General features: G+C 45.5%; 10 protein-coding genes across 23 annotated transcripts; 6 read left to right on the forward strand and 4 right to left on the reverse strand.

The window, feature by feature from the left end:
• Positions 1 to 237: 237 nt before the first annotated feature.
• LOC131092502 (F-box only protein 2-like) lies at positions 238 to 12204 on the reverse strand. 3 transcript variants are annotated; one of them, XR_009115500.1, is made up of 7 exons: positions 12125 to 12204; positions 9947 to 10215; positions 8569 to 8695; positions 8382 to 8477; positions 7143 to 7278; positions 6028 to 6298; positions 238 to 420 (listed from the first exon to the last, which is right to left on the reverse strand). XR_009115500.1 is itself a non-coding variant. In XM_058039189.1 (6 exons), the coding sequence occupies exons 2-6, from the start codon at positions 10188 to 10190 to the stop codon at positions 385 to 387; spliced, it is 639 nt and encodes a 212-aa protein (XP_057895172.1). In that variant the 5' UTR covers positions 10191 to 10215; positions 12125 to 12204; the 3' UTR covers positions 238 to 384. The 3 variants fall into 3 exon arrangements, 2 of the variants coding, with proteins under 2 accessions (XP_057895172.1, XP_057895171.1); XM_058039189.1 differs by lacking the exon at positions 6028 to 6298; XM_058039188.1 differs by lacking the exon at positions 238 to 420 and having other exon boundaries at positions 4473 to 6298.
• A 498-nt stretch (positions 12205 to 12702) lies between these two features.
• Positions 12703 to 16316, forward strand: LOC131092501 (F-box only protein 44-like). The gene is made up of 6 exons (XM_058039187.1): positions 12703 to 12755; positions 12872 to 13185; positions 13796 to 13922; positions 14609 to 14704; positions 15043 to 15178; positions 15928 to 16316. The coding sequence occupies exons 1-6, from the start codon at positions 12742 to 12744 to the stop codon at positions 16072 to 16074; spliced, it is 834 nt and encodes a 277-aa protein (XP_057895170.1). The 5' UTR covers positions 12703 to 12741; the 3' UTR covers positions 16075 to 16316.
• An 883-nt stretch (positions 16317 to 17199) lies between these two features.
• On the reverse strand, positions 17200 to 24171 carry MAD2L2 (mitotic arrest deficient 2 like 2). 4 transcript variants are annotated; one of them, XM_058039190.1, is made up of 9 exons: positions 24057 to 24171; positions 21329 to 21380; positions 20982 to 21100; positions 20388 to 20459; positions 19471 to 19571; positions 19261 to 19355; positions 19084 to 19157; positions 17981 to 18073; positions 17200 to 17679 (listed from the first exon to the last, which is right to left on the reverse strand). In XM_058039190.1, the coding sequence occupies exons 1-9, from the start codon at positions 24081 to 24083 to the stop codon at positions 17638 to 17640; spliced, it is 675 nt and encodes a 224-aa protein (XP_057895173.1). In that variant the 5' UTR covers positions 24084 to 24171; the 3' UTR covers positions 17200 to 17637. The 4 variants fall into 4 exon arrangements, with proteins under 4 accessions (XP_057895173.1, XP_057895174.1, XP_057895175.1 ...); XM_058039191.1 differs by lacking the exon at positions 24057 to 24171 and adding an exon at positions 23642 to 23691; XM_058039192.1 differs by lacking the exon at positions 24057 to 24171 and adding an exon at positions 23435 to 23594.
• On the forward strand, positions 23848 to 40275 carry DRAXIN (dorsal inhibitory axon guidance protein). 2 transcript variants are annotated; one of them, XM_058039186.1, is made up of 8 exons: positions 23848 to 23928; positions 24298 to 24375; positions 32567 to 33033; positions 34342 to 34529; positions 34913 to 35024; positions 35361 to 35450; positions 35719 to 35808; positions 39248 to 40275. In XM_058039186.1, exons 3-8 carry the CDS (start codon positions 32589 to 32591, stop codon positions 39358 to 39360), a joined length of 1038 nt encoding a protein of 345 aa, XP_057895169.1. In that variant the 5' UTR covers positions 23848 to 23928; positions 24298 to 24375; positions 32567 to 32588; the 3' UTR covers positions 39361 to 40275. The 2 variants fall into 2 exon arrangements, with proteins under 2 accessions (XP_057895169.1, XP_057895168.1); XM_058039185.1 differs by lacking the exon at positions 23848 to 23928 and having other exon boundaries at positions 24201 to 24375.
• Positions 40276 to 47421: 7146 nt separating this feature from the next.
• AGTRAP (angiotensin II receptor associated protein) lies at positions 47422 to 56758 on the forward strand. 3 transcript variants are annotated; one of them, XM_058039482.1, is made up of 5 exons: positions 47426 to 47485; positions 52763 to 52797; positions 53000 to 53111; positions 53800 to 53998; positions 56009 to 56758. In XM_058039482.1, exons 1-5 carry the CDS (start codon positions 47459 to 47461, stop codon positions 56113 to 56115), a joined length of 480 nt encoding a protein of 159 aa, XP_057895465.1. In that variant the 5' UTR covers positions 47426 to 47458; the 3' UTR covers positions 56116 to 56758. The 3 variants fall into 3 exon arrangements, with proteins under 3 accessions (XP_057895463.1, XP_057895465.1, XP_057895462.1); XM_058039480.1 differs by having other exon boundaries at positions 47422 to 47485; positions 52763 to 53111; XM_058039479.1 differs by lacking the exon at positions 47426 to 47485 and having other exon boundaries at positions 47860 to 53111.
• Positions 56759 to 64662: 7904 nt separating this feature from the next.
• On the forward strand, positions 64663 to 67346 carry LOC131092658 (uncharacterized protein C1orf167-like). Its single transcript, XM_058039471.1, has 5 exons — positions 64663 to 64724; positions 64901 to 65076; positions 65555 to 65652; positions 66436 to 66622; positions 67051 to 67346. Exons 2-5 carry the CDS (start codon positions 64913 to 64915, stop codon positions 67268 to 67270), a joined length of 669 nt encoding a protein of 222 aa, XP_057895454.1. The 5' UTR covers positions 64663 to 64724; positions 64901 to 64912; the 3' UTR covers positions 67271 to 67346.
• Positions 67347 to 67536: 190 nt separating this feature from the next.
• Positions 67537 to 78125, forward strand: LOC131092620 (uncharacterized). The gene is made up of 12 exons (XM_058039411.1): positions 67537 to 68114; positions 68690 to 68847; positions 69005 to 69101; positions 69653 to 69795; positions 70320 to 70528; positions 71221 to 71365; positions 73557 to 73821; positions 74382 to 74490; positions 75113 to 75320; positions 76068 to 76203; positions 76935 to 77045; positions 77763 to 78125. Exons 1-12 carry the CDS (start codon positions 67824 to 67826, stop codon positions 77820 to 77822), a joined length of 1932 nt encoding a protein of 643 aa, XP_057895394.1. The 5' UTR covers positions 67537 to 67823; the 3' UTR covers positions 77823 to 78125.
• Positions 78126 to 79126: 1001 nt separating this feature from the next.
• On the reverse strand, positions 79127 to 89963 carry MTHFR (methylenetetrahydrofolate reductase). Of its 6 annotated transcripts, XM_058039561.1 has the most exons (13): positions 89933 to 89963; positions 89250 to 89294; positions 87079 to 87330; positions 85816 to 86054; positions 85415 to 85525; positions 85053 to 85246; positions 84359 to 84609; positions 83797 to 83931; positions 82799 to 82979; positions 82249 to 82431; positions 80884 to 80985; positions 80541 to 80660; positions 79127 to 79961 (listed from the first exon to the last, which is right to left on the reverse strand). In XM_058039561.1, the coding sequence occupies exons 3-13, from the start codon at positions 87318 to 87320 to the stop codon at positions 79764 to 79766; spliced, it is 1956 nt and encodes a 651-aa protein (XP_057895544.1). In that variant the 5' UTR covers positions 87321 to 87330; positions 89250 to 89294; positions 89933 to 89963; the 3' UTR covers positions 79127 to 79763. The 6 variants fall into 6 exon arrangements, with proteins under 6 accessions (XP_057895544.1, XP_057895545.1, XP_057895550.1 ...); XM_058039562.1 differs by lacking the exon at positions 89250 to 89294 and having other exon boundaries at positions 89933 to 89962; XM_058039567.1 differs by lacking the exon at positions 89250 to 89294 and having other exon boundaries at positions 87079 to 87463; positions 89933 to 89947.
• A 309-nt stretch (positions 89964 to 90272) lies between these two features.
• On the forward strand, positions 90273 to 107819 carry CLCN6 (chloride voltage-gated channel 6). The gene is made up of 23 exons (XM_058039560.1): positions 90273 to 90350; positions 91106 to 91165; positions 92211 to 92276; positions 92774 to 92839; positions 93498 to 93564; positions 93949 to 94055; positions 94283 to 94409; positions 94974 to 95041; positions 95138 to 95196; positions 95819 to 95951; positions 96346 to 96459; positions 96704 to 96870; positions 97726 to 97852; positions 98213 to 98339; positions 98666 to 98819; positions 98914 to 99073; positions 99207 to 99313; positions 99897 to 100083; positions 100508 to 100665; positions 101416 to 101572; positions 102241 to 102348; positions 102722 to 102847; positions 104778 to 107819. Exons 1-23 carry the CDS (start codon positions 90273 to 90275, stop codon positions 104856 to 104858), a joined length of 2604 nt encoding a protein of 867 aa, XP_057895543.1. The 3' UTR covers positions 104859 to 107819.
• A 4924-nt stretch (positions 107820 to 112743) lies between these two features.
• LOC131092725 (natriuretic peptides A-like) lies at positions 112744 to 117527 on the reverse strand. The gene is made up of 2 exons (XM_058039568.1): positions 115412 to 117527; positions 112744 to 113964 (listed from the first exon to the last, which is right to left on the reverse strand). Exons 1-2 carry the CDS (start codon positions 115529 to 115531, stop codon positions 113602 to 113604), a joined length of 483 nt encoding a protein of 160 aa, XP_057895551.1. The 5' UTR covers positions 115532 to 117527; the 3' UTR covers positions 112744 to 113601.
• Positions 117528 to 137388: the final 19861 nt, after the last annotated feature.

The raw sequence follows: 137388 nt of genomic DNA on the forward strand, positions 1-137388 counted from the left end.
CAATAAACCAATCTCCTGCAGCAGCACACAGACTCTGTCTGATTGTATTTGTCTGAGAGAAGAAAGACTCCACGATAATCCTGCTGACAATTAATTGGCTTTTGTTCAGCAAGAGTGAGCAAGATCTCATCTTAATCTGTTTCATTATTCCTCCTTGTATAGCACAGACAACACAAGATTAGGTTTAATTTTCAAGCAAAATGCAAAGTCATTACTCATATCTGGATCAGGATTTTATCTGCTTCATTTTGCAGTGCTTGGTGTGTCAATATTAACAAGAGGAGCTGCATTATGTGTGGTGAGGTAGAAATATCACTGCTTGACTTCAGGACCTTCTGCAAGGATTGCAAGGAGCAGAGCTCTGATACCCGCCTTTCTCTACTCTCAGCTCTTAAAAAAAATCTTCATGCTCAGGGAAACCTGGAGATAGATATAGATATAGATGATATAGATATAGATGATATAGATATAGATATAGATATAGATATAGATATAGATGATATAGATATAGATATAGATATAGATATAGATATAGATATAGATATATTATATAGATATCAATATTGAGATATAGATAGATATAGATTATATATAAATATAGATAGATATAGATTATATAGATATATAGAGATATAGATTTACAGACATAGATATAGATAGATATTGATATATAGATAGATATAGATAAGATTATATACATATATAGATATAGATTGTATAGGTATAGATATAGATATAGATAGATTAGATAGATATAGATTTATAGATAGATATAGATGTTATAGATATAGATTATATAGACATAGATATAGATGTTATAGATATAGATAGATATGTATAGATATGGAGATATAGATTAAATAGATATAGATTTATAGATCTAGATGTTATAGATACAGATATACATAGATATAGATATATAGATAAGATTATATAGATAGATATAGATATAGATTGCATAGGTATAGGTATAGATAGATGATATATATAGAGATAGAGATATAGAGATAGAGATAGAGATAGAGATAGAGATAGATATAGATGATATAGATGAAGATAGATATAGATATAGATATAGATATAGATGATATAGATATAGATATAGATGATATAGATAGATATATCCCACTGCATTTCAATGCTTCTGAGCATGGTACATCTGCAGTGTGCTCTGTGGGAGGAATGTCTCTGCCAAAGCTTTTTCCTCTCCCTCTCAGTGCCCAGCCAATGTCACCCTGTTCTTCTAAGCCTTCTGATGTCTACATTTTTGTAATGGAGTTCTCACACACTTTTATGTAAATAATGATTGGTTTTGCATCCTTTTCTGGAGGAGGAGAAATTTGATGGACTGTTGGTTTGACCAGTGTCATTGGAGGGGTGGCAATTGTCACCATGATATTTTATGAAAAATCCCTTTGCCAGGATTTTTCTCCTGGGAAGCTGGGAAGCTTCAGCTTCTCCCTGTTGTGCTACTTTGGAATGAGATTTGGAGAATTGTTTATCCTAACATGTGAATTGTTTTTACTTAATGACCAATCCCAGTCCAGCTGTGTCAGACTCTGAGTCAGTCACGAGTTTTTATTATTTATTCTTTTCTAGCCTTCTGTCTGAATCCTTTCTCTATAGTTTAGTATAGTTTTAATATAGAATAGAATAGAATAGAATAGAATAGAATAGAATAGAATAGAATAGAATAGAATAGAATAGAATAGAAATCAGCCTTCTGAGAATGTGGAGTCAAATTCTCATCTCCCACCTCGTCCTGGGGACCCCAACAACACACCAGGCAATTTCATCCTCCAATCCAAGGTCACTTTTGGAATTCTATGTATATCAAGGTCAAGAAATAAACTTCCCTTTTTTACCTTGGAGGTTCCAGTGTGCGTGTTGTTCTATTTTGAGTCCTATTGCAACAAGCCCCTGCTCCTGCTGCAGTGAGATGTGTTTCCCCAGCATCCATCAGCCCAAAGAGAGCTCTTGTGGCTTTATTGCAGCCTCTCTGGGAGCACTGATTGCACTGTGCTTAATGGCTCTGCACAGATCCAGCTCCAGATGAGTTGCTCTGAGTGCCTGCAGGGGAGGTCAGCCAAGGGCATGGGTGATGGATCTGGGACTCCTGCCTGCCTGGGCAGGGCTGCAGAGCTCTGCATGCAGAGGGGATGGGAGAACCTGGGCATGGTGAGACACAGACAGCCCTGCAGCCCTGTTGTATTTGTGGGGTGCCCCAGTGAAGGGAGGAATGATGAATCTGACTCCATGCTCTCAGAAGGCTGATTTATTATTCTATGATACTATAATATATTAAAGAATACTATATTAAAGAATACTATACTAAAGAATACAGAAAGGATACTTACAGAAGGCTAAAAGATAATAATGAAAACTCGTGACTCTTTCCAGAGTCCCGACACAGCTTGGCCCCGATTGGCCAATAAGTCAAAATAATTCACAGCAGAATGCAATGGAACAATCACCTCTGGGTAAACAATCTCCAAACACATTCCACATGAGCACAACACAGGAGAAGCAAATGAGATAAGAATTGTTTTCCTTTTCTCTGAAGCTTCTCAGCTTCCCAGGAGAAAAATCCTGGCAAAGGGATTTTTCAGAAAATATGACAGTGACAAGACTCTTGTGGACTGCATTAAGGTTAGAATATACTCTGCAAGGAAAGGCACATTACTAATTTGAGTGATACTTCAGTGCTCTAGGATAGTGTTGAGCAACTTGTGCTGCTTCCACTTGAATTTGAAAGGCCTTGGTTTATGTCCAGGCAGCTTTCACTGCTCTGATTACTCATTGCAGTTTAAAAGGCTGCCTGCATCCAATAGAGGTGTGTTGTATCTGCTGCCCAAGAGGCAGCAATCCTTCCAAAATGTGTACAGGTGTCCTGCATGGCAGGGATAAGCATTAGGGTCTGTGCAGCAAAGGCTGCACTGCAAACCAGGCCAGCAGGCACTGCAAGAGAATGAGAAGAAAACATTCACACTAAGCTGCAGCCAGAAAAAACAAGGTGCAGGGCTCAGGAGCAGACCCAAACGCAGCATCCAGAGCAGTGTGATTAATTACATCTCCTGTGTGTGGCTCGGCATGGAGAGAGCCAGCAGTGGCTCCTCCTGCAGCCCGAGTGCCCTCTGCTGTCACCACCCAGGGACCCAGCTTGAGGAGTGATTTGCAGAAGATTTCACAACTTTTGTGAAATTTGTAAAGCCGGTGTGCTTATTACAGCGCCGGATGCATTTAAAGGATTGGTCCCCTTAAATGACAAGTGTACCTCTGGGAACTCCAGATCCTTTTTAATCTCCCTCTCTAATCCATATGCATGCAATTTCACAATAGGTTCATACATATTCATTCTACTGATTTCATGTTATATTTGCCGCTAGTTTGTTTTTTTTTTTAATCAGAAAGAACTCCTGGGTCATCCTACTCTGTCTCCTGCAGCCTCTCTGTGTCTGTTTCAGATTTCAAGGGGCTCTCCCTTGTCACTATAGGACACGAAATAACAAAATGCTGCTCTTTTCCAGGTAAAAAAGGAGTCTTTAATATCTGACTCCAACATTTATAGATTTCCAAAAGTGACAGTGGATTGGAGGGTGACAGTGCCACCTCTCCAATGGCACTGGACAAACCAACAGTCCATCAAATTTCTCCTCCTCCAGAAAAGAATGCAAAACAATAAGTTGTCTGTGAACCTTTGCTTCACACACTGCTGTGTGAGGAGCTTAGCTCTCCGAGCAATCCTTGTGCTCACCAGGGTCTGTGAGACTTCCCAGCTGAACTCACTGTAGCTGTTCTCTCTGCAATTCCAAAGTGTGTCCCCAGTGTGGCATTCACATTCTCTGAAAAATCCCTTCAACCCAGGATTTTTCTCTTGGGAAGCTGCGAAGCCTCAGAGAAAAGGAAAACAATTCTTATCTCATTTGCTTCTCCTGTGTTGTGCTCATGTGGAATGTGTTTGGAGATTGTTTACCCACAGGTGATTGTTTCATTGCATTCTGCTGGGAGTCGTTTTCACTCTTTGGCCAATCAGTGGGGACTCTGGAAAGAGTCACAAGTTTTCATTATTACCTTTTTAGCCTTCTGTAAGTATCCTTTCTGTATTCTGTAAAAGCTGCACTAAAGGCTAAGGGTGGGTAAAGCAGCACTGCATGGCAGTGTGTGCAGGGGTAAGGGAAGGGAAACAATTACATTCTGAACAGATTCTGGTGCCTCCTGGGTCAGAACTGATGTTGAACTCACAGCAGAGCTAGTGACAAATGACCTGGGAGGTGTGCAGCAGGGCTGGGCTCTGCAGAAGCCTTCCTGTACCTTCAATGAATTCCCACTATGTTTGAAATGCACTTGTGCTTGCTGTTACACTGCCCACTAAATGCTTCCCATGGGTGCAGGGTGCTGGGAAACAGAGCACATTCCTCTTTCAGGGACACCATGGAATTACACACAATGACTCCTGCTTTAGCAGAGAACTGGCTGACACGCTCCACATAGTCAGAAAACAGATGCTTGAGCACAGGGGACAAATACTCAGACAAAAGAGGAAATCCACACAGAATTGTGTCACTTTATTGTGTTTGCCTGGACTCTGAGGTGTGTGTGGCACCCAGGAGCAGCTGTGCAGAAAGCCTGAGGATGCAGCATGCACAGGGTCCAGGTGGGAGCTCCTTCCTTTGCCCGCAGGCAGCAGCAGCCACTACTTGTGTAAAGGGCACTTAAATGGCAGCCCAGGGAGGGAAGGCAGACACATGGACACAAAAATATACTTTCTTTAGGCAACACCAGCTCTGTTAGGGGATGCTCTTCTGAGTGGAATAACTAGCAGTGTCACCCTGTTCTTCTAAGTTCTTCTAAGCCTTCTGATGTTTACATTTTTGTAATGAACTTTCTCACACACTTCTCTGCAGATAATTATTGTTTTGCATTCTTTTCTGAAGGAGGAGAAATTTGATGCACTGTTGGTTTGCCCATTGTCATTAGAGAGGTGGCCCTGTCATCCTCCAATCCACTGTCACACTTTTGAAAATCTATAAATGTTGGAGTCAGAAATTAAACACCCTTCTTTTTACCCTGGAGATTCCAGTGTGCGCGTAGTTTTATTTTGTGTCTTATAGTGACCCTAGCAGGGACAGTCTTGGTTCAGGAAAGCTTAGGGGTCTGTTCAGGATGGGGCACACAGCCCTGAGGGTTGTCAAGAAGCTCAAGTGGGAGTGGGCTGGAGTGCTGTCTTGTCAGCAAGCACAGGGCAGAGGCAGATGTGTTTTCTTGCAGACATGGCCAGCAGAAGTGGAGCGAGGCCAAGAGCTGTCTGTGTCCTGCCAGGAGAGTCACACTAGATGACCAGGAAGGGCTAAATGAGTTTATTTTCATTTGTTTCTGGACCCTATTTCAAATTTTTTCTAACCCAGTACTCTAAATTGTTGTAATCTCTTTCTCTGTCCACCAGCAATTACTCTCAGATGCCATGTCTCTGAGGGAGCCAAAGGAAGCCCCAGGGCTGGACATCAGACATGTTTCTCTTCCCAACACTTCCCTTGATAAAAAGATGCTGGGAACAGTGTAAGAGAAAAGGATTCAACCTCTCTTGCTTTGCATTATCACTAAAAATGAAACTAACAGTATTGACAGCCAAGCTAGAGCCCCTCTGTGGTAAAAAATGTTATCTTTTTATAAATGGAAGAAGCCAAGGTTCTCACTGCAGGTCATGGAAACAGCTGAGCACAGGGCTCTGGGTTTCCCTGGTATGTTTTGAGACACGGGGTGTGTGGCTTTCTCTATTCTTTTCTTTCCACTCTAACTTCCAGAAAATATACTTAAGGAATCCCTTCAAGTTAAGGAGTGCCCAAGTCAGGGAAGCAGGTAGGAGAGATGACTCAGGCTGGGTGCTAGGCATTAGAGACTAACAGAGATCTGCAGGGTTTTTTGGTGATCTCTTGTCTGACAGAGAACACCAGTGCAAGTGGTGAGGTGCATTCCCAAATTCATTCACATTTTTGCACAGCCCTCTTGAGGTGGTGGCTCCTGGCACACCTTGCACGCACATTCCTATGCAGGAAGGCCGAACGCTCTACAGCCAGCAGCAGCACTGTGCAGAAACCATCCAAAGGCAGCGGGATGGATGCCCTGAGGGAGGTGAGCTGCAGCGTGCAGGTCCTGCTGAGCAGGGCTATGGCTCCAGGGTCACGCTGCTGCCGGTGACGCGGGCGCCGTACCAGCCCTGCCAGAACAGCGTGTCCTGCCCGCCGTGCTCAAAGCGCACAAAGCGCACCCCGGGCCCGTAGCTGCAGAACGTGTGAGAGATCTGTGGGACAAGGGGCAAAATGGTTGTTAGGAAGTGTCAGACCACCACAAACTGATCATTGTTCAGTGCACAGAGCCCTCACAGCCCCACTGGGCACAGGCAGACATGGGTAACAGTGGGGGTATTTACAGTGGGAGAAGCTTTGATCCCATTGTTCGCTCCCAGTTGGACATTGCGTGTCCAGTTCTGGCCCCCCAGTTTAGGAAAGACATTGAGATGCTCGATCACATCCAGACTGGAGAGGTCTGGGAACACAAACCCTGTGAGGAACCACTGAGGGAGCTGGGGGTGCTCAGCCTGGAGAAAAGGAGACTCAGGGGTGACCTTGTCACTCTGCACAGCTCCTGAAAGGTGCCTGTGCTCAGCTGGGGCTGGGCTCTGTCTCCAGACAGAGACAGAACCAGAGGACACAGCCTCAAGCTGCTTCAATGGAAATTTAGGTTGGATGTTAGGAAAAAGTTTTTCATGGAAATAGCAACAAAGTTGTGGAATGGCTGCTTGGGGAGGTGGTCGAGTCCCCATCCCTGGGTGTGTTTAACAAAGCCTGGATGTGGCACTGGGTGCCAGGGTTTAGTTGAGGAGTCAGGGAACAGGTTGGACTCAATGATCTTGAAGGTCTCTTCCAGTCTGGTGATTCTGTGATGTCTCCTGCACCTTACACCTGCTAGTGGTGACTCAGCAAGTTTCCTGTAAAGCAACCTCCCTTTTCCTTTTCCAATCACAGGGTCATGGCTCCAGAGAACACATGACAGAGCCTTCTCCTCCCCTTGGAAAATTCTGCTTTAAAATATTCCTGATTCATGTAGGTGGGGTGCCACCTGCTGAGCCCATACCTGTAACTCACCTCAGTCCAGCTGCCATCATTTCCCTCTGGGATGGTGACAGTGTCACTTTTGTACTCAGCCAGCACCTCCTCATTCTCAGAGAGCAGCTTCACACACAGCTCATAGAGGCAGCCAGCATCACTACGTCCTGCATACCTGCAGGGAGAGCCCAAGGTGTTGGCATTACCTGTAAGAGCTCTGCAAAGGCTCCACCACACTCACCAGGTTACTGCAGCCTTGCTTTGAGATGGAAATCTGCAATGGTTCTGAGCCCAGCCCACCACCTCCCCTCACTGACCACAGGAACCTGAGCTTGGGAGTTCATGTGCTCCAACAGTTTAAAGCCTGTGGGAGCTGCCTCTGAGCCCCTGTCCCACATCCAGTGTCCTGGGAGCTGAGGTTTTATGGCCAAATATATATATTTATTTATATAATTTTTATATAATTTATATATATTATATATATACATTTATATAATTTTACATATATAATATAGTTATGTATTTATGTATATTTATATTTTAATATTTTAATCTATTTTACATATACTTTTATGTATTCTGATATATTTTTTTATTTTTATATATTTATATATAAAATGTATTTTTTATTTTTAAGTATTTTAATATATTTTAATCTATTTTTAATAATTTTTCTATTCATAGATTTATATATATCATATATATTTATTTATATAATTATATATATAATTTATATATATTTATATAATTATACATATATAGAATATAGTTATATATTTATGTGTATTTATATTTTTATATTTTTATATCTATTTTATATACAGTTTTATATATTTTAATATAGTTTTATATCTATTTTACATATTTATATATAAAATGTATTTTTTATATTTTAACTATTTTATATTTTTTATATTTTTATATTTACAGATTTATATATTTATTCATTTATATAATTTTATATATATAATTTATATATATTTATATAATTTTACATATATATAATATAGTTATATATTTATGTGTATTTATGTTTTCATATCTATTTTATACATAGTTTTATATATATTTTATGTATAGTTTTATATATATTTTATACCTTTATAAATAATATAGATTTTTTTATATTTTTAAATATTTGTAATATTTTTAATCTCTTTTTTATATTTTTTTATTTATAGATTTAGATTGATAGATGGATAGATAGTCTATGCCCTCCCTTTCTTCCTTATCTTTCTTAACCCTCTGCCTGTCCTCGGAGCCTTCCTCAATACTTACCAGTCTCTTACCATGATTTTAGGCTGGCTTGTATCCATCAGCTCTTCCCAGTAGCCCTCAGCCCTAAGGTCAATCACCTGAGCCTTTCGACACCACCTGAAACACAAGATGCCAATTGGGGTCACATTCCCTCCTGGGAGAACCAAAAATGCCCCCTTTCCTGAGGGAGAGAAGAAAGCAGCCTTACTCATAAGATGTGACAAAGTATTTATGGACTCCTTCACTAGGAAATTCTTTTCCAAAGTCCCCTGGGAGCTCTTCAATTTTCCAGCCATCACCTCCGTTCTCTACCTCTCCCCAGTGCTCCAAGCCTTCTGCAAATGGCAGAAAAGAGACTTGGATGAGTCCTGTGGATGAGGGGAACTTGACCATCTCCCACTGGAACCTTTCTCTGGCTTGTGAAAGTTTGATATTAGACACAGCACTGATTTTATATGTAGATGTTTGTTAAATAGAGGTCAGGCAAAAACCTTTAGTTTGACTAATCACACCTAACTTTAACATTCCCAAAAAGTGGCTGTGTATGTGTGGGTCTAAGAAAGTACTCCAGGGAAAGAATTTAGGTATTCTGAATAGTGTCACAGCACACAAGGACTCTAGGGACAGATGCTGATTGCTTTGTTTCCAGGTTTTCTAAAGCACTAAGTGGTATTTTCTGAAGCAGTAAGACCTTAAACATCAGGGTCTTCAAAAGGCAAACCTGGATGCTGGAAAAGCTTGCAGAAGGCCACTTGTAAACAAAACAGGGAAGCTGTGTTGATGCTGCTTTGGTCTCTGATGTGTGTGAAATTGTTGCTGCTTGGGTTCTGAGGCTTGGTTACTGCTGTTTATTGCCAAGCAGCTTATAGCCCTGGCAAGTTAAGGTCACAGATTCAGAATGATGGCACATGTGGTGTGTGCCCAGTCTCTAACCTGGGCTGAGGTGAGGAGGGAAAAAACCTGATTGGCCTGAGCTGCTCCAAGGAGAGAATCCTGAAGGGCTTGGTGAGCAGAGGGCAGACTCACCCCTGAGCTGGGAAAGGCTTCATCTCTCCTGTCATGGCTTGGCAAGAAGCAATAGAGAAACAAATGCCACAGCCATTGCTGTGTTGGATGGTTTCTACAAAGGACATCTCTGTGTCTCAAACATGATTTAGATCGTTGCAGAGGTTAGATAAAGTGAATGTTATGTAAAAGCCCTTTGCAAAGGCTGATTATCAAGGGGTTTTGTGCTCATCAAATGACTTGGCTGCACAGATTGAGTGACTTGACTCTTGGCAAGGAGAAAATTCTGCAACCTGACAGGAACTAAGATATATTTTCAAAGACTAGACACACACAATTCTCAGTGACTGGTCATCTCTCTAACACCTTGAACCTTGTTGTGATGTCTCTCAAGGGCTGATTATCAAGGGCCTTTGCTCTCATTAAATTATTTGGCTGCACAGATTGAGTGACTTGACTCTTGGCAGGGAGGAAATTCTGCAACCTGACAGCAACCAAGATCTATTTTCAAAGACTAGATAAACACAATTCTCAGTGACTGGTCACCTCTCTGAGACCTTGGAGCTCGTGATGTCCCTCACCTTCGCCACATGGGTTCTTGATGAGATTCCTCCTTTTCTTACTGAGGAAGTAGAAGCTTTGCCAGTTCTCCACATCTGACTCTGCTCTGGTGAGGCCTTCCTGCTGACACTTCAGGATCCACAGGGCAGCTCCATCCACCAGGTTCCTCCACTGGCAGCAGACCAGGCGGCACACCAGCACCAGCTCCACGGCGGGGAGGGAGGCCAGGATCCGGAGCAGGACTGCCTCAGGGAGGGACTCCATCCCTCGGGCAGCTGGGCACAGCTGTCTGAGACAGGGTGGAAAGCAAGGGTGAGGGTTTCCCACCCTCAGCAATGCCAGACACTGATGCAGTGGGAAAAAAGGGGAAATGAATATGTTATCTGTCACAGACATATTTTATAAAAAATACTTTCATTAGGATTTTTCTCCTGAGAAGCTGAGAAGCCTTAGAGGAAAAGAAAAACAATAACCATCTGCTGCTGTGAGATGCAACAGGTGCATCTGTGATTGGTCCACGCTGGTTGTTTCTAATTAATGGCCAATCACAGTCAGCTGGCTCAGACTCTCTGAGAGTCACGAGCTTTTGTTGTTCATTCTTCTTTATTCTTAGCTAGCCTTCAGATGAAATCCTTTCTTCTATTCTTTAGTATAGTTTTAATATATAATTTCTTTTAATATCATATATATGATAAAATAATAAATCAGCCTTCTGAAATATGGAGTGAAGATTCTCATTTCTTCCCTCATCCTGGGACCCCTGCAAACACCACCACAGTTATTTGAAAGTAGGATTTTTGATTCCTAGCCTCAAGGTCTCCTGTTCCTCATTACGTTAATAGCCTGAAGCAGATTACTATTTGTTTATTCTAAGTAAAAGCCTTGAATTAAATCTGCCCACAAAATATATGTATTTGACCACGGAGTTTGTTCATTTCCAGGCTGGAATCAGTCCTTCCAGAATCTCTGTTGCTGCAAAAATCAGCTTCCTAGTAATGATTTCCTCTGCAGAGGAAGGCACAGGGGTGCTTGTTCTGCCTTTAAGAACATCCCTGACAACAAATGCTGCAAAGCAGTACTCAAATATCAGTGTTAAGCTTCTTGCCAGCCACCTTTGCAGTGGTTCATTCCATATCTGACATTCTTTTCCCTCAGAGTGCTGGCACTTAATCAGGAGCCTGTATAAAGTAAAGGTCTGAGCATAACTGAAAATAACTCAGCTGATATTCTCTAATATTCTAATGTCTACGGCCCCATTATTGAAGGAATAAAGTCAGAAGTGTTTGCTCTAACTCCATGTGCTAATTCTGAACTCCAAGCAGCTCTCTGCTGCCCTGAGGCCCAGGTGCAGGTGCTGCAGGACTGTGGCAAGATGAGTGTGCAGATTCAGAGCCCATGGCATCTGTGAGGCATGCACTGTGACACTGCTTTGATGTCAGCTGAGTCCTGGTGCTGGGAAACGGCTGAGATTGCAGCAAACTGCATGGATGCAGCCAAACTCCTCAGGAATGACTCATTAAACCTGGGAGAGCACTAAGAACAGAGGTGAAATACCCTGGCATGCAGCTAAACAAAATACAGCAGTGCCAAACCTGGCAAGGAAGGGAAGAAACTGGAAGCCACTGCTGTAGCAGCATCCTACATCTAGACGTTCAGATGTGTCCTCTATCTGCACTGCACCCAGCAGGGGCAAACTGTAATTTAAAACTCCCGGACAGAATTAGTGATTTCTTATTCTCCCCACACTTCCAACCCTCAACCACAGTCCCGACGGCCAAAACGTAATTTTTTAGAAGCAGGCGGGAGGGATCATGCTGGTTTCATCTCGTACAGGAATTTCAGAAGCCCCTCCTGCTCCTTGCGTGCTGATAGAGCGCTGCTAGCCAGGCTTCCTCCGGCACTCAGGAGAGAGACGGAGGTGCCTTTTCTTTCCTTTTTCCTTACCTTTCCTTTTCTTTTTCCTTTCCTTTTTCCTATCCTTTCCTTTTTTCTTTTTCCTTTCCTTTTTTATTTTCCTTTTTCCTTTTTTCTTTTCCTTTTCCACCCCAGCTAAGCACCCAAACCGTCAAGACTTTACATTACGGACACGCTCCGGGCAGCGCGCATCCCCTGATGAGTTCGGGGCACTCGCGTGTCCCTCCTCTTTCCCCAGCCCGGGAAATCCGCGGAGGCTCAGGGGGGACACCGAGCGCTCTTACCTGAGCCGCAGGGGCCGCTCCGAGCTGGGCTACGCCGAGCACGGCTCACGGGGCTGGGGCGCCGGTCAGAGAGAACCGGGACTGGGCAGAGAGAATGGGACCGGGCAGAGAGAACCAGGACGCGGCCCCGCCCTGTTCTGCCCGGGTCTGGTCAGAGAGAACCGGGACCGGTTAGAGAGAACCGGGACTGGGCAGAGAGAATGGGACCGGTCAGAGAGAACCGGGACCTGCCCCGCGGCCCCGCCCTGTTCCGCCCAAACGTGGTTCCGCCCCGCCCCAAGGCGGCGGCCCCGCCCCAAAGCGGCTTTGCCCTAAAGCAGCTTTGCCCTAAAGCAGCCCCGCCCCAAAGCAGCCCCGCCCAAACGCAGCTCCGCCCTAAAGCGGCCCCGCCCCAAAGCCGCTCTGCCCTAAAGCAGCTCCGCCCTAAAGCAGCCCCGCCCAAACGCAGCTCCGCCCTAAAGCAGCCCCGCCCCAAAGCAGCTCTGCCCTAAAGCAGCCCCTCCCAAACGCGGCCCCGCCCTAAAACAGCCCCGCCCTAAAGCAGCTCCGCCCCAAAGCAGCCCCGCCCAAACGCGGCCCCGCCCCCTGGCCCCGCACATCCGCGTCCGGAGGCGCCGATGGGCGGAGCCAGGTGGGACCGAGCACCGGGGAGCGGGCCCGGGGGTGGCGGCGGGAGCGGGCCGGGGGCCGGGCGGGCTCTCCGCGGTGCTGTTACTCACGAGAGGAAACTGCCTTCCCCTCCGGCAGCTCGGCCCGTCGCGCCGCCGATCTGCCCTCGCCCTCCCGCGGGCCGCGGCCTGCCATGACCAGCATCGGGGACCTGCCCGAGGACGTGCTGGTGGAGCTGCTGTCGCTGCTGCCCGCCCGGGAGCTGCTCCGCACCTGCCGCCTGGTGTGCTCGCAGTGGCGCTACGTGGTGGACCTGAACACGCTGTGGAAGCGCAAGTGCCAGCGCGACGGGTTTTACCGTCAGAGCTATGACAGGAGCATCTCGGACTGGAAAATCTTCTATATGCTCTGCCACATGAAGAAAAACTTACTCAAAAACCCTCGTGCTGAAGGTTGGTTTCGTTATTTATAATAAAGGACTAAGAGTTTCTGAGCAGTCTAAATGAGTCATGCCTCAACTTCTGCTTGTGCTGTGGGACTGTCCAGCTATTGGGTGTAGCTCTGCTAGGTCAGATATATAGCTCAGCTCCTGCAGTAAAACTGCTGTAGATAGATACATAGATATGTATTTACCAATACTTTGTGGTTTTAGCCAGAAAAATCTGAAGTCATACAGTACAACAGGCAGTGACAATTAATTTGCACTGCAAGTACAATGTGGTAGTGAAACGATCAGGGATTGGGATTAAACATTTGGGCAGCTGGAAAACTTTTGTGACCAGACTTGACTAATATAACTACAGTATTCCTACTTTATTGCTGCTGCTGATTTTCTGATGAGGTCAGGAATCTGCTGCCTGCTGTCCTGGATGCTGACAGCCACAAAAAGGTAATGGCACCATAATGACAGGAGTCACTTACAGCTGTAGGAAAAATACAGTGAATTTGAAAACATCAAGTAGCTTTCAAGTATTCTCCTGTTGCTGATTCTAACAAAAGCTGAGATGCTGCTGTTAGCTGAAGTGAGGTCCTAACCCTCACCTTGGACACCTGTGTTTTTAGAGAACTTCCAGCACTGGACAATTGATGCCAATGAAGGAGATAAGTGGAAAATTGAGGATCTGCCTGGAGCTCATGGAAGTCATATGTCAGACCCCAGAGTACAAAAATACTTTGTCACTTCATATGGGTAAGAACTGGATTCCAGTAATGTGGAACTGGGAAACCTGCTTCCTCCCACCTGCCTGAAAAGGCACCATGGTTAGAAGGCTGGTGGCAGGTCCTGAACCTTAGATCACCTGTGGGAAAAGGAAAAAGCCTCATAAACCCTTTATACCAATTAATCTAAAGAGGTGGGTCCTGCTGAGAGATTTGATCACAGCGGGTGCTAAATTTCTCTGCCTAGCAGGAACTTCCTGTAATTTTTATAGTTAGGATAATCCACATGGGATCCCTGCTTCTCCTCTCCCAAAGGTGGTAGAGAAAGATTGATTGAGAAGTTCAGTCAACTGTACTTACGTGACAAGGTCAAAGCTCTGTAAGCTTCAGGAGTGGTGGGTGTGTCACACAAACAACTTGTAATAAAAGCTGTCACCAGAGGAGGATCAACAGCTTTTACAAGCACTAGGCACTGGTTTCCTGTTACCAGTTCATCAATACAGAGACTCCTCTTAATCCAGCTTGTAGGTAACTATTCTTTTTATCTTGGGGTGAAGCTAATTCAGTTCATTTTCTTGTCAAGTTATGGATAAAGCAGGGTTTAGCCAGGTCAGCTTTGTGGGCCTTCAGGATCTGGGTGGGTATTAAAGCTGTCGGGGAAAGGACAGAAGAGAGAAGTGTTCTGTAGAACTGGGAGTATTTCTGTGTCTGTTTCAGGCCATGCTACAAGTCTCAAATCATTACCCTGAATAAAGAAGGCTACTGGAATCAGCTGATGGATGAGATACGGCCTGAAATTACAGTCAAGGACTGGTGAGTGGAAGCACTGAAAATTAGAATTTCTAGCATTGGTCTAGAGGTAAGCTAGGCTTCTGGAGCTTTTCATGCCATAAAATCAGTTCTTTATTCTTTGGGAGTTATTAAGTGAAGAAGAAGCTAAATCTAAATTTACTTCATGGACTACACGGTGGCAGTCCTGTGAAGGGTGGGATAGCTGTAACTTCCACAACTTCTCTATAGCTATGGGGATGACACTCCTTTACTCCTTTTCCTCTGCAGACAGGGATCCCCTTGGAGACTGCTTTTGAAAAATAAAGGCCACTGAATGCTGTGTATACAGCCCTGCTCCTTGATTCCTCCTGCCCCTCCAGGTACGCTGCCAGGTTTGACTGCGGGTGCCGCTACGAGCTCACCGTGAGGCTGCTCTCCAAGGACTGGATCTGCCTGCAGGAATTCCATCCTGAGCCAGTGGTCATTGAGCAGTGGAGTGATGCCCAGTGGAGAGAGGTGAGCAGCAGCCAGGGAGGCAGGAGCTTTACTGCAGTCTTGTGACACTGGTGTGTTGCAAGTCTTACTTGGCCAAAAGTGCCAGTGGACTTTCTCTGCTCTTCAGCCTCCTCTGCTCTTGCTGTTGATGATGCTGAAGAAGCAGTGGTGTCCTGAATGAGACAGCTAATATTTTTAGGTGCCCAGCATTTTCTATAGAGTATCCTGTGGGCTTCTGTGTTGTTTTAATGCAGTCTTTTAATTGTTTCTTGGTTTTATGTAAGATTCTGTCTAAATAATTAAATAAGAGCAGATTTCAGGGCTTTTTTGATCAAAAAACTGCTATTTAAAAATAGCCAAGTATTGCAGACTTAACTTTTCTTAAACTGTTACAGGTGTTTACCTGGTTTGATTTGCTGTACATTCTGCATTAGATGTTACTTACAGATGCACTTAAAAATCAAGCTTAATGTTAGTGTTACAGTTTGACGCTGGCACAATGTCAGGGCTCTGAAATTAAGGTTTATCTTTTATAGATGGGATAGCCTAGTTAGCTTAGCACAGATAGGATTTTGGGGAGAAGACTGAGTGAGAAAAGCTTCTTTCCTCCTCCTGCCACCCCCTCCTCCCCAAAAAAACCAGGGTTTCAATGAAAGCTATCTAGGCTCAGGAAGAGCTCACTCTAAGACTCGCACACTGTAGTTTTCTGAGCTTCTAGGTGAACGCTGATTTATTGAGGCAAATTAAGAGGAATTCTCTTTTCTGTGCAGATTTCCCACACCTTCCAGAATTACCCAGCAGGAGTTCGTCACATCTGGTTCCAGCACGGAGGCCAGGACACCCAGTACTGGGCAGGCTGGTATGGGGTGCGTGTGACAAACAGCAGCATCACCATTGGGCCCCCCAGCTCGCTGTGAGGCACTCTGGAAGGGTTTGCTTTTACCTCAGGACTGGAACCAAGTGGCCTCAGGTGCACTGTCTGCCTGTTCTGTCTGGGTGTGTCCTAGCTTTGTCTTGCAGCTCATATTCACAGTAGAATTCAGCAGGCCCAGCCTTTGGGAGGGTGTTCTGTCTTCATCTTCCATTCTCTTCTACCACGGATGCTACTCCAGTTACTGGTGCCCTTCCAGAGAAAAACTGGGACAATTAAATATGAGATCTATCTTTTCTAGTTAATACATTATTATGCTAACACACAGAGACTTAAAGACACTTTCATGTTTATGGAATATAGGAAAGATAAGGCTAAAATGCTTAATTTCAGATTATAAATGGTATCTACAAGGACTGTGCCACAGCTTGTCTTGTATGGTATTTTCTCTCCTGTTTCAGTGTTAAGATTTATGATCTGCATTAGACCTTTCATAGCATCAGGAAACTGTCACCCCTTGTCCCTAAGTGCTGTGTCACTGGTAGTGAATTCCTTACCCTTTCTCTAAGTGTGTATGATCAAAATGATCCAAAACAGTTGCTTGGTGTTTGAATAAACAGGTAGAGAAAGAGGAGGTAAGAAGTCCCTTCAGGCAGCTGCCTAACAACACAAGTGCCTTTTGATTGTGCTGGGCTTTTCCCACATCACCTTTGGTTTATTCTGAGCAGTGTAACCCAATATAAAATGTTAAAGCAGTGTCCAGACTTGATCTATAATCTTCCTACACTTGTTGCTTGGAGGAAGCAGGAGGTGCTGGACAGGCTAGCATACTAAATTCTCTGACAGACAAGCTCAGCTTGTTTGAACTGTGTCTCCCACCCTTATATACCCAGAGCTGATGTAAAGAACATGTTCCATCTCCTCTGACAGGTGCAGCATTATAAGTGCTTTCCTTGCTTATTCTCAGTTAGGAGTAGGATACTTGTCTGTCCTTGCTGGACAGACAAATTCCACATTGCTAATGCCACCTCTGAGTGAAAGGGGAGAGACCAAGGTTGTACAGCCTTTCATAGGAACTGACAGAGTCCACATACAGGCCAGAAAAGAAAATAAAAATACTTCTTTGCTGAAGAAGGGAGACTGGTTTTGACAGAACTCAGCCCAGTTCAACTGGGGTAAAACTTGGTATTTATTGAAGACTGCTTGGGATGGTCACAGTGGACAGACACTACATAAGGCCTCACTCCCCCTTAGCACAAGTGTTGCTCTCGTGGACTGTGTGACAGCTCCTAGCTGTCTGTCACTGCCTGTGTGCAATGGAGCTGCCCTTTCCAGGTGAGAACTGGACTGGTAATAAAGCACTGACTCCCCAGGGATGCACTGTATCAACACCTGTGCTCTCACACAAGTCAAGATGGGAGCAGGCTCTGGCTCCCCATTCCAAGTCAGTTCTTTATACAGTGGTAAGAGCACTTGAAATAAAGAGGCAGCAGCTGCTCTACATTCACCCAGAAGGCCAGCTGAAGAGATGGTTATCAAGATACAGTTTGTGACAGATCTTACTCCACTGGAAGATCAGATGAAGCTTGAAGGCAAGGAAGATTTGAAATCAGGTGCCTTTGTGAGCTCGCTCTTCTACGTAGAGCTGCATCTGGAAAGAGAAATAAGGAACAGTCCTGTTGGTACACAGGTAGGTGAATGGGAAAAAAAAAGTCTGCAACAGGCTGAATAGTAAGGGCTCATACCTTCCCCCATAACCAAGTTTCCTATTTTACTATGAGCAGTCTTGCCCTGCTTTGATTACTGGCACAGACATCTGCAAGACTAAGCTACAGCTCAGCAGTATGTTTTAAAGTTGTTACACCACAGAGAACTGCAGAGCTGATGTCAGAGCACTCACAGTTCAGAACCACAGCAGGTTCAGCACCTCTTGGCCAGCATGCCCTGCTCACCTTTAAGATGTCAGATGTCATGGTTTTCAGGGGAATGAGCCGGGGGTCGTGCATGTGCACGTCCTGCTCGTCAGCGAGGATCCAGGGGAAATCCTGGGGGCAGGAACACAAGGAGGTGTCACTGGCAGAACCCAGCTGTGCTGGAAGGGGAGCTCCTCCTCAGCACTTAAGTTGAAAGAGGGACAAGAGTGGCTGAGGGAAGGAACAGGTAATTCAAACCTTCCCTAACAACAAAAGTTAACATTTACACGCTTGTCCCTGATGCTCAGCATAATTGTCTTCAGTTACAGCATCAAACTGTGAGGTGAACCCACTGCATTTACTGCAAAGGTGACATCTCACTTCTTTAAAAGGTACACTCTCTGCTGTCCTGAGCTACCATGCCCACTTCATTACACCAAGATTTAACTGCAACTCCAGAATGCTTAGGGCATGGGTTTCCATCCTGCCCTGCAAGTCTAAAGGTGGGTCTACCACACCACAAGTTTCCATTACTAAGCAGTGCAGAACAGACTTTCATTTTGAAACAATTTTATACTTTGCTAGCTTTATTTGTTGTGCCTTAGGACAGCTAAAATAACTTGACTCAGGAAAAAAGTTTCCCTGTGTCTAAGCAAAGATTCTTTGAAAATAATCTTCCTTTAGAAAGTGCAAGATACAGTGTATTTGTGCCCCCAAACCTACTCATTACTTTAACCTTAGTCTTTCTTGCCCTCTAGACAAAAGTGGATGGTGGGTGAGGGCTGCTTTTCTGCTTGATTTAATTAAAGCACTTATTCTACATGCCTGAGTATTTCTAAGTGTCTGAGCAAGCACTGGACAGTGAGCATTGTTACAATCTATTTCAAGACTTGAAGCTGTATTGTTACAATCTATTTCAATTGAAGTTGTCTGCAGTGGTGGCTGTGTGTGGAAAATGTGTTGTCAGCTCACCAGCATTTACAATTTCACCTCATTTCAAGTACAGTTATGATGTGCCTCATGTGACACCAACCTACACGTTCAAAATATCTCCCAGCCTTAACCTTAAAGATGCCAAGAACTCTGCAGTCTTTGCTGTGCAGCTTCTCACACACAATCAGGTGCCCAAGGATGTCACTCACCTTTATCACCTGGATCTTTTCCATGTTGCGTGTGGCCGCCTCCCGTGTGTGAACCAGAACTGTGAAGGTGCAACCTAAGGGGAAGTGTCAGGTTCCAGCTCAGGGCACAGCTCCCAGAGGATCAGCCAAGCCAAGCAATGCCAGGCACGAGGCTGTCTGCATCCAGGTGACATTTACCTGGGGGGTTGTTGTCCAGCACAGCATCACACACGCTGATTTTCAGGATGAAGGCACGCAGTAACTGCTCCACGTGGGACAGCAGGGACTCAGAACTGTGGAGGAGACAGAACTTGTTACTGGCATGCAGCAAAGGCCTGAAGTTGCTCCCAGAATGTCTCCCAGGGCTGGGTGTTGGATGCCAGGGGCAAACAGGAGTGGAAAGCTCACCTAATGGAAAGAAGAGGGGGCTGGGTGATCTCAAAGACAAATCTCTCCACGGGGTGGTGCTCTTTATCCAGAATTACAACCACGACTTTCTCCACATCGTTCTGCAAGAACCAAGACAGAAAAATCCCTCAATACGAGCTGTCTGCTGCCCACAGTGTGCTTTACATTCTTTGATGCAGTGGAGTACACTCAGTTGTTTGGGCTCAGCACAAGCCCTTATCCAAAACTCTACTTCAGATTATTCTTAGCAATCAGAAAAAAAAAAATGCTTTAGCAAAGCCATTTCTTGCTGGGTGTTAAGCTGCCAGCTTGTGGCTAAGGCTGAGGGAGATGAAGTGTGCTAAATTGTATGTTCCTCTAGGTCCTGTTTTGGAACAAAGGAGGAAATGCACAGCCTGATTGACACTGATGGAGTTAAGACCATTGTCCAAACAGAGCAGCTTTGTACAACCCCAATTTAGAACAGACCTAATTCTATTTTCTGCATGTGCATTAAAATTTTCTGTAAGAGCAAGGCATACAAAACGTGCCAGCAGCCTCCTGGAATGTTTCATTGGTCACACTCTTCTCTCACAAAACCTGGAGTCCAGGCCTACCTTTGCTTCCTGGTTCTCAGCAAAGCGTTCAAACTGTTCTGCCACAACAGGTGCTTAAACTCAGATGGATTGTAAAGCAGAATGCTGGGTAATATAACTGGAAATATACAGACATGTGTCCTTGTGTGCTATATGAGACAAGGCAGGGTCTTGTCAGGAAAGTGATGACGTTTTTAGTTTTGTTAGGAACTTCTATCAGCTAGTATATTGTGTACAGTAAATTTGTAAACAAATGTTGCGGTTAAGATAGTATTTATGTTCTCTCACTTTCTATTAAATCCACTTGCAGTACTTTTGCCCAGGTCCCCAGTCTGAGCTCACCTTCTCCAGCAGAGGCTTCACACAGTGCAGCGTGTCCTGGATGTACTGGTTCAGCTCAGGGTGGCAGGACATCTGCAGCAAACACAGGAAGAGTCAGAGCTGTGTTGGACGTGAGCCAGGACAATGCTAAAATGCAAGATTTAAACAGAAGCACCACTGTGTACAAGGAACTCAAGTCATGCTCCAAATAGTGCTGGAAAATGCTGAGTTGCCCATTCAAATCAGCAATTCTTTCAGGGAAGGGTTAACCAGCTGGGGCAGATCACTGCACCCATGCAGCTGTTGTGTATCTGGAATGGATACCCAGAACAGCTTGTTGGGAATAGCATATTCCAACCACCCCTAATTCCTAGTGAACATCATCCTGTTACCTCACTGCACAGAGCTGGGGCAGCCTTCACTACTGTTATCTATGACCTGCTTGTCCCATGAGCACTTTTTATATCCTCTCTTATGACAGAAACTAAGCTCTCCTCAAAAATAAATCCATTAAACAATCACTTTGCAAAGTGTAAGTTTTTTGTGCTGAGTGTTGATTGATCCTTGCTATTTTGCTTGTCCATGTGGCTGTCACCTTCCAGGAAAATCTCCTACCTGGACAGGTACATTGTATTTTTTCCTCTTCTGAAAGATCCCAATAGGGTAAACTTCTCTGACATACAAGATGAGGTGAACAGCCACTTCCAGGAATTCTGAAAGAACATCTGCAACAACTGAAAAAACAGAAGTAAAGGATGCTGGAATAGGGTGTGGGAAAGTAGAGCAATACCAGAGACTCAGGGGACCTTTTTTACAGGTTATTTTTTTCTGCATAAATTTCATCTGCCTCCTCTCAGCTGCAGAAAATTTAGGGACAGAGCAATCCTACAACACTCTCCCAAGCTCAGTACCCAAGAGGAGCCTCACAAGGACACCAGGTGCAGCTTGGTACAACACATTACCTTGCCCAAAGTTAAGGTCCTGCCGTGTGAGAGTGGTCATCTTCCCCAGACCCTGGAAATAAGCACAAAAGGAATGGTTATCCTCTGGCTCCTGTGTTGTTCATCCAGTCAGATCATGGAGCTAAACCCTACAAACCCAGCACATCCTCAGGGATTACCAGCAGTGCACAAACCAGTGCTCCCAGCTCAGGATGAGAAACTATCCATAATTTAATTCCTGGGGTTTTCAGTCTCCCTTTCTGGGATACAGGAAAGTTCAGACAAATACTTTTTAGTAACACAAGAAACACTGTTCTTTTAAAGCTTCATAGTACTTGCCTTTTCTAAGCCCTATCTCTTACTGTAACACAAGTACTTCTTGGGGTTTTGGGTTTATTCTAACACCACCAACAACCATTGCTTGTCCAAGCTTGGGGCTACATCTTCCACTGACACACCATCAACAACTTCTGAGTTTCTCTCTCCAGTTCCAAGGAACCCAAACCCTGCAGAGCTGCACAATTAAGTCAACTTTGTGACACAGGATTATGGAATTCCTCAGGTTGGAAGGCACCTATAAGGATCATGGAGTTCAACTCCCTGCTCCTCACAGGACCACCAAAACTAAACTAGGTGATTTAGAGCATCATTCAGCTGCTCCTTGAACTCTCACAGGCTTGGGCTGTGACTGCATCCCTTGGGCTGGGATTCTGAAATTTGTGAGCAACAAAGGGCAGCACATTATTGTGACAAACTGACAATCAAACAGCAGATGCTGAAGTTCAGCTTCCCAACAGCTTTCCCTGCATAGGAGCTGACTCCATGCCTTACATAATTTATGTCACATTGTGTACATAATTATCTATTAGAAACTTTATTTTGTTTAATTATTTTGTCTCTGCAAGCCAACAAATTGTAACCACTAACAGCAGCACCATTCATGAACTGCAGAGATCTTTAAATGCCTCTGGAGCACTCTGGCTCCACCAGTAACTCAAGTGTTCTACAAAGACTTTTGACAAAGCACAGATGTTCCAATAAGCTCTATAGACATTCATTTTCAAGCTGTTTCAGCTGCAATAAAATGTTTTCAGACCTACAAAGAATTGGTTCAACCTGCACAAAATAGGGAGCTACTTTCAGCCCCAGTTTTTAAAACAGAGTTATACCCCTATATACAAGGACTTGCTGGAATATTAGTGATCTGCTACACTAAATACAATTAAGATAGTTAAGAATCTCTCTGGCACCCCAGCCACAGTACCTCTCAAATTAGTACAAAAGATCTACAGAGTATCATAAACAATCTGTGTTTTTAGAGGTTCAGCCACAGGACACCTAAATCTTTCAGAGAAAGAGAATTTATTGCTCCCTTATCAGAAGAAACTAACTTCTACCTGCCTCATTCAGCCCTGAAGACACCATCAGGATTCAAAGGAAGAAGCTGACGCTGCCCAGACAGAATCCTGTGTTTGAATGGAATTTCTGCATCATGGATGAGGGGTATGAAGATGCAACAGGCTGTTGCTTTTAAGGCTTAATCCTCTGTTAACGTGGGTCCTTTTTCGGGCTTATTTTGCCCAGAAAAAGGTACCTGGACTGTCCATAACACTTTGTTCCTATTATCTCATATCATCCTAAATCCTAATTGTCCAACTTTTCATTAATCTAATTATATTACTATTTTTATACCCATTTTATTAGTATTAAACTTTTAAAATTTTAAAAACCAAGTGATTGGCGGTTTTCAAACCCTGCCAGCGGCAGGGCCACCCTCCATATCCCAGGCTGGTACCAACTCTATCCAACCCTGGACATTCCGGGGATGGGGAATATCATGTAAGTATAACCCAGCGCCCTCCCCGTGCCTATCACGGGAGCTCCGCACCAGCCCAGAGCAGCGCGTACAGGCCGACCGGGCAGCCCGGACGCTCCCGGGCCCGGGCTCCGGTCACTATCGCTGCCGAGCCCGGGCTCCCCTCACCCGGGCTCCCCTCACCCGGGCTCCCCTCACCCGGGCTCCCCTCACTCGGGCTCCCGTCACCGCCGCTCCCTCACGCACTCCGCTGTCTCAACCGCGCTAGCAGAAAGGAGGGCGGACGGAGACAGCGCCCCGGTGTCACCCACCGCACGGCACCGCCTTTCCTCAGCCTGGGAACAGAGCCTGGCAACCGCCCGTCCGCCGCTGCTCCCTCCCGAAACGGGGCTCCTGGCGCGGCTCCGCTGCCGCCCAGCACCCCGCCTCAGCACGGCCACCTTCCCCCGCGTGTCTCCGTGTCCGCCCGGTGCTGCTCTCCGCCCCGCTGTCCCCCTCCCGCTGTTCCCGCTCCGTACCGGGCCCGCCGCCCCTCACGGCGCCCAGCGCGGGAAGCGGCGGCGGCAGCGCCTACGGATGACGCCATGGCGGGGGCGGCAGCAGCGCCCCCCGGCGGGCGGGAGGAGCGGGCGCGGGCCGGTCCCGCTGCCCCGCGGGGTCCCGGCGCCGCCACAGCTCCCCGGGCACGGCGGGGCCGGGGCTCGGTGCAGGGAGAGGGACACGCTCAGCCACCAGCGGCTCTCCCTCCCCGGGACCTTAACGCGGGGAAAGCCCGCGGGAGAGCGGAGCCCGCCGCACCGCGCAGGTGAGCGGGGCTCACCGGCTCCCCGCCTCCCCGGGCTGCCACGCCTTTGTCTCCGGTCTTTGTCTGTCCCGTCCGTGCCCGGGGCAGGGAGCGCTGCTGCCACCAGCGCCCTGCGCTGTCGCACCCACCTCCTCCGTAGCACGCTGCCCCGGCATGGCCCGCACTCCTCCTGTGCCCCCCGCACGCCCAGAGCCCCTCCGCCCCTCGCAGCCCCACCTCCTCCCGCACCGTGCACCCCAGTCCCCCGGGATTCCCCATGTCCCCGATCCCTCTCCACATTCCCCCACTGCCTTCCCCCTGTCTCCTCCTCCTCTTCCTCCTCCTCCTCCTCCTCTCCTTTCGGGTTTGAACACCCCCTGCCCCCCGCAGACCTGCCTCCCCTCCGCCGCTCGCACAGCTCTGCCCTGCCCTGCCCGCCAGGCTCTCCGGACCGGCACCTCCGGACAGGTAAGCAGCGCTGCCCGCGCCGGTGGATGCTCCGCCGAGCTGAATCCCCTCCGCTATCTCAGGGGCTGGGGAGGAGTGGGGAGCACCTTCCCGCTTTCCGTGCGCCCCGGAGCAGACAAAGACACGGGGGCTGGCGGGGATGCCCGGTCCTGCCTCCGCCGGGATGCGCGGAGCTCCGGTTACGGCGGCATCGCTCCGCTCGGACGGCGCCGGGGCCGGGGCGCGGTGCCTTCGGCCGGACCTATTGTCACCCGCTCTCCGGACTTTGCGGGTTTTACCACACGGGTCGGCTCCGTGCCCGGTGCCTCGCAGGGATGGATGCGCCGTTCGGGCTCTGGGACACGCGTCCCACCGCCCCGCTGTGGGTCACTCCTGCCAGATTCCTCCCCACATCACTCTGGGAGGCAAAGTCTCCTCGGACAGAGGCACCGTCCCTCTCTCAGGGCTTGAGCCCCTCGCACACACCCCAAAGGAACGTCCCGGCTCCGAGCCAGCGATGCCGAGGGGAGATCCAAGCTTTTCCCACCGAGTCATTGTGTTTACAGAGCCCCTGCGTACCCGCGGCTTGCTGTCTGTTCTTCCTCTGTTGAGAAAAGTGAGGTCTCGTTTCTAAATTAAATCAATTTGGCATCAGTTAATGGCTTGTTGCAACTAGTAATTAATCACGCAGAATTTAAGTGGCGCTTATCCAATTCGCACCTGAAGTTTTCTGTCAGCTGGAGGGTTTAGTGGAAGTGGTTTTGTATTGCCGTGTCCCCTCCCTTGAGGAAGGAGGCATAATTCTATATACATGGTTCAAAGTGAGAATGCCATGCAAGGAGGGATGTTGAAAGGACAGAGATGTGTTCTCTGTCTGTTTTGCCAGTCGAGACACTTCCCTGTCTCCCTCCCAGCAAAGATCAGGGCAAATCTGCCCCATTCTTCCCTGTAACACCAGCGAGTACTTTCCAGCTGGGTGAGCAGTGACCTCTCCTATTGATTGCGTCCCATTTGTCACCTGGCATTGGGCACAAAACCGAACAGTGTTCTCTGCCATGCTGACAGCAAACAACCCCGTCTTGGGTGTGAACCTGAGGCTCACTGCTGTTTTAGTCTCTTTATTGGGCAGAGCAGGCTCTGTTTGATGGCAGGTCGCCTGTGATGCTGTGATGAAGTCCCAGAGGGAAGCAGAGCAGAGGGTTCTGCATATTCATTCACGGGCCCCCCCTGGCCCTTCAAGGCAGTGGCTTGCTGGGCTGACCAGTCCCTGGCAGATGTTGTGCTGGGAAGCTCTCAGGGCAGCAGAAAGAGTGGCTCAGCTGTGCCTAGGGGCATGTATTGACTTGGAGGGGTCCAGGGTCAGCCAAAACCGGGGTGCTGGAGCTCAGCAGGGATTCGGGCAGCTCACAAGCCTGGGCTGCAGCACAGGGAGCTCCCTGGGCTGTGCTGTGTGAACAGATGAGTTCTGTGCTCACCAGGACAGCAGAGCACAGGCTGTCAGTGGAGATGATGGGTGAGGGGAGTCCCAGCTCCAGCCCTGCAACTAATGGTGAGTGAATCAAGTTTCAAGTGGTCACTGGATACAGGGAGAGGCTTTGTGAAGGCACAGGGCACAGTAGCTACAGCTACTTCTTAATGCCTTGCAAGCCTGAACCCTTATTTATTTATCTATTTCCCTTACTAATACATGAACCCTACAAAGACAATGAATTCTGGGCTTTGTTGTAACATGTGTTTTGTTTATAGCAATTTAGGAAAGGCAGCTCCTTGCAATCCTTATGTCCTGTCTCTCCTGCCACTGATGCAATTGGTATGTTACTGAATTTGGCCCTTTCTATTCTGGAGTGCCAAAGTGAGAGAAAACAGCACAGGTAAAGGAACCAGGGGTTTCAAAGGGCAAAGTGGAGGGGGTGCTCAGGTAGCCTGAATATCTGCAGAGAGGAAATGTCTTGCATCACAGTCAGGAGGGACAAAGAAACTTTGGGGGGTCCAGTAAGTATGAAAGGCAAGATAGGGAGGAATGGTGATGATGGAAGCAAGAAACCTAAAAAGCAGGGCAGCTCTGAAAAGGAACACAAAAGGACTGAAGATCTGTGAGCAGGGAGCTGTTCTGTCATCCCAAGGATATCTGGGACAACTGCAAAAACAATTCTTTACAAATTGTAAAGAATTGTGTGCAGGAGATGTTGGAAAGAATAAAAATCTTAGTACTTTTGTCCTGGAAAAGAGAAGGACAAATATTACCTGCCTGCTTTGGGAGACCCCACAAAGCTGGGATTGAGCTTTTAGACATGGGAAAGTCTCTTGGCAGATTGTCTGTGAACCTTCCCAGCGTTTGCCTCCAGAAACAGAAAAACAGATGGAAAGAGACCCAGCAGGGAAGTCAAATCTCATTTATCTGCACAATGCCATCCTCATGGCTCCAGCCAGCTCTCTGCATGTCAGCCACCACAGAGCCCACCCCATCCATTCTGCTCCAGGCCTTCTCAAGCCCATCCATCACCCCATGGCTCCTCATTTGCAGGGAGCCTGGCACACAGAGCTGGGTTTATTGTCTGCCATCCCTGCCACACAGGCACACACACACAACACCCATGCAGATGCCCACACATTTTGTGTGTTGCTGCAGATTGGGGTTGTCTGGAGTCCAGGAAATCTTTACACATGTCTGCCAAAGCCTGAGCTTATCAGAGCCAAAAACAAATCTAGCCCAGCACACGTGCTTGGGTCCAACTTGGTTCAGCCCTTGAGCATAATAAATGCATCAAAGATCTTGACAGTCTCTCAGTTCAAGGGTTTTGTTGCCCTTGGGTGTGACATGAAGAAATGTGCAAAGTTAAGGCTAGGACTGTCAGATGTCATGTTTTAAGTGAGACACGTGAATGGATGCAGATGATTTAATGTTCCTGTTTTGTCAAATCCAAACCAAATACACCAGGAACATTTTCAGAGTCTATTTCAGAGCCAAGGTGACACAACTGTATTAATAGCAGAAAAACATGAGAGAATTTCCATGTACCTGCTCAATCCTTGCAGGATTATGAGCAGAGAGCAGAAAAACAGCAATTATATTAGTGAGTCCAGAGAAGACTTCCCACAGGGAAAATTATCCAAGATGCAACCCCCCACCCCCCCTCAATTTCACTTAGGGGGTTGTAAACATCCACTGATGTCTTAACCCAAAATGGATCAGAAATTGTGGCTGGAAAACAGCACTGTAACTCACTGCCCAGCCCTGAGTCCACACTCTGGGCAGCTCTTTGCTGTACTTGTGTTCATGTGAGAGGCAGATTTGCTGTCTCAGGTGCTTTGTAATCTTGAGGATCTAAAAGGCAGTGCAGGAAGAGGGGTGGAGCAATAAGGATGTAGGTCTGGGGTTGTGAAGAACCACAGGCGCAGCTTAACATGGCAAATACTCCATCTATTTCCCTTACTAATATATGAACCCTAAGAAGACAATGAATTCTGGGCTTGTTGAAATTGTGTGTTTGTTTATAGCAATTTAGAAAAGGCAGCTCCTTACAAGGCCAGACCTCTTTCTGCCTGGTGTGTGTCTCAGGCAGAATTTCATCCTTTGCAGGCTGCATCAGCAGGGTGAGAGCCCTGCTGTCATCAATGAGCCCAGGGCTAGCATGGAAATTTTTTTGTGGACTGTGGTCCTGCTAGAAAAGAGGGTGAAGTTTATTTTGGTGTTCAACTTGTATGGCATTCACATTCTCTGAAAAAATCCCTTCACCCAGGGTTTTTCTCCTGGGAAGCTGAGAAGCCTCAGAGAAAAAGAAAACAATTCTTATCTCATTTGCTTCTCCTGTGTTGTGCTCCTTTAGAATGTGTTTGGAGATTGTTTACCCACAGGTGATTGTTCCATTGGTTTCATGTGAGTTGTTTTCACTCTTTGGCCAATCGGGGCCAAGCTGTGTTGGGGCTCTGGAAAGAGTCACAAGTTTTCATTATTATCTTTTTAGCATTCTGTAAGTATCCTTTCTGTATTCTTTAGTATAGTATAGTATAGTATAGTATAGTATAGTATAGTATAGTATAGTATAGTATAGTATAGTATAGTATAGTAAAGGATATATATACTATATTCTTCAATATAATAGAGTATCATAAAACAATAAATTAGCCTTCTGAGAACATAGAGCCAAATTCATCATTCCTGCCTTTATCTGAACATTCCCAGCAAATTCAAAAAACCTGAGCACTGAGAGCTAGGGATGCTGTTGTGTTATCTAGCTGTCTTTTGTAAGTGTGAATTCTACAGGGTAAGAAAAATGAAGGAGGTGTGAAGAGTTTTCTGGAATTAAAGGTAGATCAGGACATGGAAACAAGTGGTTAGGAGAAGGCTGGGACTGCTTTGCCTCTAGCACAGCAGTGCTGTATTATCCCAAGACTTGTCCATGCACAGGTTTGGTGTAGCAAACAGCTCAGATTTCCCTGACAACAGCATAGAACAGGTTGTCAGCTAACACAGGTACATTATTAATGCAAGATTCCCAGTGACAGTACCACAGTGACATTAACCTGCCAGTGCAGAGATGAGGCAATCTGCGTTCCTACCTGCATTTTCACCCTGGCTTGTGCCAACAAGACAGCTGGGCTGCTTAAATAAACACCCCCTGTGCTTTGAAGCAGACCTTCTGTTTAAGTGCCCTGCAGCATTTAGCTGCCTCCCAGCTCCCACTGAAAATCAGAATGTGTCTGTCAGATTCCCCATCAAAGGGACACGTCTGTGAGAGTGAGATTGGAGACACCCTTGCATTCTCTTTGCACTTGTTCTCTCCTCTTGGTATTTTGCCTACAGATGAAAAGGTAAGATGCTCTTTATAGCTCTTTGAGTTGTTCTGAGTGATGTCTTAATCCAGCTGGTTCTTAAAGAGAAAATCCTAGGAAAAAAAGCAAAGACCCCCATGGTCTGGGGAAAAAAAGCAAATGGCCCCATGCAGAGCTGTGTGTTGATATTTGTTCTAGCAGTTTGGAAGAAGATCTTAAATTTTTTAAAATAGATTTAGCTGTCAGTCTGGTTTTCCTTTGTTCCAGGTAGCTGCCAATAAAATAGCATTTCTAGTGTTATGCCTTTGCAAGTGTGCTTCCCAGTGCCTCCTAAATCAGTCCTCAAGGAACAGTTTATTGTCTTTTATGGCCAGTAGAAATACCTGCTTTTTGAAAACTGCATGAAAAGAAGGCCCCTGTGCTGCCTGCCTCTTTGCAGAACTGAAAACACATTCCCAGGCCATGAACAGCAGCAGAGAGGAATCCTGGAAAGGCAGGATTGGCTGGGGAGTGCATGAGCAGGGTTTATTCAATTAACAGGATGAAGGCATCCCTCTCTTAACTCCAGGATGCTGCTGTGATGGCAGAGTTTTCACTGACTCAAAATTCTCCATATCTGTCTCTCAGGCTGGAAGGAAAGGGCAAAGGAAGAGGCCAAGCTACTCCTAGGGTATCTTCTGTCAGCTCCACACAAACTGGAGTCAGAATTGGCCTGAAAGGCTGTTACCTGGTGACCTTCACAGGTTGCAGTGGCTGGTGTCATGGTTTGACACTGGCCAAACACCAGGCACACACAAAAGTTGTTTGTTCACCCTCTTATGCTATAGTTGGGCAGAAGAGAGGGGAAAAAAAATTAACAAATTTAATTGAGATTGAGATAAGGGCTGGCAGGAAAATACTCTAAGGGCAAAACAGGTTCAAATTTAAGGTATAAGTTAAATTTATTATTAACAGAGTCAGGGGAGGATAATGAGAAGTAAAAGAAGCCTTTAAAACACCTTTTCCCCTCCCCAGCCTTTCCCTCTTTTCCCCAACAGCACAGGCAGACAGGGCAGGGGGGTTTTGGTCAGTTTATCACTCAAGGTCTTGTTCTGTTCACTCGGGGAGAGGAATCTCCTCTGCTCTGCCTTGGGCTCCCTCCTGCAGGCAAGAACCACCCCAAAACGGCTGTGGTGTGGGTCACTCATCCACAGGGTGCACTCCTCAAAGGGCAGGCTGCTCTAGCTTGGGAGCAGGGCCCCAAACTCTCCATCATCTCTATCTCTATCTCTATCTCTGGAAGCAGGGGCCCTCTCTCTGTTTGGGTCTCCTGCTGGATCCCAGCTTTCTCTGCCATCCCCCCTCTCCACCATGAGCACTTTTCCCAGGGCTGTGAGTGGATCTCTGCGTGCCCCATGGATTTCATGCATCACAAGGACACAGTTTGTTTTACCAGGCTTTTGTTTTACCAGGCCCATCACCACAGCTTGCAGAGGAATCTCTGCTCCCAATGCCTGGAGCACCTGTTGGGAAAATTAATCCACAAACACCAGAGGTTTATGTCCTAAAAGGAGGCAGAGGAGTCCTTTGGCTTTATTCCAATAAAGGGAGAGGCCATGGGGCATTCCCCTGGGGTCTCTCCAATTTTTGGAGGACTCAGCCTCCTTTTCATCCCAATTTCCAGCCACATTTCCCTTCTCTCTTTCCCCATTTCTGAGGTACTTGAGAGGTTCAGACTTCCCAAAATGCCTGATACCAAAGTTTCCCCTCTAATGTACAGCCCTCCCTTTTAATTTTTAATTTTTATGGAATTCAGGGGTTTTTCTTCCCCATTGCTTCTTTCATCTTTCAATGTCTAATTTCATTTATCAGCAAACTGAAATTTGATTTGTAAAAGCAAATACCTTTTTCTATTCATCAATCAGTGGAATCCTTCCCATTTCTTTTATCTCCCAGTGCCAGTTTTATCTACCAGCAGGCCCACAGCTGGTTTGCAAAGACAATTCCATTATTCCTCTCCCACCTCCTTCCCTTCCCTTTGGCTCTGTTGGACATGGTGATGCCTCTAGCAGCTTCTTACCCCTGTGGCCCCCTCCCTGCTACCAAAAACCAGGCTGTGCCAAATCAACAGGCTGGCCAAGCAGCAAATCACCTGGAGGAGGGAGTATGAGCCCCTGTGATTAAGCAGCAAAGTGGTTCTCCTGGTGAACAGATGGAAATCAGGTGCAGCCAAGTGCTGAGGTGCAGAAAGACTGAGATGGGGTTGAGCGGAAAGCTGTGGCTGTAACTCTGACAGTGTTCCTCAAACATTAGCACTGGCCTGGTTTTGTGGCAGCCAGAATCCCAGGGAACTCTTAAAATCAAAATCCCAGGTTTTAAGCATGTCTTCATGCTGTCTAGAGAGAGAGGGACAGTCTGGAAAAGCTGCACTAGAAATGCTGCAAATTCCTTCCCCCATTTTGTGGAAAAGGACAGGGGAGAATGACTGAATAACTTAATTAGAGAATGCTCTGACTTGCACAGAGCACGAAGCCACAACGTCCCAAAGCCACGTCTTGTGACACAAACAAAAGGATGAAAGAAGACCCTCAAAAACATGGCAGTGAAGCAGAATGAATGAGAACAGTCTGCAGCCACTGTGCTGGTAGACTCAGTGAAACTTGGTCTCGATGTTCTTGGGACTCAAATTGCCCTCCCAGTGACAGCCTTGCCTGGTGACCTGTGCAGGACCAAGGAAGGAGAGTGGGACAAGCTCAGGAAACCTCAGCCTGCCTTTGCCCTTTGGTGCTTTAGACCAGCATCCCCTGCTCTGCTGACAGCCTTTTTATTTCCCTGCCATGCCATGGGGTATCAGCACAAAATCTCCAGTGTTTTTTTTCTTTCTTTGACCAATTTCCACCACCCTGAAGCTGCATGCAAGCACGTGTGGAAGTCTCTTGTCTTGAGCTGCTCAGGGCTGTTACTGGTCCTGCGTGGCCACCATCTGCCTCCAGTTCTGTTCATTTTGACATCTCCATTGCAAGAAAACCAGCTGTGAGGAGGGGCCGGTGCCCCCAGCCCAGGATGCCAGCCTGGCAGCTGGTATTGTGCCAGGCTTCAGAGCTGTGGGCAGCAGCCAGCCCCCCCCAGCCCCTCAGATGGTGGCTGTGAATAGCAGGATAGGGGGGCTGGTGGGGAATCAAAGGCAAGTGTCCTGCTGATTGATGACCTCATTTGCACATGAAACTGGGACCTCTCAGCCCTGCAGGCCCTGCACATGTGTCTCAGCTGCTCTAACCAGGGACAAGAGGAGATAAGCAAAGAGGGAATAACTTGCTTCCACCTCAGGACACCATAATGGTTTTTATCTAAGTGTCACCATAATGGTTTTTATCTAAGTGTCCTAGGACTGATTCTTGATGGTCTTTACAGTTCCTAAGTGTTGGTTGCTTTTTTTTTACCCCCCTTTTTTTAATTGCAGGTGAGCCAGAGCACCCACGATTATGGAAACTTCTTCCACCTTCTCTTCTTTCCTTTTCCTGTGCGTGCTGCTTCTTTCAGACATCAGCCTTGCAATCTCCCTGAACCCTGGCACAAAGCTCAAAAATGCCCCAGGGAGCAACCACCACCTCCAAAACCAAGAGATGTGGCTGCAGCAGCCCAGAACTGGGCGCCACCACAGGCAAGGCTTGGCCAAGAAGGAGAAGATGCCTTCAAGAGGGCAGCTGGCTGGGGAAGAGAGCCTCAGGATGGGCAGTGGAGCTTCAGCTGTGGAAGAGCTGGGGGCAGAGGGACAGCCAGCAGCCCTGAAGCAGAATAAGGATGTTTTCCTGGGGTTTGAATCGTATCCTGAGAGGGAAAACCAGTCGCCAGGCTCTGAGAAAGGAAAGAAGCAGAACCGAGAGCATCGTCGGCACAGCCGCAGGGACAGGCTCAAACATCACCGAGGTACTGGAGCCCCAAGGGGAGCTGGTGGCACTGGGAATGAGCATCTCCAAGAAGAGGCAGCTGTGGGGGAGCCACATGTGTGTGTGCAGGGTGTGGAGTGTGTGTGTTTGCCTGCTCTGGGGGGAAAATGTGCCAAACAAAAGAGGCGCAAGAAAAAAGGGGAACTGCAGAAGCAGAATTTAGTGCTGGCTGCAATTTTGTGAAAATGACCTAGTTTGTCTTACATGGGGAGCTCTGAGAGACCCTAAGACTTGAGGGACTGTTTTAGGGTGGTCTGTTTTGTTTTTATTTTCCTTTTTAGCAAGTGGTCCAAATTAGGAACAAATATGTCTGAGCCATGCTCAATCTCTCCATTGACTTCAAAAAAATAATGAGAATTAGAAAAAACACAACCCCCTTATTTTGTTTTGAAGAGCAGTTTCTTCTCACCAGAGCTTGTACCCTTCTATGTTTATGCTGAACAACAACAACAACAAAAAATTCAGATTTTGCATGTGTGAAATTGCAGTGATAACTTTAAAATGTTGCTTGATTTTGACTGGGACTGCTTTCCTTAGCAGGTCAGGTTGTGGGTGGGTGTTTCTGTGGTAAACCTTGAGTTCTGTTAAAACGAGGCAATTTGTGTCAATCTACACTGTGTGACAAGCTGGGTGTCACGTCCTTGGGTTCCATCCTTCACTCCTCCCTGCCTCAGTAAGAAGAGCTCTATTGTTTTTTTCAGAGGGCTGACTAAACAGCTTGTGTTAGCAATATGAAAGAACATGCAACAAAACTGGTTTGAAGCAATATTTGCAGACTACAAACAGGGCTTATTTCTTGAGGTTAACTTAAGGTCTGTATTTAAATTAATACTTATGAAGAAGATGGACATATCTGTGAAGGTAATTTCAAGGTAGGTAAGTCCTGACTTGAGCTACATTGAAATAACTCACTACTAAAATCAAATAAGAATGTATTCACAGGTATTTGCAATAGCTTAATCCATTGGTTTAAAAATGGTTAAACAGGTACATTTTGTACTTTTGAGACCACAAAAAAACATGTTTTGTTTCTTAAACAAGAGACAGATCTTGAGGGAGGTGTGATTTTGTATGTCTTAAGCTTGTAAAAATCAAGCTGCATATACTCTGGAGCTGATTTATCACTGTAATAGCTTATTACTCTGTTATACTGTGGTTAAAGCAGCAGCTCAGGATCATGGAAGAGTGGTTGGAAGCTGGATGAAACATGAATTCTTTTGATTCAAATTTGTCACTCAGAGAAAAGGGATGAGAAAGGTAATGCCACTGTACCTGTTTCCCTCTGCAGGGAAGACTGCTGGTGCTGGGCCAAGCTCCCTGTACAAGAAACCCAAAAGCTCTGAGGAACAGTTTCAAAATCTTCAGGCAGAGGAAGCTCCAAGTCTGACTCCCAGCCCACTGCTCACTGCTGCACTGGACACAGCTGTTTCCACAGAGGAGCCTCCTGTTCTTCCAGCCACCTCACCACGGTCACAGGTAAGGAGACAGCTGGGAGCTGTTCTGTACCTCCAAGCCTTGCCTCTCCCTCAGCTATCCAGATCCACTGAGTTTCAAGGACCACAGAGACAGCAGAAGCACTTGACTGAAGTGCCAGCATGTCCCAGTGCATGTTGCTCACCTTTTGTTGTCACACAGAAGCAGTGGAAACTTCCCTCTTGCCCTCAGCCTCAACAAGGGAAAGGATTTTGCTTTTGAAAATGAGATGCCTGGAATCCCCAGTGGATAAGACAGGAGTGGAGGAGGGGAGAGGCAATAAAGACTTTTTAATGTAAAAGCACCATGAAAATTTGCAAAGACTTCAGTGTCTCTACAGAAGTGCAATCCATTGTCTATCTGGTTTATTTTTTTGTGGTTTGCAGGCTCGCCTCAGGCAAGATGGGGATGTGATGCCCACCTTGGATATGGCACTCTTTGACTGGACTGATTATGAGGATCTCAAACCAGAAATGTGGCCATCTGCTAAAAAGAAAGGTGCTAAACCTCCCTTCCTCTTTCCCAAAAGTCATCCTGTAAGGCTTGTCTATGATTGTATTCATAGATGTGCTGAGGAACAGGAGATCACAGAGGTGGGGGAAGAGAGAAGCAGCATAATGCTGATTGAGTTTTGTGCTCGGTTTCAGAATGCTTCTCATTTTGGATATTTGGAGGGCAGAATAAAAATTATAAATGGGGAGAGGAATAGACTATGAAGGTTTAGAGTTCAAACTCATGAAATTTGAGGCTGTTTTTACCCTGGAAAAATACCTTCTCCAAAATGAAAACACTAGCGCGAAATTTTCTATCAGAATCTTTTTTTTTTTTACACAGAAAAACGCCGCAGTAAGAGCCCCAACAGTGGAAATGAAACCACAACAGCTGAAGGAGAGCCATGTGATCACCACCTTGACTGCCCCCCAGGTCAGCATCAGCCTGGCAGAGCCATTTCTCCAAACATGGGGGGTTTGAAATCCAGCTCAGGTTTTAAGACACGCATTCCAATCTCTACTAGTGATAGGAAGTGGTGTGCAAGGGAAGGGCAGAGGCTCTCTAGGTGTGTGGTGGGGACCAGATAATGTCTGTGCAATGCCATGGGTGTTTATTTGTAAAATAAGGCCGTCATGGGTGTCAGTAGCCCTGCAGGTAAGGGCACACCTGAGCTGTGCTGACCTCTGCTCCTGTGTTGCAGGCTCTTGCTGTGACCTACGTGAACACCTCTGCAAGCCACACAATCGAGGCCTTAACAACAAGTGCTATGATGACTGTATGTGCACTGAAGGTGAGTGCAGCTCTTTGCTCCCTGTCTTGCTTTAAAAACCAGGTGTCTGCCAAGGAAGGCAGGAACCTCCCTTGGAATGGAAAATGTGAACCCCTTCCCTCCAAATTATTATAGCTTTGAAATTACAGGGCTTTGTGGCAAAGATATGAGGAAAGGAGTAACAGTTCTTTAATATCTATCTATCTATCCATCTATCTATCTATCTATCTATCTATCTATCTATCTATCTATCTATCTATCTATCTATCTTTTTATCTTTATATCTATAGCTGTAGCAGGCACAGGGCCTGCAAGGCCTCCATGGAGTTCAGCAGCCTAAGACAGAAAATGCCAAGTCATGAAGACCGGACCTAAGCCCCTTTTTCCACCTCCAGACCCTTGCTTATCTCTCTTAAGACTATAAGTTACTTTCCTTTTGACCCTTACTGTTGGACAATTTCTAAAACTCTTGTACTCTATATAAAGAGCTACTTTTTGCCTAGCTTAGGAGAAGAGCTGTTCCTGAGACTTTCACAGAGGCTGCAAATAAATCCATCCCTGTGGAACTTCAGTCAGACTTCTCCTCTGTCTCCTTGTGTCTGCCTAAGGCACTTAGCAAGCTGAAGAGCTGAAATCACAAAAGGAGCTGATAATCACAAAGAGCTGAGCTTGCTAAGGTAGCCTGTGGCTGGGAATTGCCTGGGAGCCCAGGGAAGCTGTGCTGAACAAGGCTGTGATGGTGTTCACAGGGGTCCCAGGACAAGAGAAGAGATGAGGATCTGACTCCATGTTTCAGAAGGTTGATTTATTATTTGATGATATATATTATATTAAAGGAAAATTATATATTAAAATTATACTAAAAGAATAGAGAAAGGATTCATCAGAAGGCTAGAAAGGGTTAGAAAGGAATGATAAAATCTTGTGATTGACCAGAGAGCCCAAGACAGCTGGACTGTGATTGGCCATTAATTAAAAACAACTACATGAGACCAATCAAAGATGCACCTGTTGCATTCCACAGCAGCAGATAATCAATGTTTACATTTCTTTTCTGAGGCCTCTCAGCTTCTCAGGAGAAAAGACCCTAATGAAAGGATTTTTCATAAAACCTGTCTGTGACACAAGGCTGCACTATGTGGAGCAGCAATGGCCAGCTGGGGATACCCTTGTGCCTAACATGACTTCCACAAGTTAATTTCAACTGAGCTTGTAGCAATTTAGTAGATTTAGTAGAGTCTGGGACAGACTCAAGCTTCTGTTTCTCAAAACTATTTCTGAAGCATCCACATCAGCCTTTACCAGGCAGGTGCATTATGAAAGTGTTAAAAGGCACTCCTAGTCTGAACATGTTCAGGATCAGCTCCAGGCACTGAGTCTTGCCTGCCAGAAAAACTGTTTGCCAAGCTTTGTGACCTGCATTAGGTACCTAGTGATTTGACCAGGCTGTTTGCCTACTTTTTACCCAGTTCAATGGGCAGCTTTCCTGGAGTTGCAATGTTAAATGATAGTCTTCACCCTGGGTGTGTTGTGTAACACCACAAGGTCCTAATCAGAGATGACCTTCTGATAGATTAGCCTAGAAACAGAATTGTGTTTCTGCAATCCTTAATGAGGCTGCCCCAGGCCCTGCTTTGTCCTTAAGCTAGTTATCAGTTGATAGGAAATATGCATCCTGTGTAGCATAAAAAAGATCCCCAGAGAGGGGAGATCCAGGTAAGACAGACAAGAGGCTTAGATAAGAGTAGAGCTCTGATCTTGCATGCTCCCCTTTTAGGAGGCCAGTTTGCCCTGGGGTGATTGGTAATGAGGGGCACAAACCCAGCTTTTTAAGGAAGCTGGTCTCAATGTAGCCCAGGGACATAATTCCCAAGGACTGCTGTGTGACATCATCTGGATCTCCAGTGTACAACCAAGGAAAGTTTTGAGCTGTCTCATTACAAAAGCTAGAAATCCTCTGCTGCCTGCTCTAGAAGTGAAAAGAGCTGCAGTTTCTAGAATGATCAAATCAGCTCCTGGCAAGCCCAGTGACAAGAGCCTGCACTACTGAAAAGCAGGGTTTTCATGAGAATTATTTCCCCAAAGGCTATCCACCCTGTTTGGCCCAACTAGTTACACATTCTGGTGTAACAAAGTCAGACAAGAAACAGCATAAAATCAACCTCTTGGAGCCAGAAACCAAATAGTTACCACGACCAGAGGCTCACATTACCTTCCACTGCCATGGGAGAATATGTACTCATGGTTTTTACAAATAAATTCCTTTTTTCCCCTTCATACTCACCCATGCTATATTAGCTAGCTTCCTTCAGACCGTGCACATTGAGCATCTAAACCAGAGAAATTAAAGGAGATGAGCAGTGGGTTTTGGATCAGACTTCCCAGTAATAACACTTCAAAGCCTCTTCCATTCTCTCTTGAAGCTTCAGAGAAATAAATAGCAAGGGGAGGTCCCTAGTCATTGCTGCTGCACATTAAGTCTGTAGTAATTTCCCAGTGGAGAGATTACTTAGACAGTAATGGGAAGTAATAGGAGGAAACCAAGCAGGGCTTCCATAAAATCACTGGAAACAATTGGAATAATTCATTGGCATTTCAAGAATCCAGGGAAACCTGACTGAACAATGAATCCCAAACCAGAACAGTGAGCCAAACAGAATGGCAGTGCCCAGAGAGCAATAGGCCTTGAATGTGAGGCATTTCTCTCCCACCCTATTTGACACAGCACCAGGACTGTCCCCAGTGCAGCAGTATCTGAGGCAGAGAAATAGTTGGTGTTATTGCTGTAGTGAGCCCTGGTCCCTCCTCACTTCTGCACATTGTGAAAAATGCCAATCACTTGGTTTTAGAATTTTAAAAGTGCAATAGTAATAAAATGGTTATAAAAATAGCAATATAATTAGAGTAATAAAAATTTGAACAATTGGGATTATGACAATACGAGACAATAAAAACAGAGAGTTACAGACAGTCTGGGTACCTCTTTCTGGGCAAAATAAGCCCGAAAAAGGACCCACGTTCACAGAGGATTAACCCTTAAAAGCAACAGCCTGTTGCATATTCATACAGCTCATCCATGATGCATAAATTCCATCAAACACAGGATTCTGTCTGGGCAGTGTCAGCTTCTTCCTCTGAATCCTGACGGGGTCTTTAGGGCTGAGCAAGGCAGGAAGAAGTTTGTTCTGATAAGGGAGCAATAAATTCTTTCTCTGAAAGATTTAGGTGTCCTGTGGCTGCTATCTTCGTGGGAGTATCTCACCCCTGTCTTTAAAAAAAGTATCTTACATAGCATACTTTCTATTTTAACATTTTGTTATAACCCAAAACTGTATCTAACACACTACTTAAGAAAATTAACACAGCATAACTTTCTAGCACAACACATGCAACATTCACTTTAATATTTTGCAAAAAGCCAATGATAAATGACACATTTTTCACAACGTCTTTTCCATAGGGCTGCGCTGTTACGCCAAATTCCACCGGAACCGAAGAGTGACCCGGAGGAAGGGGCGCTGTGTGGAGCCCGACTCAGCCAACGGAGAGCAGGGATCTTTCATTAACGTTTAGGAGGGTGGGACTCCTGCCTGCACGGTCAGGAGCTGGGCTCAAACTCTTTATACCTAGCAGTGGGAATTAGAGGGAAAAGCTGAGCAAATGAGGGAAGCTGCAGGCTCTGAACGTGCCAGGTCCCAGCTAGACTGAAATTGGTGTTCATTATAAGTACAGTGGCATCAGCCTTTTCCACAGCAGGACTGCACTCCCTGTCCCTCCCTTCAGCACATTCCTGCCACTGAATTGAGTCCCCCCCTCCTAGTTAGTGAGCAATGATCATGACTCCCATTCTGATGGTCCTGGCAGCAAAAGCTGTGCAGTTTCATCTTCTCTCAAGACAGGCAAGATGTGGAAGATCCTTCAGGGCCAAGGGGATATGAGCTTAAGCTTTACCCCTTAATTATTCCTTGAGAATAAAGGTAGACAGATCCTCCTTAAGGACTGGAAGTTCCTAGAGGAGAGGAAATTTGTGGCATCCAGGTGGAGTCAAAGGTGGGAGATGGATCAGCTGCCTGCCCAGGTGAGAGAGGGCCCTCTGGCAGACCTCTTGCTCTCTCCCTTTTTCACTGCTCCAGACATATTCCTTAGCTGTTCCACACTACCACTGCATCCTGGGACCTGTCATCTTTGGGACCATCCAATCCCACTCCATCCCTCCTTTCTTGCTTTCAGAGAACCACCTGGTTTCTGCAAGGATGTGGCAACACATCCCAGCCTGTAGCTCTCACTCATTTTTCTATCCTGCCAGGTCTGTTATTTTTAATTACTATTTTTAGGAGCTTTCTGGGGAAGTGATAGTTTTCCTAGCGAGCCAAAAATAATTTTTTTGGTAACAAGAGATAGGGACAGGCTGTTCCATTGTAGTAAAACCTGTGACATGTTGCATGTGTGTTTCTGTGATATGTAAATAAAGATATGATGGATATCCTTTGTGCAACTCTTCTGCTTTTTGACTGCACCCAAGGATGTGGAGGAGCCAGAAAAGCCTATAGGGAAGTTGGTCAGCAGGTAACACTGATGACTTGAGGTAATCACACAGAACAATTGTGCCACTGGTAGAAAAATTTCTCTGCCCAAGGTTGCCTGTACTCTCCCTCAAATTGGAGATAATTGTTTCTACCTAGTGTAGCCAGCCAGATGTTTTAAACTTCTTTATACTAATACCTAATTACTAGCTTCAGTGGAGCAAAAAGGCTTTGTGTGTTAATTTGGAGTATTGGTAGCTGGTAAAATGTTCTTTGTTACTGCTAACACCCCAATACCCTGACTTCTGCAGGGAGGCAGCTATGGAGCTTTTTATATCCCAGAGCCTGGAGATGGATAGCACTTTCTTTAGGAACAGAAATATTAATTGTGGTGCTGTGGGCAGAATCCTCTTTACACAGCTTCCCTAAACCCCCTATGTTCCATTTAGTTATTCAAAACTCCAATTTGCAATCTTGTTTATGCTGCAGTGCCACTTTGCATTGTGTATTCACTTAAAGACTGTGAGAGTTACACTTTACATCTCTAATTTGAGTGCCCACTCATGGCCACAGAGAAACGCTGTGAATGTCACAATGTCACTTCTGACCTGTGCACACCTGCTAAAGGAGGAACTTGTATGGGAGCACTTAGGCAAAACCTACCACAGAGCTGGATGCAGCTGTTTCAATTTCTGTTTACAGCATGACAGTCTCAGCACAAAAGAAATAAAGAAAGGTGGTTTGCCTTCAGCTCGATGCTACAGCAGCAAGAATTCAGTTTATTAACCCAGGGAGAGCAATGCAGCCCCTCCTTCAGCCCAGATGTGAATAGTGGGTGGTGCTGCCTGAGCCATTGTCAGTGGAAGCATAAAGGGAAAAAATGCTCCTAATTGATCACATTCAATTGCAGAGCTCTCAGCCTCTGGTCTGTGTGACACTGATGAGAACCACATGCACAGGCACTATCAAAACCAGGTTTGATATCACACTGCTTTTTAGTGTGGGAGCCAAGGTCTGGGGGGAACAGTGCAGCTGAAAGCAAGAAGGAAATGTTGCAGGGGTCTTTATCTTTGGTGATGAGGTATTCCTTGCCTCTTACACTACAAATGGGATCCTTGTAGGATCATGGACAGTGTTTTAGGCAAGACTGCTGCATATCATGAAATACAAGCAAGTCTGAATTTTGTCAGAGCTTTTAGACTCTAAAAGGAGACTTAATCCTTCAGTCCTTGCTTTTTCAGCCTTCAGTCTGCTATTAACTCTGAATATAAAGAAAACATTATTCTTAATTGGTGGGATTAGTTAAGGTCAGTGAAAATTCAGTTAACTATTATCAGTCAAGTTTACTGATACAATTTACAGATTACTGGATTGATTGCTCACATTGGAGTTTCAAAAGGAGAGCCTGTGACCAAGTGTCATTGCTGCTGAGTCAAGCTGTGGTGTGGCAGAGGTGGAGCAGGGGGGGTGAGCAGTGGTGCAGCACATGCTGCACAGCCACAGCAGTGTGAAAAGAATCAGCATGAAATACGGGTCAGCCAGATCAACTCCTGACCTCACAACTGCAGTGCAAAGGAAAGCTGTTGAGTAAATAACGTGCAAAGGTGTGGAATGCAAGAGCAGCCTGGGATATAAAACCCCAGGGCAGCATTTACCCAAGCCCAACCCACTTGTGAGCTCAGCAAAGCTCTTAGTGCCACTCTGTGCTGTCTCACAGGCATGACAGCAGCTGCAGAGCATCACCATCATGGGTTACTTTTAGCAGCTTTCCCCTTTCTCCCCAGTCTCTCATAGTCACAGTGCTGTCAGTAACGGTTTTGCCTTTGGGGGCATTAGGTCTGAACAAGAGAGAGACACAAATGTCAAGCAAGGCTTGATTTAGATGTTCTTCTCAACTGATTGTTTAAGAAACTCAAATTAAGAATTCACACAAGCTCAGCTTCTCTGCTGCCCCCAGAGAATTTAAGTCAGAGCTCTTGCAAGATTTTCTATTGTCTTGAAAGGACTTTGGACCAGCCCCAAACCAGCCAGAGCAGGACTCTGTGCAATAATTTCTAAAGTTAATCACAGAGCATGCATGCAAGAAAGGTGAGTGACACAGTCCCACCCAAAGTTCTGTTCTACAGCTACTGCTGTTAGTGGCCTCTGAGAGTCCAAGGGTTATGCATCACCTTAAACTGCTCTCCAAGGGTGAGAATCATTAAACATGGAAAAGAGAGAACAGCATGCTGATTTGACATAATCATTTCAGCAGCTGCCTGCTCTACAATGCTGTTGAATCTCAGGGATGTTGCTGGTAGTTGCCAAAATTATGACTGCAAGACAGGCAAGGAGTGGAAGCACAAATTAAAACACTTGGGAATCGTTCTGTCTCAGGTCTGTAATAGTCTGCATTCATTTTTGCTTGGAGGTGTTTTATTGAAACTCTTTCTCTTCCCTCCCTCCCCCAGTAATTACCCTGTTGTAAATCCACAGTGTGTGAAAGTGCTTCAATTTGAAACCCGTGCTGCACCAAATTGTTCACATCCATGCCAGTCATTCTCTGCTACATGAAGCCTGGAAAAAACATTGCTTTCATATTTTTTATCAAAAGAACCCGAGGGCTGTTGTTTTCTTGGAATGTTCTGAGTGAGCATATGCACTCCATAAAACCACTTCTGGTGTGTCAGTTCATTTTCTGGAGTGCCAGTGAACCTTGAAGAGTGGTCTGTTAATGATATCTCAAAGCTTTAGTTAGATTTTAGAAAATCAGAGGAGCAGCTCGTTGCTGCTGAGATGGGAAGGATTTCCAAGTGCATTTGTCAGGACACCACATTAATGTGACCCTCTCCACTCCCCAGATCACCTTGCCTGTGAAATTGCAGTGAAATTGCAGGAGGAGGCTTTCCATCAGCATTACAAAGTGCCTTCAGTTTCCCCTCCAATCCAGATAATGATTCTGTTTGCTGATTTCCCACTGGGATTTAAAAGGGAGTTTGTAGAGCCAGGCAACTTCTATATGCCCTTCCTCACTGCTTATTCAGAAAGGCTCTGTGGCTGATGTATATAAATTTGTGCTGAGGTGGTGCCTTCACTGCTCTCAGCTCCATAGCCAGGGGCAAAACTCAGAGACACTGGTGTCAGCTGCAGCCTTCAGTTGCCTTCAGACTGAACCCCTAGAGAGGGGAAGGAGGGCAGAACTATGAGGGGGGAGCTGGTGTGCACCTCCAAGGGCCAGCAGGAGCAATTGTATTAACCCTGTGGAATTAACCCTATGGAATTGCTATCATAGGGTACAGTGTCCTGAAAATGCCAAGGAAAGCATTTCTGCCTTATTAGCCTCACTTTTACGATATCAGGAGGGGATCCAGGCTTTTACTCAGTCTGCACAAGGCAAACCAATAGATTTTTTTAAAACACCAGATTTTGCATGAAGCAGCTAATTGCTGGGTATTGGTTGCAGTGAGCTGAACTCACTTGGAGCAGTCTTATAGTCACAAAAATCTCTGTATCCAGTCTCCTGGGTAACCTGCTCTCCCTGCAGGCCTTCTTTAACTTGCTGCTTATCTTCCTCACCATGTTGTGTTGCTTTATCAAACCTGGGGAAGGGAAGAGACACAGTGGGTTACACAGAGAGGCAATTTACAAGGTACACCAGCACAAAGTAGAAATAAAAAACAAGCAACCCCCAGATCAGACAGGTGTGAGAGACATATAAATGCATAATGTCAGTCATAGCTCTCATTGTTTCATATCCGTGAGATAATTCCTAAGCCCCTTGAGTCCATGACAAGCAAGCCCAGGATATAATAAGCAGGGATGAATTAGCTGCCTGATACATTGATGAACAAAATGAAATCAAGTGCTTTTATTGTACAAGGGGAAATGCTTTGCATTAAACAGAGGATACATCAATTCAAATTATGGCTCATGGTGCATAAATGATAATGAGACTGTCTCAGGCTGAGTGAGAATGCTGAAGGGACCAGAGACACCCACATTGTCACTGTAGGACATGAAATAAAATGACATGGACACACAAGGTAAAAAAGATAGAAGTTTAATTTCTGACTCCAACATTTATAAATTTCCAAAAGTGACAGTGGGTTGGAGGGTGACAGTGCCACCTCTCCAATGACACTGTACAAACCAACAGCCCATCAAATTTCTCCTCCTCCATAAAAGAATGCAAAAATAAGTACTTTACATGAAGTGTGTGAGAAAGTTCATTACAAGAATATAAACATCAGAAGGCTTAGAAAAACTTAAAAAAACCCAGGGTGACACCCACATGATGCTGCATCCTAACAGTGCTTATCATTCACCTGGGATAATGGGATTTATCTTGATAACAAACAGTTCTTCTTTGATAGATTCCTGTCTTGGCAGAAGGGCATCCTAGTGCACTTCACACACAGCTCTGAGCCAGCAATTTGGCTGTTCAGTCTCTCTGTCTTTCCCCCCATCCCAAGTGTCCTATATTTGTGTTATTTACATTGAAATCCAGTCATTCCTTGACTGTGGTATTATGTGGGTCCCCAGGACGAAGGAGGAATTGAGAATCTGACTCCATGTTCTTAGAAGAGTAATTTATTATTTTATGATCTTATATTAAAGAATACTATACTAAAACTATACTAAAAATAAAGAAAGATAATGAAAACTCTGCTTCCAGAGTCCTGACACAGCCTGACCATGATTGGTCATTAAGTTAAAACAATTCACATGAAACCAATGAAACAACCACCTGTTGGATAAACAATCTCCAAACACATTCCAAAGCAGCAAAACACAGGAGAAGCAATCGGATAATTATTATTTTCATTTTTCTCTGAGGCTTCTCAGCTTCCCAGCAGAAGAATCTTGGGCAAAGGGATTTTTCAGAAAATATGACAGTGACACTTGACATTACTGGAACCACAAGCATTGATCTCATTTGATACCACGACTTCTGTAGATAAAGACAGAACTTCCCTGCAAGACACAATAATGGAGGTGAAGGCACAGCTCATGTGTCATGTGGCAATAGATGAGTTATATTTCAATCTTTCATTTGAAAGTGACATATTCAGAGATTCCTGAGGGGACTTCACAGCCTTTTTGGGTTTTTTTACTGTTGTTCTGAGCTATGCAGCCAGTCAGTTTTATTTTGATGCTTCCTAGCATTTTCTAGGTAATTTCATTTTGGCATTTAATGCTTTGCCTTGGGAAATCTTGAAGTGTGCTGCTGTAAGCAGTCAATAGCACTCGGGACACGGTCAAGGACAGGCTGGATTGCACTACATTTGTGGCTTGTTTGAGAATGTCTGACAGCAAGTTCAGCACTGCACAATTCTCACTGCTTGAACTGGAAATGAGACTGAGGGGTGACTCATGCATTTCCACATCCAATTTCTGCAATGATCCTCTGACCCAGCTACTTTCTTAGAGGCCCCATCTTTTCTCTAAGAGGGAATAATGACAAGAAAGGAACCAACCTTGTAAGACATTGCAGCCTTACACTGCAGACAGCATGCATTAGGCAAGGATGGGAGGGTTTGAGAAATGTCATCCTGACCTCTGGGTTCTGTTGTTTCATTTGCTAGACCTGTAGAGAAGGCTGCTGGTATGAACTGGACAGGAAATGGTTATAGCTGAACTGTGTGGGGTTGAATTGGTCACTTATCAACTTCCCTAGCTCTGAAATGAAAACAGGTCTCTTTCGGAATAAGAAATGAAGAACTTGTTATTTGTACCAGGTTTTTAGGCAAAGGGTTCAGTCATCTTGTACTAGGGAAAAATCGAGGGCCAAAGGAAGCACCTAAGTACTGCCAGCCATGCTAGCTACCTGGTTCAACCCCTGAGACTGACCTTAACTTGACTTAGCTGTTGAGTGACATAGCTGAGCACAGTTAGCACCTTAAAATAACCTTTTTATTGGTGTCTATCAACAGTTTCTTTGTCACTCCTTACACTTTGGCCACACCACTGACATATGCACAAAAACTCTCTTCCTGCAGAAAGCTGCTAAGTCCTCTGCACACATTAGCTTACCCAGACACTGATTACAATCAAAGTATAATGTCCAACCTTGTCTCACTGCATTGCATGTGCAAACAGATGGAAGAGTTTGGCTGGGTTTTTGGAGCCAACAAACTGATCTGTGCACACTTTGGCTGGGTGTTTGCAGCCAAGAAACTGATATATGCATATTTTTAACTTAATGGTGGCTTTTGAAACAAAATCACTGAATTGTTAGGGTTGGAAGGTGCCTCTGGAGATCATCTAGTCCAGGTCCTTGCCACTGGGTCATCTGGAGCAGGTGACACAGGAACGTGTCCAGTTGTGTTTGGAATGTCTCCAGAGAGACTCCATGCCCTTCTAGGGCAGCCTGTCCCAGTGCTCGGCCACCCTCAACGTAAAGAAGTTCTTTCTCATGTTTAGCTGGAACTTCTGGTGTTTTAGTTTATGCCCACCATCCTGTGGCTGGGTACCACAGAGAAGAGTCTGGCACTATCCTCATGGCACCCACCTTCGAGGCATTAATGAGATTAGAAGCTGTGAGGTTCACATCAGTCAGGCAGAGCAGCCGGGCTGCCTCCTTGGCTGGAGGCACCTCTAACCAGCTGCAACTCAGCGAACCCCAGCAAGGGTCCCCTGTGCAGCCACATTTCTCTTCACAGAGAAAAGCAAGGCACAATTCTTCCCAAGAAAATTTCTGGGTTCCCCATTCTCTGAACCTCAGAGAAAGGAAAAACAATTCTTATCATTTGCTGTGCCTGTGCTTGTGCCAAAGTAGAACGCAATATGGAGCTTGTTTACCCAAAGTGCCGGTGTTCTGTTTCCTTGGCCTGTCAGGGTGTGTGTGTCGGGACTGTCGGCTGACAGTCACGAGATTGAGTGCAGTGGAGTGCTTGGCAGATTCAGTTTAGATGTAATGTAATACAGTATAAAATAATATAGTATAATAAAGTAATTAATTAGCCTTCTGATAAGATGGAGTCAGATGCATCATTCTCCCCTCATGGGGGGTTCCATACAAATTCCATACCACGGTGCGCCCCAGAGCCGCCGCGCACCGCCCGCCGTGTCCGGGCCGGGGCCGGGCGGGGCCGGGGGCGGTGTCCCGGCTCCTCCCGCCCTTCTCCGTCCCCGAGCCCGGCCCTGCCGGCGGTCCCGGGGCTGCTGCCATGGAGCTGCCGGCCGTCAGCCTCAAGGTAGGGGCTTCCCCTGCCCCGGGGCTCGGGAGCGGGGCCGGGGGAGCGGGAGGGCGGCTGGGGGCGGCTGCGGCGGGCTGAGCCCCCTGGGCGCTCGATCGGATCGGATCGGCCCTCCCTTCTCCTCTCGCATGTTCTCCGGCCGAGTGTCTGCTCCAGATCCTGGCTGAGGCCCTGCTGGAGCTGTAGAGCCCTCCGAGGGGGAAAAACCGGAGCCCTCTGAGGGGGAAAACCGGGCCCTCTGAGGGGGAAAAACCGGAGCCCTCTGAGGGGGAAAAACTGGAGCCCTCTGAGGGGGAAAAACCGGAGCCCTGCGAGGGGTAAAACGGAGCCCTCTGAGGAGGAAAACCGGAACCCTCTGAGGAGGAAGAACTGAAGTTTCTGCTTTTTTTTTATCACGTGGGCAAAGGCTGCAGAAGTTCTGAAGGCCATGAATCTGAGTCAGGGGGAGGTTTAGGTTGGCTGTCAGGAAAATGTTTTCTCCACAGGGTGATCAGACAGCATCGAGCCTGTCTGAGTTCAAGGAGCATTTAGACAATGCTGTCAAGCAGAGGCTGGAATTCTTGGGGTGTCCTGTGCAGGGCCTGGAGTTGGTAACCCTGATGGGTCCCTTCCAACTCAGTGTATTCTATGATTCTTGATTAAACCCAACAGGTGATGACTCCAAAGTTTGCCCCTACTTCAGGGATATTGCTGAAGTCATTAACTAGTGTCCATGGAGGTTTCTGGATCAGCTGACTAGAGCTAAGCCAAGATAAACACTGCACAAGGTCCTGAGGAGACAAAGCTTTTGCTTGTCAGGCAAAGTGTCTTAGAAAAATAAGCCCACTTACTTGAGGCTTATCATCTGATACATAACTGCAGTTGCTTCTCTGCTGGGTAGGGCAGGCTCCACCTCTGGGCACTTTGGAAATTTCAGTGAATATCTGATAGCCACAGAAAGGAAATATAAGAGACCTAAACAGTAACATAGCATTTTTCACCTTTGGAAGAAGCACTTCTTGCTTCTGGCCAGTGGATGTTAAAATCACACTGTTAGCTTTTGATGTTGATGTTTGATTCTGATGTCTTCTGTGCTACCAGACATGTGACATTTTCCTCTATTTTTTTTGTCTTTCACATTTTCAGAGCCCTGAGATTTCTAGGTGTTTGTGTCCTTTCCCGGCTTCACTACTTTGTGATTTTATTTAATACAGCTTGGTTTGGATGCTTTCTTTGGTTAAAGGTTTCCCTAGTGACTGAAAGCATCACAGATCACATCAGGGCTTTTTTTGCTGATTTGTTAAGCTGTGAGCAGTGGCCTTGGACCAGGCTGCCTATGGGTTGGATGGGAGAATAGTATTATCTCAGCTTTATTATTAATTCAGCTTTGTACAGGACAGCTTTCATGTGGCTGTATTAAAGAAAAGATTGGTGTTCATATAATGATGAATACCCCTCTTACTAGTTCACCAAGAAAAGCAACTTCCCTCATTAGAGGCAAGTAAGCAAATGGATTTTTCAAGCAGCTTGTGGATGGATTATATTACATTCTGGAAACTAGCTGATACTTTGCTCTGACAAGTTTGGACTACTGTGTGATTCCCAGGGCACTAGGAAGATTAAAAGATCTTGCTTTGTTTTTTAACTTGATTTGATTATTTTTTCCCATGCTAAAACAACAGTGAAAACTAAAGACATTTAATTTAAAAGTTTGCCAACACGAAATACGTGTTCTGCCATGGGAAATGGAGATAGGTGAGCTGAAAACCACAGACTTTTCAATGAATGAGTCACAAAGACTACAAAACTAAAATGTTGCCTTTCTTCCTTGTTTCAGACAGCCATTCCCCAGTCTCTTGCTAGATAAGTGTGAGCTTGTCCTGGGCAAACAGTTTTCAGCATTAAGAAATCCCTTGTTGTCAAGTCTGCCACTTCTGCTCTGAGCTGCAAAGACAGGAATTGGGAGTTAATAGTTGTACCTACACTTTATTCTGTTCCTGAGTTAGGGCCTGACTCCCTGTAAAATACCACAAAAGTGGGGAAGATTCTTACTCAGAAGGGGCCTGGAAATATCACACGCTGCTGCTATTCATTGGCATGATCTGCTTACTGGTTCTGTGAGATTGTAAAGATGAGCCTTGTGATAGAAGTGGTTCCAAGAAAGCTGCATGACTGAGCTGTGTTTGTGCCAGAATGTAGCAGTACCTTAGCCTTGGGGTAGTTCTAAGCTCCTTGCAGAGCTGTAAAATTAAGGTGGCAGTGCAGTGGGTGGGGAGTGCTCATTGAACAGGTTCTATGGCTCTGTTCTAACAGCCATGCTCAGCAAAACACGGGGGAAGCAGCACAGCCATGCTTTGCCATGACAGCTTGACACCAGTGGTTATTGAAATAATCATGCAGAGCCTCGAAATGCAATGTTTGACTTTGATCAAGCCTGGACAATGCCCTACCATTCATGTGCCTGGAAACACACGTTTTGTGCTTAGGCATTTTTAAATGCTCAGTCACAGAGGCAAGGAATAATATAGAGATGTCTGTATGGCATGTGATTAAACCTCCTACTCAAAGCAAGGCAAACTGCAAAGTTAGATCAAATAGCTCAAGTCAAAAATCAGCTGAGTTTTAAAATAAGAACAGAGCCATGTCAGCCCCATTGGACAGCCTGTCCCACTGCTTAAGCACTCTCATTATTGTCACTCTGTTGTAATAATGAGGAGCATCCTCACAGGTGGCCACTCAGATTCTTATTTTGGTTTTGTGTGTTCTCAGGTGAATGTCACTCACAGAGTAGGTGAGCTCACTGGAAAATAGAAATTTAGATACAACAAGAAAATAATTGTAATTTGGAACTGTTTCATTTTTAACTTGGTCAAAATGCAATCTTGTGCTGAAGCATGTTTAAAGGAGTCCCTGTTCCAAAGAGTTTCCCATCTAATGAGACCCTGGCAGACCTAGGCTCTTTTTATGCTTGGCAATTAGTTCCATCTCATGCTGGGGTTTGCAGAGGAGGTAGAAATTCTCCTGAGCTCTCCCCAGTTTCCAATGGGGTGCTTTTAATTACACAGCCATCCTTTTTCCCAGAAGAGATGGAGACAAAGGACCCACCTTTCTTATTTTCTGCTCCCACCACTAGTTCATCAATAACTTTGGAGTTATTTTCTCAAAAGAAGAAATGTATGTCTGTCTTAGCTACAGACTTAAGTCCTTGGATAGATGGAAACATTTTAAATTCTTCTGCTGTTTTATCAGGAGACTGCCTGCAAATTAACTAATCTCACATAGTAATTTGTAGTTTTTCATTAACACTGTATTTTCTATGTTAAAGCATACCAACACCACTAGCCAATTCCATACTGTGCTGAAGAACTGTCAGGTAAATTGGACTAATAACTGAAAAGGGAATATCTTGGTTTTATTTCAGCAGTCATTCACAGTATCAGCCCTTTATGCTGGTGATTAAACATACTTCATAATTTAGTAACTGCAGTATTGATCTAGGCAGCTTTTAAAAAAACCCACCCTGCCTAATTATGTTAACTGGTGAGCTTTGAGGGGTCTTGAGGGTATGTAACATGCAATTAAATACTACCTAATTAAGAATTTTCCTGATGTTGTGATAGTCTCTTGAGTAAATTCTATTTGCATGTCTCCATTCTCATATCCAGGAATATCTTGTATTTTACTGATTAGCAGTTTTTCCAGCGTGTCTGTGGTACAATTTGGGAGAAGGGGAAGCACAAGGGGTGCTGAAGCATTTTCTAAGCTTTCATGAACAAGTAAAGAAATTAATCAGTAAAAATCTGTGTAAGCAGTGTTGGAAGTTTCAGCAAAGTCTGTGAGTGCTCAGCAGCTGTGATGGGGCAGTGCAGAGAAGGAAGAGCAGGAAATCATTTGCATTGTGGTGTCCTGGCAGAGCAGTGTGAGCCCAGCCCTGTGCTGTCCTGACTGTGCTGCACTTATGTCACAGCTTCACAGCTTCACTCTCTTCTCCAGCAACTAGTTTTGTTTTCAGTTAGAGCACAGAGAGATGTTTTAAGTCAAGGAATCTAGCAGGGTGTCAGTAGATCTTAAATTTTTGTTGTGTCTCAATGCTCCTATCTGCATACAGCTTTCCTATGTCCACTGAGTAACTTAGGCTTTTGTTGTGTACTCATTTCCCAATTTTCTTTTTTTTTTCCTTTGGTGGGGGGGGAGTGTGCTTCAGAGGGGTTTTGGTAATGTGGGTTTGGTTTTTTTAATACCAAGGGCAGCAGAAATGCCAGTTTGAAGCCTTTCTCTCAGCTAAGAAAAAATGAAAGTGCACCTGTATCCCATGGATCCTCTGATATGTCCAGGCTTCAGCCTCTCTTTGGTGAGGCTGTTAATAGAGCCTGTCTTCCAAATTCCTGCTTTCACAAATGTTTAGAGAGCAAATATGAGTGATCTCCCTTTGCTGGAGTGACCAGCAGGCTGTAGATGGAGAAAAAGCCTGAAGTGATATATTTTTGTTCCTATTTTTTCTCTGAATAAACATGTAGGGTATGTTTCCTTGGTTACAAAAATGGCAAGTGGTGGTGAAGAGAATCCTTGTAGCACTTAGTACTGTATGATCCCTTTTTTCTTGGATTTGTTCCATTACATACAAGGACCAGGATCATTAAGGACACCTGCAAAGTACAGAATTTGTGACAGCATTACCTTAGTGCTGCTCAGGGCACTGCTGGCAGTGGGACCTTGTGGCTTCAGTGGGAGAGAAAAGCTGTGTGCTCTGGCAGGATCAGGTTCCCAGAGTGCTGGAAGAAGCCTTCAGGTCTGTTTATACTGCAGTGAGATTGAACAGACTGGAAGGAGGTAAAAGAAGGATTTGCTGAGGACTGGAGGGAAATTCTTGGAGCTGCAGGCATGGCTGTCTATGGGTCTTTTGGTGATGGGATGCCAGATTGGTCATGTATAAACTGTGCTAGCACAGTGTTAATCAGATTGCCTGGCTTTCTGTGCAAACCCTTCTGGAGTTCCAAAATTAATAACCCATTTGGAAAAGGCTAAGTGGTCCCTGAATCAGATGTTGACAGAGATGACAAGAAGAGTGAGTGACTGCAGTGCAGCACCACAGGACATACTCAGCAACAGATGTGCAGAAAAATAGCTTTGTCTTCACTGTCCCAATTGCTTCACCATCTTTCTGCACTGGTTCATGGGTCCAAGCCACTCTTGCACCCATCCCTTGGGAACAAGATGGTGCCATTTCATGTTGATCCTCCCAGATTTCTCCCAACATGCTAACCTGTCTTCCTGTTTGTTGTTCTTTTTTCATAGGCTATCATTCTGGTACATTGGCTGCTCACAGTGTGGTGAGTGATTAGTGTCTGGCCTGGGGGAGAAGAGGGTATTCCTTCAAACCAGGAATGGCATGTTCCCTGGGAATCAGCAATCCCTGTTTGCAAGAAAACCCTAAATCTAAGAGTGAGGTGTTTGTATGGGAACAGGGAAGAATCCAAACTGTTGCAGGCTTATTGTGAATGTGAGCTGGATTTTTTTTGTCTCATTTGGCAGGGGATGCATGAATTACATGTTGCCTGTCTCCTATGCCTGGGGAAATTTCAGTGTCCTTGCAGTGGGGATCTGGGCCATTGTGCAGCGAGATTCCCTTGATGCCATAACGATGGTGAGTGTAAAAGTGCTGCTGGAAGAGGGTGGAGGGCAGAGTCCTTGAGCTGGTGATGATTTTCAGCTGTTCCCAATACAGAAGCTCCCTGTTTGGGTGCGTTTGTTTTTTTTTTTTTTTTAAGAGTTCATAAATCTATGAACTCTGTAAACCATGATGAGAAGCATTCACTGTCAATTATTTTTCTTTTCAGAGATGAGACATACTTGTTTCTTCCTTTTTTTCATAACCTGCTGTTGTGACTTGTAATGCTAGATGAGGACTCACACTGTTTCATATGCTTCAGTTGGAGGGGCTCTGTAAAACCCTTTTCTGAGCATTGAATAGATTGGCATACAAAAATAAACAATTCTAGAGAGAAGATATTGTATCATGATATATAAGATATATATAATCATATATCTCATGATTATATAACAATATCAATTCTAGAGAAGGGTTCTTATGGATTCTAGAGTTATGTTGTATCATAATATATTATGAGAAGATATCTGAGAGGAGAAGGCATGAAATACAAGATCATTCACCTAGGAGTATGTGTCTGCCTGGGGCAGTACCAAGAGTGCTGTGTGACACTGGGGTGAAGGATGATTGTGCAACACAGATCTTGCAGGAAGCAGATACTGACTTACTGTCGGTGGTTCAACCCTTGCTCTGTTCATGTCCCTTTCTCTGTCCTTGTTTCCAGTTCTTGACTGGCCTGCTGCTCACAGTCCTCACGGACATCATTCACATCTCTATCTTCTACCCTTCCCACGACTACCTCAGTGATGCCAAGCGGTTCAGCGTGGGCATGGCCATCTTCAGCCTCCTCCTCAAACCCCTGTCCTGCTACCTGGTGTATCGGATGTATCGGGAGCGTGGAGGAGAGTACACCTTGAACATAGGTAGGAGCTGCTTCTGCTTCCATGTCAGTGTGGGCCCCCTCCTCAGGGCTGCCTGGCCCTATCAGCCTGAGCTCTGTGCAACTGGATTCTGCCCTCACTCCAGGCAGACAGTGCTTGCTCTGTCTTGCTCATGTTTGTCATCCCATTTTGTCCTTCTGGTGTGTCTTTGGACTTAAATTTATGTTCTTCCTCTCTCCCCTTGCAGAATTGAAGATTTTGACATTTTGCCCACAATGGTGTTGAGAGTCTTTTCCTCTCTTCCTCCTCCTGCATTTGTGTGTTTGTTGGAAACTCTTGGGTGTCCTTTCTTTGTCAACCCTTTTTTTTTCCTTCTGGGGGAAAGTAGAGGCTGGATTATGAACAAGAGGGAAATAAAGCTGGATTTCTAACTCCATGTGAGCCTCACATGTCCTATTTACCTTGATTGCTTTGGACTTTGTTCCTCACATGGAAAATGGCACTAATGTGCACACATTTACCTGATGTGGGTTAGCTTGGAGACATTTAATTTTTCCCCTGGTTGTATTTGAAAATGATAATGTGGAAGATTTGTCAGAGAGGATGGGCTGTGGTTAAATGTTTCTGAGTCTTGGTCAGCTTTGCCAAGCATTCCTGGTAGTAATTCATGCCTGGGCAGCTGCCAGGGATTGATTGTTTGCCAGGGATTGTTGTTTGAATTCATGCTGGCAAAACCTGCAGCCTGTCACAGTTCTGTTTGTCATCCTGGGAAGTTTGTGCCAGACTAAAGGTGGTGTACCTGCATTACAGTATCTGGGAGCTTTGGTGGTAGCAAAGATCACACCCCTGTGAAAAGAGGGGGAAACCTGCAGGGGAGGAGAAGCCATGGAAAGAAACCATGAGTGATATTTGCACTTATTTCTCTGCTAGTGGAGTGTGGATGTCATCTCTGCCAGCTACCTGTGAAAATGTAGATGGATATGTCTTATGTCTCCTGGGTCAGGAGGCATGTGAGTCACCTGCAGTGCCTTTTTTGTGTCAGTTTTTATCAGCTGCTCACTGTGCTTGTCATAGGGATTCAATATATGTATACAAAGTATTGGAATCGTTGAGGAGTTCATCTCTGCTTGGGATTTGGCAGCACTTTTCAACCACACTATGCCAAACTGAGTCTCCTCTCAGGCACAGGTGGGAATTAAGACACTTTGTAGTTTCATATCCTCTCCTGAACTGTCTTTCTTACAAGATTTTCAGTACTGTGTGTTGCTTTGTGGTGAATGTGCTTAACAATTTTCCTCTTATTTTCCTGCTATCTGGCATTTTCTCTTGAACCCACCAGTGTTGAAATTTTCCTGGCCTTTTCTGTCTTGTTTTCCTTCTACATTAAGTTCCTTTTTGTTGCCTGGGAGCATCCTTGCTGCTTAGAACAAACCCCTCATAGTCTGGTGGCTGTCTGTGATTCAGGTTGCCTTCTCCCCATGGCAAATGCCCATAGATAAAGATCTGTCCATGGATATTCTCTGCCTCCTCTTTCCCTGCTCATCCCCTGGACAGTAACATGAATTTTGCACAGGTAAATTGTTCATGGTGGAGTTAGAAGCACTGTTGGACTCAAATTTGAGGTAATTTGACCACAATTGAGCACAGCTGCATTGTTGGGCAGAGTGGTTCAGGGATGTAGCATTCCTTTAAATCTGTGCTGTCAGCTAGCCACAGCTCCTGCAGCTTCTGGCTCTATTCATTTTTCCCTGAGGTCTCATACACTTAATCTTGCTGAAATGCACTGTTACAGGAACCTGTTGTGCTGCTATGGGGTGTTGTGGGTTTTGCTTTCCACACATCCATGTGGCTGCTAAGAGAGCTGTTCTCAAGGAAAGAACAGGCACGTTGGAAGGATGACTTTTCTTACCTCCTGTTCAGTGAGGATCACAGACCACAGGTGCTGGGGGAGCTGGTAAAATGTGTGCTCCTGAGCTGTTTGTTTCTCCTAGAGCATTCAGTTCTTGTGCTTTTGCCTTTGTGCCAAGCTTGCTCTCTTCCATCTCTTTTCAGGTGTCAGCAGTGCAGGCCGGGACAGCAGCAGCTACGAGCCCATTGATCAGCCAGAGGCTCCTCCACAGTGGCCTTCCTCAAGCAAGGCAGCCCAGCCACCCTACTGAGCACCCTGCAGCCAGCACTGACACTGCCCCTGCCCAGCCAGGCCTTCCTCCTCCCACTGAGCAGCACCTGCTACTGGGAAAATAAGAGAAGAGCTGGTGTTTCTTTTGCCTGCCTAAAGGTTGGGTGGTGCAGTAAGTCCCGAAGATCTTGGAGGTGTCATGTTAAGCACTGTGTAATCCCAATACTCTCTTCCCTCCCCCTAAATCCTCTGTACATGTGATGGATGCACCTCCTACAGTCTTCCACTGTGCTTCCTCTTCTTTATAAGAGAACCACTCAAAGCACTCCTGGACAAGCAATCTTTAAAAGGCTCATGGACTGCCCTAAAGCAACACAGTTTAGCCTGATTTTATGCAATATATTTCCAGGAAACACCTGGGAGTTCCCAAGAGCTGTTTTTGATGGCATTATTTAACTTCTTGTGCTCCCAGGATCTGGTATTGGGTTTTATTAACTGATGCTTTTATGCAAGTTGAATGTCCTTCAGGATACTTAAAGTGACTGTTGAATGTAGATTACAGATCCTTTGTGCCTTGAAATGTCCTTTTGCCTTCAGCTGATTGTCTTAACAGAAGTTGAAATGTTACATTTTTCTAAGAAAACTATAAAATGAACACAGTTTTCCTGTGTTAGAAAAAGTTACACTGGTCACTTATGTCTCATTTGAAAATGTAGCTTTTCCTGAGGGCTTGGGACTGTAGCCAGGCAATCTGGGAGGGTCATTATAGGGGAAGGTCTACAGGGCTCTGATGGCTTTTAGCCTAAGCTTTACTCTGAGAAGTAGAAAATTCTGCATATAATTTTGTGGGTGGGAAGATGAGCAAATAAAATGATTGAGGAAAGATGGACTTACTTACACTGTAGATGATCTGTCCTGCTGTGGCTTTCAGGTAAGGTTCTAAAAAAAGAAAACCAAACAAACAAAACCCCAGAAGCACTCAAACAACCACATTTCAACAGGATTCATTTACAGAAGAAAATTAGTATGTTTGGCAGAATTCTAGTGTTAGGAAGATAGGTATTTTTCTGAAGAAGTTCATTGTCAAATTTTATATCTGTTATATTACAACTGCATTTCTCCTGACAAGACCTTCTCCTTTGTTGATGCTTCAGTAAATAAGACCCCTGTTGACTTTGCTGTAACCTCCAGAAACGTGCCATTTTGTATTTTTAAAACCAAGCAGTTTTCACTCAATTTCCTTCACTTCAAACATAAGCAGATGCTTCTGCTCCTCTGCTGCACAAGCACTACATTGACCTCTTGGTGTACCTGAACCAAGCACATGGTAAATGCCATAAAAGTGTTGTACGTTCTTTTTTCAGACTTTACATATAATAGGGCACAAGACTAGGAATTGGTCTGTTCTTGTGATTAGATGGCAAAGAAGGAAAGAGTAGGCAGAAATTGTTGCGGCTTGTGGAGTTCCAGAGCCTTTATGTGAATGGGTTTTTTCATCTCTTTAGAACTGTACAATGACAGCACAGAGCCCTGAATAAGACATTTAAATGCTTTTTTTACCTAGATCCATGGACCAAAGACAAAATCACTGCTTTTAATACTGTGGGGTTTGGGTGTTGGCACAATCAGTTATATCTAGGGAGGCCTTCCCAGATGTTATACATTGGAAATTCCCATCTAGCTGACCTGCCATGCGTTTTTCTGTGGGAAATTTGGTACATTTGGGAGCTCCAAGAAGCAGAGCAAGGCACGAGTAACACTGATCTTACAGTGCCTCAAGGATAACTGTTTTGGTCAGTAAATCAGAGGTGATGATAAAAACAAACCCCTCACGAGTAACACTGATCTTACCGTGCCGCAAGGATACCTATTTTGGGCAGTAAATCAGAGGTGATGATAAAAACAGACCCCTCTCCTGGCTGAGGAGGAAGAGAGTGTTTGTATCTGGTTCAGGAGGGCGTGAGGGGATTCACGGGGCTGCTGTGCCAGAGCATGGCCTTGCTGCCTCTCAGGAGGTCTCAGTGAGTTCTCCTCACCCACACAGCTGCGATGCTCCATTCAGCTGGTTTCGCTTTGTTGTTTTAAACCCTCACGTCCTGCTGTGCCCGGCATTTTGGCGGTGAGCAGGCAGCTCCCATCATTAAGCCTAGCCCGCCCAGGGCAGGTGCCTCCCTCAGCGCTGGCGGGTTCGGGTGGGGAAGGAGGGAGAAGAGGAAGCCATGGCGGTGTCCTGAGGCACTGCCCGGGACAGGCACGGCTCCCGCCCGGCATGAGCCCCCCCTCTCCCCGGCCGGGCCCCGGCTTTAATTAGCCATGGCCCAGAGCTGCTTTCCCCGGCCATCTGTAGCCCCGGTGACCGACCTAATCGGGGGGATAAGCTGCTTATGGAGCCGCAGCTGGAGCGGGCGCTGAGGGGGCCGAGGGTGGCTGTGGCCGCGAAGGAGGTGCCGGCTCAGACGCTCAGTGGGGTCGGTCCCCGGGGCCCAGCAGTGCTGCCGGTGCCTCTCGGAGTGGGTAAGTGGAGCCTCGGCTGTGGGTGAGGAGTTTCTCACTGCCATTACTGCCTCTTGGGTGCTTGGATGGCAGCGCTGCGGAGGGAGGACTACCCGTGTGTGTGCTTGTTTGTTGCGGTGTGATGTCATGGTTTGCTTCAGATACCCCGGGTTTCTCCCTGAAGATTCTTTCCCCAGATGTATCCATCACTTCTCCTTCCCCCTCCCTTGCCCCCTGTCAATCCTGTCATTCCAGAAGGGAATCGAGTGATTGGCAGAATTCAAAAGATGCCCTCTACCCCTAGAGAGATATTAAGCTATCCAGGTGTCCTTTGTCCCTTCAGACCTCCTCCATGTACCTGGTTGGTGGCTCCCTACCCCTTCCCTGCCCCTCTCCCCGGGGTTCAAAGGAACAGCAACCACAGGCTCAGGGAGTTCTGTTGGAGCTGGTGCTGCATTCAGAGGCCTGTGGGCCAGAATAAAGCTCTGGATCCAAACCCTCCATCAGAACCGACTCCTTTCCTTCACATCGCCTTAAAGCTTCTCCACCAGAGGTAAACCTGAGGACCAGACCCTCTCATGGGGGGAAGCTCCATCCCGCAGCCGTTGGAGCTCCTTGCATGCCTGGAATTGCCTCCAAGCACCCAGCTGCAGCACCCAGCTGGCGAAAGGTGTCTCTGGGGTGAAACACCACACACCCAGCCAGCCAAAGGTGTCTCTGGGGTGAAACACCACACATCCAGCCAGCTAAAGGTGTCTCTGGGGTGAAACACTACACATCCAGCCAGCCAAAGGTGTCTCTGGGGTGAAACACCACAGTTGCCGCTTTTTGGTTCAGACAAGCTCAGGCACATCCCATCTGGCTGTATTGGTAATATTCCAATACTTGTTGGTCTCACAGGCATCATGTGGCAGCAGCGATGTTTGGTTTGGTTTGTAATGCTGAGAAGTGTCTGGAAAAAACCTGCTTTCTAAGGCAGCTGAAGTGTGAGCTCAGAGTAATCACTGGCCCTTACTTGGAATATGAAATGGATCAGTCTTGATCTGCAGGGATCGGGAATAAGCGCTGTGTGTGCAGTGCAAATGTGTTTATTAAGGGTCTGGCATTGTTACTGTATTGCTGAAATGGTATTTGCTTAAAAGAGGTTGATTTACTTTTCATTAACTGTGCTATTTATTTTGTTTTGCCTATAACAATAGAAATAACTTGACCATCTTTATTTTTTGCTTAACTGAATTTGTTTTAGGTTTTAATGTGTTAGTGTGTATACAGTGAGCCTGCATTAAATGTTTTAGTTGGAATCATAAAAACTAACATAAAATCCATTGGTCATGGATTTTGCAGTTCATAAAATGTGCAGTTTGCCTTGAGTATCTTTTGGCCTCAGAAGAAGTTTTAAAAAAGATCTTGATAAGATCTTGTTGTGACTGAAATTAACCCGACTGCTTTAAAGTTATGTTAAAGATCTGAGTAGCAATATCAGAAGGCAGACAAATGTGATTTTGAAAGGATACTATTTCTTCCAGATCTCAATGACACTGAAATTAGGAATGAGTGAGGTGAAGGACACTACCTGAAATAACCATGGTGATGTGGTGAGAACCTGGTGCCTAGCACAAAAAATTGAAATGAAGAGCTAAAAAAAATCACAAGTTATCAAGAAAATAGATTATTATCAAGAAAATAGATTATGTCCAGATTCTTGAGCATAAGGTAGTCCAGAGCCAGGTTTTGGGTGTTCACAGAGCAAAATAACACTGAAAAACGTGGTGGGTTTATGTCCTTTTGCTATTTAAATCCTTTGTAACACCCTTTTGTGATACACTGCTTGTTGATTGGATATTTCTGGGATGCACTGAGTGCTTCCATGGAACACCAGTGCATTTTGTGGTTATACTTCATGCAGTGATAGGCACCCCAAGGAAGGCAGCTGTGCTTTGTCTGTTCACTCTGTAGCTGCCAACTTCAACTGGTCTGGAGGAAATAATGGGATCTTTCCGTGGTGGCACCCTCGGTGATGGATGAAAGGCAGTAACAGCAGTTCCCAGCGATAATTGCAGCGCTGCCTGACTGTCTCCTGCTGCTTTAGAAACTGTGTTTGCTCCCCAGATTGTGGTGATTACTGAAGGAGTTTGCATGTGAGAGGGGGAAAATGAGCTGTTACAAACAGGGGCAACTGAGCCTCCAATGTTCCTTCAGAAGAGAATGAGATAAACACGGCTTAGAAACAGTGCAATTTGGCAGGAGGCTTTCTGGGATTAGAGTGTGTTTGAAAAAGACAATGGGCATTGATTTCGTTGCTGTCTCTTCTCAGATTGACTAGGGGGCTTTAAGATGATGGAGATGTGTGTGTCTTTACAGAATACCATTTTCATTTTTAAAAAGAGAGGTGGAAAAGAATGGTGGTTAGAATGACAGTGATTGACAACTTGCTTTTAAAATCTGAGGGAATGGAACCACAGTCCTCTCAAATTGCACTTGCCTGTTAGCAGCAACTTAAGAATCCATTTTCAGCATGAATGTTATATGTATAACCATCAGACTTAGTGGCTAGACTGCACAGTAGGTCTCCCAGCTATGCTGTAAATCTTCCAGATTAGGGGACAGTGTGGATTTTATGAATATGTAAAACATGGTTTCATCCTTTAGTGCAGACAAAAAGAAATAAGTCTGTGTAGCCTTGAGCTTGGGGTAATTCAGCCTTGCTAGCAACAGACTCCTTCTGGTGTATAATGCTGGAAGTCTTTGTTTTCCAGGTTTTTTGTGGAGAACTGAATCTGTCCTTTTCATTCATTCCTGCTCTGCCAGATACGATTGTCTGCTGAAAAACAGGAAGAGAGCAGTGTCCATAACACTTTGAGGACTGAGGCTGGTGGATCAGAGACAAGAAATTCACAAGGAAAGTACCCAAAGGCTTTGGCATACTAGGCAAGATAACATAGGAAATACTCACAGTCCTTTGCTTATATTTCTTCTTGTTTTTCTTCAGAGCACAGAAACATTGAGAAGAACGTGAATTTCAGTCTGTATTTGGGCACTAGAGGTCGAGTAGACATTTCTCATCCCTGGCCTGAGTCAGATGGGAGGAGATCCCAGTCTGAAGACAGACTAATCTCTCCTGCCCTTCTCAGCCCTTCCTGGACACTGCCAGCCAGTTCTGCAGCTCCTGCTTGCTGCAGCAGCATAATCTGTGCTCCAGGCTGCAGCAGCACAGCTCTAAGTGTGTAGTTCATAGTCCTCATCTTGCTTTGTCAGTCCTCCCTGCTGTGCATCTCCCCCAGAGGCACTTTCACCTTGAGCCTTGTGTTTTGGGAGGGAGAAGGAGTGAGAGTATTGACTTTTCAGGAAGCCAAGGCAGCTGGTAGCTGCTCCATACCCACTGTTCACCATCACTCTTCAGAAAGAAGGAACAAGAATTGTGACTCTCTGGTGGAAAGCCAACAGCATCAGCCTTCTGCTGCTTCCTGTATGAATCCTGTGAGCCCTTTAGTGGCCAATGCACATTTGTCATCTCATGCTGCAGATTCCCCTCTTAGGCATGAATTAGTGGTGGGTCCTTCTTTATGGAGCTCAGGTGAAAGTGTGAACACTTGTCACAGTTCAGCCCTGACCCTGGGGAATCTTGATGTATCTAATCTGGAGTCTTTTCAGTCTCTTTTGGAATCCTCACAGATTCCTGCTAGCTTGTGCTGTTCAGTCCAGAGGCTGGAGCAAGAAAGTGCTTTGATGGGGATTCGGGGTTCCCTCCCTCTGGAGTCTGAGTCTTCTCCAGTCCTTGGCCATTCCTGCTTTGCTCCTGATGATTTAGGTCCCAGTGTCCTGACCATGGGAGAGCAGCTAGCTGCAGTAAGAACCAGTGCTGCTCAGGCAAGATGGAAATGGAGTGTCCCATTTGCTAAAGACTGGAGCCTTAGTGCAGCGACAAGAGACTTCAGTGCTGCTGAGCCTCTCTCTGGCTCTTACGGATACAGAAACATTGGCTCTAACACATGGAGAACCAAAATTTCAGGTGGTATTCAACCACAAACCCTTGCTTCTGGAGGGGGCTCTGGCAGGCTAGTGGGTACAGAAGCAGATTCCTCCTTCAGTTGCTCCCCTTTGTTCAGATGCCAGTCCCTGGTAAAGCCATCTCTGGAGACTGGTAGTCTTTATGCTCGCAGAAAAAGTCATTCTCTTGGAAAGGTTGTTAAAGGAGAACAGACATCTTATGGGGGATCTCCACGTGCTGAGTCTTGGAAGAAAAATCTTTCAGCCAGTCTGGATCCAGAGGGTCTGCAGGTGTTACTGGAGACAGATTTGGGGGGAGCTCAGAGGAATGTTTGTGTAGCCATGTGTGGGACTCCTACAGAAGTGTGTGTGAGCATCACTTCTCATCCTGGAGATAAAGAGTTTAGACCAGGCCAGCAGCTTAGTGCTAAATCTGTACAAGTCAACAACTCTGATGTTAAGCGCAGCAAAGAGTCAGAAGAGGTGTCTCACTCCAGATCACCAGCAGGCAGAAGAACAGCTGCAGTGGGCAGCAGCCAGCCCAATCCTTTGGGAACACCAGCTGAAGAAGGCTTTAATGAACATTCTGATGTAGATTGTGTGAACATGAGCAGAGAAGGAAGGAGAAACAAATACTCCTGCCAAAGCAGCCGGTGGAATTTGGAAGCTGATGGCCCTCTTGAGCAGCCTGAAGAATGTTCTGTAGAAAGGAATGCCAAAGAAGCATGGTGCTGTGAAGAAGGGAGCCAGACACAGAGAACTGTGCCCAGAGAGGTGAGGGTGTGGTCACTGTGAAGCATCTCTGTCCACAGGTATTACTTGTGCTTGTTTCTGCCGCTTGCTAGAGGTGCAGAGTTGAGGTACAAGTGATGGGGATGCTTGTCCTATCATTTTTCCTTGTCACTGAATAGCCACAATCTCATCTCTTACAGTCCTTCTTCATCCCAACATATTCATCTTTCCATCTCACATGTTTCTTCTTAAAGACCAGCTTGTCAACCTGGTTCTTTTGGGAATGTAAACACCTGTTTATATTCCCTGATCTGCATGCTGAAGGAAAGCATTAAACTGGATTTTACTCTGTGCATTGTTGCAGGGCCCTGAGATTTCAGGCTTTTTGTGCCTTTTTATGTCTTTTTATGAAGTACATAAGAATATTCACAGAGCAATGGTGTGGGAGCAGTGTCCAAGGCATCCCACATAATACATGATCTTGAGGCAGTCCTGCTCTGGTCTCCATCCAAAATGATGTGTGCCACAAAGACAGATTCTTCAATAGAGTGGAGCAGTGTGAATAATTGTGAATTACTGTCTCTTGTCTGTTTGCAGATCTCAGAGAGCAGCTTCTGGTCATTGAAGGTGAATGAGCAAAGGTAAAAGGACTCTGTGTTTAAGTGTGAGTGTGCTGGTAGTTAACTGAGGAGCCCTTCTGGAAACTGGCTGAGGAGCCATGTCCCTAGGAACATTTGGGATTGGGACTTAGCCTACATTAATCTACTGTGGTTGGCTGAGGGGCTGCATCCACTTCTTTTCAAAGGGTTGTCATTTAGAATGCAGCATGACCTGAAATATAATTTCTGTATCTTTTCAATGCTATCTTCTAAATTCAGCCTTAGTTGTTGCTTGAAATGAGGAAGTGTTGGTATCATCAGTGCTACTTTTCAATGCAGCAAATTCTGATGTGCTCCCTACACAATTAGAGAAGATCAAGAGCTAGACTTATCCATGAGATGGAATTCAAATTTGTGGATAAGACATGAATGAGGTTGCTACCTGTTTAGCAACAGTGATTCCTTAATTTGGTGTGAGATTGCATGCTTTCCATTCTTTAGAGAGAATTATTTGAAATAACCTCTTTCCAACTCGATGGCTGAACTCTGATTGCCACCTCCTGGCTGGTTTGACTTTCCTTTCTGTATAACAGGAACTCACCTCTGTTTTTCATGTTTAAGTTTCTGGCACTTGTGTGACAAACAAATCCTAGCAAGGTGTTTCCAAGCCTGGAGGAAATACATCCTTTGGAAGAGGGCAGCCACACAGCTCTACAGACACCAGCTGCTTCAGAAGGGCTTTGGTGCTCTGCAGGGGATTGTGCACCAAAGGAGGACACAATTGGAGGTGGCCCAGCAGAGACATGCTTCAGCTCTGCTAGCTGCCAGCTTCCAGAGGGTGAGCACTGCCTGGGGACGGTGGTGCCATGAACTTTCTGCTGTGCAGTCAGAGAAGGCACAGATCCTGTTTGGATAGGGAGGAGGAAGGGGTACCCTGCGTGAAATTCTGTGATGGAGACCCTGGGACCAATACTCTGTCTGCAGTTTGTTCTGATCATGTGGTTTCTTCTTCAGTGGAAGGAAGCTATGGCAAAACAGAGCCAGAAGAAAGCTCTGCAGCCTGAGCCTTACTCCTACACCCAAAGTCCATCAGCAGGGATTTTTGGAGTAGGAAGATTGGCCACTATGACAACCCCAGCTCAGCATCAGCTTCCAGCAGGATACTCAAAGGAAGTGGAGCAGGCTCATAGGTAAGCAGAGAGTATTCTCTTTCTGTTTTCTTGGACAAAGGAAGGGTTACAAACACAGGGCAATTTTTTTCTCAAATGATGGCAGACTTGTTTCCGTGTCCTTGGATGTATTGCTGTGGATTAACATGGCAAGAATTAGCAGTTTAATGTTAAAAACTAAACAGTCCTATTTCAGAGCTTCTGTGTACCAGTGTTTGCAGTCTGAGTGTCTGACAGAAATACTCCTGTGCTAATTCTTTGCTTCAGCTATCCCCTGCATATGTGATACAGGAGTAAATGAGGTTGGAGCGAGGCAATGCTACAGTCTCTAGCAGTAGTTTGGCAGTAGAGGTGTCAAAAGAAAAGCCTTTTGTTGAGGCTTCTAATTCTGAAGGCAAAAGAACAAGTTGAGACAAAAAGAGAGAGGATAGCCCTGGACTGTGTTCTGTCAGTGCCTCTTTGGACAGCTGGATGTTAAGGATGTTTGTGGCTGTTTCAGGATGGAGGGAGAGCTGTGGACACAGCTTCGTCGCAGGCAGAGAGGAGATGAGTTCTGCTGGGGAGTTGAAGCAATCAGAGACATGAGGAGGCTGGCTGGTAAGCACACGTTCCACAGCCTTGGACAGCTTGGAGGTGTTCACTGTTTCACCAGTTCTTGTGCTTTATGTCTGGTTGTTGCTTTGAGCTCTTTCAGAATGTGATTCTGCAAGTATGTTGTATTTGTGGGGTTTAGATGATGGAAGGAATGATGAATCTGACTCCATGTTCTTAGAAGGCTAATTTCTTATTTTATGATACAATATTATATAAAAGAATACTATACTAAACTATACTAAAGAATACAGAAAGGATACAGACAGAAGGTTAAAAGATAAGAATGAAAACTCATGATTCCTTCCAGAGTCCTGACACAGCTTGGCTATGATTTGCCATTAAGTCAAAACAATTTACAGCAGAAACTAATGAAAAAATCACCTGTTGGATAAACAATCTCCAAACCCATTCCAAAGCAGCAAAACACAGAAGAAGCAAATCAGATAATTATTGCTTTCCTTTTTCTCTGAGGCTTCTTAGCTTCCCAGGAGCAAATTCCTGGGCAAGGGCATTTTTCACGAAACATAACGGTGACAAAAGTAGCTGGGACCAGTATGTGTGATGGTGGAGGATGGCCACTCACCATGCCACACAAGTTTTGCCTCATTCCTTGTATGAATTCAGCTGCAGCATGTGTTGCTCCAGCAATGTGAGCTGCCTTCCTTAAGTGTCCTTCCTCTGGCAGCTTGGATTTAAGCCAGGGAGTGTTTGCTGTGTGACACAAAGTTGTTTGAAGTTCTTCTGCTGTTTCTCTTCCTGTCAATCTCTTCCTGCCCTGTGACACAGCAGCTTTCAGACTGTGGCGCCTGCAGAAGGAGCTGCTGAGCAAAGAGGAAGCCAGGCTTTTGGAAGCCCGTGCTCTGCTGGAGAAGAAGAAGCTACAAAACATTTTCTGGATGTGGCATTCCCAAAGCTTGGAAATGAAAAAGATTCTAACACTGACAACTCAAATCCAAAGAAATTTGGTCTCCCGGTGAGTTGGTGAGATCTGGTTTTCATGTGAAAAATCTGTTGTTTGTGAAAGTCCATGGAAAAACAGAGCCAACCCAACAGTAATATTTGTTCCATCTTAAAGCCATCTATCCTCTTGTTTTAGGAGTTAATAAAAATGAAGGTAGGGGTAGAAACATAAAAAGGAACTGCTGTGGCCAGAGATGTTAGACTTGCCTCCCGTGCACTGCCAAAACATTTTTGTCCTGACTTTTGATGTTCTGAAGGACCAAACCAAAGAGCAGCCACTGTGCTGCTGTGCTCTAAGCATGACAGTGGCTATTTACTGAAATAAACAAAAAAAACCCTCAGGGAACAGCTTGTGTCTGTCTTTCCTGAACTAAACCTAGTCTCAAGAAGACACATAATCTTGTTTAAGTGTTTTTCAGCATTTTCCTTTGGTATTCTCAGGTGCTTCAGTACATGGAAGGAGACTGCTGAGCAGGAGGCACTTGACAGGTGCAACCTGGCCCATCTCAGAGCAGTATCACTGAGGAAGCACTTCCAGCAGTGGGTTGGGATGCTGCAGGTCAGAGGAGGTGATAAGCAGGCAGTGCTGAACCTCTTCCTCCTGCAGTGGAGGCAGCATTATGGTGAGCAGCTTGGGGGCTGTGCAGAATCCAAACTTTAGAGGTGTTTAAGCTCCTTCCTCCTCTTGTACACTGAAAACAGCCTGAAAACTCAGGGGCTCAGATGACACAGGGTGTGAGCAAACCAGGGTGGGCAGAGGACTGGTTCTGGGTGTGTCAGTGAAGCTACAGGGGAGGTTTGTTGCTCTGCATCATAAACCAAACATAAACTCTTAAACCTTGCTGAAAAGAAGCAATTTGAGGGTTGGGCTGGGCTGAGTTGGAATGCCTTGAGACAATCTCTTGTTCCTTTATGTAACTGGTTAAGGAGCAGTTATGAGCTCAGCAACTGACAAGAATGTGACAAAGAGGCTTGAATGTCAGATATGGACGGGAGAGAAACAGTTTCTGGAGAAAACAGTCTATTCTTTTGATGACTTCTGCCAAAAACTGAAGCTGCAGAGAGTATATCTGCTGTGGAAAACAAGGCTGTGTGAGCATCACAAGGCTGAGTGAGTGCAGAACCACCAGTCCCTGGAGCCCTGCCCACAGTAGTGTCCATTTGATTTTCTGAACTTTTTGCCAGAGCCCCTTTTACCCTGTCTATTGTCCATCATGTCTGTGCTAGTCACCCCCTCTGGTGTTCTTCTTTCACTTCACTGTCTCAGTATCTTCTGTCTCAGTTCTTTCTCTCAGGCTTTGGAGCAGTGTAAACTCAGAAAAGCTCTGAAATTATGGCACCAAAAGTATCTCATGCTGAAGACAATTGAACAAAGTTCTAAGCACTTGCACAGAGCTGTCTATGAGGAACCTCTTGCCATGCTGTTTTCTGAGGACCTCTCAACATCATCTGGCTTTGACAGCAGTGCACCAGCTACTCTGACCTCTCAAAGCTCATTGGAAAAGGTGAGAAGGTCTTGGTACACCTAAACTGCTCTGAGGTATTAAATTGCTGGGATGTTTCAGGGGAAATTTCTGCTTCAACCTGGTATTGTCATCAGCAAACTGTGCTTAAAATTTAGTGCTGAATCTGTGGGGTCTTCAAGCTGAAATGAAATCTAAAGGTAAAGTCAATGCTCTCTGTGCCTTTTCTGGTTCATCAATTAGAGATGTGGGAAGCTGAGCTAGTGAGTTTCCCTTGGACAGTTGCTTCTGTTTGTGGCTGCAATGTGGAAGGAATGAGATATAAAGAGCTTCCTCACTGGGACAGTGCACATGCTCATTTCCCCTTTTCTCAATATAGAAATACATGTATTTCTGGATTCAGTATGGAAATTATTAGTATAGAAATAACTTTCCCACCACTTACATGTTTGCTCTCCAGAGTGTCATGGCTAGCCTAGAATTCCTTTGGATGCATTTTGGATTTGCCTGAATCCTTGATAAAAAAAGGAATAAATGGCATGGTCAGAGCTGTTAGCTGGGTTCTTCCACTGTGAGGACACTCACCTCACAGCATGTTCCTCCCTTCATACCTGCAGGAATGCAGTCTTAGTGACAGCAGCCAGCATGGCTTCTCCTCCCCTGTGGCTGCTGAGGATGTCACACCTGTGTCATGTCACAGTTCTTTCCTTCAATTCCACCAGTGCACAGAGCTGCCAGCTGAGCTGTGCCTGCAGAGCTCCTTCCCTGCATCTGGGTGAGTTGGAGACTGGTTTTTTGGGATGCTGGTAGGAGTAACCCTTGTTTGAACTGGCTGAATTCCTTCCTTCTAGATAATCCCTCATGTCATGTCACACAATCCTTCCCGGGGATCTTCTTTTTTTCCTTCCTCACCCAACACTTTTGTCTTGCAGAAGAAATTGGTTTGTGGGAAATCAGTTCCAGTCTTCAGTGCTGCAGAGTCCAGATAATAATTCCCAGCCTCTCACCAGTTACTCTGCATGGGAAGAGGTGAGGCTAGAAAGTGTGTAAAATGTAAATATACGAGTGTTTTTGCATATTCAAATTTAGCAAAGAACCTTTGGGTTTCAATATCAGCATATGGGAGGTCTCACTGCTATTTTGTTCTCTCTCAGACAGAAGATTTGGGAGATTGAGGCTTTTCTCAGGGTAACTCTTCCCTCCCAGCTGAGTGGAAGTAGGGCAGGTGTCATGGATTTAGAAAGGATGTGTTAGACCCTCATGTCTGGCTGTTCATGTGGGGCATGTCAGGGATTTAAAAAGGATCTGTTAGACCTTCGTGTCTGGCTGTTCATGTGGGGCATGTCAGGGATTTAAAAAGGATGTGTTAGACCCTCATGTCTGGCTGTTCATGTGGGGCATGTCAGGGATTTAAAAGGATGTGTTAGACCCTCATGTCTGGCTGTTCATGTGGGGTGGATGGGTGAGGGATGGAGCTGGGCAATCACACAAGTGACAGTGGCAGGGAGACACAGCTGAGCTGTGTGGAGTAACTGATGTAACAGCAGTTCAAGGCCCTTTTTTGCCTTTCTGGATTACAGGATTACACCTCTGACAGCTCAGTGAGGAGTTGCTGGCAGCAAGCAGAGCAGCACTGCCTGCAGAGGTGCTTCATGGTCTGGTCAGCTCAAACTCAGCACCATGTCAAGGCCCAGCAGCACTGCAGGCGTGTTCGGCTGTCTCGGTAGGGATCATGCTTTCCAGAAGTTTCCTAAAGCTCTCTGTTTTGAAAGCTTTACACTTGCTTTAATTTTAAAAAAAGGAAAAAATTCTTCTTCTAGCTATTTTATTTTGTCTTCAGTGGGAATTTTGCAGCCCATTATTTTGGGCTTTTTCCAGCTTCAAAATGACTATGTAGGAACACAGTAATTTCTGGTTTGATGGAATGCCTCACAAATTAGATGAAGCCCAGCTCTGCTGATAACAAGTCCTGGTAACTTCCTATCCACTGAACTGGCCTTGCTCTCTACTGATTCCAAAGCTGAGGAGCACAACAGGCTTGGCACAGCCAGGACAGAAAACCTAGCTCTGAACAGTTTGTCCTGTCCATCATTTCCCCTGATGTTTAATGGTGAAAGGATATTTACAGGTCAGATGTGTTTCCAAAACTCCCTCGTGTGTATGTTTGTTGTTAAATTTTCCATTACAAAGGTGTGTATCTCTGTGAGTTGTTCCTACAATCAGTGCAGCAACCTTTGTCCTTCTCAGAGCCTTTCTCAGCTGGCACCACTGGGTCATGGAAAATAAGAACCAAGAAGCAGCAGCAGCCCTAAAACATGGAGTTTATTGTGTCCAGATGGCTTTCAGCCTGTGGAGAAGGAGACTGGCCCAGAAAGTGGAAGCTGACCGGAGATTCAGGTGTCATGCTCACCAGATGACTGCTGATGCTCTGTGGCATTGGCACTCCTGCTGGCAAAGTGAGTGACCCCATCCCACTGCCTCACTTGACTCTAGAGAAGAGAGCAGCTCTGGGAATAGTTGGGATGGAGAAAGTCACACTTTTGGCTGGAATTCTGTGCCCTGCTCCTCTGGAAAAGCACATACCAGGAGTTAGTAGGTGCATTGTCACTGCATTCTGTCAGTAGGACATGTGACCTACTGTTCTGCTGTGCTTTATATTAAGGAAGATGCTCCTTTGACACTCCTACCTGCACAAAAGGGTGTTCAAGCAGTGCATTTTAGCAGCTGGGGAGTTAAATGGGCTTCCATGCAGCATTCCAAGTTTGAACATGTCTCCTCAGACCAAGCAGTCAGGTTGGGAACAGGGTGTGTCTTAACAATCTTGATCCCTCAAGGAATTCCATATGCTCTAAGTACTTGCCCTGTGCCAGAGAAGAAAAACTCCCAATTTTTAATGGAAAACTGCCTTGCAGATAAGAGTGGAAGTAATCTATGCTCTCTTGCAGGGAAAATTTGAAAGAAGGTCTGACTGCCTTGCAGACAAAAAAACTACAAGGTGAATTGAAAAGTCTCTTTAGCTGCTAAAGAGAGGACAGGAAACCTTAGCAAGTTTGGTCCCATTTGGTGTTTGCAGGAGATGTATTCTTTGCTCTTATTTCTCTGGAAGAACAGTCCCTGGGCTCACTGAGGAAGGTGTGCTCTCTCACAGGGAAGCGTGCTCTGAGAGAACTGCAGCAGCAATGGGCCTGGCACAGCTGCCAGGAGAAGAAGAGGCTGGTCCTGCACACATGGAATTACCAAGCAAGGAAGCAGAAATATGCTGTTTTGTTCTGGGAACGTTTCATCCTGCACAGGTTTGTTTCTTGCTCTTTGAGAACATTTCCAAGGGAAGCTCTGCATGAAGAGCAATTTATGTAGTGGTATCCACTTATGTAGTAGTATCCAATTTATGTAGTATTATCCTGCCTTTGAAAGTGTGGATAGCTCATGTATAAATGGAGCTTCTGTAGCAGCACTTCTCTGAGGATGTCTCTGTTAAGGGGTCTCTTACCTAAAGCCTCACAGCCCACCTCATTTTTCCCATTCAAAAATTCTTTTCCTTCCAGAACTTGTATTCAGTCTTAGTTATGCAGGGTAGTATTTGTCCACTAAGCAAGGGAGAGATGCAAACAAATTTGTGCAGTTTAAACTTTGAAAGCCTTATTTGCACCTCAGTATTTGCCTAAAGGAATAGTGGGCAGAGAGCGTGCAGAGATCTGATGTTTACAAAGTTAGTCTTAGGATTCTGACACAGTGGGTTGATTTTATTTTAATGTGAAAAATTGAGATTGATTTGTTCCTGCAGCAAAGCAGTGTAAAGCTTATGGAGGGAGAACCATGATATTCAACTCATCTTGGTGTTATTACAATATAGGTGAAGCTGTAGTCTATCTTTGAGTCTTATGTTATGTTGACAGATCCCAAAACCACAAGAATTTAAATTTTTTTCTCTCTTAACTGTGTTCAGTGGTCTTCTTATTTGAAACAGTTTTGTTTGTAGTTTATGTTGTATGAGGCCAGAGCCTGCCTGAAGTGCAGAGAAGTGTCCAGCTGTTGTAAACCAGGAAATAATTCAGGAGGATAAGAATGAATAAGATTATTTATGCCAAGGGTTCATTTTAAGGTATGAGAAGTGCAAGTTTGGCCCTATAAGTTTTTCTTTTGAATTGCAGGTTCAGACTGAGAGGACACAAAGATCTGCAGAGGAAAGGGCAACTAAAATCCCACTAAAACTTTGGTGGCTGTGATGTTTAGACCCTGCACTTACCCCTCCTAATTGCATTTTCCTCTGCAAATCTATCTGTGTGGCTCCCTCGTGGGAATTGTTTTTAGGATAAGCCCTTAATGTTGCTCCTTCCTGTTGAGTGTGTCTCCACCATTAATCTTTTCCTTCTGAGTCTCCTTTGATGAGAGTGCTTCTAATTTCTCACTTGGATGAGCTCTCTCTTTTGAGGGGGCATTTTTTGTGCTGGGATAACCTGGAACAGCTTCTCTTGATCTTCCAGAAAGCCTTCCAGGCACAGAATATTCACACCTCTGCCCTATGGTGCAATGGGGTGATTTTATAATGAAGGTCCAAATGGAACAAGGAACCAAAAAGATAAACCAGAATTAAAAGCAGATTGCATTCTCTGCTTGCAGAGGAAGACTGGCCTCCTGTGCATCAGCCTGTGAGATACAGAGAGATTGTTGTGGGTGCAGATTTACAGTGCTGATTATAGCAACTCCTGAAGTTGTTGATTTTTTGGAATAAAATAGTCTTTGCAAAGATTCTAGTTGTACATCCCACATACACAGGGCTTTAGTTTGTGACAGCCAAGAAACAAAATCTGAATCTTGACAGCAAGTGGCTGTCATAAATGCTGCAAGCAGGCTTCAGGAATCTGCTGGGTTCCACGCTGAAGGAAATTTTAACAGTTTTACTCTCATCCTCTAATGGAAAAATGAAAAAGCCTTCATCCAGCACCATCTTTCTGGTCAGCTGGTAACACAGAGATAGACTGAAGACTGGCTAATTAATTTTTATTTTTTTTAGTGTGTGTGGGGGACCAAGTATGTGTACTGGCAAGGCAGCCTTGGAAAGGAATTTGTTTTGAAGGCAAAGAAAAAGCATAGTATAAGTTTGGATTCAGTTTGCAGAGGCCTTTGAATAGGAGGAAATGCTAAAATGGCCAGAGGGAAGCAGAGTCTCTTGAGTAGGTGACAGGTGCTGGGAACTTGAAGTAAAATGAGGGCAGGTTTTCAGCAGGAAGATATTTGAAGAGTGTGAACTTGCAGCTCCCAGAGATAAGGCACTGGAAAAACACACGTAGCATAGAGGCCAATGCATGAATCTTTATTGCAGCAGTAATAGGAACAGGATTTTTTCTTTGTTGAATGCTCTTTGTCTTGCTTTGGCCATGTATGTGGGATACTGCAGGGCAGGTGAGAGGGTGAAATTTGGTTTGACATGGAATTGTTGCTGTAGGCATCTGCTTCCTTTCTGTGCTTGGAACTGTTTTTCAGGTGCCTTGTCACTTGGGCCCAGGTCACTGCATGTCACCTAAGGCAGCGTGAAGCCCTCTCTTATTTTAAAAGGATCAGAGAGCACCGACTGCTGGTTGGGAGCTTTATTAAGTGGAGGGACAAACTCTGGAGAGCTGAACAGGTGGCAGGAGGGAGAAAGCACAAGTGGCAGGAGCCCTCTCCAGGTAAAGCCTGTCACCGCTGGCGAGTGGCTGCGAGAGGACAGCGAGCCCTGCGCCTGGGATCTGTGACCACTGTCAAACAAGTAAGAGAAGATCAAGCTCCCTAAGTATGGGAAGATAAAGGTCCCTATGAGACAGCTATTATTAACTCAGTGAGTCATGAGGCACTGAGGTAGTGTGACAAGGCTTGCATAAAAACCTGGTGTGATTTGTGGTGACTGCTTAGTCCCTGCTGTGAGATTCTTCACCGACTGTGCACACAACTTCATCACCATAATCTGGCACTGATTGCAGCAACCATATGGAGCACAGCAATAAGGAAAGGGGACATTTTGACCAGAGAGATGAGAGCACTCCTTCCTCTCTGCTCAAAGATAAGATGGGATAATCACTGTCCCTGCAGAGCAGAGTGAGTTGCCAGAGATACAGCTTTTTTCAAAAGACTCACAGCTAGCAAACTACAAAGAAGTCCATTGATTTGGAAGGGCTGAGTCAGTCCTGCTGGGATCTCATCTGTGCAGTTTCCAGCCTGGGGTCTAGCACATTAAGCTGCCTGCAGAGCTGTGAGCCTGTCTCTGGGCTGTGTGAGTGCTGTGTGCATTGTGTTTACTCTTGGCTGCAGCTGTGTTATTTCTCTTTGCAGGCCTGCAACTACTGGACCAGAGCAGCTGCCTTTTCCCAGTGCTTACGGCAGCGCAGCACCCTCATAGGTGTCAGGAAAAGCAGAAAGATGGCTCTCTCTTGGCCCACCAGTAAGATTCTCCCTCCTCTCTTCCTTTCACAGACCCATGTGGGGAGTGTGAGGGAAAGGGGATTGGTGTTTACCAGCTTAATGACTGGGATTCTGTGACCGTGTTCACAGGGGTCTGAGGATGAGGGAAGAGATGAGGATCTGATTCCATGTTTCAGAAGGCTTGATTTATTATTTTATTACATATATTATATTAAAACTATACTAAAAGAATAGAAGAAAGGATTTCATCAGAAGGCTAGATAAGAATAGGAAAAGAAAGAATGAATAACAAAGGCTTGTGGCTCAGACTCTCTGTCCGAGCCAGCTGTGATTGGCCATTAATTAAAAACAACCCCATCAGACCAATCCCAGATGCACCTGTTGCATTCCACAGCAGCAGATAATCAATGTTTACATTTTGTGCCTGAGGCTTCTCATCTTCTCAGGAGAAAAAATCCTAAGGAAAGGATTTTTCAGAAAATATCATGGCTACAGGATTCCTCTGTGGAGCAGGAGCTCATAGCAATCAAACTCAGTTGATTTCTTCTGTGTTCAGGAGTTGAAGGACTAAGGGCTCATGGCAGCTCTGATGTCTCCCTCTCCAAGGTTAGCTCCTGTGTGATTCCTCTTTTGTTTCCTAGAAAGCAGAAGAGGCAGAGAAGAAGATTCAGCACCAACTGGACATTTTCCCAGTGCCATTCAGCGCTGGCTGGTGATCTACAGGAGCCAAAACAGGGCTGAGAGGTTGCTGGAGAGACCTGATGTGGTAGGACCCTCTCATGCTCATGCAAGGATCCAGGAGAACCCAGCAGGGGTGGACTTGGAAGAGTGGGCTAAGAAGTGGCTTGGGTAAGTGGAGTGCAGGGCTCTGGACTTCCTCTTGCTGATACTGAGACATAAACTTTAAGGAATTTAGGGATTTTAGAGGAGTTGAGGTTTTAGTTAGAGATAATCAAAATAAATGGGTAGGCCTTGATGAAGTTGAGAGTTAGTAGTTAACTAATAATTGATTGCTTGTCAACATAATGTTTGGTTAGCTGGGTTTATAATGAAGAATATAGAAACTGATAAATAGCTTTTAGGAACATCAGACAATTGTGGCCTCCTCTGCTCTGAAACCAATTGAAGATGGGAATGGGAGTTCTACCAAGGGTTCATTTGTCATATTTGCATTGAAAAGGTAGAAAGGTCAGAATGCAGGAAGACTTCATTTACTTCCTCATTTTGGGACCCCTCCCCATGAAAGGGACGACCAAACCATTTCAAGGAACAAACTATGCATGGTTAATAGTGTTTGAACTAATTACCATACGAGGCAGGGAAGGGGATGTACCAAAGTTATGAATATGCATTTGTATTTTGGGTATTCAATACCTGTATAGATAAAAGGACTCTGTAATCACCTGTAAATTGAGATGTGTATTTGGGAGCTATCCCACAATAAACACACACTTTCTAACTTTAAACTGTTAGAGAGTCTTTGTCACAGTTGGATATCGGTACTAGATCAATATCCATATTTTTAATAAATCAATACCATCAGGGAAGGGCTCCCCAGTCTGGCTGGTAAAGCTGATTTGCTTCTTTTGCCTGCAGGAGGAGATACCTGAAGAAGTGGCATCACACAGTGGTACTGCACCGGTGCCAGCACGACAGGAAACTGCTCTGCCTGGCAAGGGGGTGGCACCAGTGGAGGGAAGCCAGCAGGGTGGTGATGCTGGCTCAGGTGCTGGTGAGTGTCTGGTGCCACTGGGGTGGCAGTGATGGGTGTTACTGGGCAAGCCTGCTCTGCCTGTAGCCTCCCATACATCCTGGGAGATGAGACCTGGGTGTTTAACAAATACCAGTAGGCAACAAAAATCCTGGTTTACTGCTGTGGCTGGTTTTTCCAGTGTTCTTTTTGGAATGTCAGCTTGACAGACTGGCATATCCACAGATTTAGTTGTGCTTTGCCCTTACAGATGGGAAGCTGAAACAGGGCTTGTCTAGATTGAATGTAGACTGTGCAAAACTTCACAGCAGTTATTATGATCTTTGTCCTCATCTGTGCTCCTGATACATCCCACTGGTGCCCACAGTTTATGAAGAGCTGTCATTTGGCATTTCCCCCTCTGTTCATAGCCATGTTCTGCCAGGTTCCTGGGCATTAGCTGTGTGAGCTGTGCTCTGGCCTGCCCAGGTAACAGGATGATGCCAGTGTAGTGTGAGCAAATCCATAGCTCACACTAACTGGGGCACAGTGGGGCATTGTCCTCTCCCCAGGGTTACTGGAACTTGCCCACATTGTGCTGGAGAGAGCAGCTCAGCAAGAGCTCTGTTTTTAGTCTGCTCTGTTTGTTACCAGTGCAAAGTCTTTTAAGATGGACTCAGGAAAGCAGCTGGAGCAAGGTGGCACTGGAGGGAAGTGAGATCATTTGCCTGCCAGAGCCCAGTTAATCTGTGTGCTGCCTCTTTTCCTGGCAGCACCAGCAGCAGCTGATGGAAAAGGCCTGGAGGGTGTGGAGACAAAGATACTTGCAAAGCTGTGTGGTGCAGAATCTTCTGGAGCAGGAAGCCAGGAGCCTCCTGTCTCAGGTAAGCATTTATGCCTTCTTCAATTCAGTGGACCTCAGTGATACAAAAAGCACCCCAAAGGGACAACTGCTGTTCCTTCCCTGTGTCTCTCTCCCTGCACAATGCACTTGCTTGGGGAGAAGATGAATAAATCAGGGAATTGGACTTGCCAGTAAAAAAAGAAAAAAAGCTTCCAGCTTTACATGGGTTCATCTATGGGTGTTTTTCAAAGCTTTGTGTCAGGAGTCAATTTCCCTGACATGTGCCCCCCTCCCTGCTGTTATTAGTGGTGTTAATCCCCTAATCCCCTGCCTCTTGAGACCCCACTCAGGGAGGAAACAGGCTCCACATTGGCGCAGGAGGACTGCGCTGACTTGCACCCAGGGGCAAGCAAATCACTATGAATTTATGAATTTGAGCGAGCAGGCAAAGCCTTAGAACTCATATCCAGTTGCTCCTCTGCCTGCATCCCAAAGATTCATGCAGGATTAGGGCCTCCTTTAAGGAGACAGGAGCAGGTACTGAAATTAGAGGGCATTGGTCTTTCTTCTGTCACATTGATTTGTACTCTGCAGGCCCCATATTGGCTCCAGGAGAGACAGGGAAGGGTTTTGAGTGAAGGGTAAGGCAGCTGGCAGAGCCATTGCTAGGAAAGCTGTGTTTAGGGGTTTCTGTAAGAATGGCTGCAGCCCCTCAAGGGTGACCCGAGTGTTTGATTTGTACACTTTGCTCTTTCAGGCCTTTGGGAGGTGGTGGCAGCTCACAGCATTCCAGTGTAAGGACAAAGGATCCCGCTGAATGCAGGGGCCTGCCTGCCTGCAGCTGCTGCTCCGTTCAGGACACGTGGAGGATCCAGCTCCTGTCACAACAAAGAGGTGGTCCTGTGCTGCCAAAAAAGAACTCTCTGCTCTTACAATAAAAGCAGTGCTGCCAGCCAGAAGGATGACAGCCAAAGAACAACCAGGATTGTACCTAGTGAAAGGTCCTCTTTAAAGGACTTGTATCTTACCTCCTTAGCAACACAAACAGAGAAGTTACTTACAGTTGTGAGGTTGCATTCTCTTCTTCTCAGGACCATGTTGTTGCTGGAGTTCTGATTAAAGAGCAAAAAAACCTTCTAGGCTTTCCTTTTACTCAGTGTTTTTTCCCTGTTCAGGAGCTTGGTGTCAAGAGGGGAGTATGCAAATACAGCCTTAGAGAGCAGGAGTTTGTGAGTGCTGAATCCTTTTGATTTCAAAGTCTGGCTTGGGTAGGTGCAAACACAGCTCTTTATTTTTAGATTTGGCTTTTCCCCTGGAGGTGGGGGGGCAGATTTCCACATGGCTCCCACCTCCTCCCCCTGTCTAGGTCCATCAGCTCTTCATTAAGCCTTTCAGTGGGTGGCCAACCTCCTGACTGCTTCCTGCTGCTTCATTTCTGTGCTGAATGGGCAAGGTATGAAGAAACCTGCTGGGAACAGCTGAGCACCAAAAGCTTTGCCGAGGCCAGACAGGCGTGTCTGATCCCCAGCCTTCCCATTACTTGCCTCTATGATTGATGCCTTGTAATTACCCTGGATATATGAGCCTGCTCTCAGACAGCTGTAACAAGAGGGTCTGAACAATCTGGAAAAGGCTTTTCTTCCTTGCTTGTTTGAAAGAGATGCTCACAGCATGGCAGGGATCTTGAAATCCCACTGGGAACTGCTCCAAGGTAGTTTTCCTAGCCCGTGGCAGCTTTGCAGGATTGTTAAGTACACAAAGCAGCCGCAGTAGCTTCCCCAACCCCTTATTCCAACGCCTTGGGGCCTGAGGCTGTTAAGAGGCATTAGGTCAGGAAAGATAAGCTTAGCTCAGGAAAGATAAACTATCTTTTCCTGAAAAGAATACCTGAGCTTGCAGGATTGAGCTCAATAGTGTAGCTGGTCACTTTTGGTAAATTCTAGGATTTACACTTTCTCCACTCTCCCGTGGAACTTGGGCCATACTCAGGACATGCACTGAAAGTGAAGGCAGAACTGCCCCAGAAACAACTGATTTTCTTAAAGCTTTCCCTTGTGCCAGGTGATTAACTAGCAAACAACAGGAGTCTTTGCTATAGAACATGGCCTAATAAAAGAGACATTTGTATGCATGTATTTTATTGTATGTTATCTAGGAAATAGTATGATTCCTACTTAGTCTTATCCAAATGGAAATTCAAAAAGAAAACAGGAAATACAATACAAAGAGAAAAGTTAGGAAGAAAATTTGAACCTTCTTCTGGAGTGAGTGCAAAAGTGCCTGATGATCAACTGTGAAATATATTTTTTAAGAGTGCAATATAAAAGCAATTTGACCTTCTTTTCCAGGCTGGTAACTGTTGATATAATCCCCTTGCACAGGTACAGCTGACAGGAGTGTTTCTGTTCCCCTGCCAGCATTTCTGGCACAGGAAAGTTACCAGAGGGGAAAGTTACCAGAATCTGGTGTTCTTCAGTTACTGTAATTAGCTTAACCATGATTAGCAGCTCTTCATCCTGCAGACCCCGGCCTTTGGGCTTAGTGTGGAGCCTCGGCTCAGACGTTCAGGCAGTTCTGGCTAGTGTTCAGTGAGAATGGCTCAGGCATCCTTTGTGTGGGAACAGAGGAGCACAAAGTGTGGGTAGATGAGAGCACCACCCTGCTCACGGTGTGGGAGTGTGTTCATTGTCACACAGGAGCTGCTGCATTCCCCAGTCAGTGGATGGAAGGAGGAAGTAAGAGATTAGGAGAAGAATTTTCACTGCTGAGTTGGAGAGTTCAACAGCTCAAAGGTATCCTCCACGACCTGCCAGAGGCAGTTTTCTAGTGGGAAGTCATTGTCCACCAGGTTGACCAAGTAGTAATTGTCATGGATGTACTGGATGATCATGCGGGAGGGAGATTCCTCTTCATAGAGTTTGGCCCACTGCTCGATCCACAGTGCAAAGGCCTCATCCTGCCACAGGAACAACAAACACGGGCAGCTGTGAGACAACTTCATGTTACTTAATTTAGGTACACATGTTACACATCACTGGCCAGACTGTGGCTTGTTTCTTCACAGTAAAAATGCTCGGAGCTGAGCAAGGAGCCTTATGCTTTCCAGTCAGGAGACACACTGCAGTACAATGGATGGCTCAATGCTGCCCCTGTATGTGCAAGAGGGGAGGAAGAGCCACTGGCCACTTTCTTTTCCAGTTTGGTAACTGCTGATAGAATCCCCTTGCATAGGCACAGCTGACAGGAGAGTTTCTGTTCCCCTGCCAGCATTTCTGGCACAGGAAAATTACCCGAGGGGAAAATTATCAGAATTTACAGTACAGTAACAGTAGCAGCTCTCAGTCCCCGTTTGTTGGGTGCTTTGTGTCTGGCAGCAGCTCTTGCTGGAGCTGAGGGAGCAGGAGGAGCAAGACCTCTGCAAGCCAATATAGCAACAGCCCTCAACTGGAGGGAGGAGTGCCAGAAACTAACACTAAATCAGACACTGAATTTCCAGGGCATCACAGCAATGTATGCAACAGAAGGCAGGACTCACCTTCCAGGAGAGGAAGCTCACAGGATCCACTACAGTGGGCTGGATGATCTCCCTGCCTGGGAAGATGCCCCAGGTGACAGCATTGGGTTGCAGATCTGGAGCATTGGTGATATTCTCACCCTGACAAAGGAAGGAAAACCTTTCTGAAGCAACTGCTGGAGAAGGGACTGAGTTAGTTGGAAAAAGTGTATTTACCCTCTCCTTGTTTAGGGACCAGCTGCTGCACACCACAGCTGAAGTGCTTTACTTTCCCTTCCCTTCATCAGCCTCATGTCTGAGTATTTGGTATTTGTGTCTCTCCCAGGGTGATGAAAGGAAAGTGTCCTGTGAACAGTGGCCTTACCTTGACATTGACAATATGGTAGTTCACTCTCAACTCGTACTTCCTCAGCACTTTGAGCAGTGCCCTGACAATTTCACTGGAGGTGAAGAACTCTAGGTATGCCTGCAGGGAGGGATGGAGAAAGGGGAAGAGAATCAGAACTTTAAATCACAACAGAACTGGACACACACAGGTAAACAATGACATTTGTAGAGTCTGGGGTTGTATGTTCATCCCCAGAAACACATACTGATTTACTCTTGCTCGAGCCTCTATAGTAAGTGAGCTAGGGGAAAAATAACTGGGGAGAGCAGAGGGAACAGCCCAGAACAGTGCACTGAAGAAAGCTACATGCTGCCTGTTTTGCATCCAGGTAAGTCCAGGAGCAGGAACAAACTCCAGTGTTGCCACAACTGCTGCATGAGGAAGCTTGGAAGAAGCCTGAGCTTAATCTTCATTTTCCTGCAGTGTCTGGCCAAGGCAGCCCAGCCTGGTGAGAGCAGAACTCTGGGGTCTCAGCTGGCCTCTCCCAAGCACCACCACTCCCTGTCCTCATCTTTTGTTCCCAATTCTCCCCGTGTGCTTATATAACCCAAGTCTGTGCTTGGCTGCTCCCAACAACTGCATCCCCTGCCCCCATTTCCTGGCAATTGCAGGAGATGATGGATTTCCCTCACCTCAGGGGAATTTCTTCCTTTGAAAACATAAATGCATTTGCCATCTGCTGGCCTCTGGTTTTACTGGTTTGCATCCCTTTTGAACAAGGATGCTTTGTCTTCCAGTTGGAGCTACTTGCCTGGCATTTACCTTGATGGGATATTCCTGTCACAGCCCTCCTAGGGCCTGAAATGCCTGACAGGGGGAGGCAGGCATGACTGCAGGCCAGGGAAGGAACATGACCAGTCTAAACAGCACAGTGCATGGGCTGGGGGGCAACTCTGGAGACCTCTGACATACAGAAGGACAGAGGAAATTTTTAAATATCTATTTATCACCATGAGATGCTGGGTGGTAGAGATACTACCTCATTGATTCCCATTGTGTGAAAAATCTGGGTGCTTTGTGCATCACTGCATCAGATGCAGGGGGCAGGCACATGTGTATATATATAAAATGTCACAGCCTGCTCTAGAAATAAGTTACCAATCATTACTTGCTAAGAATAAAACCATGAAACTCTACAGATGTTCAATAGATGTTTTGAAGTGGGGGGAAATGGCCATAGAAATGGCATTATGGCTCTTAAGACACCAAAGGAGTTTGCCTTATCTCACCAAGAATGCAATAAGGTGCAGAAAGATTATGTGGATGTAAGGATGGGAGCTCCCAGCCTAACAGAGACCAAAGCAGTGAAACTCTTTTGCCTAGCCCAGAGAAATACAGTACCTTTTGGAAAACATAACCTCCACTGGGCCCCCAGCCCACAATGGGGTCTGTGGATGGTTTGCCATTGATGTTTGGCTGGGAGTTGATGGTCAGGATTCCTCGTCTGTTGACCTTCTCCAGCTGGTCCTTCAGGAGGTTGGTTTCAGTAGCAAGAGGATCATCATTCCAAGGCATACACGTGACCTGCCATGAGGAGAAAGGATTCTCACAATGGATGTAACAACCCTTGGATTTCCATCTGGGTGTTGAGGTAACTCAGCAGTGCCTTAACAGTCTCAAACACGGCTGCTTCAGGAGAGAACTCCCAGGTTTGGTTCAAGGTTAGGATATGCACAACTCTAAGAATGCTGAACTCAATCAATACTGGTCCTGTATACTCTTTTATGCTGAGCTTTAGCTCTGGCTGCTGGACCCCCTTCAACCACTGTACCAGGAAATCCTTTTGGATAGAGAAGTGCTAATTCTTTAGAAAAACAATGTGGTACCAAGAACAAGAGGAAATATGCATTATTGTTTGTGGCCCACTGACCATCCCTTCCTGGCCTCTCACCTTGTACCCATTCTTGTTGGGTTCTCCAGTGATGTAACATGTGAACACCTCAAAGACACTTTCCTCACTAGTCAGTTCTTCTCCCCACATCTTCAGAAGCTCCTCACGGGGAGACTTGCTCTTCAGATAGAAGAGGTAATAGTCCTTCAGTTCCCCAAAAGCTGGAGAGGAGGAGTTACCCCTGGAAGGGAAGAGGACCTGAAGTTACTGAGGAAAATGAGCTGGTTTGGTGATGCAGGAAGAGAGCCAAGCAGCAAGAGAAGTACACAACAAAACCCACCTTGACACAAAAAGTCCCAAAATCTTGGTGCTATTCATCTCACCTCACTCAAATCCAAGCAACAGGGGACCACTTTGTAAAGCTACCTCAGGTGTGCCCAGGGGCTTTCCTACCACAGCTCTGCCTTACTGCACCTTGTGGAAACCCAGGGCACTGGGAATATTTCTGTGTCTGCTCTGGGGTGACTGACTCTGACCCTCATTCATGGAGAAAGTTTCATAAACTCCAGACTGGACTACAATCCACTATGGTGTGAAATAGATTATAGAGAGTAGTGTAGGTGCATCACTTGGTGAGAAATTGAGGTTTTGGGATTTTTAGTGTGTTGTGGATGGCAGCAAGATGGAGGGCACAGGGTGTCATCCTGGGTTTCTTCTCCATGCTTCTTCTTCTTCCTTCTCCATGGGTTTGGGTGGCATTTTGTAATTGGCAGAAAAGTCCCCATTGCAGCTCTTTGGGATCAGTTATTGGGTGAAAAGGGAAAATAATCCACATGTCAGCTCTTAATTGGACAGTTTAGTCTTAAAAGCCCTTGTACCAACAGATTGTTGGCCACTTTGTGCCTTCTAATGAAAAGCTGCAGAACTCACAGCAGTGAGACTTTTACTGATAAGAAATAATAAACAGCTGAGTGTGAACATGAACTGCTGTCTCAATGCCTTCAGTCCAGACCCAGAGAAACCCACAAGTGGGACCTCCAGAGCAGGTGCCAGCTTACCATCGGCCATTGGGGAAGTCATCCCACTCCTGGGTTCTGTAGATGTAGCTCTTTGGCCTGGAGGCCCAGAAGATTGGCCTGACATCCTCCACTCTCCTCTTGGGGTGAGCACTGACTGCCCAGGGCAGAGGCCGCCTGCAGGGGATGAGCAGATGTTAACACAGCTCCTCTGCTGACTATATTAATACTATATGAAAAATAGATACTAAAACTGTACTAAAGAAAGAGAAAGGAGACATCAGAAGGTTCAAGAATAATAATAATAATAAAAACCCATGACAGACTCAGAGTCCAGCACAGCTGGCTGTGATTGGCCGTTAATTAAAAACAATTCACATGGAACCAATCAAAGATGCACCTGTTGGTAAGCAACCTCCAAACAATCAGATAATTACTGTTTACATTTCTTTTCTAAGGCTTCTCAGAAGAAAAATCCCGGTGAAGGGATTCTTCAGGAAGCATCATGGTGACACCCATCCATTATTTGTACCTTCGGCAGATGGGAGGGATGGACAGATGGACAGACAAGTGGAACTAACAGAATCCAAGGCATTCTGCTCACCTGGGGTCCTCATTCCACATGCCCAGGCGCTTCAGCACCTCGGTGGTGGCCACCTCGCGGTTGAGGGTGTAGAAGTGGAGCCCGTGCACCATCCCACTGTCCAGCAGCTCCCGGCACATGGACACTGCCAGCTCCACCCCGTAGCTCCTGATGGCTGCATCGTTGTCCTTGATGGGCTCAATCACATCCTTGATTTCCTGGGGCACTTCCAGCTTGGAGAGCTTCACCAGCTGGCGCAGGGAGTGGTAGCCCTGGATGAGAACGCAGATTATCGTTTTTCCAAGTGCCTTTTTTGCCATCCCACTAACACAGGTGCTTTATCTCGATTTTTGTGGCAGGAGATTTAGAACTGGGGCTCCTGGAATCAACTCCCAGGCCTCATCTCTAGGATGGTAACACAGTCACTTTAGGTATTTGTCCCCACACTCTTGCCTGAGCCCAGATACTCAGGACTTGCAGGCCACTATCCTTTACATCCCTTTTTGCCATATGGGCACAACAAACCTTTTCAGCTTGTTATTAGCAGCCCAAGAGTTTAATTTGGCCTACCACCAACAGACTTATTACATTCAGCAGTCTCTCTTCCCTAAAATTTTGTGGAGGATATTTACAGACCTCTCTCAGGCCCCAACCTACAAATACCTGACATCCTAAATCCTTATTCCCTCCCTAAATCCAAATTACTGGATTTCACCTGTATAGGGAAGATGCCAGGAATAATGGGGCAGGTAATGCCAATGGCTTGACAATCCTTCATGAACTTGAGAAAGGTTTCTGGTCGGAAGAAAAGCTGTGTAATGATGAAATCTGCTCCTGCATAGACTTTCTCCTTCAGGTGCCTCAGGTCTGCCTCATAGCTCTCTGCTTCAGGATGACCCTTGGGGTAGCCTTTGGAGAAAAGGGAGGAAAAAAAATGAAAAATGGTGGTCAGGACAACATGCAGAAATTAGGAAGTATCCAATCTGATTGTACTGTCACAGCTCAGGTCCAGGGAGGGACTGCTGAGCTGATTTCCCTGTCTCAGACTCTGCACAGTCTGCAATAGAAGGCATTTACCTGCCACACAGATGTCGAAGTAATCATCAAATTCATTGCGAATGTGCTTAACCAGATCAACAGCGTAGTTGAAACCATCCACTTCTTCCTCCCATTCCTCACCAGCAGGATCTGAAAAGAGAACAAATCCACAGGTCTGTTTGCTGAACTCAGATCTGGTAGTTCTGTAAAAATCTGGTACCAAAAGGAAGACAGGTGAACTCCCAAATCTGCAGTTTTACCTATGGACTGGTTTTGTCTGCCCTCGAGCTGGAGGCACTGCTAACAAAGGGCTCAGGTAAAACAGTCTCAGCATTTAATTCCTGCAGAAGGAGCCCCCAAATATTTTTTGGTTTTACTCTGGAATTGGACACAGCAGCAGCACAACCTCTGCACTAACATCCCAGGACAGAAGGATTCACCTCCACGCAGGGCCATGACGTTCTTCAGCCCGAGCCTCTTGGCCTTCTGCAGGTGCCCTGTGATGTCATCCTTGCTCTGGTTGCAGCAGGTCATGTGCAGGATGGTCTCCAGGCCACAGTAGTTCACTGCAGTGTAAGCAATAATCATGGAAGAGGTCTCCTTGTCAGACCCTGGGTCCCCTGCAGGGTGCCACGTCACATCAATGAAGAGGGGGCCACCTGCTCCCATGTGGTCAAACCTGTGGGGTTTAAAGCTGAGTTAGCCTACAGCAGACAGCCAAATCCCCTCCCTGTGCCTTGAGTATCCTGCTCACTAGAAGGCCAGCAGCAGGCAGAGAGAGCTTGGATGATAGCAACAGGACAGACCACTAAAGTGTTGCGCCAAGAGTTTAGCAAGTGGCTGATGTAAATAAGGAAAGCCATCCTTACAATTTCATAGAAGAGGCAATGGAGGTGTTCTCTGTACAACAGACTCTCTCCCTGCATGCTCTGATAGACTGACACAGCTTCTGACAGACAGCAATGCAAGTCCCTTTCCTTTTGAGACAGAAGACTATGCTGCAGCCCCCTCTGTTGCCAGCTTGAACTGTAGAGGCCACAGGGCTTCCCCAACTTGTCTCTCGCCTGCTCCAAGGTGGAACAGGCCCTTCTGTTCAACATATGGCAATTATAAAAAGAATTATGAAATACTCTTTTCTCCACCAGGTACGTCCATGGTGGCTCCTGGGGCTCCAGAATAACTCCTAGCTCTGCTGTGACCTATCAGCTTTCATTCAGCACACAGATGTGGATACCTGTGTCAGAGGCTAAAACTGCAGCACAGAGGCACAAACCATGGTGGCTGGATGAATATTGAAAGGAAATGGGAATGTGTTTCAGAGATTTTGCAACTCTGTCCATCAAGACAGAGTTTCAAAATCTCTGAAACAGATTTCTGCTTTTGCTAGGTCCTTTTCTGCCCCAGCATTGTGCTTCAGACCCAGAACGTGACATTGGGCTTACTCCATCTTCCCAGGGCATGGGAGTGGGGAAACAACCTGGCCCCTCAGCAATCCCACCGTGACACTTAACTCTTCAGGGCCTCCAAGGAAGACACGTTACTTGGTGTCCATTACCCTCCTCAGCAGGAAAGCACAGCCCCACTACCTGCTTCGTCACCTGGAAGGGGAGACAGAGCATGGAGCAGAGCCTGCCTCTGTTAGCCAGCTGCTTCCCTGCCCCTCCACCACGGGCACCTCCCCTCTCGTACCGCGCAGCACTCGCCTGGAGATGAGATTGACAGCAGCATTGGCCGTGCGTGGAGGGAAGAACTCGAGGGAGAACCACTTGTCGCCGGCGTCCTGCCGGCGGCGCATCTTGTCCCGCAGCCGCTCGTGCCGCTCGGCGTCCAGCACGGGCGTGGAGCACCGCGAGCTGTCCTTGGAGCTCTCGCTGCCGCTGCTGCTGCCGCCATCCGACCTGGAGCTGGAGCTGCCGCTGCAGCTCTGCTGGGCCTCGTTGACCATGGCGGGAGCTCTGCAGAAGGCAGCAAAAAGAGGATGGTCGGTACGCGGGTGTCTGCGCTGCTGGGGTGAGCGGCAGATGACTGAAGAAGCCGAGACCCAACATCCACCGCCACCACCTTTCACTGTAAGCCGTAGTGGGAAATCTGGTGAAAACACAGGAAAAAGCGTGTTTAGATAGTGCTGATAGTGATTGTAGCCTTGGGCTGGGCATGCATAGGAATGTGCTGCCTGTTGAAGGAGTGACAAAACTCTCCTTTGTCCCCTTAAAGAGGAAATAAGCCCAGAAGTTTCTCTCCTCAATCAGAAAAGACACCTCATAGAACTGGGGGACTTGACCTCAAACTTAAGGATAGCCAGTTGGACAGGAGACAAAAAGTTCCACCTGAGCAATTTACTAGAAAAAGAAGAGAAAGAAACAAATGGCTTTTGTGAGGTGTTTTACCAGGAGCAAGAACCTCTTGCACCTGTCTCAAGTTTTTCTCTGTAAAGAGTTTGTTACTTTGCCTTTTATTAAACCTTTATGTTTCCAACACTACCACAGAAGCCATCCTGCTGATTTTATGCCTTCTAAGGCAGCTGAGCTATCTTGGGTGTGAAACAGATCTCCAAGAGCTTATGAGACCTGCCTTGAGGAGACCCCTACTTCAGGCATGCTGGCAGATATTTTTTATTGTCTACTGCAGCTGCTTCTTGGACTGTTTCCATCCTGTTTGTGCCCAAAAGGCAGCACTGCTTTACAGTGCTAATGGGGCAGGTACTCAAGACTGCACAAACTATTGCTGTGTCAGAAACAAAGCACAGCATCCCTTCTGACCAGGCCATCCCCACAAACTGTCCTTTGCTTTCTTTGCTGGTTTCACACCTGCATTTCCAACCATTAGCCTTCTCCACAGACAACTGTCCCCTATGCCAGTCCCACTGCCCACACTCAACTCTTCACCAGACACGCTGTTCCCTTTGTCAACAATTGTGGCTGCTTGGAAACAAGGCCAGCAGGGACCATCCTCATCTCCCTGTCTTGCAACAAGATCAGCTGCGCTTGCTTGGTGTTACAGAAAGCAAAACAGCACTGCAAGTCAGTGGCACAAGTAGGTTTAGGATCCCCAACTCCACTTAGCTCTGCAAAATGTCCCATCCTGTGCCTTTAAAATGAGGTAGGGATTACAGTTATGGAAGAGCTACCACAATACTTGGATCTGTGTTATTTGCTTTAGTACCTGCCAAAACTTAAAACTCTCACTGGGAAGCAGCATGTTGTCCAAGTATGACATAACTTTGGAGAGTGTTTTGGGGGAAGCAGTTGCGTGAACCATCACACTCTCAGTCCTTATCTGTGGGTTTAGTTCAGCCAAGAAGACTTTGAACTCATCTTCTACTGTTTACACTGGAGCTGCCAATCAAGCAAAACCCTTTGAGAGAAAGTCTGCTTTTATCACCTGAGGAACCTGTCCAGCTGGCAGCAGATGTGAGAAAGAACCGCAGGCTTTCTGTTCCAAGCTCTCTTGTGTACCAACACAGCAGCTGCAGTAAAAATCAACACCACAGACCTACTGACAAGTGAAGCAAACCCAACTGGGTGCACAGTCACAGCCCTGACGAGGCTCAGAGGACTCTGCCTGACATCCGCATGCATTAATCTGGGAGAATTATCCCCAAGCACACATTAGTGATCGAGCTAGCAGCTCACAATCACATGCTGTCAGCTCCCAACATCGCATTTCCAGCAAGCACGGCACAGCCCTGCAGGCAAATCAAAGGAGCTTTGTTTTCTGATTTGAGATTTTAACTCCCATCACACGGAAAAAGGGTTCAGGTCTCTATAAAATGAGATTGGCTGTTGAGCAAAGCTCCTTATCTTACTAGCAATAACAGATCATGAAGACATGACAAAGGCACACTTAGATTGTCTACAGGCAACAACTTCCTTACCATGATACGCATCACAGATTTGCTGGCAGATACTTCTAGTTATTGCTAAGAGAAAAAAAATAAGCCTAAACAACAAGAACAGCAGCAAAGCAAGACAATTTTTAACACCTGTCAACACCCCTGCTCCTGTCTTTGTCACGCTGCTCAAAGATCCGCGGCTCAGCACACTTCTGACGCTCACCATGGATGCACCTACTGTGTTTTTATGATGTTGGTATTCCAACTCCTTCCAGCCCTGAGCTGACACCGACACACAGAGTGTGCAGTCTGCATTCCCCTAAGCTCAGTTTTACCCTCCACACTGAACTCGGCTGCAGCAGATGCATTTTTCTCACAGGTGCACGGCGCTGCTCCAGGGCCACGGCATCAGGCTGAGGCCAGGCGGGCACCCGGGGCTGCATCCACCGCCCGAGCAGCTGAGGGGCCACGGGACAGCCAAGGGGGAAAGGCCGGAGGGAGCCCGGCAGCCGGGGAAAGAGGCGAGGAGCAGCACATGCGATCCCGAGTGCTGGGGAAGGGGTCGGAGCCAGGCAGGTCACTGCAGCCCGATCGCCCCTTCACCTCAGCTCACCCCGCCAGCAGCGCAGCACGGCCCGGCCGGAGCAGCCAGCAGCTAGATGGGCCGGGGGGAAGCCCCGGGCAGTGGGGCAGCGATGGAACCCCCGCTCCCGGGCCCCGCTCACCTGCGGCCGCTGTCGGGCGCTGCCCGCGCCGCTCGCCCGCCGCACTTTAAAGGCGGCCGCGGCCGGGCGCGTCACGTGTGGGCCCGCGGCTGCCCTCACCCGACATGGCGCCGCGGGCCGGGGCGGGGCTGAGGGCCGGACGGGGCCTGGGGGTGCGGCCAGAGCGGCCCGACGGGGCGGGAGCGGCGGGGCTGAGGGAGGGAACGCTGTCGGCAAGGGACGGGGCGCGGCCGTGCGCAGGCGGGGCCGATCGGGGCTGAGGGGAGCGGCCGTGCTGAGCGGGCGGGGCCGGCGCGCCGGGTGACGCGCGGGGCGGGCGGGGCGCGGTCGGCGGCGGAAGATGGCGCGGTGCGGGTGCGGGGCCGGGCTGTGCTGCTGCTGCTGCGGCGAGCGGGAGAGCCGCACCCCCGAGGAGCTGGTACGGCCGCCGTCCCGCCCTGCCCTGCCCCAGCTGCTCCCTGATCCCCCCCCCGGACCCGTGCGTGCTGGCGGAGCCCCATCACCCCCGGTCTCGGCCCGGCCCCGCCCGGCTTGGGCAGCGCCTGGGGGTGGGCGGGCAGGCGGGGAGCGGTGCTGGAGTGCGGGCCCCACGCCTCAGGGCCCGGTGTGGCCAGCTCAGGGTGCTGCTCCTGGCCCAGTCTCTGATCCGATGCTCGTCCCGGTGCCACAGCCCATTCCCGCCCGTTCTGCTGCCGGGCCTGGTGCTTCCCCGCCTGTGCCGGAGCCCCGCGCTGTCCGCTTCCCTACCCTACCCCGCATTCTTTGTCTGGGCCTCGCGTCCCAGCGCCTGGAGCCGCTGCCCCTCGCAGCCCTAAGGGGGAGTGGTCCTGGCAGCGCTCTCTCTGTCTCTAGCACTGCAGAGTGCTCTCTGCAAAATTGTTGCCCTGTGCTCCCCTGTACCCCGTTGCTGTGAATGAAACGGGATGTGGGTTAGAACTTTACTCCCGGGAGCTCCTGTATAGAAATAATGTGTGTTTGGCTGAGGGACAAGCTGTAAGGTAAGACCCTTTAGCGTTACCACAATGTAATTGGTGGTTTGGTAATCCACACTCTCAATTTATAAGCAGCAATGGTATAGGGATTCTGCAGTTTGGCTTTGCTACCAGTGTTCATGAACAGCTGTGGATGCATTCGTTCCCTTCATGATTTTCCTTTCCTGCATTTGTTTTGCAGACGATCCTAGGAGAAACTCGTGAAGAGGAGGATGAGATCCTTCCACGCAAAGACTATGAGGTGGGGAATTTACTAATCTGATATTAATGTGATAAGAACTGCAGACAGGTTTTGATCTGTTTGAGTTTGTAATGGGGTAGATGCTCAGTATGGATCATTTGGTTGCATTGGCATCAGCAGAAATACTGAGAATTGCTGTGCTTGCAAAGATCTGTTCCTCATCTTTGTATGTTTCTGGGATAAAGCTCTGTGAGTAGGTTGAATGTTTGCTCTCAAGTCAGACTCTTGCTGAGAAAATTCATTTTCAGAGCCTGGTGCATTTTCCCACTTCTTCAGTGTGAGATTTATAGGCTCTGGTGGCCTTGTTTTCTGGTGACTATAGAAAGTATCTGTAGATACATAGTCACAGTTGCCTTTCTGCTGTCTGTGTTGTCATGCTGGCTCACAGCAGATCTTCCCATACATCAGATTCTGCTGCTTACAGGAGGCTTTTGCTTTTTGCATCACTGTCTAGTGGCCCTGAAGTATTTAGAACAGCTGCTGTCAGTATGGGTGTCACCAGCCCAGCCTGTTACAGCTTGGCCTGAAAAGGTGAAGATGTGGATAGAACTAGTGGAGCTTTGTGATTGTGAGTGTGAAACTTCTTGCTGTGATAAACTGAAGAATTTATATGGTTCATCTGCACAGGAGTTCCTAGCTAGTGTTCTTGTTCCAGTGAGAGGGTGAATATAAAGATCCAGTGTTATCCCCTGCGCTGTCAAAGTGGAGACACATAAAAAGTCAAAAATTGTACAATGTGACTTCTCTAAAACTGTACAATGTGACTTCTCCAATATAAAGATGTATAAATCAGTTGTGCTTCTGTTTGTTTCACTGTCTCTCTCAGCTTGAGCAGTGAAATTGTTCTTTCTCTTTGTGATTTTCAGGGTCTGACTGATCTAAATATTTAAATTGTTTCCAGGAGTATTTTCTCCTCCTGTTGTTTGCAGAATCTACTGTGGGGGTAGCAATGACTTCTGTAGTCTTTAATAAGGTCTTCTAGACATAATTTTTTTTCACAACCTGTTGCAGCTGATTCTCCTGAATTGACCTTTTTGCATTTCAGAGCTTGGATTATGATCGCTGTATCAATGACCCGTACTTGGAAATTTTGGAAAGCATGGACAACAAGGTAGGACCTTGTTCTTTTATAAGCTAAAACTGTGGAAATTGTCCAGAGCAACTGTGGATTGGAAGTGTTCAAAAGCTTTTTGTATGTGGCATTGACCAGCCTGGAAGGAGAAGGTGTGCCTGTCCATGGCAGGGGGGTGGAATGAGATGAGCTTTAAAGTCCCTTCCAACCCAGATCAGCAGAAAATTTGATGGGTTTTTTCCTTATTTATGACTGAAATTCTACATGTTCTCCTGGTTTCTCTATTGCAAAAAAAAAAAAAAAAAAAAAGGAGATTATAGCTCCCAGCATCTCTTGTGATCCTCAGTTTTAAAGTGAGCAAGATGTTGAGTCTTTCAGTTCCTTATTTTCAATTTGCTGTTGTCACAACACAATCTTCTGTTCATTTATCCCTCTGGCTGTTGAGCTGTGAAGCCTAAACCCACCTTCCAGAAAATCCCTGTTTCTGTGTTGCTTTTATTTTACTTTTTTTTTTTTTAAATCCTCTTTCCAAACAGAAAGCCCAGAGATATGAAGCAGTGAAGTGGGTGCTGGTTTTTGCTATTGGAGTCTGTACAGGACTGGTAAGTATCATGCTGTTTGGGAAATGAGGAAAATTCAGGAGACTAAGCAGGAATCATTTAGAAGCCAATGGCTAAGGAGTAAAATTAAGAGGAACCATTCTCTTTCATGGTGACTAGAATTTAGTAGATGGAATTGTCTTTTGGGAACTATAGCATGTTGTTATTGGCTGTTTTTCAGGAAGCCTTTTTTTTTCTTTCACAACTTGGTGGGTTTTCTTTGTAAAGTAGTCTGGCAAATCCTTTAATTCTGCATGCAGGAAAACTTTTCCAAAGCAAACAACTTAGTAAAAAAGGATGACAGTTAATGGCTGAAATGTGAAAATCAGCTCAGCTGACTGCATACCTCAATTAAATACCAGTTTTCTTCTGTAGCCTTAAGTATGTTGAGGGTGTTAAAAATGGTGCCAGATTAGTACTTTAATGGGAAATAATCAGATGCAGAAGTGAATCTCTTCAGGAATAATGCTAGGATGGCTCTGTCCCAGTGAGAGAGAGGGAAGAAATCTGAGTTTTCAAAGCTGCTTTACTCTAAATTATGCCTTTGTCTTCTGCATTTTCTCTTCTCCCCTGTGTACATATTTCTGGTAGGATTAACTAGAGGGTGGTCTTAATTTGTATGTAGAAATTACTGATGGAAAATCTGTCTTCTTTTTCCCAGGTGGGCCTCTTTGTAGATTTCTTCGTGAGACTCTTTACCCAGCTCAAGTTTCAGGTGGTACAAAGCTGTATCTTTTGCCTTGGACCTTGCTAGACTCAAGTGACCTTTTCCTTTCTGTTCCCATGTTTTGCTCAGAACAGCTGAACTTTCACAATTTTGCCATTGGGCATGTTGTTCATAATTAGGCAAGTTTTCAACTTGCTTATGTAATTCAGCCCTTGAAACCAAGAAATGTCCAGTTTCAGGTACATAAGCAGAGACTGAAAGAATGAGTGGTTTCCCTTCTTCCTAATTCAGTGTTGAGCTTTGAAAACGAAGCCTGGCTTCCTGACAGGATTAGGCTGGATTAGGAAGCACAGGCTTGGTTTTTGAGGCCAGTGGGAGGCTGAGGTATTACCAAGTGGTTGTGTGTTGGTGTGGGGAATGTTGTTTTCCTTGACCATCCCTGCAGCGGTGGAGGAGTGCACTGAGAAAGGCTGCCTTGCCCTGTCCCTCTTGGAGCTGCTGGGGTTCAACCTGACCTTTGTTTTCCTTGCCAGTCTTCTGGTCCTGATCCAAGTAAGCCTTTGGTCCATTGCTGCTCCTTACACAACCTTCCTTTCCTCTCACACATGTCCTTGATATGAAATATCCTTGCTAGAAACATTTTCTGCCCCAAAGCATCAAATCACCTTCACAGTTCTATTTGATTTAGCTAAGCAGGGTCTCTTGGTCCCTTGCTCTCTGATAAAAGTTGGCCAGGTACGAAATCAGTGCACCATAGTGCCAGTGTTCCTTTTCTGCAGCCTGTAGCAGCTGGGTCAGGAATTCCTGAAATTAAGTGCTACCTCAATGGAGTGAAGGTTCCCGGGGTTGTGCGCCTGCGGACCGTGGTGTGCAAAGCTACAGGAGTGCTCTTCAGCGTGGCAGGAGGTGAGGAGGGCTCTGCTGTGCTGTGCTTGTTGGGTGAAGGAGTCACTGAAGGGGAAAAAAGTGTTTTCTCTGCTTATATAGGGCACAGAAGGCCCTGCCTTTCCAGTAAAATCATTCTGGTGATTTGGAGCAGAGTCATGAGCCCTGAGTGCATTTAGAGAGTAGAGAATAAACAGAAGGATCAGGACTATCAGGGGAAACAGGTGATTTTCTGAGTGGGCTAATGACATGTGACTCTTTGGGGCAGAATCCAAGAAAAGAGACCTGAGAATGTTCCAGGAGCAGCCTGAGGGCAGAAGAGCAGAATAACCTGGAGAGTTCAGAGTCCTTGTACAGTTGTTTTTCAGTTATTTCACCCACTTGGAGTGCAGAATTTGTGCAAGTCTTTGCATTTGGGGTTGTTGAGTGAGCAGGAGGTCAGCACCTCCCTGTGAGGAGCTCCAGGCTTGGCACAGAGAGATGTGCCATGGCATGGGAGTGCTGAGCTGATCTCTTCTGACTTTGTCAGCAAGGGAGGGTGGCAGTGGGGAAAGTGCATTCCCTCAATAAACTCTGTTTTTCCAGGTCTTTTTGTCGGGAAGGAGGGGCCCATGATTCACAGTGGTGCTGTTGTGGGTGCAGGCTTGCCACAGGTTAGTGCTGGCCTGAGCCACGCTCCTGGTCACGCCACTGTTTTGTAAGAGTAAGTTCCCATCTCCTGTGTTTCTAAATCTTTACTTTGTTTGTAGTTCCAGAGCATCTCTTTGAGGAAGATCCAATTTAACTTTCCCTATTTCTGCAGTGACAGGTACTGTACCCAGGATGTGGAGGAGGGGAGAGGAGGATGAGTGAGCAGACTTCCTCGGGAGAAGGGTGGTGGGCTGGGGTGAACCACTCAGTTGTTTTATCAGTTTCTTTCTAGAGTCCTGCAGTTTCATTCTGCAGCAAGACAACACCAGGGTGTCACTCTTCCAAGCTGCTCTGGTCTTCCTGTTCATAGATGTTCTCTTGTGCTGCTCAGCAGATCTCTACCCATTTCAAACCTTTAATGTGGGTGGTTGAAGGCTCACCCCTTATGATTAGGATATACTACAGAGAAGGCTACTTCTCTGAATGTGAACAAATTCTTGCCCTTTTGTTTCTGTAATTGTTTCAAGTGATGCTGGAGTCCATGGTTTGGGATGGTTCCTCACATACTGGGCAGTTGTGTAGTACCAGAATTCTGCTCTGTGTTTGTGCTCTACAGAAAGAGCACAATGCTGCAGCTTAATGAGCAAATGGTGATGTCTGCCATGGCCAGCTTTGCTCCCAACTCTCATCCTGAATCTCTGGGATATTCCATAAATGGGGATGATCCCTTACTTTGCAGAACCTAAGCATCTCCAGAGCTCTAATTTGCTAAACTGAGGTTGTTTTTCTCTTCATTTCAGGGATAAAAGGGATTTTGTATCTGCTGGAGCAGCTGCAGGGGTTGCAGCTGCCTTTGGAGCACCAATTGGAGGCACTCTTTTTAGTTTGGAGGAAGGTTCCTCCTTCTGGAACCAGGGACTTACATGGAAAGTGGTGAGTGGTGATTGTGACTCTTTCTGTGTGCCTTGAGAAGAGGGCTCCCCTTGGTAGGGCTTGTCCATGAGGACATTCTGATTATCCTGCCTCTTCCTGAGCTGTCTTGGCAGGAGGAAGGTTGCCTGATCCATCATTGGTCCAGAACTACTACAGATCAAGGGCAGAGATGAGCCTGGTGTTATCTGGAACTGTGGGACAGCTCTAGGCAGCAGCTTTAGTGTACCTGGCAGAGTGGGCTTTTGTGCCTGGGCTCTCTGCAGTCTGATCCCTCCACAGTCAGTTCCTTTGCCCAAGTATAGGTCTCAAGGAAGAGCTGACTGTACCAATCTTAATTTTGGGAACCTTTGCTTCCCCCTCCCCCCCCCCCTTTTTTTTTTTTTTTGTTCCACAGCTTTTCTGTTCCATGGCTGCCACTTTCACCTTGAATTTTTTCCGCTCTGGGATTCAGTTTGGAAGCTGGGGATCTTTCCAGCTCCCTGGGCTGCTGAACTTTGGGGAGTTTAAGGTAAGATTTACTCTTATTTCCCCACTCTCCAGTCTCTTCTTAGCCCTGTGCTTCTGTCTGTTAGTTTGGAGGTTTTTTTTGACACATGCTTGTATTTCAAGGCCCTTTATATTTAGCTGCAATACATTGATAATTGTCACCCTTTGATTTTAGCTACTCAAAATCTCTAGGTGTGGAGACAGAAGTGTTGGTAGGAAATTCCAGCAACTACTGTAATCCTTTTTTTGTACACTTTTCTGCACAGTGCTCTGAGTCTGATAAGAAATGCCACCTCTGGACAGCTGTGGACCTGGGCTTCTTCATTCTGATGGGGATTGTGGGAGGCCTTCTTGGAGCCACCTTTAACTGCCTGAACAAGAGGCTTGCCAAGTACCGCATGCGCAATGTGCACCCCAAGCCAAAGCTGGTCAGGTAGGTGTGCCCTCTCCAGTTTGTGCAGGCATCTCTGCTCCCAGAGCAAAAGCATCAGTCTAGAAGACCCTTTGAGTAGGATTGGAGCAAATCTCAGCCTGGTTGTTTTAAAAATCACTAAATGAATCCTCCGTAGAACTTAGAAGTGAACACTAGAAAGCAAATGTTACAGTCCCTGTAATTTTTGATGACTTTGGTGGTACAGAGAGAATTGCAATCCTTCTTATAAAGGCAGTGGAGGAAGCTCTTTGTCATAAAGGCTGAACAAACCAGAGCTTTGTCTCCATGCAGGATTTTTTGTGTCCCTGTCAAAATTGATGTGGATGAAATAGCTGATCTCACTCTTTAAAATCATATTGATTAATTAAATTCACAATATGTGTGTTGTTTAGAGAGGGAACTTCTGTGTTATTCTGAACGTAGCTGTTGGTTTGCTCTGGACAGCTCCTAAACACAAAGCCCAGGTTTAAAGACAAAAACAAGTGTATTTCAGCAGTTAGAAAAGCGATTGAGAGACTGTGCATCATCCTGCCCAGTCCTATCTATGTTTTTACCCTGTAAGGATGTACAGAACATTGTTTCCATATGAACAGCCTCATTACTGAACCCTGGGGCTTTTCATGTGTGACTGCTGTGTTGTCTGGGCTTCTTTTTGGGGCAACCAGTTAAAAAGGGGAGCTAAGGCAATCCCTGGGAGCCAAGTCAAAATTCAACTTGATTTGCATTGTCCCTTGTTCTGATGCTAAGCTGTGGTGGCTGTTGCTTCTTGCAGCTTTATCAAATCATCTGCAGAACTGAGACTAGGTTACAGTGCTGAGTGTGGCTTCAGTGCATGGTCTCTGTTGTGTCTTTCAGAGTCTTGGAGAGCTTGCTTGTGTCATTGACCACCACTGTCATGGTCTTTGTGGCCTCCATGGTTCTGGGGGAATGCCGGCAGATATCTTCCAGCAGGCACGGTGGCAATGACACCCTGAGCCTGCAGGTGAGGGATTCCTATGTGAATATTATATTCCCTGTCATGTTGTTCACCCTGCAGAGAAGCACAGGCATGCAGTGAGCTTTTGACAGCATGTAGTACATAATAGAGCTGCAGTGAGAGCCCATGGAGGGTTGCAGGAGCTGTGGGTAATAATGAAACCTACACTGTGCTTTTGTACAAACAACTCAGGCTCTGAGTCAAGGAGCCCATTGATGTTGTAGGCCCCATTTCTGCTATTGATGTTTGGTTTGAACTTCCCAGAGCATGGCTAACAGTAACAGAACTGTTATTTCCTTTCTGCCCAAAGGCTAATGCAAGAGACAGTGAATTTTAACTCTTTGTGTCTTTTGTGTTCTGCATTAGGATATATCAGAGGATGTCAATTCAAGCATCAAAACTTTTTTTTGCCCAAATGAAACCTACAATGACATGGCCACGCTCTTCTTCAACCCTCAGGAGTCAGCTATCCTGCAGCTCTTCCACCAGGATGGTAAGTGGTTACAAGACTGCCTCATCCCACACTTAAGCTTCAGAGCTTCATCTTAGCTGGAACAGCACCACAAGGCTAGCAGCATCTTCAGGCCTTCATGGCTCTGGAGGACTGCTAGTAAAACTGGTGAAAGTCTCTTTGATGGGAAGAAAAACCTGTTTTCCCTCTCTTTTCACTTACTCATTGTCTGCACGTGTGTTTGGACTGGGAGACTCAGTAGCTGTTGTGAGATGAGCCTGCTGTGAGCTGAGGGGTGGATGATGCTGGACTCTATCTTGGACAGACATGTGCCCCTTTCTTTAGTCATGATTCTTCTTGTGTTGCAGGTACTTTCAGCCCAGTCACCCTATCCCTGTTCTTCCTTCTCTATTTCTTACTCTCCTGCTGGACATATGGGATCTCTGTGCCCAGTGGTCTGTTTGTACCATCACTGCTTTGTGGGGCTGCCTTCGGACGCCTGGTCGCCAACCTCCTCAAAAGGTGCATCAAGTGTGCGTGTGAGGGACATGCTGCAGGTGCACCATGAGCTCTCAGGCGGGTTTTTCTAATCTGAGGGCTCTGTGCTTTGCTCTAGTTACATTGGTCTGGATCACATCTACTCAGGAACCTTTGCACTGATTGGGGCAGCAGCATTCCTGGGAGGAGTGGTGCGCATGACCATCAGCCTGACTGTCATCCTCATTGAGTCCACCAATGAGATCACCTATGGGCTCCCCATAATGATCACCCTCATGGTGAGTGCAGGACCAGCAGCTCTGGCTTTTTGCAGAATGCTTGAACATGTGCTGGCCATGAATCTTACTTTCAGGGCTGTCATAAGTTGCACTTGGAACAGCAACTCAGTAAGACCTCGTGTTTGCTATGCAGGTAGCCAAGTGGACAGGAGACTTTTTCAACAAAGGCATCTATGACATCCATGTGAACTTGAGAGGAGTGCCTCTTCTGGAGTGGGAAACCGGGATGGAAATGGATAAGTAAGGCTGCTCCTCTTGGCCAGGCTGTGGGTTACAGTTTGTGGTGGGGATTCTTGCTCAGAAATGCGTTAATGCAGGGGGCTGATGTTTCATCTTCAACCAACCTGGTTGCTCTGAGGAGCTGCTGTGAAAGGAGTTGTGCACCAGGCCTGCAGCAGGAAAGAGATGCTGAAGCCCTTTCTGAGGGGGTGGATGGATGGATGGATGGATGGAAATCTGCAGGGTGGATTTGGGAAGTTCAGCAAGAGCTTTGTGAAAACATTCCATTGGACTTTGGTTGTTGTGGAACATCATCCTCTTCCCACCTGTTGTCTCTTCCCGGTAGTGTTTAGAAACTTTATTGTAACTTAGAACATTCTGCCTTTCCTTTCATTGATACAATGTTATGTTATAAAAAGAAATAATTAAAAATTCAGGTGTACCATCACAATCACAGTGAAGGTGAGCCCACAGGTAAAAGGAGCCAGCAGAGTTTAACTGCAGCAGACTCCTTCAGGACCTTGTTTAGGGACTGGTTTGTTCATCACCAGCCTTCTGTCACTGATGTGATTCATGCAGCAATCTTGGATTTCTGTTTCTTCAGGCTACAAGCCAGTGACATCATGGAACCCAACCTGACATACGTGTACCCCCACACCCGGATCCAGTCCCTTGTCAGCATCCTGCGCACCACTGTCCACCATGCCTTCCCTGTGGTGACAGAGAACAGGGGCAATGAGAGGGAGTTCATGAAGGGAAATCAGCTGATCAGTAACAACATCAAATTCAAGGTAAAAGCTTGCTTGTTTGATAGGTTGAAGAGTAGAGAGCTTTGTTTTGCATTCAGAATGGCCTTGCTTTAGCTATTTAAGGTTTTGGGCAGAATTTGGGTCAGAGATAAGCACCTCCTGCAATAGAAAATTTTTAAGAGCTCCATTTCATTCTATTGTCTGGGTTATGGTAGAGACAAAAGAATGGTCTGCATTCCTAGAGGCAAAAGTTAAGAGGAAGAAGTAATCTGTGTAGCACAGACATGGAAACATTTGAATTTGTTACCAAATTGCGCAGTCCTGTTGGCTATTCTTGTAAGTCCTGCAGCAGCAGTGAATGAACATGTTATGTAGTGGCACAAAGCAATGATTAGTAGTTCATAGTCACTCTTGGATAACTGTTGGCTTGCTTAGTGAGTGTCTGAAAATTGTTTGTTGTATGCAGAAGTCCAGCATCCTCACCCGGGCTGGAGAGCAGCGCAAGCGGAGCCAGTCCATGAAGTCGTACCCTTCGAGTGAGCTGCGTAACATGTGTGACGAGCACATAGCAACAGAGGAGCCTCCTGAAAAAGAGGATCTGCTGCAGCAGATGCTGGAGAGAAGGTGAGGTCCTGGTAGGCACAAATGTACAGAAGCAGGGTTTTTCCATGTGTTCAGATGTGTTGTAAAGAATGTTTCATATGTTAGTGGAAACAGGGCTGATATCCATGCTTTAGAAGTGATTTGTCAGGTGTGAGGAGCCAATGCTGTGTCTCACACCTGTGATCAAGTGGGTTATGTCCAGGTTCTTACATTTACTTCAAACATTTATACAGACATATTTCCTTGAGAGGATGAGGTACCTGGAAAGATTTCTGTAGAAATCAATGTCCTCTTATCTGCAAAAATGTGATAGCTCTGGAGAGCTCCCTTATCCCAGCTAATGACCTGGTGCTGTGATACTGATCCCACCTTTCTGGTAACTGGGCTGAGTCACCAGGCTTGTGTTGCTGTTACTCCCAAGTAGAAGCCCAGTCTAGTGAATAATTTTCTACATGAGAGATTGTGACTTTCATGAATGGCATCCTGACCCAAATATTTTGCCAGATGCTTCAGCTTTTATTAGAATCTGAGTAATTTGGAACTGAAAATTGCTTTAATTGCAAGTCATGTGAAATTGAGTTAGGAGACTGTCCCACATAATGGCTCTTGACCTCTCTCCCCTCTATTTTTTTTTTTTTTGGTGATGTCTTGCTTGTCCCTAACAAGAGTCCCTGAAATATTCAGGGGAAGGTTGCAAAGAGCTGAAACAGCTGCTCTTTAGGGAGCTGGGCTATGTGAACCTTGTAACACATGGTGTTAAATCCATCACAGATACACTCCTTACCCCAATCTGTACCCTGACCAGTCTCCCAGTGAGGAGTGGACCATGGAGGAACGCTTCAGACCCCTGACCTTCCATGGCTTGATCCTGCGCTCACAGCTGGTCACCCTCCTTGACAGGGGGGTTTGCTACTCTGAGAGCCAGTCGGTGAGTCCTCCTCTTCAGAAATGGCAGCAGACACATCCCTGCCTTCTCAGGAGGCTGGGAACAATCTTCATGGGCTGCCAAAAAGAATATATCTATTTTTACACTTTAAGGAATGCCTGTGTGTTTTTAAAGTTGCAGACGGGTAGTGTGAATTCTCTCTTGCAGCTCTTAAAGGAAGTTGAAAATATCCCCAGGGAAAAGACAGCCACTGTTAAAAAAATTCATCCAACAGACCTGTTTGTTGCATAAAGCTGTGGAGAATATATGATATGAATATAAGGCATAAAGAGATGCAGAACTGGAGAACAGAGGGCAGATATTAAATGCAAATAGAGCATCCAGCAGTATATACTTCGTGTTTCACTGCTGTGTGTTGAGGTCCTAGCAGAAAAATGTCAGCTGTGTCACTGAGATCAGGCCCAGCTCCCACAAGACTGGTTTCCTGCTGTCCTCCAGTGTCAAGTATAGATTTGTCAGAGGTTGGGTAGCTGTTCTCTCTCAGCTGAAGGCCTGCATAGGTTTGGGTAACAGCACCTCTGCAGAATGTGGGTGTGGGAGGAGAAGGAGATTTGGGGGAGCAATTAGGAGGCATGGTTTGCTGTGCTTGCAGTCCCTGTGTAATCTGGAATGGTGACACCTGGGCTCAGTGGGGTTTATTTTGATTGCAGAGTGCAAGTCAGCCTCGTCTGTCCCACGCAGAGATGTTGGAGGATTATCCCCACTACCCAGATATCCATGATCTGGACCTCACATTGCTGAACCCTCGTATGATAGTGGTAAGAAAAGCACTGCAGTGTGACAGTCCCTCCTCAGATATATTTACAACTGTCCAAAGCCTTTAAAAAACATTGAGGGCATGTTTTAATATATTCTTTGGTGCAGTGACTAACATCCTGTGCTCCTCAAGCACTCAGCCTTCTCTGCATGTGGAAACCCCCTGCTATGAGGTACCAGTGTCCATTGGTGCCTGTCCAGTTTAATTTCTCAACAAACCAAATGTCATATTTGTGCAGAAATAGAAGATGACCACAGTCAAATACTCTGTCCAGGCATCAGTGCCATGGAGGATTTGTAGGAGTTGCATGTTAGTGATTCCCAGAGACATTGAAAATGCCTCTTGTAAATAACATGATTGCTTTTCTTTCTTAGGATGTCACCCCATACATGAACCCATCACCCTTTACTGTCTCTCCAAATACTCATGTGTCACAAGTCTTCAACCTGTTCAGGACAATGGGACTCAGGCATTTACCAGTTGTGAATGCAGTTGGAGAGGTGAGTCCTTGGCTTGGCCTAGCTGAGCAAGGAAGCCACAGTGTTTGTGTAATATTTTCCATCTCTGGGACAATAAAGATCTCTTTTAACATCAAACAGAAATGCTTTAAAGAGATCAGAATAGGATTTTTTTAGGGCCCTGAATGCTTGATTACTGTGATTTTGTTGGCATCTTTTCTGTCCTAACCTGTTTCTCCTTTACCTGCAAGGAGCAGGACGTGAATCTCCTGTCTCAGGTGTGCAGCCTGTAGAAGCTGTCCCATTTTTCTATCTGTTGAAAGGCCCTGAGCTCATCAGAGGCCACTAATTTGCCTTTCACTGCTTTATTTAAGAGCAAAATTTCCTTTTATGTTGGGGCAAGAGGTTTTTCTGTAGGAAGGGAGTTGTATTCTGTTTCTGCTCACAGGAGCAGCAAAGCAAAGGAGTGTTTAAATGGTGTGTGCTTGACTCACTGTGCCTTTGCCATCTACAGTGCTCAGAACCAGTCAGTAGATGTCAGCAACCTCCTATAACCACTGTGAGAAGCTGTTTCCCCATAGCTGACCTGGTCTGTGTGAGGCAGCACTGCTTTTTCTGCCTCAAGGTTCCCACAGTTACTCTGCAGGGCCTGTGAGTTGCAAAGGAGATGTTAACTTATTCCATTTTAGTACAAGAGCAGCCTAGTTCTAAACTCTTTCCATGTGTAAAATCAGAGAGGTGTTTCACCAGCTGAAATGTGTGTTTTGACTTTATCCACAGCAGGCTGGGAGAGGGTCTCTCTTGTCACCTGCCAGTGTGCCTTAGCTAGTCTTGACCAATTCTCTGTTTTGGTCTTTAGAGCTTCCTTGAATGTACCTGACAGGAGCTATCTGAAGTCATGCCATGTGGAATACCAGAAATGTCTTGAATGAAGCCCTGAAAGACAGCTTTGTTATTTCCAATTGCAGTTTTTACTTCCCAGAGGATTTTACATCCTTATGCTGTCTGACATGGAAAGGATTTCCCTTCCTAGGCACAGGGTCCTACTGGTGCCAGACACCACAGCAGTGGTCAAGATGTTTGTTTGAGTGTTGTTTTTTGGTTGTAAGTTGTTTGTTTGGGTACAGTTAAATCAGCATTCTTGCCTGAAGAGTAAGTGCTGGTAGAGGGAGGAATGTGATTTCTGTGAATTTCAACTTGAATCTGCTCTAACTCAGCTTTGGTCAAGAACTGCTCTCAGGTTTCCTCTTTTTGGGGTGTTGAAAAGAATGACCACTTGTGAAAAATGCCAATCATTTGTTGTTAAAATTTTTGAAGTTTAATAGTAATAAAATGGTTATAAAAATAGTAATACAATTAGAATAATAATAATTTGGACAAATTGAATTAGGACAATATGAGACAATAAATACAAAGAGTTAAGGACGTCCAGGTACCTTTTTCTGGGCAGCACGAGCCTGAAAAAGGACCCACATTAACAGAGGATTAACCCTTAAAAGCACCAGCCTGTTGCATATTCATAGACCTCATACATTATGCATAAATTCCACTCAAACACAGGATTCTGGCTGGGCAGTGTCAGCTTCTTCCTCTGAATCCTGACAGTGCCTTTGAGGCAGGAAGAAGTTCGTTTCTCCTGATAATGGGGCAACAAATTCTCTTTCTCTGAAAGATTCAGGTGTCCTGTGGCTGCTATCTCACTGCGAGTCCTTTCTTTAAAAAAAGCACCCTACATAGCACAGTTCCTATTTTGACATTTTTTATAACCTAAAATTATATTTAACACACTACTTAAGAGAATGAATACAGCATAACTTTCTAACACAACACATATATAATATTCATTTGAATATTTGTAAAAAGCCAATCATAAAATACATGCATTTTTCACCCACTTTATTATGGACGTCTTTCAGTGGCACATCTCTGACGCAAACTTGTGTCTTTTCTTCTTCTTTCCTTCCTGTTCAAGGTTGTTGGGATAATCACTCGGCACAACCTGACCCACGAATTCCTGCAGGCCAGACTGAGGCAGCACTATCAGACCATTTGATGCCCCTGCCCCTCTGTCAGTGTGGTTCCTCCCTCTCCAAGCTGGCACACATGCTCGCATCCTGCTTGGACCACACAAGGCCCAAGACCTCCCGTTTGGCTTCTCACGTGCATATCAAGCCTGGGGAACTGGAAAACATTTTGCTAGCCAGAGAATTAGAGGAGCTGCCTGAGCCCAGAGCTGTTGATTGGCCTCAGGCACTTGGTTTGACAACTCTTGATCCAGGTGTTTTCTTCCCCTGTCCCCCAGTTATCTCCTTCTGTCAGATGTTGTCCTGACACCACTGTGTGTTCTGACATTTTGTTTTGGGGTTTTCTGAAGAGCTGGAAAAAAGAACCATTTCCCTCCACTGTGTCCTGAGCAAAGAACTGCAGTGTCTTTCCCTTCCTCCTGTGTGACTCCCTTTTCTTCTTCCTCCCTTGTTCCTGCAACTGTTGCCTTATTTGTGTGAGAAGGGAGTTACTGTCACCACTGAGAGGAGATACTGAAGTTTGCAGATATCAGATATCAGCTGCTCTAGAGGATGGTTTCTTACAAAAGCAATTTTAAAAAATCCAGCGTTTTGGAAATGCACCTGTCTTTGCAAGTGTTCCCCTTTGCCCATATTTTTTCACTCTGGTTTCATTTGTTCTTTATTTCTCTCCTTCTTTCATGGGGAAATGTTTCTGCTTGTGATGTTTTTGACAGCAGATGACTTTTGAGAGCAGCTCAGCAGATTTGAAGTTCAAAATGGTTACGCTAGGTTTATAAATATTTAATACATTTGTGAACATCTCAGAGAAAGGAGATCTCTTCCCTGTTAGCTCTTGCTGTTATCTCCCTGTAAGAGACTCTTCTAAGATGCTTGGTGGCACTCCACTTTGACATTTCTTGAGGTTTGTAGGCACTTTGTCCCTGCACTGCTCAAACAGTGAGAGCCTGGGGCACCTTTCCAGCTGGAGTCAGAGACCAGGCAACTTTACATCCTGAGAGCATGGAGAAGTGTTGCTTTGTGGAAGGAAATAGAGCTGATGGTCTCTGGGCTTGCTTGAATTATCTGTGTGTCATGAGAGGAGTTGCTGTAGTTCCAGGCTGCCATAAGGAGGGATGGTGGTGACAAAGGCAGCATCTCCTGCAGGTGTTAAGTGGGGCTGTCTGTGCTCTATAAATGCTTGGGATAATGTTTGCAACAACCTGTAAGGGTGAAATCAGCCCTCAGGAGCCAGTTGCAGCCAGTTGAGTGCTTTAGCAGGTACCATCCTGGCCAGCACCTGTATGGTTCCAGCAGGCACCTGCCCTGCTGAGTTCTGTGTGCAGATAACCCTCAGTGGGAAGCCAGTGCTGTGCCTCAGGGACTGCAGAGCTGATTGGCTTGATAAAGCACAGAGCATTCTCTCAGCCAAGATACATGGGGAATGTATTCCAGAAAAGCTTCTACACAGCCCCTGAGCTCTGCAGTTAACCCTTTGTCTGCCATGAGGAGCTGCCTGGGTGGGAACTGGGACAGAAGGCAGACTTTGTTGATTTTCTGTATTTCCTTAGAGCATAGGAGTTGGCATCAGGTACTACCCTTAATTTGTGAGTTCTTTCCCTGTGAGTAGAGTGAGGATGTTTGTTTTGTCTGGATAGGATCTGCAGGTGTTGTCTGAAATGCCTGTGTTCCCTGAGCTCTGCTCCTACACTTGAGCTGTCCCTGCAAACTTCCAGCACCCATTTGCACTCCCTGAAGCTGGGCTGTAGGTTTGAAATATGCTTTTGTTAGGCTACCTGATTTCATTCAAAGGGTCTGGGTCATTAGGAATCACAGGAATCTTGGTTTTGTGGGATTTCAGATCACTTAGGTGGGATTGGCAATCCTGTACTGTTAGAACACCTGTCAAGAATGTCCTGTGTCTCCCCATGACAAATGTTGAGTGTGTGTGGAAGGGAAGGTTCCTTCTCTTCCTGCACATGAAGGCTCCTTGGGTTATTTGCCTTGAGCTGGTCCTGTTTTATTTCTGTGCACAAATGGCAGGGTGTTTTGCTGCAGGATGAATTTGTCATTGCTGCTGAGGCAAGAGTTGGGCAATCCAGACAAATCAGGCTGGAGAATCTTACCACGGTTTTTCTGGGCACCAGATGCTTCCCCATGACAAGGCACTTTGCCTTCAACCTGTTGGCAGCACTGTCTGCTCTGCCTGGGCATCTTATTCAAATGTTTCAGCTGAAAAACACCCTTTTATTCTTTCAGTAAAGACATTTTCAGTGAGGATGGTGGGTGACCCTGTCAGCTGCTTTAAAGGGAAATTTCAGTGTGCAATACAGTACAATTACTGTTCTGTAGCCTGCAGAAAAGGAATGACAAGTTCACCTGACATTTGGAGATGCAGTATTTCCCTTCTGATGAGGACTGATGCCAAGGGGTTTGTGTTGAATCAGTCTTCTCACACTTCAGTTACTTAAATCCTTTCTTACAACACACTCACTGCTTCTACCCTGGCTCTAGTTGCTAAGTGATTTACTGAGGAACTTATTCTAACATAGGTGCCAGGAACATTTTAACAGAGCAACACTAAGGGAAAAATAACCCAGAACTGGGTTAGTTCTGATGGCAAGGTTAGGGGGTTAGTCTGGGGCCTTCCTCCTTGCCTTGTGGCTTCCTGTGCAGTGTTAATTATGCAGTTTTGAATTATTAATTACTGTGAACCATTCCAATGGTATCAACTTACCTTTCCATTTGGTTTTTGTTTTGCACTGTTTTTTTGTTATGAAATGATGTAAGCTAATTCCATGGTGTGTGTATATAAATTGTATTTTTTTTATAATTTGTATGAATATATTTTTATTTGAACAATGGCACTTGGGAAGTATTCATGTAGCTGTAACATGTCTGAGAGTAAAATGTTTGTGTGTCTCCTTCAGCACTTTCAAGGCCTTTTGATGTTTCTAGTATTGTTTTATTTTTGCCCTTTATGATAATAAAACCAGTAGAACATGGCAGCATCCAAGAGCATGATTTGAGGTAGTTGAGTTGTTGGTATTTATGAGCTGTCTGGATTTAGCAGTTTGTACAGAAGGTGCTCTTAAGAGAGGAATGGCTGTGATCCATCATCCTGTGACCACTGCAGTTCCACATTCTCACCTCAGCTCTTTCAAAGGAGGGAATTTGATAAGGATAAATTGTGCCCATTGTGCTGCTTTTCTTACCTGAGAACTCACCTTCCTCCCAGTAAGTTAATGAAAGAGGTTTAAACTACAGTGTGTCACCTCTTGTTTTACACTTGGCTTCTCCAGGGTATGAAGGATCTTAAATATTCAAGATGAAATTATTTAGTTTATGCTTGTCTTTCCTGCTTTGTCCTGCTGTCTGCCTTACAGAAAAGAATTGGTGACAATTTTTGAGCTTTCATTTAATTTTGGTTTACAGGCCAAAAATGTAAGTAGAGTCTTTGAGCTCTGTAGAAATATCTGACCCAAACCTCACTTCCTTTCCATGTTTCTTTGCATCAGGGGCTGAGTTGTACAGAATTCATGCAGTACAGAATACACAGATGTTGCACAGATGCTCACAGTAGCTCTCTGAGGCACTTCAATACAGAGTTGTCCAGCAGCTTGTCTGGCTCTGCCCCCTGGCTGTGTAATGCCAGGGAAAGCCTGAGATGGGCAAAACCCTCTCTTGGGATGGAATGGCAGAAAATCTGATTTGAGGAGCTAAAGAAGTGCCACAGAGGATTTAACTAAGCAAGGAATGGGAAGGATGCCCTAGCAGGGGTGGGAAGGAGTCATCAGAGAAAGACTGGGGGAACTCAGCTTCAGCTCTGTGCTGCCTTGAATTGTAGGTGCAGCAACACAGGAGGGGGTGGGAGAAGTTTATAGACTCATTGAATCCAACCATGCATCATTGTCCCTGTAATGACACACTGGGGCTCTAGCAGAAATAAAATTAGTGGCGTTCAGTGAGGTTATTATTATTTTTTTTTAATTTTTGCTTTGCTAGCAGGATACAAGCTGCCTCTTCAGTGTGTGTGCATTCCCAGTTGTGAGTCACGCACTGGGAGGAGCAGAGGATGGCTGCCTGGAGCCTTGGCTGTTGCAGGGCTGTGAGAAGAGAGTGAAGCTGTGAAGCTGCTCTTGTTGTCCAGGGTGCTGAAGGGCTCTTCAGCAGCAGTGGGACACACTCAGTCTGCTCTGCATGCACTGTTCAAATGCAGTGTCTGAAAGGGCTCACTGGGAGCTGGGATGAGACATCAGTGAGCTCCACTGCTGTCTTGGATGTTGAGATAATGTCACTGTCATATTTTCTGTAAAATCCCTTCGCCAGGATTTCTCCTCCTGGGAAGCTGAGAAACCTCAGAAAAGAATGAAAATAATTATCAGATTGCTTCTCCCTGTTTTGCTGCTTTGGAATGTTGTGTAGATATTGTTTTACCAACTGATCAATGTTTGGTTTGTTTCATGTGTATTGGTTTTATTTAATGACCAATCACCATCAATTCTGTCAGACTCTGAGGAGTCAGTTGAGAATTTTTCATTCTTGTTAAACCTTCTGTCCTCTTTCTTTAGTATAGTTTTAGTATAGTATTCTTTTAATATAATATCATAAAATAATAAACCAGCCTTCTGAGAACATAAAGTCAGATTCTCATCTCTCACCTCGTCCTGGAAACCCTCACAAACTCAAAAAGATAACAGTTTAAAATAGGATGTCCCTTTCTCCAGGCTGTTTCAATTACTGTATGGGCTGTGTATGGTTTAACACACATCTTACTGATATTTCAAGCATTTTAAAGCAGACTGGAACCCATATATACCAATTCCAGTAGAAAACAATACTGTGTTGGAAACTCATGACTAACAGCTAAGACATGACCACCTTGAGACCTTTGACTCCCCCAGCAGCTCTTTGATGCCTATACTAGAGAATATCTCTCTGTGATGACTGAATTAACACACCAGATTTATTTTTCTTTTCTTGTATTCCAATTCCCAGCATGGCAGGCCTGACTCTAGTTGCCTTCCCATCATAAACTTCACCTCCTCCTGAGAGGGATCGTGCTGGTTTTCTGAGAGAGCAGTCAGGTGATGGTAATAGAGGGGGAAAGTCTTACAAATCTTCCTTCCTTCCCACATGGAAGTGTGGGACACACTTATCAAGCAGATATCAACCAGCAAAGGCCCTTGGGGGCCAAGATTCAGGAGAAGTAAATCAAGCAAGCTGGTTGTGGGCAGATTGGGCTGTGAACTGGCCCAGCTCCATATCTCCCTGCAGCACTGGAGGGTGGGTGTGTGCCCTGTCCTTCACTTGTGATTTCCTGGAGGAACCCAGCAGTGCTGACAGCTCCTCTGTCGCAGACATCTTTTCATTAAAAGTCCTTTCCTTAGGATTTTTTACTTCTGAGAAGCTGAGAGGTCTCAAAAACAAAATGTAAACATTGATTATCTGCTGCTGTGGAATGCAACAGGTGCATCTGTGATTGGTCTCATGTGGATGTTTGGAATTAATGACCAGTCACAGTCAGCTGGCTCTCTCTCTGTCCAAGCCACAAACCTTTGTTGATTCATTCTTTTCTGTTCTTAGCTTAGCCAGCCTTCTGAGATGAACCTTTTCTTCTACTCTTTTAGTATAGGTTTAATGTAATATATATCATAAAATAATAAATCAAGCCTTCTGAAACATGGAGTCAGATCCTCATCTCTTCCCTCATCCTAAGACCCCTGTGAACACTGTCACACTCCTCTTGGCATTCTTCCCTGCCAGCTTGGATTTCAGTGGGAGCATTTTGTTTTGTGGGAAGCTGCATAGGGGGATAGTGCAGTGTCTGAGGGGCAGAGAAACCATCAAATCTAATTTGCAAATATACTCAGTGCCAAGCAGAGCCCTATTCCAAACAAGGCTCATGCCTTGCAGAGTGCATGGAGCACACTAATGGAATTTCTGTGTTTCAGAGTCCAAAGGAAAGCAAGCTGGATTATGCATGGCCAATAATGGGTGCTGCCAAATGCTGTTCAGAAGTTAGAATGGAGTCTGGCAGGGCAGGAGGTGACAAATGTCATTAGAGCTGTGTGAAGGGTGTCAGCCTGGTCCTTCTCTGGTCCCACTGGGATATTTCATTTACATGATAGCTGTTCACAAGATTGTTCCTTGCTCTCTCTGATCACTCACAGCACCAGTGGCAGCTTTTTTCCATCCTTGGGGGTGATGGTTTTGCCTGTAGAGCTGACCAGTGTTGAGTTTGTCCCATTCAGCTTTTCCCAGGGCTTACTCCTGAGTGCAGCACTATTCTGCCCTGGTTGCAGAATTTCTCTGAGGGTGCTTTACAGCTCAGTAATAGCAGTAAAAATCCAGTCAGAGATGCTTTTTTCCTCGATTGCTTTCCCTCCATTAGGTTCTCCCAGACTGCAGGGTCTATTAACTCACTGTCTGCAAGCTCACACAGACTTGTTCCACCAGGAACTGGCTTGCTGCTAATACTGGACCCACCTGGCTTTAGGTCAGGAAGCATTGCCTCTTCTTGCCATTTTTAGCACATTCCACTGAACTAATCAGTGTTTTGTGCCTTGAGGGACTGACAGGGAGGGACAATTTACAGTGTCTGTGCAAGCTGTGCTTGACTGGGTAAAATTCAGCTCCAGCTGTTGTTAGAGTACATGAATTGTTGTTCCTTTCAGCTGCACAGGGGAAGTCAGGCTGTTGCCCATTGCTGGTGTGGAGAGATCCAGCTGCACGTTCCCATTGTGCTGCAGGGGGTGTGTTTGGAAAACTTTTAAAAAGACAAAGCCCCTTTATCCCCCCAAAGGGTGACTTCACACCCCCGTGATCTGTGAAATTGAGTAAATGCAAAGTCACTGTATCTTTCACTGCAGAGATGCTGCTGGGAATCTCAGCCTGAGAATTTATTCTTGTCAGGGAAACCTGTGTGGACACTATTGCACAGAGCATTTTATCTGTAGCTGGTGCTGCTGGAAGGAGAGGATTTGTATCACACTCTGGTTTCCTGTTGGAGTGTTCCAAAATTAGTCCCTCAGATTGGACCTCTGCCCTTCATCCCCAGGAAAGAATCACAAGGCCCAGCGTGGAGAGGAGCACACAGATCCCTCTTGGAGGCCATGTCAGCACTGCAGGGAGTGACTGGAGGGTGGCTTGTCACAAATGTGATGTGTGGCATGAGCCCTGTCAGTGTTGCAGCACCTTTAGCTGTGACTGGCCTTGTGCAAGGAGGGGTATGTGCTTGAATTTTCCCTTTCCCTGGAGCTGTGGCTCCTGAGAGCTGTTGTCAGCAGCTCTGGAACACCTGCAGTCCAATTCCTTATCCTCACCAGGCACTGCTCCTGTCACCTTTGCATAAGCAAAGTCAGAATTGGATTGTTCCAGCTGAGCCTGTCCTGGTGCTGCCTTCCTAAGCCCTGAACAAGCTTCTCAGGGTACTCAGGTCCATGGGAATGCACTGAGGTTCTGGGAATGACACTCATGAGGTGCTCAAAATAACACAGTTCCTAGCAGAACATGCAGGACACAGGACAGTTGTGTCAGCTGGGCTTGGTGCCACTGCTGGGCCTCACATGGGGATCCAAGCTCTTTGTTCCTTGGGATGTGTGGCTGAATGTGTGTTTTTGGCAATATTTCCTTCTTTGGTGGGGTGATAAAGTAGTTTTGGGTCAAATTCAGCTCCTAGGTGTGAAATCTAGCAAGGTTAAATAAACCTTAATCAGACTTCCAGTGTTCCCATTAGCCATGTTAGAACAGCTTTGCAAGGAGCTGCTCCCAGAAAGTGATAAATGATTTTTGCATGCAAGCTGCTGTATAGTTCAGTGATCCCACCTACCCTCTCATGATAATATTCAAACCTTTGAGGATCCTTCAAGAAATTCTGGGAATCAGCATCTCAGCCCCGTGCAGAGTGAGACAAGACACAGTTCATGATGTATCTTTGTGTTGATGCTCGTAACCTTTATTGGGTCACTGCTAGAAAGCATATACAATGAATTCCCTTTCCTCCCTCTGGTTATCTTGAAACTTGTGGAGTGTCGTGGTTTTATTTATTTCTTTTCATGTATTTCTTTTCTTTATTTATTTTCTTTTCTTTGGCTTACTCGAGGCATTTGTGGCAGTTCCCATGACTGAATAATTTAAACCAGCAAAAGGACTCTCTTATCACTGAAACCCTGTCTATAGGAGGACTCATGATGATCTTTCAATTTTAAGCAAGTTTTTTTTTTTTTCCTGCTAACCTGTTAGCATTTCTTACTGCAGAGGAAAAGCCTCTAGTCAAAAACTCATTTTCATTTTTACCAAGTTTTCTCTGTCTCATGTAAGTAAGATCCAGGCTTGTGGGTACCAGAATATCAATAAAACTTAAGATTTTGACTTTAGGCAAATACAAGAAAATTTAATGCAACAGACAGGAGAGAGGTCCAGCACAGATGTCTAACGTGTTAGTTTTATTTAAAGATGGTCTGGCAGTGCTAACGTAAGAAATGTTCTTTAAAAAACATCAAATAAATAAATAAATAAATAAATAAAAATAGGAATAACTTTCTGTTGAGGAGCTTGGAAAGCATCTGGCTTTCATCTTGGGAGGAAGGGGTACTGTAAAGCATTCTTCAGAGCAGGTTCTAGGGAGGCTGATCCTAATTCCTCCGGTAGCCTGCAAACCAAACATGAAATAGATGTTATTAGAATCTGTTCTTGTCTTGGTATCACTATTGTCAGCAATGCTTTTGAAAAAACAATACTAGCTTAAATACTGGGCTCAAATTAGTTTCAGAATGGAATTGTTTTAAAGATTTAAATGAGAAGCTGCTCCCTCCCATGGCGCGGACACAATCGGTGCTGTTCGGTGAAATGGCTCAGCCAGGACTCACCATTGCAGCCCATCCCACTGAGGGAGCCGATCCTGTCAATCCTCCTCCCAAAACAGCCAGAATCCCTCATCATCCTGGGCACCTGCAGCCCCCTCAGTCTCTTGAGGAGGGGCTCCCTGTAGGACAGGGGGGTGTTGGGTGCCAGCCTGGCTTCAGCCTTCTGGCTGTCGCCGTCGTCGCTGAGTTCCGGCAGGATCTCCTCCTGGGCTTTGGGTTCCTGCAGGTCAGGATTGGACTCCAGGGCTTCCATCATGGCAAACTTGTCCTCCAGTCTTTCCAGCAGGGCCTGTGAGAACAGGATTAAATTGATGAAATTCCTTGTTTTGTTGTCATTTGAAAACTCTTGCAGTCATTCTGTTCTGTGTTCACCCATGGTCCCATAGCCCACCCTAGGGACACTGACAGGTTGGATCCCAGCCTTGCTGGTGTTTGTTGGGTTCTGTCCTCTGCATTATTTCCCTGTTCACACTAATTCCATCCAAGGGAAGGCATAGCTTCACCTTGTGAACTGAGTGAAGCTGCTTGCCATCACGTGTATCTTACTGGCAAGTTTAGAACACATGTTGGCAGAGAAGAAAATGCAAGATGTGGGTTGGACAGGGTCCGCTCAGCCCACCAGTGGTACACAGCCTTTAGCCACACAGCCCACTCCCATGTTACTGCTTTGTCCTGGCTGTTTCAATGGACATCATTTGGAGAAGCTCTAGGTTTTCCTGCCCCAGGGAATGCAGGATTGCTACTCCTGAAAGTGACTGAAAATACCTGTGTGGTAAATTCATACTGCCTGCTGTGTGACTGCTTCCTGGGCACCATTCTTTGTAATTTGTAAAGCTTTGTGTAACTACCTCCTCAAAGGCAGCTCAACCAATTAGAGGTCACTAATTGCCCAGCTCTAGAATAAGAATATAGAGGAATGAGCCTTATGGCTTGCCTGACAGTGAGTGCATTTGGAAGCCACTCTTCCTGGCTGCTGAAAACAGCCCAGATGCAGCTTTACCTCAAATTGTCCTTATCAGCTCAGGGAGTTTGTTCTTAGGGCCTAAGAACAGCTTTGGGAAGCTGGTTACTGGTACCAGCCAGCCCAAGGAAAGGTTTGAGCTTTCAGATCCCATCAGAGTCTCAAGCTTGTACTATGCTGTAACAATGCATTTTCTCTATCATTTATTAAAATTCTTAGTGGTAATTTTATAGCTCTGGAAGCTTTTGTGGATGAGCCACGCTAAATGATTGTGTTAATTCCTCTAGTAATATTTCTAAAAGTTTGTCTTTGGGTGCTCTACTCTACCTCCTCATCTCTCATCCATACACAAGCAGATCTCTCAAATTCACAAAGCTAGAGCCATATGGCTGCCCTGTGGAGCAGGGGTAAACATAGAGATGACTCCAGCTCAGTTTTCTATTTGTTCTTACAGAGCTACTCTGATGATTTTTTCCTTCCCTGCAACTTTGTTCCCTGGAAGATGTATCTTTAAAAGAAAAAGAACTGAAACACCAAACCAGACATCCTACAATCACAATTTTGGTTCCCACTACTGCCCAGGAGCTGGGGTGAACCCAACACAGGAGGATATTTCCCTACAGAGCTTCTCTGAACCCCTCTGAAAAGCTTTGTCCCCAGCATGAGATGTCTGATGTGGTTATTGCCACCCAACCACACAAAAGGAAGGCAAATCACCCCCTCACACCCTGCTAAGCCCCCCAAAAGTTTACCCTTGCAAAATGAGAGTCCTCACCTCCATGCTGGCCAGTTCTTTGGCAGGGCTGAGGCTGTAGATGGGGTTGGCTCTGCAGGGCTGGAGCTGGATGAGCAGCAGCAAGAGGAAGCCATAGGAAAATGAGCCTTTAGTGTCCATGGCGCCGAGCTCGTTGGGAGTTGGGAAGTTCAAGCTGTTTCTTCTGAGATGTCCCTTCAAGTCTCTTTCTTCCTCGTGGTGTTGTGTCCCTTCTGAAGCTCGTCTTTTATACTCTTTGGGCGATCCCTGCTTCCTAGGTTATCAGTGGGTTTATCTTGGGCACATTCCAGTCCCACTGCAGGCATGCAGCTCTGTCAAGGGAAGATTCCCTTTATTAGCTGTCATTAGGCAGCAGCTGCTGTTGCTGAGGAATGTATGTCACAAGTCAGTGATTTCATGTCACTCCCCCTCCTCTTGATACCAGGAGCTGTGATTACATAGTCCAGTTGGAAATTCTTAGCAATTCTCTTTCAAGAGACCCCTGTGGTCAGATTTACAGAGATGGGAAACAATCCCAAAACTTTGCTCATTTAGAAGATTTCCATAAGGAAAATGCCTTTTACAGGGGAAAGAACAGGCTTTCAGATCAGTGTTTGGTGAAGAGTCAAGAATGAAGATAAATTGCCTTTCGGGACACCTAAAGCATTGCGCACACTTCTTATACGGAATAAGCGCGGCCACCGCCTACAGAAAGTGTGCTGAAAACCCCAGATTTGGGCCACTTTTCCCATTGCTCCCGAGGTGATATCACCACAGAAACTCTGTGTTTGTGTGTCACCAACAAGAGCAGCCCCTGGAGCTGCACCTCAGTGCAGAACAGGCAGTGGGGAGAGCGAGCACCTCCAGCCCTGCGCGACAGCCGGCTCTGGCACCACTGACAAACACTAGAGTGTGTTAACAGCCAAAAGCTTAAATAATGGGATTTCTGTAAGCACTCGTGGTAAGGCTTGACCTGCGTCAATAAAATATAAAGAACAGGCAGCCAGTTTCAGCAATAATCTTATTTTGCCGTCATACAGGAAAGAAACTTGTTCGATGAGAACTTAGCTGGTTTTATTCAGAGTCTGTCCCGAAGAAAGAATGGATGAATCTGTGTATATGTGAGTTTTGTGAGAAGTTAAAACAAAATCTTAAATATAATGTATTAAAAACTAATAGTATTTATTTGTTTAAGTGCTGGATGTCTTAAAATTAGCTAGAAACTGCCTGTTCTTAGATGAGAAGTTACAGAAGTACAGAAATGCTTCATATTTCTCTTCCATTTTTGTGTTTGTACATATAGTATAACTAAAAATTAATCTTTTTACAGAAGTGCAGGAGATTTCTAAATCATGAAGCAATAGCTTTTTTTTTTCATTTTCCTAATGTTTCTTGTTATTTTAAATGGAAACAACAACAAATATAGGAGTAAGTTGAATGTCAGTCTAGTAATAATTTGTTGACTTTTCATATGAACATATATCTTGAAAGAAAATCATGAGTATGCTTTCAAAATAACAATAGAATGAAAAACTATTGCCCATGTCTTATATGTCTTAATATGGTGTTTATGTACAAACATGTGCACATACTGCTCACATGATCAGCTACCAAAATTATACCAGAAAGGACATTCTCAAGGTTGTGAAGTCATGCTCAAATGCTACTTCTTCCTAATATAGCCCGAAGTCAGCCCAACTCTGTGTATGTTCTGATGAAGCCCTTTATTAAAAGAGTTCTCTCTGTTTTTCCTCAATGCTTTATTGTTTTCAGAACATGAAGGCAACACTATTTTTTTTGTATTTTTTGTATTATTAATTTTGTGTTATTACACCTTCTTATTTTGTGTTTTTAAAAAAGAATGAAGATCCTGATAGCTTATTTTTTATAATTAACATTCTATACTGCAGTGTCTGTATAATTCATTAATTAGTTACAAATATTCTCTTCCTGCTGCTCTTTTGTGTATGTTTGTTTGTGCCAAGGTGTTTGTTACACTTTGTTTTGTAAACTGCAAAAGTGGGAGAAGATAAACCAGAATTATTTGTTCATTTTGAGTGTCCAATTTAAGATCATTAGAATCGGTTATTGTTGTATTTCTTGTTTCTTTCCTTTCACACTCCCCCACACACACTAAGTATTCTCTAGTGCTCTCTGTACAAAAATATTTTGTAGCTTGCTCTGAGATTTCCTTTGTGTCTGTTTTTTTTTTTAAATTTGGTTTGTTTTGTTTTTATTTTTGTTTTGTACAGCAGCCCCTGGGGCACAAACCCAGCAGCAAGAAATTAAGGAACACAACATTAATCTCAGATGTGAAATATTTTGCTTTGAGTGATCTGTCCCTGTGAAACAATCTAATTGTTCACAATTTTAGTGATTAAGTCAGACCCCAAGATAGTATTTTCTTTACTGGTTCATTCTTTTTCATCTTCTGTGTTCCATGGCAGATAAATAAGATGCAGCAGCCTTGACAACACTTTTCTAAGAAAAACGAAGCTTCTAAGGAAAAATTTGTGCTCTATTCCATGTACAATGTAGTGAAGTGTAGACATGGGATGAGATGGCTGCCTGTCACAGTAGCAGTTGTATTTTCACAGCCAAATTCTGCCCTCAATTATCCACCTTGCAGTTCTGCCAAAGCAAACGGAGTGTGAAATGTCAGAACTCAGCTCATCGTTGTTAAGCTATAACAGTCTCTTGTTTATCTCAGTCTTATCACCCTGGTAAAATAATATGGACTTTAGGCTTTATAGCCTAGCAGTAAAGTCAAGATCTGGCATTGCCCATGCTCAGCTGTCTCGGGTTTTGGTTGTTAATTCTCTGCCCTGAGATGTGCAGGATGTCTCTGTTTCTGTCTCTGTTTCAGCCTGCACAACTGAAGAACGAGTCTGGACTCTTCACTTTTCAGTCTTGAGGTTGTTTATAAATTCTTATCTATAAAATTTTCTTTCTGCTCAGCAGGGCAGCCACAGGCACTCTCTGTGTTGTCCTTTTATACTACAAACTACGTATAACATATTTACACTTAATTCCCAATACCTATCACCTGTGTTAGACAGTGCACTTCTACTCTAAACCAATCCCAAAGTGCCAACATCACGGCAGAAAATGGAGAACAAGAAGAAGAAAGAAGAAGGACTAGACACCCCCTGATTCCTCCGTCTTGTTCCCATAACCCCCATGCCAAAAATCCTAAAATCTACATTTTCACCCTGTGAATATTTTATTATTATACTATTCAAACTTGTGTGACTTTCAGGTCCTCATACAAAGCTGGCAACTTGCTCCAGGGGTCAAAATCAAATCCCCAGGTGTTCTGGGCTGTGTGCCAGGGTCTCTGAGCCCCCCCATGGGGTCCACAGCAACTCTGGACACCCGGAGGGATGCACTGAGCTCTGACACAGCTGGGCATTTCCCCAGTAAAATGTCTGCCTTAACAGGGCAGCAGGTTCTTCAGAAAAGCTTTCTGTGACTGGTTTTGGGGAACCTGGCACATTTCCCCTGCTCCCCAGGGTGTGGGGTGGGAGCTGTGGTGCCAGGAGGCTCCGTCAGAGCAGCTCTGGTTGTTCCGATCAGAGAGATGCTGCTGGCAGCCTGTGATGAGGAGATGGGCACAGCTCAGCTGAGGTGGCATTGCCCCTTCCCCAGCCAGGTGATTCATGATTCTGTGTCCTTGTTTTTCAGCCCTGTGAGGGTAAGGACCACAACCCTGGGGGTTGGCACCGTGTGGGCTCCATGTGCTGATGGACAGACCTGCCCCAGGTGCTGCCCTGACCTGCTGCACATCCTGACACTGTGTCCTTTCTGCTGCTGCCACTCTGGGCTGGGCACTGTGAACAGAGCCTCCTGTTCTGAGGGACAGCCTGGGTTTGGGTTCCTTTCATCTCCCAGTGACAAAACCTTTGACAAAACTGTGCCACACTGTGACGGTGTTAGCAGGGGTTTTCGGATGAGGGAAGAGATGAGGATCTGACTCCATGTTTCAGAAGGCTTGATTTATTATTTTATGATATATATTACATTAAAACTATACTAAAAGAACAGAAGAAAGGATTTCATCAGAAGGCTGGCTAAGAATAGAAAAAGAAAGAATGATAACAAAAGCTTGTGACTTGGACTCTCTGTCTGATCCAGCTGACTGTGATTGGCCATTAATTAGAAACACCCACATGAGACCAATCACAGATGCACCTGTTGCATTTCACAGCAGCAGATAATCAATGTTTACATTTTGTGCCTGAGGCTTCTCAGCTTCTCAGGAGCAAAAATCCTAAGGAAATGATTTTTCATAAAAGATGTCTGTGACACCACACCGCACCCAGGCTCTCTTTCCCTGCATGATGGTTAGACTGAGAAGGAAATTAATCGGTGAGGCCATCAGGGAAGAATCAAAACAGAAACGTAAAAATTTCTGGAGTGGCCATGCCATGCTTCAATTAAGTGGTGCTTCATGCTTCACTTTTTCCAGGGGGGGAATTAAACTTCCATCCCGAACACGGGTTGTTTCTCCCGGTGATTGTGTCCCGTTATCTCTGTGCTGGACGCTGCAGCCTCAGTGCTCGGGGAGCCCCGGGCAGGCTGGGGCAGCCCGGCGGGGCCACTGGCGTCTGTCCCCGGTGCTGAAGCCCTCGCAGCCCTTTGCCTGCCCCTGCAGCTGCTACCCGGTGTGTTTTCAAAGCGATTTTTAAAGCCCGAGGGGGATAAATACAACCGGCCCTCTGATAATAAGCTAGCCAGAAGTGAGGCTTGGATGGGACCAAATCTCGATTGCTGCCTGACATCACTTCAAATCAGATACACCAACAGCACACGTGTTTGAGAAAGATATCTGAGTGTTTCTTTCCCTGTAGGAGTGCTTTTATTGGAGGCTTTTGTCCTCAGCAACTTGTGTTACCCTGGTCTGTAAATTCATGCACTGCTTCTTAGCAAAGGTGGAAATGGCACAGCTCCTGAGGAGCTTCCCTCATCTGACTGGCATCCTCACTTCAAAGCTTAGCTTGGATTATTTAAATGCTAATAGAACCCAGCAAATTACCTAAAGTACAAACACACCTGGCTTCAGTCTTGGGGATCTAATCACAGAGGCTTTTATGTGAGATAAATTGCTCTTGCTTTGAGAAAAGTGCCTTTTTAAAGTGTTCCCACAAAACGCCAGGTGATGGGGTGGCACATCACCAGCCTGACCTCTGTAATTGCAACTCTTTTCTGTTTCTTATTCATCTTCTGTAGGATTCTGTTCACAGGTGCTCACAGCTCAGACTTCAACCTGCTCTGACCTCTGTTATTTTTCTGCAAATAAACTTCAGTAGTGCTTGCCTTCCACTGGGTTTTCAGTGAAATTTCAACATCAAGAAGCCTTTATGTCTGTGACAACATCCCTGCTCTAGAGTTACTGGGAGCCAGGAACAAGCCTTAGACTCAGGATTATTAGAAAGGAGGCTGCAAACTTCCCATGAGCTCCAGGAATCAAAATAAATTATTTTAAGCCATGTATAGACTGGCTATTGATATGGAATTATGCTGGAAGATGAAAGAATAACACAGTTTTCATTCTGGACTTTAATTCTTATTTTGATTGGTTGAAATCTTAATTTTCTTGTGATTTTTCTCTTAGGAATGGCAATTCAGAGTATAATAAATTCATTATGAACTAATCCATCATTGTACTCAGGGCTGTGTGTGCATATGGCAGCAAATACCTGTTCAGTGCATTTTCACAGTTGCTGTTGCTTTGTTAATAAAGTTAAATTAAACAGATTAACTAGCAAACAGCATAAGACCTAACCAAAAATGTTAAACAGAGAAGCCTTCAGGATATGTTTTTCAATTTTCTTCTCAGTGGTTTGAAATACCTGGATTCCTATGGAAGAGTGGGGTGCCTCTGAATTTCCTTCAAAGAAGGGTAGGATTGTTTTGGGGTTGGTTTTTTGTTTGTTTGGGGGCTTTTTTTTTCCTTTTTTTAAAATAAAACTTCTTTTTTTAAATAAATGGAATTTTTTTGTTTCTTTTTTTAAAAATAAATAAAAATTAAAACAAATACTAAGAAAAATTTGTTTTCCTCCACCAGTGGCAGATGTAAATGCAGAGTCACTGCTTTCTAGTGATGTCTGCTAAGAGAGCTGCCCTTTGTTCAAATTGTGGGTCAGAGATTTGGGGCTTTGGTTTCTGTTTACCAGACAAAAACCCTCTGAAATGCTCCAGAATTCAGTGTCTAACTGCAAACTAGGGCTCTGTTTCAGGAATCAAATATGAACAAATCACACAGCAAACCCCGAGGCAAATTCATTATGGAAAACAGTTTATTACCTGTGACATAACGAGACTTGTTTATTAATACATTCAGTAAACAAAGAGTACAAATGTAGTTTTCTGCAATTAATTTTCAGATAGATGTTGACAAATAAATACTCTGGTACAGACAGGCAGTACAGCAAAGGTGCATTTTGTTGGACAAGTACATCAGGGGAGAAGTGGGTTTGTTTGCTCAGTACAGAGTAGATCTGTAGCAGGCAAAGGGTGTTTGAAACCCCAAAGTCAATCCTGTCGATAAAGAAGATCAATAAGAAATAGAAAGAGAATTGTACAGGATTTCACACATGGAAATCACACTGTTTTCTTGCTGTTCTAGGGGCAGATTTAGCTGCCCCTAGAACAACAGAAACAATTATCCCTGGGGAGCAGAGAGGGAAAACCTCTCTGATTTTCTAAGAGAAGATGAAATGCTCACAGCTGACTCAGAGGAAGGAGGGAAAGTAAATAAAACAGAGGAGTGGCATCCACAGGTTTTAAATCTACATCTGATGACAGCGAATTCTGAGGAAGGTAAAATAATAAACTGTGTTTGTGATAGGAGGGGGAAACTTAACTTTAAGGCATCATTTCCTTGAAGCTGAATTAACTCTGCTCTTTTGCATATTCCTGCAAGTTACACACCAACACACACACCAGCAGCCTCTGCCTCTCTCTTACCACAGCAGAGTCAGCATCCTAATCCACTCAGTGACCCAATTCTGTCCAGTCTGACACCAAAACAGCCCCTGTGTGCTTTGGGGAGCCCCTTTTTCCTTCTGCCCTGGTGTCTACGAGGTGAGCTCAGGAGGTGGCTGAGGAATCTCTGGATGGCAGCAGCATCACCCATGGAAACGTCCCTGGTGCTTTGCATCCACTGCAGGTCAGTGTCTGGCTGACCAAGGGCATCTCCTGCCATCAGCTCGTGCTGCTCACGCTCCCACTCTTCTGACACCAGGGGATGCTCCAGGTCCTCCTCCAGCAATTTGGACTCACTCTGGGAAAAGGGAAGGGCAGAAGGTGGGGAAAGATGAGAAGGAGGGGTTTGGAAATTCTCATTATTTCCAAGCCATACCCAGTGCTAAGTCTGAGGATGTATTAGCTGCCAGACTGCCAGTTAAGTGTTTCCTAGAACTGGGAATATATCTTAGAAATTATTTTAGACATTTCTTTGCACACTTTGTGATGCCTTTTTCAAATTTTTCGTAATTTATAGGGATAAATTATGAAAAATTATGAAAAATTATGAAAAATTATGAAAAATTATGAAAAATTCGAAAAAGGCCTCATAAAGTGTGCAAAGAAATGTATAAGACAATTCTTCAGAACCAATTTCAGCATGCCTCTTGCCACTGCGTTAAGGCATCCTTAATGAATAAGGAAAAGGGAAAAATAAGGGAAGTAAGGAAATAATAGGGAACAAGGAAAAAGAATAAGGAATAAGGAAAAAGAAAAAAATAGCGAATAAGGAAAAAGAAAAAAATAGTTGATATCTAAGAGAATTAATGCAGTGGCAGGAGACATGCTGAAATTGGTTCTGAAGGATTATCTTAAACATTTCTGAGCACACTGAGAGGTCACTTCATATATGGCAATGCCAGCTCCCTAGTGCAGGAACTGAAATGTTTTGGAGCTCCTGCACAAACAAACCCACAAAGATACACACACACAATTTCTCTTTTCCTTGTATTCTGCACCTGGCAGTCACAGGCAGGGGCTGCATTGCTGCACAGCTGAGCTGAGGAGGAGATCCTGCATTCATAATCCTTAATTCCTTTTTCAGCTAAAAGCAGGGGTTTCAGGGGGTGCATGCAGGTGATTGCTGCAGGGCTTTAGATCACAGCCCTCCCAGAATAATTTCTTTACTCCAAAAGCTTATTGCTCCACTCACAGGATGATCCTAAATGTACAATCCCCTAACTGAATCCACAGGAAAAAAAAAACCCAAACATTTTCCTTTCAATCACCTCATGTGATCAGAAATTTAAATCCAGTCGTCAATGACTTTAATTTCCTCTGTTTAATCACTTTGTATCTGCCCATCTCAGCATTCCTGCTGTCATGTTATCTCTTTAGGATGGGTTTGGAAGAAACAGAGCTCATCTGGCATGTCCAATTCCTAAAGAAGCATCAGCTTCTTTCAGCTCTGTTGGGCAGTCACTTACCTGTAAGCTGGAAATGGATCTGGCCCCTGCCTGGTTTTGACTGACAATGAGCAGCAGAAGGAATCCAGGGCAAAAAAGGAGTTTCAGGTTCATGTTTGGTGCCTGATTCCTCTTCCCTTAAAGTCCCTCCAGGTCAGTGTTGCTCTGTGTCTCCAGCTTATCAGCATTTATATCTTCCTCCAACCCCTCCCAAATCTACCTTTTGAGTTCCTGCTGGTGCAAGGATTGGTTTGAGGTTTTGATCTGGTTTCATCCACCCAGGAGAAGGAGGAGGAGGAGGAAGACGAGGAGGAGGGAAGAAACAATTCTCTTTTCTGGTGGTGAATTAAAGGAGCATTTTCCACTCAGGCAATGCAGCATCAGTCTGGAGTTTTGGTGCCACTGATGAACACGAGTGAGCACAGCTCAGGGTTCCTTGGGCTCACTGCTCACCCTTTCCTTTTCATGCAAAGAAAAATACCTGTGAGAGAGCTGTGAAGTGGGAAAGGAAGTGAATGGTGTCCCCAACACATCCCCCAGCTCCTTTGTCACTGTGGAATGGGCTGAGAAAACATGCTCAGAACTGAGAGTTATTACATAATAATGCTATCATAACATAATAATATAGATTATCAATATTATTATTAATATTATGATTAATATAACTTATTAATATTACTTAAGAGATGAAAGAGTGATTTGGAGAAGAAGGGGAAAACCAAGTATTACAAATTCAAGTTGCAGTGGTTATTGGCCTGAATGGCAGCGAGTGTGGCCAAAACCTGACATGCACAGAAAACTTCTACAAGGCTTGAGCTGAGGAAGAAATTCCTCTTTCCCTGGATCCAGCTTAAAATAGTTCCTTTGTGTGATCTTTGTCTATTGTGCACAATTTGTATTAAATCACAATCAGTTTGAAAGGAAGAACAGGCTTGAAATTTGGCTTCACTGAAAAATTGAGATGCAATAACACTTCTTGCCCTTTCATGGCATTTTTGCACACATGTGATGCACAGAGTTAAAGGCCATCAAGCTGGACCTACATGGAGGAAATGGAAATTAAAGACCATCTGGTATTTTTCATCTGATATTTGAGTTACTGAAAGCTTGCAAACCAGTTTTCTGTATCAGCTTGTTGGTCCTGGAAGCTTGGAAAAAATAATCTGTGATGTGGCAACAGGTTTAATGTTTTCAATGCTTTTTTCTTGTGCAGATCAGTTTGAGGTATCATTTTAAATGGGTGTTGTAAGGAGACAGCTTAGAAACATCCCTCTGTGAAGGAAAAGGAAGTTTCATGTTATTATATTGTTGAGGTTTTTTGTGGTTGATGCTGGTGAAAACCACATTTGATATGAATCTTCTTGCCCTTTCATGTAATTAGTAAATGAAATCATCATCCCAGAGGTTTGAGGTGTGTGCTTCTCAATGTAACAACACATTAAGAAAACATCAGGGCAGTTTCAGGTTCATCTTTTCTCCAGGATCGTTTTGTTGCTTTGATTGGCTTCTCTCAGGTCTGCAGAAATGGATAATGAATCTTCTTGAGAGGACCTTGAGATATCTGAAGTTGTTCTGGGGTTCTGCTGAATGTCTCTCTGGTTATTGTTGGACATTGATGCACTAGTACAGTCCTCATCTGTGACTGTATTCTCTAGAAGTCTGTGGTGCAATCTTGTGCTAAAGCAGAGCCAGCTTAGATGAAATTTCTCAATGCATTGTCAAGGTGAATTTGAAAACCTTCAAGAAACAACGATTTACTAGAATCCACTTGGAATTTTTCCCATTGCCATTTGTGTCATTGCCTCTCACCCTAATGCCTTGGTCTGGATATTCACAGAGATTTATCATTGCAGCTAGGATGGAGACTTCAGCACAAACATCAGTCTAGAAGAAGGGAGGAACCCATGAGGGCAGCAGAAAATATTTTGGAGTTAGGAAATGGCTTTGTGTCCATTTTTGAAGTGTTCCTTTGTATGGCAAGTCTTTCATGTAGGGTGGAAGGAAGCAGGTTGGTGTGTGTTGCTCATCTCCAAGGACAAATTGTTTAGCAGCTTCCTGAGATATTTCTCCTGTATCATCAGAAGTCTGGTTGAAGAGCAAGATCAGGGCAAACTATTCCTCTGGTGTGGGGGTCCCAGTTGTGGGTTTCTCTGGGTCTGGATTGAAGGCATTGAGACAGCAGTTCATGTTCACACTCAGGTGTTTATTATTTCTTATCACTAAAACAGTCTCACTGCTGTGAGTGGGGCAGCTTTCCATTAGAAGGCACAAAATGGCCAACAATCTCTTGGTACAAGGGCTTTTCAGACTAAACTATCCAATTAAGAGCTGACACCTGGATTATTTTCCCTTTTCACCCAATAACTGATCCCACAGAGCTGCAATGCAGACTTTTCTGCCCAATTACAAAATGCCACCCAAACCCATGGAGAAGGAGGAAGAAGAAGCATGAAGAAGAAACCCAGGATGACACCCTGTGCCCTCCATCTTGCTGCCATCCACAACACACTAAAAATCCCAAAACCTCAATTTCTCACCAAGTGATACACCTACACTGCTCTCTGTAATCCATTTCACACTTTTGTGGATTCCAGTCTATTCTGGAGTTTAGGAAACTTTCTCCATGAATGAGGGTCAGAGTCAGTGCTGCCCTGGGGGAGCAGACACAGAAATATTCCCTGTGCCCTGGGTTTCCACACTCTGAGGATTTACCTGCCCATCCCATGAGAGAGCTGAGCACTGAAGTTGACAGCACATAAATGAGGTTTGGTAAGGGATCATTGGAGCCCTGCTGCAGTAACTCATCTTCCTCCTTCCAAGCTCAGTGACCCCTTTAGCCTTTTTCTCCCTCCCAGCTGCTCAGGCCAACATTCCCTGGCCGGCTGAAAGGGCAGTGGTGTTTCTGCAGCGTTTTCATCACAGAGGGATCACTGAGGCTGTGATGGATGCTGGCACCAGGGGCTCCTCACTGAGACATTGATATTTAGCTGGAAAAATGCTCAAAGCATTTTCTTGGTGTCCCCCTGCCTCCCCTCCCTGAGGGGGCTGCAGCTGGGCTGTGCAGGCTCAGTGCACAGCAGCACCACCATGAATGGGTGCTTATTTAAATTTATGAAATAAATTATTAAATTTATTAAAAGTTTCGGTGTCACGCGAATGGTCGAGTTCAACACTAGATGTGTTGATCTGGACATCCTTGCTTCCCCATGATCTTTAAGTTGGATCTCAGAAATTTGTAGGTTGATCTTGCTCAGAATCCAAGTTTTTCATTCTCTGTGTTTTATGGGACATCTTTGGTGTTTGGACTGAGGTCTAATTTGTCTGCATGGAGCAAGGCTGGACTGGCAGTGGGAGAAGCTGCAGGCAGGAAAGCTGTGGCATTCACTGTCTGCCCTTGCTGACTCCTCACAGGAGAGAGAAACAGAACCTTTGTGGGCAGCATGGACACGACACATCCCCAGCTGCTCCGAGCTGGGACATTCACCCAGGTCCCTCTGTGAGATCCCATCTGGGCTCCTGGTTTGGTTACTGAGGTGTGTGGTGACCTCTCCTGGTGAGTGGAGAACGTGCCTCAAGTTCAACCTCTGCTAAAAACAGAGAAAATAACAGACCAGACACTGAGAAACTTCAATAAAATTAGTTCTTCGTAATCAAAACCATGATGCATGCACTACAACAAAGTTCTGAGTGTCTCTTTTTGGGGGTTTAGTCATGGAAGTGTGTGAGAGTGGTCGTGTCTTGGGAAGGCTCTTGGTATGTCTATGGTGTATTCTTTATTTAAACATTAAAGTTATTGAAAGCTTCAATGTCACACAGATGGTTGGATATGTTGATTTGGGCTCTCATAATGGATTTTACAGGATGTAAGTTTGTGCAGGAAGAGAAGGGTGTAGGATGACATTTCTTAATAATTTTATCTGGGACAACACTTGCCAGGTATTTCTTTGAGCTCAGCTCACCCTGGCAGAGCTGGGAGCAGTGTCACCAGTGCCCATTGACCAAGGTTTGCTTGCCAGGCAGCCAAATCCAGGGGCAGGAGGTCACACCATCCCATTGTGCTATTTATTGCTGCATGCCATTTGTCACTGTGGGGCTTGCAGAAGGTGAAGCCATTTCTAGAAATGGCTAAACAGCTACAGGAATGAAATGGCTCCTGTCCTAGGAGTTGCAGTGGTTGTTTACTTCCCTTCTCCCTCCCCTAACAGACTGGTGATGGACCTAAAAATAACCCAACTAACTAAAAATGTAATCATTACATAAACCCTGTCCTCCACAAAACCCTCAGCAGATTTTCCTTCAGCCTGTGAGAGTGGCACTGTACATAACCTAAATTTTGTGTTCCCAGAGCAGGATCCCAATTGTCCATTTTGTTTTGACACATCTCAGATTTGTGGACTGTGCTTGACTAGAGAGTGGTGTAGGTCAGTTTTGAGAATAGGGAGGTAAACTACCTTGATTTTTGTCTGGGATTCATGCATGTATTCTTCTTCTTCCTGCTAACATTTATGGTCCTTTTCATCAATGCTTCTCATCAGTTCAGGTACAACTGCACACCTGTTGCCCTGTTCTTCTAAACTTCTTAGAAAAAGAAGGCTTAGAAGAACTTTAGAACAGGGCAACAGGTACATGCAAGTGTACAGTAATGTAATGGAGTTACATTACATTATTGTAATGTAACTCCATGTTTGTAATGGAGTTTCTCATGCACTTTTCATGTAAATAATGATTGTTTTGCATTCCTTTCTGGAGGAAGAGAGAATTGATGGACCAGTGTGGTTGGAGAGGTGGCAATTTCATCCTCCAATCCATGATCACTTTTGAAAGTCTATAAATATTGGAGTTTGTAAATAAACTGCTCTCTTTTTACCTTGGACATCTCAGCTTGTGTGTGTAATTCATCGTTCATTTCTTGCCCTATTGCAACATGTACCCACTCTTGCTTATTGTGATTAGAGGGCAAATCCTTCCTGTTGAGAACTGCAAGACCATCCTGGAATTCTGCAGTGGATGCCCATAAAGCTGCATGTGAACAGAGGGAATTTCTTGCTGCAGTGGGAAGGATGCAGCTTCACCCAGAAAATCTGGAAAAGCAAAGCTGCTCTCCCTCAGGAACTCGGGGTGGCTGCTCTTATCACCCTCTGTTCTTGATTTAACAACCTTTCTTTGTTTTCCCAGAAAATACTCACTGTGATTGCCAAGCTTCTGGAAATAGCTGGAGCCTTTTGTGGTGCAGGGTGGGTGGCTGTGGGCCAGAGGGACAGGATATTTTAGCTGTTGCTTCCCAGCACAGCGTGATTGGCAAGCAGCCTTTCAAAAACCAACACTCCTAAAGCTGTGATAAGGTGCTCAGGCTGCAGGGCTGGAGGCTGTGCTCATGCTTGAGATAAAGTTCACTGTCAGCAGCACATTCACACCTCCCCTGTCACAGCCCCTGGCCCTGCCATTCCCACCAGGCACTTGCAAAGCCTCAGCCCTGGGGGATCAGGCCCTGGGCTGTGCCCAGAGGGGCTGCACAGCTCCCTGTGCCCTTGGGCTGACATTGAGCTGGAGAGAAGGAATATTGTGATTTGTCACTAAGGATTGTCACCCACAGCTTTGGACTCAACCCCTTTCCCTTGGGATGCACTGTCTGGATGAAAGAATGGGTGGAGTAAGAGCATGAACGAGGGATGTGGGACTCCAGGTAGCTCTTTAAAATGCAGTTTATTGTATTCAAAGTGTCACAGCAGCCCAGGGTCATGGGTGACAGAGCCTGTGCCTACAGCTCTCAGCTCCAGCTTCAGGCGGGCCTGGATCCCTGCACCCCTCATTGAGGCTCTTATTAATCTCTCTTACTAAGGGTGCCCCACGTTGAGCACCACTGTAAGAGCCCAAATGAGAGATGTGAGACTCCCAGCAGCTCTCCAAAATGCTGTTTATTGTATCCAAGAGGTTACAGCAGCCCAGGGTCGTCCCTCCAGCTGCAGGCAGGCCTGGAGACACACATCCCTCATTCAGGCTCTTATTAATCTCTCTTACTAATGGTGTCCCATGTTGGGCACCACTGTAAGAGCCTAAGTGAGGGATGTGGGACTCCAGAGGCTCTCCAAAATTCAGTTTATTGTATCCAAGAGTTACACAGTCCAGAGTCATGGATGACAGAGCCTGTGTCAGCTCCAGCTGCAGGCAGGCCTGGATTCCTGCATTCCTCATTGAGGCTCTTACTAATGGTGCCCCACGTTGGGTGCCACTGTAAGAGCCCAAATGAGGGCTGTGGGACTCCAGGGTGCTCTCCAAAATGCAGTTTATTAAATCCAAGAGGTTACAGCAGCCCAGGGTTGTGGGTGACAGAGCTGTGCCCACAGTGTCAGCTCCAGCTGCAGAAAGGCCTGGAGTCCTGCATCCCTCATGCAGGTGCACATGTTGGGCGCCACTGTAAGAGCCTAAGTGAGAGATGTGGGACTGCAGGCTGCTCTTCAAAATGCAGTTTATTGTGTCCAAGATTTTACAGCAGGCCAGGGTTGTGGGCAACAGAGCCTGTGCCCACAGCTGTCAGCTCCAGCTGCAGACAGGCCTGGAGACCCTTTGGTTTTGGTCACAATGCATTATATACTTTTCTTGTGGTTACATTGCATTATATACTTTCCTTTGCTGAGCATTTTAATACAATAAAACCAATCTATACCTTAACTATTATCTATAGCCCATCATAACTACTATAATTAACATATGTTACTGTTCTCCAATCACTAAAAGTTAGTACATTACGGTTTAAGCTAGAAGTTGTTATTCAGTTTTCCTGCAGTGGAAAATTCTGAGACAATGTGGATTTTTATGTGCAATTACAAAACACCATGAACATGAAGAAGAAGGTAAAGAAGAACAACCTGCCTCCACCCTAAAACCCCCATCTTGCTTCATATTTATTTCTATATTCTAAAATCCCAAACTCTAAGTTTTCCACCATGTGATACTACACACTTCTAACCAACTCCACACTTTAATCCCAGTACTATCCATCAATTTTGGAAGCCTTCTTCACAGCCTCAGATCAAATGCAGTGTTCTCTTGTGGGTCTGTGCCTTTGAGCACAGAAAGTTTAAAGTTCTCAGCATCCAGGTTTCCAACAGATGGGAAACCTTGAATAATATGTGCAAGAATAAGCAGTAATGGGAAGGTGGGGTAAGAATGCAGCCACACAATCTGCTTTTTATAGAAAATAGTGCTTCAGTGCTTTCTGAAACAGGGGAGAACCCTCCAAAAGGCCTTCATTTGAGCACTCAAAACCCATCTTAGAAAATAAATGCTTTATGAACAGTTGCCTACACTTTAAATGTAGGCTTTAAACTGTTCAGTTAAAACCAACCCATCAGTATGGGTTGCACAGAGAGAGGCCATGGGACCTCAGAGGCAGAAAATGTTTTTAGTATTCCTTTCCCACTGGAGATTCCTCACATAACTTCAGTGATGTTTGACCAAGAGGATTTGCTTTACCCTGTCACCTCCCTGAGGATAACAGCACATTTTCTGCATGGTGTTGAAGTGTGAGGGCCATTGTGAGCCATGACATCATATCTCAGGCCAGAGCAGAACAGGAAATGACCAAGGAGGCCAAAAATATTGGCCATGGGAAGAATGAACATTCTTCAGCCCAGATAGGTCAGATGCACCTGACAAGTGTAATGGGACAGGGAGATCTTTCACACTGTAGCACATGATGATATTTTAGTGCTGAGAGATGGTTTGTGAGAGGTGAACCAGGGTGCAAATCCTCTGGATGACATGCTAATAAAGCAGAGCTGTTCTCACAAGATGAGTAAAGGGAATATGGGCCTGAAGAGCTCCAAATCTGACCTTTATTTAACTTCAGGAGGCTTAAAATAAATTCTGGGTCCCAACTTCCAAACACAGCTAGAATAGTAATTCCCCGCCAGATGTATCAAAACTACCAGTGAGAAAATTGTATTTAAAAGAATTCAATATTATTATAAAATATATTAATATCAAAATAAGATACATTAACATATATATTAATATTGATAATATGCATAAAATAAAATATATTAATGGCTATCTATGGCTATATATAATATAATAAATTAATAATTTATATATATATAATAAAATATATTAATGATTATCTATGGCTTTTTGGGAGGTAGAAGGGAAGGAAGGTTGTCTCCTGACAATAGGAGAAAAACAGGAAGCTATATTTCGTAGAAAATTTAATGGTGTTTTGCAAAAATAAATAATTATAAATATTGGTTCATAAGCTGAATAGATTCAACTATTTTTAACTGATTAGTCAGTTTAAAATATTTTTTTAAAAGGGAGTCAGGGAGGTTTATAAGCTAAACTATCTGTGAGGTCTTTTTCACCTAATCAAAGAGAGAAACTTCTGGGCTCCTTTCCTTTTTAAGGGGACAAAAGAAAATTTTGTCACACCATCAACAAGGAGCACATTCCTATACTGGACCTTAAACCTCAGAACAGATCTCTGCTTGTGCAGGTCTGAGAGCTTGATCTGGCTCTCCTTAGCTTAGCTTCAAAGCAAGAACCTTCACTGAGGAAAGGAAACATCCCAACCCTTCAGGCTGAGCACTTCTAGGCCCAGTGCCCACCAATTTGGTCCCTAATGATCCTGCCAAGCTGAGGATGTGAAGCAGAACTGATGCTTGTGGCATTCACATCCTCTGAAATAATCCCTTCACCCAGGATTTTTCTCTTGGGAAGCTGAGAAATCTCAGAGAAAAGGGAAACAATTCTTATCTCATTTGCTTCTCCTGTGTTGTGCTCACATGTGGAATGTGTTTGGAGATTGTTTACCCACAGGTGATTATTTAATTAAATTCTGGTGTGAATTGTTTAACTCATTGGCCAATCGGGGCCAAGCTGTGTCAGGACTCTGGAAAGAGTCACGAGTTTTCATTATTATCTTTTTAGCATTCTGTAAATATCCTTTCTGTATTCTTTAGTATAGTATTCTTTAGTATAGTATAGTATCATAAAATAATAAATTAGCCTTCTGAGAGCATGGAGCCCAATTAATCATCCCTGCCTTTGTCACGACGCTCCCAGCAATGCAATAGTTGCTGAGCCATGTGCGGAAGGCAGACAGCTCAGAAGGCAGGAATTCCTGGAGCACTGAGAGGAGGGGGCATGACAGGAAGAGGAGGCTGATGCTTTGCTGAAGAGTCCCTCACAATAGTGCAGGAATAGCAGATCTGTGTGTCCTGGCCCCAGATTCCCTTATCTGGGGGTGTGGGTGGTGGCTCCTGTCCACACGTCTGCCTCACACCCTGCTCCTCTCCCACTGCCCCCAGACACAGAGTGCCTTGAACGAGCTCCAGGGCTCCATCCCTGAGCCTGAATGAGCTCCAGGGCTCCATCCCTGAGCCTTGTTTTGCGGAGAAAAGAAGAAACCTCACAACTTTATAAAAGTTGTAAAGCTCGGTATGTTTTATTACGGCGCCGGACGCATGCGGAGAAAACTCTCCTCAAAAGGCATGCCTGCCTCTGAGAACTTCAGGTCTCTTTTTATCCCCCTCTCAAATACATATGCATACAGTTTCACAATAGGTTCATACATATTCATTTTTATGGGTTTCGTGTGGCTTTTACCACTAGTTCCTTTTTATCAGAAGGAATTCCAAGGTCAGGTTTACTTGCCCTTACAGCAGTCCCTGTCTCTCTCTATCATCTTCTATCTCCTCCCCTTTATCTCTGACCTTCGCTGAAGTAACTTCACTGAGCTTAGGCCTTGCAGCCTGGCTAAATAACTACGATTTCTAACCACAGACTCAACTCAAAAATGTACATTTCACCTAAATCAAAATGGATTTCTGTCCTGGAAAATTTTCACTTTGCTCCATTCTCAACGAGCTCCAGGGCTCCATCCCTGAGCTTCCCAGGACTCCTCCATGCATTACCCATGTGACATCACCACAGAGGCTCTTCCTGTGTCACATTCCCCAATGGAGAGCCCCCTGCCAGGTCCTCGTCGTCCCACACAGACTTTTTAGGAACAAATGGTCTAATTTTAACCTGCCTGCCACAAACGCCTTCCTGAAATAAGTTCTTACTGTCTCCTGCCTTGTGCATGCACTTGAGAGTTTAAAAACAAAATGTCTCATCCATAGGGTCCAGAGCTGTGGGAAGGAGCAGGAGCCTGTGCCAAAAAATGCTGTCACTATCAGACCCATCCTGAGTTTCTCTGAGATTGAAGGCACTGAGACAGCAGTTCATGTTCACACTCAGGTGTTTATTATTTCTTATCACTAAAACAGTCTCACTGCTGTGAGTTCTGCAGCTTTCCATTAGAAGGCACAAAATGCCCAACAATCTCTTGGTACAAGGGCTTTTGAGACTAAACTATCCAATTAAGAGCTGACACCCGGATTATTTTCCCTTTTCACCCAATAACTGATCCCACAGAGCTGCAATGCAGACTTTTCTGCGCAATTACAAAATGCCACCCAAACCCAGAGCTGGTAATTAAGCAACTCCTTGTGCCTGCAGATCAATTGATCAGGTGATGGACCCCCTGTGATCTCCAGTTCATTGAGACTTAAAGAATAAATAGAAAAAGGCAAAAAGTCCTTGGGGACCCCAACAGACCCACGGGGCCTTTTCTGAGCAGCAATTCAAGCAAAAGAGCAGCAGAGCAGCATGTCCTGAGGCTGATCCCAGGGTCTCTGTGAGGTGGCCCAGCCCTGCAGGGTGGGAGGCTCTCAGCCACAGCAGCTGCCCAGCTTGCCCCTGTGCAGCTCAGGACTAAGGCAGTGTTGGCTCTCATGGGGCTGTTGGTGTCACTGGGTGCTCTGAGGGTCAAACCCTGGCCCCAGTTTGGCTTCAAGGGGTGGAAACAGACGTGGCAGCAGTGTGCTGCGTGTGCTGAGCATCCCACAGGAGCTGGGAGCACACCAGCACGGTGGTGAAAGCACAGAGGGGACCTGGGGAATGGGACTGATCCACACCTGAATTACCCCAGCTCTCGCACAGGCTGCCAGAGCATTTGCTCTCTACTCTAGCAGGATTATACAGGATCTTTGAAATGTCACTGGCAAGAATTTTGTCAAACTGATTGATTTCCATGAGCTGGTTTTGTTTCCAGATTCCCATCCTCCTCTCATTTTGACACATTTTCATCAGCCAGCTTCTTAGTGCCCTGAGAAGGAGCAGAGCTTGCAGGTTGGGTAGCTTACTAATGGGTCTGGGAATAAGGATCAGCTAGAAGCTGACAAATACTCCAGAACATGTATGTGTTGTTTTCTATTTCACTTTTTCAATTTTCCTCCTTTTTTCCCCCTGCTCTCTGGTTTCAAGTGCCCATTCCCATTTCTCTTGTCAACAAAGACTTGTTTGGGCCTTTTAGCTTCTCTGTCCTTCATCTTGAGAGGAAAATGCTGTGATGGTTCAGTGGTGTTCCCTTTGCCTTTCCCTGGCTGTGGCTGTGTGTGCCTGCAGTGCCAGCTCTTCTGGGGCCCTTTCCATTCCTTTTCCTTTTCCTTTTTTCCTTTTCCTTTTCCTTTTCCTTTTCCTTTTCCTTTTCCTTTTCCTTTTCCTTTTCCTTTTCCTTTTCCTTTTCCTTTTCTTTCCTTTTCCTCGCCCTCTCCCTTTCTCTCTCCCTTATTTCCCATTCCCTTTCCCTTTCTTCCTTTTCTTCCCTTTCTTCCTTTTCTTCCCTTTCTTCCCTTTCCCCTCCCCTTCCCCTTATTTCCCTTCCCCTTTTTTCCTTTCTCCCTTTCCCTTTCTCCTTCCCTTTCCCTTATTTCCCTTCCCCTTCCCCTTTTTTCCCTTTCCTCTTTCCCCCTATTTCCCTTATTTCCCTGTCCCTAGCTTCCCTTTCCTTTTCCCTCTCCCTCTTCCTTTCCCTTATTTCCCTTATTCCCCTTTCCCCTTTTCAATTTCCCTTATTTCTATTTCCCTCTCCTTTTTCCTTTTTCCTTTTTCCTTTTTCCTTTTTCCTTTTTTTCCTCTTTCCCTTTCCCCGCCGTGTTCGGGCCCGCAGCGCCACCTGGCGGCCGCTCAGGGGAGCGCAGTTTTCTGCCCCGGGCGGATCCAGCTGTGGCGTTCCCACATCTGGCCAGAGGAGCCGGGCACTTCCTTCCCCAGTGTCTCAGCAGTATGGCTAAAATATCCCGTCTGGTCTTTATGGAAATGAAGCTTTTGAGAAGCTGTCTGTGTTTGTCAGACTCTGTTTGTCAGACTTCATTCCTGCAGGATTTCTCTGTGCCTTTGGGAAGGCTGAAATCCCCCAGAATAAACTTGAGACTCTGAGTAATCCCTCAGAGCAAGTTTTTCAGCCCAGAATATGTTTCAAGTCAGCCTCAGAGTTAAGCCAGACAACCCGGTACAGCCTTAACCTTCATCAGCCCAAGCCTTGCTTTATGTCAGACATAAACAGCACAAAAATCTTTGGGAGCAAGCCACCACATCAAAGCATCAGCAAGGAGCACATCACTTCCATCACTTCCTTCTTGCCTGAGAAAGGCAAAGGGATGCTCAGAGTTGAACAAAAGCGTGTTTTGTTAATAAGCACTAATTGCTGTCTATCAAGCACACACTTTTTTTCTAATTTAAAAATCCACACTGAAGCCTCTGAAGAGGTGAAGATCAGAACAGGCTCAATTTTCCATGCTAATAATTCGCTTCTGATCTTGGCTCAGGATTTTCATAACAATTGGAGGCAGCTTGGGGCTGCTGTGTGTCTGAGCCCCAGTGCCCAGCTGTCCCTCTCCCATGGGGCTCCTTTCATGCCTGCCTCTGAAGGGATCCCTGCACCTGAGACATTTTCCTTCCCTGAGCTGGAAATCATCCTCAAACACATTTATTTCTGTCTCTCCTTTTCCTCTTTTTTGGGATTTTTTTCTACATTTTATCCCACTTGCTGAGTGCTGACAGGAACCAGATGAAAATATTCCAGCCTTTCAGTCAATACTGGACATCAACCCAGATTTAGATATGTTTGAGTACATGGGATTGTGTTTTTAAATCTATGGGAGCACACCTGTGCAGGTTCCATATACATCTCCAGTAATATCATCATCAGGCATCTTAAAAACACACAACACCTCCATTGTAAGAATTTAATGCAATACAACACCCCCATCTCCCTGCATTCAAGAGATTGACTTTAAAAAGAAGGATTTTAGGGAGTTTTGTTTGGTTTTTGTTTGTTTTGGAAGTGGATTTCCAGGATGCAGCATGCTGTAATGTGATGTGCCATTGTTTCCTTTGGTGTGAAAGTATTGGAGCAACTTCCAAGCTACCTGAATGGAAAAATCTGAACCACGTGCTTGCAGATACCTTTTAACAGAAATTAAATTGTATTTGCATGGATGTAAATATTCCATGTAGACAGGTTCTGAGATTTGGGGAGGTGGGAGGGAAAGCTGTGCTTGAGATTAGTGAAATATTTTATTAGGTTGTTTTATCAAGCTGTAAGCCTGGAGTGACCATTGTGGCCATTGATGCAAAGTACTGCATTAATTGAAGCATTGAATTTTCCTGAAATATTTTTTGCTTGAACTGGCAAATATATTTCTACAACCACACCTGACCTTGATTCATAAAACACCAACCTTG

This window comes from Melospiza georgiana, chromosome 22 (genome assembly GCF_028018845.1).
Source record: "Melospiza georgiana isolate bMelGeo1 chromosome 22, bMelGeo1.pri, whole genome shotgun sequence".
In the NCBI taxonomy this organism is placed as follows: domain Eukaryota; kingdom Metazoa; phylum Chordata; class Aves; order Passeriformes; family Passerellidae; genus Melospiza; species Melospiza georgiana.

Excerpts from the sequence above, each read along its gene's own strand:
- LOC131092502 (XM_058039188.1), bottom strand. The coding sequence starts at position 10,190 with ATGGAGTCCCTCCCTGAGGCAGTCCTGCTCCGGATCCTGGCCTCCCTC. Across the intron at positions 8,478-8,568 it reads TACTTTGTCACATCTTATGA|GTGGTGTCGAAAGGCTCAGG; the intron begins GTAAGGCTGCTT and ends CTTGTGTTTCAG. Across the intron at positions 6,299-7,142 it reads ATGATGGCAGCTGGACTGAG|ATCTCTCACACGTTCTGCAG; the intron begins GTGAGTTACAGG and ends CTTGTCCCACAG.
- LOC131092501 (XM_058039187.1), top strand. Across the intron at positions 13,186-13,795 it reads CAAAAACCCTCGTGCTGAAG|AGAACTTCCAGCACTGGACA; the intron begins GTTGGTTTCGTT and ends CTGTGTTTTTAG. Across the intron at positions 14,705-15,042 it reads GAAATTACAGTCAAGGACTG|GTACGCTGCCAGGTTTGACT; the intron begins GTGAGTGGAAGC and ends CTGCCCCTCCAG.
- MAD2L2 (XM_058039190.1), bottom strand. The coding sequence starts at position 24,083 with ATGCCGGGGCAGCGTGCTACGGAGGAG. Across the intron at positions 21,101-21,328 it reads GGACCTTAACTTTGGGCAAG|TTGTTGCAGATGTTCTTTCA; the intron begins GTAATGTGTTGT and ends CTGTTTTTTCAG. Across the intron at positions 20,460-20,981 it reads AATACAATGTACCTGTCCAG|ATGTCCTGCCACCCTGAGCT; the intron begins GTAGGAGATTTT and ends TGTTTGCTGCAG.
- DRAXIN (XM_058039186.1), top strand. The coding sequence starts at position 32,589 with ATGGAAACTTCTTCCACCTTCTCTTCTTTCCTTTTCCTGTGCGTGCTG. Across the intron at positions 33,034-34,341 it reads CAGGCTCAAACATCACCGAG|GGAAGACTGCTGGTGCTGGG; the intron begins GTACTGGAGCCC and ends TTCCCTCTGCAG. Across the intron at positions 35,809-39,247 it reads TGACTGTATGTGCACTGAAG|GGCTGCGCTGTTACGCCAAA; the intron begins GTGAGTGCAGCT and ends TCTTTTCCATAG.
- AGTRAP (XM_058039480.1), top strand. The coding sequence starts at position 52,923 with ATGGGAACAGGGAAGAATCCAAACTGTTGCAGGCTTATTGTGAATGTG. Across the intron at positions 53,112-53,799 it reads CCCTTGATGCCATAACGATG|TTCTTGACTGGCCTGCTGCT; the intron begins GTGAGTGTAAAA and ends CCTTGTTTCCAG. Across the intron at positions 53,999-56,008 it reads AGAGTACACCTTGAACATAG|GTGTCAGCAGTGCAGGCCGG; the intron begins GTAGGAGCTGCT and ends ATCTCTTTTCAG.
- LOC131092658 (XM_058039471.1), top strand. The coding sequence starts at position 64,913 with ATGGCAAAACAGAGCCAGAAGAAAGCTCTGCAGCCTGAGCCTTACTCC. Across the intron at positions 65,077-65,554 it reads GAAGTGGAGCAGGCTCATAG|GATGGAGGGAGAGCTGTGGA; the intron begins GTAAGCAGAGAG and ends TGGCTGTTTCAG. Across the intron at positions 66,623-67,050 it reads CAAAGAAATTTGGTCTCCCG|GTGCTTCAGTACATGGAAGG; the intron begins GTGAGTTGGTGA and ends TGGTATTCTCAG.
- LOC131092620 (XM_058039411.1), top strand. The coding sequence starts at position 67,824 with ATGTCTGTGCTAGTCACCCCCTCTGGTGTTCTTCTTTCACTTCACTGT. Across the intron at positions 68,848-69,004 it reads AGCTCCTTCCCTGCATCTGG|AAGAAATTGGTTTGTGGGAA; the intron begins GTGAGTTGGAGA and ends TTTGTCTTGCAG. Across the intron at positions 75,321-76,067 it reads TGGGCTAAGAAGTGGCTTGG|GAGGAGATACCTGAAGAAGT; the intron begins GTAAGTGGAGTG and ends TTTTGCCTGCAG.
- MTHFR (XM_058039561.1), bottom strand. The coding sequence starts at position 87,320 with ATGGTCAACGAGGCCCAGCAGAGCTGCAGCGGCAGCTCCAGCTCCAGG. Across the intron at positions 83,932-84,358 it reads ATGTGGAATGAGGACCCCAG|GCGGCCTCTGCCCTGGGCAG; the intron begins GTGAGCAGAATG and ends CATCCCCTGCAG. Across the intron at positions 79,962-80,540 it reads TGAGCTTCCTCTCCTGGAAG|GATGAGGCCTTTGCACTGTG; the intron begins GTGAGTCCTGCC and ends TTCCTGTGGCAG.
- CLCN6 (XM_058039560.1), top strand. The coding sequence starts at position 90,273 with ATGGCGCGGTGCGGGTGCGGGGCCGGGCTGTGCTGCTGCTGCTGCGGC. Across the intron at positions 92,277-92,773 it reads TGGAAAGCATGGACAACAAG|AAAGCCCAGAGATATGAAGC; the intron begins GTAGGACCTTGT and ends CTTTCCAAACAG. Across the intron at positions 94,056-94,282 it reads GTCTTCTGGTCCTGATCCAA|CCTGTAGCAGCTGGGTCAGG; the intron begins GTAAGCCTTTGG and ends CCTTTTCTGCAG.
- LOC131092725 (XM_058039568.1), bottom strand. The coding sequence starts at position 115,531 with ATGGACACTAAAGGCTCATTTTCCTATGGCTTCCTCTTGCTGCTGCTC. Across the intron at positions 113,965-115,411 it reads AAGAACTGGCCAGCATGGAG|GCCCTGCTGGAAAGACTGGA; the intron begins GTGAGGACTCTC and ends CTGTTCTCACAG.